Below are 121,896 nucleotides of genomic sequence, written 5' to 3' on the forward strand. Positions count from 1 at the left end.
TGAGCTGACAAAACTCTTCAGGCTTCACCCCTCTTCTGTTGTTTTTTCTTTTCCCCAGTTAAGTAGTGGGGATCATCCAGAATCCAACCTCTACACATACACATCCCTCACAGTGTACAAAATTAACTGGAGATTTATGAATTGGTTACGTACTGCATGTCACGCTAAATCGGTATTTTCTTCTTTATGGTGCTTTAATAAAAATGGTGTAGCTCTATTTACATATGTGTCTCACGTATAATTTCTTTAAAGTCTACTCAAGTTTATTTCTGCTTAAAAGCCTATTGCAATTTATGGTCAAATATATAACTCGAGTAAAGCTCCACATTTAAAAAGTTATAGAGCTTTTTACAGCTTCCATCTTTTTTTTCCTCCTTTTCTCTTTTTTTGTTGCTGGCTGGCATTTTGTTCTATGGGCCAGAAAAACAACTTTCCTGGATAGTAACGTCCTTTTCCAGTAAGAAAATCTTGTTGATGTAAAGGAAATTTTCCAGCCAGCGGTTTGCTATTGCAGTGAAAACTTGGTGAAAAATAGTCTGGAGAAGGCCATTGTTTTCATGAAAAAGAATGAACTTATAAAGGGGTCATACCGGTCTTCAGGCTGTCCCAGCAACAGGGTAGATGTCAGGTAGAGCCGGGAAGGAGGTGGGGACCAGGGACCACCGCAGACCCAAGGACCACCAGACACATCCGGGGATACGGGGGCCCAGCAGGTGAAGCTGGGGCAGCAGGGCCTGCTCCCAGCCCAGGGCAGAGGACCCCGATGCTCTTCCTCACCGGCTTTCCCCATCAGAGGGGCTGCAGGGCCCCAAGCGCCCCAGCCCAGGCCTGGGCAATGGTTTTATCCCTGTAACCAGCAGGATCCTCCTTTTGGTGCCACCTGTTGCCTTCTGCCTCCTCCACACAGGTGTGACGGGGCAGGCAGAAGGACGGCAGCCTCCCAGCCTGGCCCCTGTGTGCCCTTTGCTGCTTTGGCATGCCTGGGTGCAGTCCTGATGCACCGCTATTTTTACTCATGTTTTAATTTGCTGAGTATTCTGATCAGAAATATTTCCTCTTTCTTTGCCCTGGCAGCATCGTGTGTCCTCAGCGTGTGGGGCCAGCAGCAGCTGCTGGGTGCCCCCTGCCCTTGGGTGTCTCCAGCTTCATGCTGCACTGCTCCCACCCCACCTTTTTCCAAGCAGAACTTCCTGGTGTCTGTCCTGAAGTAAATTGGGAAACTACAGGCTTGTTAAAGAACCCTTCCAATACACCTTGTGGGGAAAGCTACCACATCAGGCTTCTCTGAGAGTGTACGGTGCCTCTCTGGCCAGCAGAAAAGCCATGGGCAAAAGAAGTGCAGAGGTAGCGGTGCTCTCCGCCCATCCGTGAAAGAAAAGACAAAACAAAAATGAGAGTAAATTAATTTTTATTTTTTCATTATGACAGCATAGCCACTTCTCACAGCGGGGCACAGGATCAGTAGAGATTGACCTGTCCTCGTTGATACAGAAGTACTTGCATCCTCCAGGCAATTCCCCGAGAGCAGGGTTTCTCTCCAACCTGCTGAGACCAGCCCCCTCAGCGCTGCCACAGTCTCTCTGCTCTCTCTCTGCTCTCCACCACCTTCACTCCTGCCCTGGGAGGGCAGCGGCGGCACACCCTGACAAATAATGACGGCTTAGTGCAAGCGTCTAACACGGCATGTGCAGGGGACCACCTATGTGAGCAACCATGTCACCAACTCACCAAACTAGTTACTTCCTCCATTCCACAGAGCTGCCCGGTGGTTTACAGCAATTAAATAGCATGATACGTGGGAGAAGCATGCATAGTAATGCCTATGCCATGCTAAAAATGTTGACCCTTTTGTGGCCGTGGGCCTGACACAACCCGCACCCTGGTCCCTGTTGCCACCTGCCCACGGTGGCGCACTGGGCTGCCGGCTGACCGGCCGGTTTGCTCTGGAGGAGTTGGTCCTGCTAGGTCTCCCTGCCTTCCTGTCCTCATCATCAGCCACTCATCCTGCTGCAAATGATGCAGTCATAGCCTGTACGGTCTTTTATCTCACCTTACTTATTTATTCATTTTAAGTGGTTGTTTGTAAGAATGTGTTCCCTTCTTCCAACCACATTAGTCATCGAATTTCTGATGTGGTTCCTCTCTCATTTACCTCTCAACATCTGGTTAACAACTCTGTGTTCTCCTTCCTAATAGCTGGTGACACTCCAAATCCCTGCCAGAGCCTGGAGCTGGCATGTAACTTCTGTGTAACATGAAGTGAAGACAAATCACGCACCTAGAACTGAATCACTCAGAAGGAAAATATTTCAGCTGCATCTGATGAGACAGCTGCAAAATACGCATGGCCTTTTGGAACATAAGACAGAATATGAAATATGTGGAAAAAACCCCAACATTTCTGGATGGCATTATCAAAAAATGTTTAGCATATGATTAGCAGTTTCCAGTCAAGTGGGAGATAAACCTTTTATAGACTGCAGTAGGAGCAGTGATTTGCTGCCAGTGGCACTTTTGAAAAGCTTATTCGCATCAACCAGGTTAGAAGGTGATACAGAAATCTGTCAGCTAAACAAGGGAGGTTACAGACCTGAGGGCAAGGCACAAAATAAGGTATTTAATTGCATAAGGGTCAATGAAAGTAAGGACATGAACCTACAGAATTTTATTCATACTGTTAGTCCAATTAAAACGACTGATAAAGGGCCTACCCCCTGTGGATGACTTGTAGCACTGAGCCTCCAGTTTAGTTGTCTTATAGAGGTCTGAGATATGAAAACAGAGTTTTCTTCTGATATTTTGTTGTCCTAGATTGGATAGCAGCAGAGGGTCATATTAGCTTCTGTGAGATGAAAGAAATTTAATGCATACTGATTATCTGTCACTGCTATAAGCAAAATAGAAACACTTTGCAAGAGTAAATGCTCTTTCTGTAAAGACCATACATATATTGTAGAATGAAATCCTTCGTTCACGAGCCTGAGCCTTTTTTGAATTTTTTTTTTATTACGGCAGGGAAGTGCAATGGATGTTGCTCTATTGCCCTCTCGCGGGGCGAGTCTGGAAGCGGCAGCCGAAGGGGCCGGAGCTGCCAACTCCTCTCCCTCAGCCTCACGGGTTTTCATCCGCCCGAGAGAAAGCAGTCGGAGACTTCCACGTGGCAAATATTTTGTCAGATAAGCCAATTTCCCCCTAAATCTTCTGTTTCTGCATTTCTGTCAAAAACAGCTCCGAGGTTAGGTCCCTACTGGAATCGCGAAGACGAACGTGCAAACAATAAGCAGTCTGACTCCGGTTCAACTCCTCTTCCCAATTCTCTTTCCGCAGGACTTGATGTAGCAAACAGTAATTAAAAAGCAGGAGGACGAACAACGTTACTTCGTGGCACAGGGCGCAGATGAAGCGCACGTCAGAAACGAAGACAGCGTAGCAGAGACGGAAGTCTACACACACGTCCCTTTTGCTTTACTGTGAACGATGCCATCTATCACAAAGATTGCTGCAATTGCCTCCCACATTGTTATATCTCATCTCTATTCTGTGCTCTTCTTCTGGGAATTTTAAAGCAGCGTTTTCCTGTCTAGCCAAGGTACTTTTGTCACCGGCACTGAGAGAGTTGTCTGAGTGCTTCATGGTCTCTGAAATATTTATCCTCTCACTTTTCTTGTCAGGTAAGGAAATTCTCCGTTTTGCAGATGACAAAGTGAGGCACGCGGATTAATTCGCAGCTCCAAAAAGAGATTTATGTATGCAAAGTGGTGCTTAGGCAGAATTTAAGAGTCTATAAGCAAAAAAATGCACATTGCAAAAAGCCCTGTTCAGAGGTGTCTGCTGGCACGCAGGAAGCTGACAGGGAGTTCCTTTCTCTGCCTGAGGGAGAGGAAAAATGTCAGCGGTTCAACTTCTTGTTACGAGCCATTTATTTCTGTGTGTGAAATAGAAGTTCCTAAATAAAACTGCATTCAGCGAGGACTTCACATGCAGCCTGCGCTACCAGCAATCATGTTGAGGGTGGAGGAGGAGGCACAGCCTGAAAGCTCCCAGAGGGGAAGGAATCAAGATAAGATCTTGTCCTACCCTGCTGTGACTAGCTGAGGGAAACGCTGCCTCCCTTGGTTTATGCACATAGGACACCTACATCCCCAGAGAACACCTTCCCTGAGAGCCTACAGGCACGCTATACATGGCCTTGGCTTGGCTGAGCTGAGCAGCTATATTTATGAGACTGTTTGGCACCTGACCTGCTGTTCAGAATTCATTTCACAAGCCTGAACTATCCCTGAGTTCAGTTAAGATGACTTTATCACAAAACATGATACCCTACTTCTGCCCAATAACCTAGAGCACTGCTGCAGGAAACAGAAAACCTGCGTCCTACGCACTTCTAATCCCATGAAAGTTTGAGCCTCCACCTCCCTGAGCTGAGAAAAATTGCCTTAAATGTCAGGCACTGCAAATTTTGGGTGAGAATGGTCCCTATTACACTTGGGCTATTGTATATCTGAGAAGGGAAGGATCACGGCACCAGCAGAGAGCAGCCATCACCTGGAGCTCAGTGGGCTGTGTGTTTCCTGAGGGCAGGACTCTGGCTCCTACTCTAGAGCATTTTCTCTAAATTTTTATGAGCACTATGTCGCAATTTTCTTAGTAGCCTGAGGAACTACAGAGCACCCCTCCCTAAGCTACGGGCATATACCCAAGGGCACTGACCCAGTCCCCCATGGGCACCCTTGCTGTCTGCTCTCACAAATCCAGCACTTTTGACTGCAGAGCGGTCTGAGTTCAGTAAGAGAGGTGAGGATCACCCGTGTACAAAATGGCCCATAAGCTGGCAGATAACATGTTTTCCTGTAATGCAGAGCCATTGGTTCAAACATCTGCAAGGGTGATGCTGGTCTGGGATTTAGCTCTCGCCTCCTGGGCACGTTTCCTCATCCCTGGCTACGGAAGGTAGCAGACAAGACGCTGCAGAGAGTGGTTTCAGGGCTCTGAATCCCTGTTTCTCTGGGGAAACATCAGCGACAAGGTTTCAGACTCACAGCTATCTCGGTGTTTCTGATTGACTAGTTTAAAACTCCCCTGTGCTCAGCGATTTGGCTTTTGGGCCTTCCCACATGCATGCCTGATTTCTCTGTCTTCGATGGAGCGTGGCTGTCACCCCACTGTGTCACCCTTGCGGATGGCAGTGGCAGGAGGGGTACGACAGAGATGCCACCTCCTACAGCCCATTGCTGACCACCCACTGAAGTGCTCTTGGCTGTTGGAAGCAAACAGCCACACTGGACAGACTGCTTTGTTTTCTTTCTTGCATTTATGACAAAGAGTGATTTTAGAGCCCATCTCCCCTAAAATATTCTGTGTGAAAAGGGTTATTTATGTTGCTTACCAACGGCACTTATATTTAGGCAAGAAACTTAGGCATCTAAATTCTAGGAGGCTAGCCTGCCTCATTTCCCTTGTACGGTGTATGGAGAAAGAAAGTTCACTGGAATCTTTTAGAACCTGAAAGTAAAGGTCAGGGACGGCCATCAGCAGTGAGTTATGTTAAAATGCAGTGCAACCTCTGGATTTTGTGATTTGTCCTCTAAAAGACTCTCTCCCCTGTAACTGTAGGACGAAGCACGTAAGACCAGATACCTCCTTCCATTATGTGGCATATCTCCGGAATGTGACTGTGTGAGGAGGAATAGCATTATCACATTTCTACTTAAGAATGCAGCTCGGCAATAAAGGAAAATGTTACACTAGAAAACAGATCCTCGTTGTCTGTAGATTGCAGATACCTTCTCTTGAATCCTCATTCAGCAAATCACTTGGGAGTTGATTCAAAGCCCACCAAAAGAAGATCACGTCTTACTATGTACATGTGTTTAAGCAGATGTTTAAGGACACCGCTATTCAGCAAAGCACACAAATGTGTGTTTAAATCCCACTGAAGGCCAATTTCCCCCCTATATGCATTATTGAACTGAGATTTTGAAATACATCATCACCTCCGTTTGAAATCTTTCCTCACTTTGGAGCTCTACTGTTTCAGAAAGAAAAGCCATATGGAACTAATCATGCACATTTTGTCTAGCAGATAGGCATTATAGCAGATTGTGTTTTCCCTTCAAGGGATTGTCCATATGAGCATGCAAACTGCGGTGTGCATATATCCAAACATGCAAGACAAGATTTTTAGCTGTAACAACATCCATAATGATGTACCTCCTGCTTAGTCGCATAATAATTATGAGATGAGCACACTCATCACTGCCTATCTACCAGCCAAATGAGGTTTCTTTTCTTTTTCTTTTTTTTTTTTTTTGCATACTGCTGTCACACAGACCTTACTCTTTCTTGAGCTTGTTTTCATCCTTACTTTCTTTCATTTAACAATTGGACTTTTTTCTTTGTCTGTGGACTCCTCAGAAACATACAGTAGAGGTCAGATGACAGGAGAGAGATTTCCCTTTCTGGCAGATACGCTATATACGACTATATTGCCTCTGAGAAAAGTATGTTCCTGAGAACTGTATGATTTCCTGGAACTTCAGCACTGGCTTACAGAGAAACACGAGGGACCCAACACTGCAGCATTTCTACCAACCATAACTCCAGGGGTAGAAAGAAGGCATCAATCACTTGCAAAGCAGATCAGGAAAGTGGCTTCTCTATCACTATTGACACCTTCAAGATATGAGATCTCTCCTTATCTTTGGAGCATATAAAGAGGTTTGAGTGAGCTCCTTTTTCTTATCAGTGCCTCCAAACTGGCATGGCTGGTCTATATCATGTGATGAAAATGAAAGAGGAGAGAAAATACATGGCTTCTCTTTCACACACCAAAGCATCTCCTTCTCTGGATTTCAGGGCACTTCTCAGGCACTTCCTCAGCCCTGAGTCTTATCAGCAAGCACCGAATGAGGACTTTATATCTCTCAAGAGAATCTAGATTATTCTTTTTTAAAGTTTTTTTTTTCCAAAGCCACCAGTTTTATTCTCAACTACTTATGCCTGACAGAACAAGATCTGGCTGCCAGACAGCTGAACAAAAGGACTCTCTTATAATCCCACATGTGGCTCTGAGGCACAGTCAGGTAGGCAAACTTGGGCCCTTGCCTTAGACCAGGCTTTTTCCCAGAGACTCTCCACTCCCTGAGACACCGTACAAATTGCTCCTCACATCCAGGCTATCTCCCTCCAGTTCTCTCCAAATCTTGCACCAATGACCAAAAAACACCCTAACTAAATGCACTGGCATAAGCCTCAGGTTCCTTTGAGATGGCTTAGGGAATGGTGGCTGTATGATATATACCTTCCTCTTCTTCACACTCATCCTTCTAGCAGTAGCTCCTTTTGCAGCCTGTTTGGTAGATAGTGTAGGTAGACTGTTCAGGTCACATTTTCTCAGCACCCGGAGCCTGAAAGTGCACACTCTCACGTAGGGCCATCTTCCTGCAACAGACCTTCTTATTACTGCTCTGCCTTGGTGGGAATGGGTTTCCTTGAAGATTCATCCAAGGTACGCAGTTATAGGGGTTCCTTGGCTCTTATGTGATGAAATAGTAGGTCCCATCAAATTGCCCTATGCTAGGACTTAAGCTTGATGCAACATTCATTTTATATCCATGTTCACTATTTCAAGTAGGTCAATCAGTCAATCCAAACATGGTGGAGATAGTCTTCTTGATCCGGAGGACCTTGTGCAGCACCTAAGTCAAAATGTGAGCCAGTGATTGCAGCACCCTGCGTGTGAAATTTGTTTTCTTTTAAATTCACCTTACCCTGGACTTGTAGTGACAGCAGGAGACTTGCAAAAGACTCAGCTGTCCAATAATGCTTATATGAGAAGTCTGGACAGAGATGATACAGTAAGTAAAAGGTTGTACATAGCAAATATTTTTATTTATAATCATCAAGTACAGAGTTCTTTTCACCCCTTATACACATATCTTCTTTCTCTAAATGACAGCAGTTGTTGGTGATCTGTCTCAAGATAAAGCTGTTAATCTTTTCCTTATTCAAGCTGTTGCCTTCATGAGTGCTTTACGAGTGAAACTTGGTGCCGTGGTCACTGCCAGTCAATGCTTTCTCTCTTCAGTCTTGGTAAAATGTATGCATAGGGACTGCCAAGGGAAAAGCAGCAGGCAGCAGAGGATCTGGATCTTCTTGAGAGCCTGGAGATCTTCGGTCCCCCAAAAGGTGGGACTCTGAGTCGTTCAAGAAGTCAAAGGCTAACATTTGATCTCTAAGAATATCTAGAAACACTAAGCATAAGCAACAATGCACACTATGTTTTTTTAGTATGGTCAGTCCAGAATCCAGTCATCCTCCATGACGGCCTATCAGTCCAATCTTGAGATACCAACATTCAGCTGGACATCACTGCTGCTGGAGGCCACTTGTTTATACCTACCATCCTCTCGTACCTTCATATTCTACAGAATAGCTTTGGAGGCATACTGAAGGGTGCAGCCTTACTCTCTTCCCACACTATCAGTCTTCATTATCAATTCCTTTCAACAACTAATCAGCCAGGTGTCTTTCTACATTGAAAGCAACCATTTCAGAGGCTGAAATGTTGGACCATGCAATTCGTGGAGACAGACAGCAGTCTGGTGTCTTTGGTGATACTTACTCACCTTCCTCATCATTTTCCTGGACACTCTTCTCACCAGTTTCAACTTCTGCAGCAACTGGGTTCTCTTCTAGCATAGGGGCTAGACAACCAGCCCTCCTCATCTCAGAAAGAAGGAAATTGACTCTTTTGCCTCAGAAAAATCATTCCCTTTGTATTACCTACCCGTAGACTCTCAGTGTCATCCACTTTGATAGTCCCCTCTCTGACTGTATTCCCTCTTGTAGCAGCGTGAACTTTTAAATAGCTGGAGGAAGTACGCTTTCAAAACAAAACTTTGACTGAGGCGATGTGTAATAGATGCCTCAAGGCTTGAATACAGTGCATGGATTTGTTCACTCTTATAAAATTGGGTTTCCTGTCCACGGAAGTTCTTGTTTATGCATCAGTGCTTTAGAGACGTGGACTGTCTGGAAAGTGTGCTGGCCTTTCCTTTCATATCTAGGCAATGACGGCCAATGCTAATTCGACACGCAACAAGGGAAGTACCAGAAATTTTCCCTTTGTTAAGAAGCAGCAAACCTGTGTATCTGGGGCATGGTGTCTCAGACCAGTTTTCTGCAGCCTACCCCTCCACCACTCAAATTAGGGGTCATGTTACCACTCTTACAGACAGTCCAAGTCTGTACAAACAGTTCAAGACAGTATCTTCACGAAATTTTCTATGATCAGGGATGTCCCATGCACAATTTTCTTACAACTTGGAAAGATAGAAAGTCCCAGACTTCCAGTAAAGGGATTTTGGGAAGAGTGGCTTCATCTAAACCCCAAGTCCCTGCATCTCACAGCACTGTGGCTGGAAGACTCTTGGGGTGAGAGCATGACTGATCTTGCCTAGGATGAAACACAAAGGAGTCTACTAGATTTGAATGAAGGCCAGCAGACTGGGGTCTTGACACTATATATAAATTGTGACATATATATGCCTGTGACACATAGGGGGATGCTTTAAGCATGATCCTGCAGTACTTACTGAAACTTAAGAACATAGAGCTCTTCATCAGTTCATTGAAAGTGCATCTGACAGCTGTAGCCACCTTGCCCTTTCCCATAGAAAAATGCTTTATTTTTCCAACCTCTTCAGAGTTTCTCTGCCAGGCAGGCATCTGCTCCCTGACTGGGACCTAAATTTGGTTCTCGCAATGACAGTGGGCCATACATTTGAACTCAGCATGTCCAGTATCTGCCCTTAACTTTCTCTCTCGTCTCTTTAGAAAGAAAAGGTGGAAATATTCAGACTCTCATGACTACTATGTGACTGTTACTCCTTGTGTGAACTTTTCTATGGCATGACATTTCATTTCAGATATATCCAAAGTTCTTAATCAAACCAGTTCATATTCCTAGTTAATGGAAAAAAAACCCCATCCTTCTCTGGTTGTGACTGAAATAGCCTTTATCAGCAACAGAGGCAACACAAGACAGACTAGTTGTTAAACGTTTTTTTTTTATTTGATTCAAATAGGATAGAGCCCTTCCTCAGTTCTTTATCTTCAATACAGAGAGATAACTACAGTAGAAAGCAGCTTGTATTTGAGATGATCCAAATGTAACACCAGTAGAATATATAACACAATTTTTAAAGCAGCAGGTAGGTATCCCTGTTATCACTCATGTGGTGAGTGCTGGGTTCATCCGGAGTGGGACTTTTTCTGATTTAAAGACAAACGGCAGGTTGTTGAACTGCGTAAATCAGATGCCAATGAAGACCAAATAGTAAAGTTTAGCACCTCACAAAGCACACTGCATTCTTTCTCTTTAAAAGTGATGGGTACAGCTCCAACTCAAATTGTGGTTTTGTGTCATTGTTGTTCATGTCACACCACTAGGGCTACAAGGCAAACTCATCCCAGCTCTTCTCTCTTAAGGCTTCTTAGCACGAGGCATTCTGAGCATTTTATTAGCAGTCATTTGGACTCTGTAAAGATGACACGTTCATCCCAAATTTTGCAAATAAACCTATGCATTATGTCATTACACTAATTTAAACACACCTAGTACAGGTAGATATGTGTGTATATTATTTTCTACTGAAAAGTTATATTTTAAATATTTTTCAGAATACGTTAACAGTGTTTTGGGAGGTGAATATCTTAATCTCTGTAAGGGTAAAGATTTGCATTAATCCTTATCTGTAAATCAAAAGGATAGAGAAAACCCAGGAGTAATACAGACAAAATTTCTCAAATACGTCCTAAAATACTCTACTACACATTAAGCTTCTCTGTTTAAAGTTGTATGTCTCAGCTGTCTCCAGTTCTCTAAACTAGTATACCAGATATATATTCTGGGAGACTCCAAAGCTCTTCGTTCCATTAGCATTTTCGCTCTGAATTGCATTGCATTGATCCTACCACAAACACTTGTCCAATGTGGCAAATTGAACGCCAGGAGAAGGTAATGCTGAGGAACTTCAGAATTTCCCACATGGGAGATGGATACGAAGGGAGAGGGCAGGACTTTATGGCAGGGTGAATATTCGCATCATTTTCATAACGGTGATCATTTGGATTAGACAGATGATTGTAGTGTCAAATCGGCCTCCAGCAGAGCTATACTTTATCTTATAGCTCTACTATTACCTTAATATGTATGTAAGCGTATGTTATCAACATTATAAACAAACATTCATATTTTACAGTCCCAGCTGGGACTGAATGAATGTTTTGTGAACTGAAAAGGCATTTTGAGTTCACTTGGCACAATTCACATGGCAGATAATTTGGAGCTGGCCTTAATTTGAGCTGTAGGGTTAGCGGCGAGTGAGAAAGGAACTGAAGGAGGTAGATGTGTGCGCTTCCCTGTATGCTGCAATACTTGGCCTTGAAAACTCTCTCTGAAGCTGACAATTTTATGTTAAATACTTAAAAATTAAGAGACACAATGACTCAAATTGGTTCTGTCAGCAGGTCAGTGCTGCAGTGACCATGCTCGAGGTATGTTTAGTCCCTAATTCTAGCAAATAATAAAGGTGGATTTACTTCACCAGGAACAGGCAGCAATGATGATGCTTGCCCTTGCTTCATAACGTCGTACAATCAAAGGTGGGGAGTAAACAGTCCTTTGAGAGCAGCTATTGATCCAAATCTGACTCAGCTCTCTTAGTCAAGTTATGAAAACTGTCTGAAAGCAAATCACATGTCATTTTTCAGTGGCGTAAAATACTATGGAGGTTGGGTTGATTTGCAATATTTTCATTGTTCGGCCACTGCAGTGAAAAATCAATCATTTGAAAAACATGAGTGGTTAGAAAATCTCAACTAGGTTTCAATTAAAAGAGAATAGGAATGTAGCAGAAATTTTCTCTTCAATTTTTCAGGTGGGTTATGTTATATATTTTATACTGCTGTTTGATTTGATCGTTCTCGACAACTTTCTGCATATGATGCAGAATTCTCCATCTGGAAGAAATATTAACTCATCTCCCTTATACAGAATAAAAAGAATGACGATGGTTAGGCTTATGCCTGTGAGCAGAAAAACTGTGTTGCACTCTCTGAGGATGTGAAGAAACAATGTCTAAAGGAATTATTCTATAGTGGTTAAATAATTATAAAGATGCTTATATGATTTTATCTTGGTTCTTATGTTTACCTTTTTCTGATTTTCCAAACTGTTTGTTGCTTGTGGTTATTCAGAACACCAGAAATTAAAACAGGCCAGTGTGCATATGTGTGTGTGTGACAAACATGACAAATAAACTTTTATTTATAGTTCTAATTCTCAATCTTTGCATTCCTTGCAATAAACAAATAAAAAGAGAGTTTGCAAATAAGTGTGACAAATCACTCTTTCGTTGCTTCAGTCATCACTCAATGCGGTTACAAAGGTTAAATATGCAACTGAAAGAGGTAGATTTATTTATCTTATTTGAAAAAGCTCAGTACCAAAGTCCAGAGGCATTCAAATAAGTTCTAGTTTGAATTGTAAAAATAAAATTTCACTTTTATATGTCTCAATAATATTTCACTTTTAATTTAGAGATAACATTTTTCTTTATCATGGGAAATTAATATATAATTAAATCACAGTAAGATTTCAGATTATTTTTCACCTGAACAGCTCTTCTCTTTAGGGTGAAAAATACATTCTTCTCTCCCTACTCTATATCTGAGAAATTGCCACCGAAGGCACACAGTAGAACATTAGCTAAGGCAAGAACAGAGATGAGTTTCTCTGATTTGTGAATCTGTATCCTAGCCACCTGATTAGGTAACTTTTATTCCAGTCGCAAATATTCAATCTTTATTATGTGCACTGCAGCACAATCTGGGAAGCTGCAAGCAGGGGCCTGAAACCTACTGCTTAGGCACTCGGAAAACAAATCAAAAATACAGGAGAGCAGGGAAAAATGGTAGATGAAAGAGCAACGCACAGCAGCATATTTTTTTCTAAGGGCATTTTTCCTTGTTTTTCTGCATATCCTGGCCAATAGTACAGCTTTGAGATGAATTTGACAGCCTTACAGTCTTCTTTCCATTCTTTGGACAACTGATGATGAAATATGATTTCTGAAGTAAATGGCATCAATGCAGAAGTTGCCATTCAGTACCCAATATGAAGCCGAGCCAAAAGTGCCCACTGCCCCCTTGTCTAAACAAAATCAGTAATGACTGGAAAGATAAACATCATTCAATTATAGTATGAAGCTAAGGTCTTTTTCTGATGTCACATACAAAGAGAATGGTCTCAAACATCACTTATGCGACTCAGGAAATATTAACTAGCAGCCTCTGAGGGCTCTGTTCAGCAGGGGCTATCAGATAAAATGAAAAAAGTGCACACAGGCCTGATAATTTTTTGCAAGTTTTTGTTGTGTCTATGATAGATAACAGAGAACTAATGTCATGGCCAGCCTTATCTGCCAGGAGCAGCACCTTTCATTGTGGAAACTAAATTTAAGTTATTCTTGGTGTTTGACATGATAAGCACTGCAGGGACCTTTGGCAGTGCCTGTGCCTACACTTTATGAATGGTCACATCTCTGAAGAGCAGAAGCATCAGGTGAAGCAGCAGTTCAAGCTGTGTGGCTTCAAGGACAGGAAAGTGAAGGCTGGGTGGCATTTCAGGTGCCTGGGAGAACTGAAATCTTGTGGGCAGAAGGACAACTGAACTGAGCATGACTCCAGCCAGAGCCTGACAGCACTATAAATAGACACCATAAGGGTCATCTAAAATATTTTTTTCTGACTTGAGATTTATACATAGGAAGAAATGGACTTGCCAAATGAGCCTCAAGTGAGGATTCGCCTTGAGCCTAATCATTACATTAGACTGCTGCAACAGAATCATAGAATCATAGAATAATTTATGTTGGAAAAGACCTTTAAGATCCTCAAGTCTAACTATAAACCTAACACTGCCAAGTCCACCACTAAACCATGTCCCTCAGCACTACGTTTACGTATCTTTCAAAAACCTCCAGGGATTGTGACTCAACTACTTCCCTGGGCAGCCTGTTCCAATGCTTGATAACCCTTTCGGTGAAGAAATTTTTCCTAATATCCAATCTAAATCTCCCCTGGTGCAACTTGAGGCTGTTTCTTCTTGTCCTATCACTTGTCACTTGGGAGAACAGACTGACCCCCACCTCGCTACAACCTCCTTTCAGGTAGTTGTAGGGAGCGATAAGGTCTCCCCTCAGCCTCCTTTTCTCCAGGCTAAACAGTTTCCTCAGTCGCTCCTCATAAGACTTGTGCTGCAGACCCCTCACCAGTTTTTTGCCGTTCTGCGGACACACTTCAGAACCTCAGTGACTTTCTTGTAGCGAGGGGCCCAAAATTGAACACAGTATTTGAGGTGGGGCCTCACCAGTGCTGAGTACGGGGGGACAATCACTTCCCTAGTCCTTCTGGCCACACTATTTCTGATCCAAGCCAGGATACTGGTGACATCGGATCTCACAACAGATATGTCCACAGCACCAGGATAAGTTGTTCCAATGGATTGCGATTCAGTTGCTCAACCTCTAACTGTGGGTGCAAAAAAAATATAGTGCCTGCTATTCCTTATGTGTGGTTACCAAAAATGTTTCCAGCAATTCAAAAGCAGAAGATGTCACAAAGGGAAAACAGTTATCTAAGTCTCTCACACAAATGTGAGAGTAAACTTAGGGTTAGCTTTAATTTTTCATTATAGAGGCATACCACCAAAGATGTGCATTCAAAAATATGTGTTAAAACAGGCGGAGTTTAACAATAGTAAAAATGTCACTTCAAAAGCAATGCTTCTAAGATTAAACTGCCATGGTAATCAAGTATTATTGGCTTTTCATATCTTTATTAAAGTTTTACACTTTTATAGTCTCATGTACCAAGAGACCTGAGTATGGTCTCATGGACATCTTCACGGATGTCAGCTCTGAAAACAGGCACACCAGTTCCCTGTGCTTTATCGAACAGGTGAAGCTGCTCTTCCACAGACAATCAATTCATCTCTCTGTTCATTCTGTAAATGAAAAGAAGGGCTGGGAGCGGGACCGAGACTCTTTGGAGTCACATTCAGTGATTTCACCAGCATGACCACTCTTTCCAAAAGCAGGGTGCACCAAAAGACAGCCCTGAGAGGCAGTCTATGTTCCTGGCTCTTCTCAGTCATGTATTAGCGTGGCCCAGTCATGTGGATGTTTTACCTCGTTCCATGAGCATTTACTTACAGTAAAAAAGCATAAGGGTATAATAAATGAAATGCATTTTCATTTCTGTCCCCATTAAACACAGCTGACAACTGGCATCTAAATGTAGAATCAAGAGCACTTGATGTGTCACTCTTTAAACAAAATACAATATGCATCTTTAATTCTGGGAAAACATCACTAGCCTATAACATCATTGGCATTTTAATTAAAATGCCTCAAAGGAAATAATAACAGGGAACTTGTAAAAATTATAAGAAATTGCTTGTCTGTGCACAAAAATTATTTTTTTCCTTTGTTTCCCCCTTCCCTCCCCTCCCCTCCCCAGTTCTGTAAGTCCTCGAGGCCGATGTTACAAATACTTCAACTGTCAATGTATAACAGAGAAGTTGGGGGTTTGCCCGGACGCGGGAATTTTCGATGTGTCTCATATCCAGGTAGGTTTGAGGGCCACTGAGGAATTCCGTGCCGAGTGAGCTAAGGCCAGCTCCACTTGCTGTGCGCCTGCCAGCGCAGAGGCATGGCATTACGGGGATGTCTCAGCAGATGTCTCCCTTGTATCAAATTCCTAGGTGCAAAGTGTTCGGTGAGGTCCAATTAGAAAATCTTCCTGAATTCCATTTAAAAGATGTTATATACGACTATGTAAATATTGCTGCATAGTCATTTGTTCACTCGAGAAGACAGTTTTAAAGTAGTTTCTCCATTTTTAATTGTAATGTTCCTTAAAAGAACGTCGTTTGCTGATTAGAGGTATCAGTTTGTTTAGCTGCAGTGCCTGAAGCTTCAAATTTGATTGCATTCATTTTAATCACATAACTGATCTTATTTTGAGTAACATGGAGTTGTTTGTTCCAAATGCATTTATGAATTCTTAACTCATCTCAGTTATGCCACATGCTGGAAGTGATATTACTAATTCCTAACATCATAAAAGCCCAGCCTACACAGAGGAGAAAGTGCTGGAAGAAGGAAGCGTCTTTTGAATTTATTTAAACTAAACAGACTTAATTTCAAGGCCTGAATCCTGCTGATGCTGCCCTAAGGGACAGGCTCCAAAAAACTCACATGACCTTTGTGCCTCAGAGATGAAAGACCTGTCAACCCCTGGATACCGAGAGTGACACTAATACGCTTGGCTCATCTCACATGTCCCCTGGCTATGGCTATGTCCCACTTGTTTGCAATGCTTTACCATGTCCTCCTTCTTGCTAGAAAAAACCCACCTTCCAGAAGCAGCCAGCTGCTCCAGCTGCCATCCCTTATTCCTCCAGCCTACAAGACAAGGCAAGAGAAAACAGACTTAAGGGAGGAAGCTTTATTCCACAGCGCACCTTCCTGGCTCCCGTACTACCTCCTCTGCCCCATGATCGGAGTGCCACACTGTCTGTGGGATCTTACTCTTTGGGAGAAGACCTGAGCTTTCTGGGCCTGCAAGTCAAGCACCAAAGAGGGTAAACTTTTAACAAAGTAAGACATAGGGAGTCTTTTGGTAATGGAAGAAATTGCACCTGGCAAGGCACCTTCTACAGAACTTGTCTTCTCTCATAAGCATGCTGGAGGCAGAGATGGCTTTTCAGAAATCTTCGTTTACAGCCAACCCAGGGTTAGAGTGGGACCTAGAATGAATTAAGTAGTAATTTTACAGACAACACAAGGAAACATCTGTTCCTAACCTCATACGTTTAGCAGTCACGCCTGTGGGCCATAAGGTGAAGGAACAGGGATCCAAGGACATAACATGTTGGCAGCAAAACATTGCCCGAGTGCCACAGAGCTCCTTTCACACTCCACTTGCTGCCTGCTAGTGAGCGGGGAGTGCCCACGCTCCCCGGGACGTCTGTGCCAGGGATATGTGAGTGGGAGAGTCAGAAGTTCATTACCTTGTTCCAGAAGTTAATGGTCTTTAGGTGCTATTTTAGGAAGAGGTCATCACTGGGCCATAAAATGCTTGGAACATGTCCTCTCTCACCCAGAAACTCCCTCTGTGGCAATGGTGGGGAGGATGCCAGTGGAAAATTCCTGTGCATAACAAGGTCAGATATACTGCTTTTCCATCTTTTTTAGCAGTGAAAAGCAACTGGAGTGACAGCCAAGACTGATCCAGCTGCAGCTCCTGGAAACGTTATTCAAGGATAGGACCTCAGTGTACACAGGAGTCCAGGACCTTAATGCAGATGAGAGCTGAGCCTATTGAAAACATCAGTCAAATCTCCTGCTGAGATAGGGTTGTTCTAATCAGAAGAAATATTTGAAACTTAAATCCATCTCCTGAACACAGCAATACCTAAATCTAAAGGTGGATACAGGAAAACGTGACTAAGTACCGCAGTGAGTGCGCCTCTGTGCCTTCCTGTGCTGGAAGGCGAAGTGACATTAAAGAGAGGGAACAGTTTGTACATTGGCTAACATGCAGAGGTTTAATTTCTCCACAGTAGGTAACAAGCAGTGACATCTGTGAAAGTCACTGTGCATTGAAGAGCAAGCACCCAAATGTGGGGCAGCCAGGCGGCCAGCCAGTCCCAGCCAGTCCAGCCCTGCCAGCATCAGCAGCTGCACTTCCAGGCACAAAGGCAAAGTTTTTATTGCAGTGACTTCTGATGACTGAGCCCGGTGTCCTTTTCAAAGGAGAGGCTTCTCATCAAACTGTGTATTAATGCCTGATTCCGGAAAGCTGATGGCTTTGCTACATGATTTGACTCTGACAGAGAGGAACGTGGAAGGAGAAGCAGCAAGAGAAGGCGGCAAATGCTGGCAAATTCTTTTAAATTAATTGTGATTCTAGAAAATAGAGTCAAGATTCTTCTTTGCACAAGTGTTGAAAGCAATGAGGTGACAAAAAAGGCTGGCTTTACCAGCAGCAGTGTGGAAACCAGCAAATAAACCAAGCAGTAAATGTGTAGGTATAACTGGATTCATTTGTTTCTAATGAGGTGTGATAATAAAGGTAACAATCAGAGAAAGGAATGGTTCCACTTTAAAATGATTTTCAGACCCACCAGAGCAAGTTTTATTTTCAAATTTGAAACATGAACTTATACATACATATATATAATGTAAGTTTGTGTATAAATATTACATTTATCATTTCCTTTATCCACATTGCCTTTTTCATTCGAGAACTTGAATCATCCGGCTTACAGAGAGAACTTAGAATAACCATGCTTGTGTGGAAAGGCAGTGGGGGTTTTTCTGTCATTCACTCGTGTCACTTTGTAAAGTCATAAGAGGTTTAAAATGCCCTTTAAACAGCCTTAATTCTGCCTGCTTCAGAGAAATCTCAACTTACAGAAAGCTGGAAAGGGCAAATGTGCTACATATCCTGTGCCAGAGCAGTGCAGGTCTGATCCACTCAAGCATGTGCTCTCTATCAAGTATGTAAGCAATACTTCTGATCCATATGGTTTACTGAATCAGAGCCTAATTTTGTAATATCCCATCCAAATTTATATCTCAGTACCTGAACATTTTGCCTATCAACAGGGAACTAAAATGTCTCCCTGCATAATTCATGAAGCTTTGAATTATTTTTATATAACCTCTAGCTTTTTTTGAAAAAGCATTCGCAAACCGAAGACTAGAAAACCAAGAATGGTTAATGGCATTCTGGAACAATCTTAGAGCATGATCTTGCAAACAATATTTACTGAGAGCAGTGAGGGACCATTCACATATGTAAAATAAATCCCAGGTGTAAACGTTTCCTGGATCACAACTTACACATTTGAGGGTGCAAAAATCCAATAACAATACCTCGTATTCTTTTAATTCATAACTTCAAACCACTAATAAAGCTTGCTCCTACTGCAAAAAAGCCCACCCGGTATATTCTATTTCACATTTCTGTTATCTCCCCCCTGGATGTTGAACAAGCAAAAGAGCACAAGCTGCTACAGATGAATCTTCATCTAGCACAGCCTAGCAGAGCCTCTATGCATCCCATCAGACTAACATACAGCAATGAAATGAAGACAGACGGTGTACTAAGTGCAGGAGCTGTAAATGAATGTGAACAGAAATTGATTTTGAAATGTTCTTGGCACTTGCCCAAGAAAACATTATCACTGTATTTAAAAAAAAAAGTGCCCCATGCATTGTTTCGGCATTCCTAAGAATTAAAAACTCTGGCCTCCCTTGTTATTTCCTCCTCTGAGACCAATTTTCAGTTAAGTTGCCATATCTATATAAAAAACCAAACAAACTTTTATGGGCTCTTAAAATTTAGTAGATGAAGAATAGTACTGGAGTACTCTGTCTAGTTCTGTGCTCCCCAGTACAAGACAGATACGGAGCTACTGGAGAGAGTCCAGCGAAGGTCACGAAGATTATAAAGGGACTGGAGCACCTCTCATGTAAGGAAAGACTGAGAGAGCTGGGACTGCTCAGCCTGGAGAAGAGAAGGCTGACGGAGGGATCTCATCAGTGTATAGAAACACCTGAAGGGAGAATGCAAAGAGGACGGAGCCAGGACTTTCTCAGTGGTGCCCAGGGACAGGACCAGAGGCAACGGGCACAAACTGAAACACAGGAGGTGCTGTCTGAAGATGAGGAAACACTTTTTTACTGCGAGGGTGACTGAGCACTGGCACAGGTTGCCCCAGTAGGTTGTGGAGTCTCCATGCTCAGATATTCAAAAGCCATGGTCCCGGGCAACTGGCTCGAAGTGACCCTGAGCAGGAAGGTTGGACCAGATGACCTCCAGAGGTCCCTTCCAACCTCAGCCATTCTGTCATCTTGTGAATATATCAAGAACTGTGCTTTAAAGTGAGTCAAACAGAAAAATTCCTGAGGGGACTGCAATTTTCTTGAGTATCAACCTCATTTATTTTCTATGTCTTAAATTATGCCACCTGCTTCATTCTTTGAGTGGACAAAAACTATACATGCAGAGTCAGGTTATTTTATGTTTTTCTAGGTCTGCAGTTGTAAGGGATAATTCATCAGGATCCCACAGAGAGAAGTCGGTATTTTGCAGACTCATGAAATTATCTAGACCAGCCTGCTCTTACTTGCACAAAGCTGGACCCGTGCAATTTTGCATGACTTCGTGTTCCCTAACCTAGGCTACTTTACTCCTCAGGTTATACTGAAAATAGCTGGGATAAAAAGTTCTCAGAAAAAGTCTCATACTGAAGTTTTCATTTGTGTAAAGCCAGCCTTGTCTTACAGTTTTGTTAGTTTGACCAAAAAACCCCACCAACCACCCAACAAACTACCTGGAAGAGGTTTTTTTCCCCGCACAATATTGTATTCCTATGTGTATGACCACGCACGTGTACGTATTTTGTAACACACAGCATGCTACCTGGCACTATGAATGTCTCAAATATGTCAAGCTAAGAAATTTAGACCTGGTCAATACGCATGATGGAAATTTTAAAAAAGGTCAAACGCTGCACTAGTTTTGATGATGCGGAACTTGGAAATCTTCCATCCACATTAGCAGGCACCCAACTTCCTAGCGTATCATTAAAGGGTAACTTGTTTCGGGAGGTGCTATCTTTCCTCAAGGACATAAACCCATTATTATCGTTATCATCATTAGCTGTATTTAAGACCCCAGGACATTTCCTTATCAGACTTAGTCTTTTAGCCTGAAATTCCAACAACATGTATTATTACTCAGTGCCTGAAGCTGTGCCTGGTCGCAGGGCTGCAATGGGCCCAGTCACTGTCCCATCTCGCTTCATCGCCTGCAGGTGCCGCAGGATGAGGCCCGCTGGGTGAGGTCCCTGCCCTCGCAAGTAGAGGCATGACTCATTAATAAAAGTCTAACGTTTCCATCACAACAATTACTGAGATGAGCTAGCACAAAGGCAATAGCAAAATGGACAGAGAAGAAAATGCAAGTAAAACATTATGGATAAAAATGTTAGCTGCTTTCAGGTAAAAACACTACTTGATTTCAGATATTGATTTTTGTTCTTGTACTTTGAAATGCTTCCAAATTCCGGCTCTGACAAAAATGTTACAATTAAAATCTTGGATCTCACAGTGACATCAATTGTAGAAAAGATGCACTTAAGGAAATTTAGAATTGAAAATGTATGTTGTACTGACAAACTAATTGGTAAGACAAAAATAACTATTTTGGTTTAATATTAATGGTGGAGTGCACAGTGGGATTTTTTTGCTTCCTTATCCTGTCAGCCAATGTCAGAACCATGCAGACAACTGCAGATTAACTACTGCTCTCTAAGCACGTAAGAGTATTTGTGGTTCACTAGAAATCACCTTGAACAGAAAAACTTGGACATAATCTGCTAGGCAAAGAAACTGGATTGTGACAGACCTGTCTGCAGAAAAGAGCTCCACCATCCTGCTAGTTTGAGTAGGTTCAAGCCAAGGAAAGGAACGCTAGGAATAACATTGCCTATGGAAAAATCTTGGGACAGGGTCAAGGTAATGCTATTTCGAAGTTAGATATTTGCCAGCTAAGACAAAGCTCAGAATGTCAAACCTCCTGCTTTGCAGAAAGCCCTGGCATTTGTCAACAGCTGAATGGTGATTCACTCATGGCAAGTAAGTCTACAGAGAGATAGCCAAAAATGTAATACTCCCTTCAGAGACTTCATAACAGCTGCTATGTCTTATCTAAGCTGAAACCCTTACCAAAATTAGTACACCTCTCCAAACGGAAAAGGTGATATTCTGCAAGCAGAATCATTTCTGTAAGCAATGAGTACCTCTACCCGCACTTTCAGTATCTTGTTACAAGAACCTTTAAGTTGTTCACTGTATATTCTCACCAAAAGAAAAAAAAAACAACCAAAATCTTTCTAGCCTTGTTTCTTGAGGAAGCAAGGTTTGCACGATCATGCTTGACTGTCCATTCAGCAGTTCCCACTATCCCCATAATTTTGCATCTGTTGGCCGGTTTCGACCAAATTTGGTAACAAAGACAGAGTCTCAAAGAAATTAAACTCCTGTTTAATTCCTAAGTTTCATGAAACTGAGCAGTGGACAGAAATTCAGAACGTAATTCAGTGCAGCCCCTTACCATGGGCCAATTGTAACTCAACTCCACTCACCAGCTGCAGGGGGACCTGCTGCATCCCCCAAGCCATCCGCAGCAGGTGCTTCCCACCAAGTGGGAAGAACATGGCTGGGCTGTGGAGACCAAGGTGCGAAATGCCAACACGGGACAGGCCTGGGAATAAGATGGTGATAATGGAAAGCAGAAAACAAATTAGTCAGACACCAGACCTTATCAGATCCACTGCTCATGGACCAGCTTGATTAACAACAAATACACGCAAGCCTCAGAGTGTAGGTCTGCTGCATGAAAGCACAAGAGCAGTCATTGTATACCTATTGGAATTCAAATGAGGTAGGATAGTTTAAATATCTGACACAATATTTAACGTAATCTCTGTGAAATAACATGCTTTATCTTCTGATGTGTAATTTTCCTTGTGATGAAATGGCAATACATGCACTAAAACTTATATCACTTCTGTCAAGCAGAAATTGAGTTTCTATTATCAACTATACATAAGTAACAGAATAAAAGGTTGATTTAGGAAAAGAGATTCCATTGTGCAATGCCAAGAAGTACTTAATTTTCAAAACAGGTCCTCATATCACTGTCAACTGATCATCATGGAACAAAACCTCAAAAGCTTTTGTGCAGCTTTGTAAGTGGAGTCCACACAGAACAGGATAGCCCAACCTGAGAAATTAAAAAAATACGCTAAGAAACCAGAATATACTGAGCAACCAGAGACTGCTGGGGCAATGTGGCTACCGAATTACAGTGCCATGAAATCCTTGGGGCTGCCTCTGCTGCATGACTCCTGGTCAGACTCCTCCACATTTTGGCTGCTAGCATGGTCTCCGCAGTGCACACTGATAATTTCCTCTTAAAGAACCCATGGCAGGGAAGGTAGAAGAAGGGCATATGGGGAACACAGGTATTTCTTTTCTAATGTGTACATGAAACAGCTGTAATTCCTCCTCTTCTGCCAAATGCCCCAGGGCCAGCTGGCTACCAAACATGAACTGACTACAGGGCAGGGATAGAGGTGGCCCTGTAAACGGATGAGCCACTCGTTTAGGAGTGTGGATTCCCAGGACAAAGCTGGAACAGGCAGTGAGGAACTAGATGCAAAGCCGACCTGCAGTGGCAAGGCTCTCTAGGGAGGGAACAGCAGCAGAGGGCAGTCATGTACTGCCCACAGTGATGTACCCAGGGGTACTGACAGCTGATTTTAATAGGTAGGGTGGGAAGTAACTTTGAATTTAGCAGCCAGTGTGCCCAAGACAACCTGAGGACCCTCTAGTCCAACCCTGCTAATGTGTTCACACCACTAAATATACTTCTGTTACTGAAGCTCAGCCTGTGTATGGGAGTCCAGTGTTTCACCATCAGCCCAGGAGATGTGGAATGCAGGGTAGGAAAAATATCGGCAACTGTGTGGGCATCCAAAAATCCTGAAGGCACACTGATTTCTTATGTCAGTAAAAAGCATGTAAGACAAATGAAAGACTAACCCCTAAGACATTTGTTAGGGGATACTTCCAGTCCCAACACTACCACTGAGGACAGACTACCGCGCTCTGGTGGAAATATCAGATGGCACGGATTCCCTGAAGGACCATGTAAATAAAAAAGCAGAAGTGAACAAGCATACATGAACAAGTACACCAACAAGGAGTTAGCCCTACTTTGAGCAGGGGTTGGACTAGATGACCTCCTGAGGTCCCTCCCAGCCTGAATTATTCCACAATTCTACATTTTAGCAACATGTAACAAACAAAGTATGCATTCTATAATGATGGATTTCCTAGAACAGAAGAAACAGCTTTGAGGCTTTAGCTCCCTCCTCCACTGTTACCTCCACCCACCACACCAGTATCATATCCTTTCCTCATATAATCCGTAATTTGTCTCCGGCACCTTAGCTCTCTGCATCAGATATAGAGACAAAGAGGAGGCACAGCACACCCAGGGAGCACAAACCAGGGAGCTGCAGCAGTGCAGAGCGGCGAAAAGGGGGAATTCACATTTTTCTCAAGGTGAAGCCATACACTGGAGGCCCACACTTACTCTGGGACCCAGGAGGAGGTCAAACCTCAAACAATGATCTGGTGAGAGAGACGTGATCTGCATCTGAGAATCACCCATACTCTTCCATTCATATCCAGACTGCATCTGTGCTTGGTTTGAGTGAAAAAGATACAGAACACCTTCCGTCTAAAAGCATTAAACTTTTCTACATGAAAACGTGAGCGGTTTAAGACTTACAGTTTTTAAAATTATACAGCTATAAGAAGCATATGTGTAATTTTTCATTAGCTCTCCTTTTGGCTGTGGTGGTTTAATGCTCTTATAAAAAAGAGGTAGAGCACAAAGTGCCAGCCTCATTTTTTGCTTGACGGCTCTATGACATCTGCTAACCCTACAGTGGCTAAGCACTCTTTACTTTGTCAAAAGACTCTCCAGAGCAGAGAATCCGTTCCTTTTTGGCATGTCATTACTGATTCTTTTTAAAAAAAACAATGTATCTGTCTTATTTGATCCTCGTAAAGAAAAACCCAACTGATTTTCCTGTAAAGTTGGTATTTTTCTTAAAGCCTTTGCTGAAGGTTACTCGCTTGGTTACTTTCAGTGCAGGCGGACAGGCATCTCCAGTGAGAGGATACCTTCACAACAACGGGAGGACCGTGTCCGAGACACCTCCCACTCCAGAAGATTGCAGGAAAATACCATTCCTTTTAATTTGAAAAAAAAAAAAGACTGAAAAGATGAAGCAAGAACCCCAAAATGTGGAATAAACGATGTCAGAATGAAAAAGAAAACTCCAAAATTTTAATTTAAAAGCGCACTTAAGGAATACGCTTCTCTACAACCAACAGGAATTACGCTGGCAAATCCCTAGCGACACCCTGAACCCTATGAATGGGCCAACAGAACACAGTTCATGACAGAAAATAATATATGAATGCGATATTCTATCCATTGGTAGGGCATTTTCACATTGTCAGTGCTCTAGATCACCAAGATCTGTGTGGTAGTAACCCCATATGGAACAGTTGTGAATAAGCCAAAAAAATGGGGCTTTGGGTACTACCTACCAGTACCTGGTGGTACCTGGAACGTACATAAACACGGCAAAAATGCACTGAAGGAAAGTGTAGAACTCAAAATCAGAGGGTGTCAGCAATCATCTCGGAGCAGATCAGAAACCCCCAAAAAAGGAAGGAAAGAAAAAGGACAGGTGAGTTGAAATGCAAAGAGGGTGTGAAAGTGCTAGTGAGGAGCTGCATGGAGTTGAAGGTGCTTTGAGAGGGAGGCAGGAAGAGGGATGAAACCAGCAGCCAGCACGAAGCAGAGAAGCCAGCCACGACTCTAGAAAGGTCTTTCAACACCCAAAGGACAGTGGTTTGCCTCTTGCTACTGCTGTTCCAGCTGCTGGCTACTGGCTGGAGCCTCCAGCCGGCAGCTCCTTCCACCCTCCTTTGGGGAAGCCCTCGGTTATGGAGGCGGCATCCCCAGAGAAAGTACCAGAGACCACCAGGTGACCATAAGTCATGGATCTTTGATGATAAATTCACTTATGCTGCACCACTCCACATTGTCAGGGGAAGATGGGACAGGGGACGTTTAGACTGGATATTAGGAAAAATTTGTACACTGAAAGGGTTATCAAGCATTGGAACAGGCTGCCCAGGGAAGTGGTTGAGTCACCATCCCTGGAGGTATTTAAAAGATGGGTAGACATGGTGCTTAAAGATATGGCTTAGTGATGGTTTTTGTCAAGATTTAGGTTGATGGTTGCACTAGATGATCTGAAAAGTCCCTTCCAACCTAGGCAATTCTGTGATTCTATAACTGTATTTCTGTCATGAAAGAGTTGCTCTTAGTATCTGCTTCAAGATTTTTCTTCCTATTTTTTCTTTTCTTTTAGCTAGAAATCTATTCGGTGGCCTAAATTTTCTGTTCATCATAAGGTCTGCTTGGCTCACACACGAAGGAAAGGGGCCAAAGATGGCCTTATGCCATCGCCGGTCTGCTGGGGACTTGCTTAGCTTTCCGCGTCAATTGTCCTCGGGCTGCCCTGGTTCGGGTTTGGCCGCATCCTTCTGCTCTGGCTGCGGCAGACCCCGAGGGGCTGTTCCACGGCCAGGAATTACTCCGCAGCTCCCCGGCCACCCTTCCCGCCCCTGGACCTCTCCTGCAGGCCCGGCACACGTCCATGAGCCAAATCTGCTGGCGGCAGCGGGGCGGGAGAGGATGAAAAACCCAACGAACCCCTTTTCCTGGGGGATCCGCAGACGGGTCACCGGGGCGAAGGCGCAGCGGGGTCTTCCATGTGGGAAGGATGAAGGTGCCCGGCGGGTGAGGGGGACACCAGAACCGGTCCGGCAGCCTCGGCTCGGCGCTCTGGAAAGCCGGGTGGGTCCCGGCTGAGCGAAGGTAGCCGAGGGGCGCTGAGGGGGACAGCGGTGGCCGCTCCGCCCCGGGGCGGGGGAGGCGGCGGCGGCCGCCCTCTGGCAGACCCTTCCCCGCCACGGCCGAGGCCACCGGGCCGGTCTCGCCCCCATCCCCGCTCCCGGCGGTTCGGCAGCGGCCGCCTCGCCCGGCCGCCCCTCACGGGCACCGCCACCCTTCCACGGGCACGGCCGCCCCTCACGGCCGCCGGGCATCCGCGGGGGCGCCCCTTTCCCGCCTCTGCCGCTGCCTCCCGCCTCCCCCGGCAGCTCCCTCCGCCCCGCTCCCCCGCCCCCTCCCCCGGCAGCTCCCCGCTCGCTCGCTCGCTGCCTCCCGCCGCGCAGAGCGCCGCGCCGCGCCGGGCCGGCGGCGGGGTGGCGGGGGGGAAGGTGGCATGGAGAGCCAGCGCTGCTTCGCTAACCGCTTCGATGACTACCCGGGCAGCCCGGCGGCGGCGCCGGATAAGGAGGCGGCGGTGCCGTTGGTGACGGCCACCATCGAGCGCATCCTGCGGGAGCTGCCGCCCCTGGGCGGCCCCGGCGGCTGCCCGGGCGGGCTGTACGGCGGCGTGGCCGGCGTGGCCTACATGCTCTACCACGTCGCGCAGTGCCCGCTCTTCGCGCCCTCGCGGGAGGCCTACCTGCGGGCCGCCCGCCGCGTCGTGGACGCCTGCCTGCGCTACCAGGAGGGCGGCGGGGAGGCCGACGCCGACACCCGCGCCGCCTTCCTGCTGGGCGGCGCCGGCGTGTACGCGGTGGCGGCCCTGGTCTACCGCGCCTTGGGGCTGCCAGACTTCGCCCGGCCGCTGGGCAAGTTCCGGGAGCTGAGCGAGGTCTGCGCCCCGCTCTCCTTCCTCGAGTGCGGCTCCGACGAGCTCTTCGTCGGCCGCGCCGGGTACCTGTGCGCCGCCCTGGTGCTGAAGCAGCGGCTGGGCATGGAGGTAAAAGGGCGGGGGGGAGGAAGGGGACGGGGAAGGGGGCGGCGGGGCACCCCCCGAGGGGGACAGGCCACGCCGTCGGGGCCGTCGGCGGGTCCCCTGGCGGCTGTCGGCGGTGTCCCGGGCTGGCAGCCCGGCCTCCCGCCCCGCACTGCCCTCGCCTCTGCGCCGCTGTAGACGGGGATGCAGCGGGACCGGGGCTCTCACCACACACACAGAAAAAGCGCCTTTTCCAGCTTGCACTTTGGGGACACCCTGCAGGAAGAGCCCCGGGGGCCACACGGGGTTGGGGGGCTTTTTCTAGGAGCTGTTTGTCCGCAGCGCTCTTCCCCCTAGAATAGAAGACGCGTCTTTTGTGAGCGGGAGCGGGGGTACAGGGCGACAGGGCGTGCGGGATGCGGTGCCGCCGCTGGGGCAGGGCTCCGGGAGCAGGGCCATGCACCCCGCTGCATCCAGCTGTATCCCGCTGCATCCCGCTGCATCCCGCTCTATCCCACTGCATCCCGCAGCATCCCGCTCCCCGGGCACGCCGGGAGCATCAGCTGTCGGTTGCCAGGTGGTGAATTATTTGGCAGGAGGAACGCCAGGCTTTCCGTAAAATGAAGTGGGGTAGGAAAAAAGGAGTAGTGTTGGGTAAAACAGAGCAGGGAACCTTATTAATAATAAGTGGTGCTGTGCTATAATTTGCAAGCAAGGAAGTGGATTTTCAGAGGCGCTTGGTCTTACTAACCCCGCCATAGAGGAGCTGGTAGTCTTGTGGAAATCTGGACATGTATTTCAGTTCTTTTTATGAATGAGAGGTGTCTTTTTTTCTGGAAGACGTGAGATGTGATTATGGTTCAAGGTGCTGTTGGTTTCAGTAGTCAGGACTTTGCCCTAGGAAATTGTCATTGTCAATGCTGAAATTCAGAGCTTCCACTGACTACAGCATAATAATTAATGCAACTGATTCTGTTTGCTGTGGTGTTTGTTACTAAGTGGTCAGTGTGGTATCTGAGCAGGCATTTGTTAGATTTTTTTTTCCCTGTCCTCTTGTCAGGTCCAATCTGTGTTTCCTCTGTTAATCACTGATTTGCAAGTTCATATGCTTCTGGCTTTCTTTCCTCCTGGGAGAGGAAGCAACTATTACAAGTAAATAAATGATGTGAAAACAAGTGGCTCTGCCCCATTCAATACCAGTCACTGCAATCAGAGTCCAAGGAAATTCATTTAATGGGGGATTCAGGAGACTCCAGGGTATCCAGAGAAGGCAAGAAGAATGTTAAGTCAGTCGAATGTTTTGATTGTCTTGAACAAAAATTCTTACAGCACTAAGCATTTAAAGTAGCATACCATACGTGCTAACTGTTTCCTTGTATAGGATTGTCTGATAATCGTAACCATAAAAATGGTTATGTTATTTGTAACCATAACACAACCAAACTTTTCATTCTGACAGCATTTTCTACGAGGAAAGTTTTGTAGATGCATCACAATCCTCCATGCAGTGTGCAGCAGTGCCAGCCTGAGGGGATGGTTCCTCACAGAGGAACGAGCCATCCCTGTTAGTTCAGTTTGCACTGGCGGAGAGTGTCTAGTCGCCATGCCAGTGCTTATGATGGTGTTGTGAGATACCAGCGGAACAAGGTAGCTCCCTGGACTCTACTGCTTCATTTAATTCCTTCATCCATTTGTCTTACGTCCTTGAGAGCAATCGCTGAACAGTTTGGAGAATAGGTGCAATCACCTCTGACAGGCAGTGCAAGAAAGGGGAAAGCTCTCCTCTCTGTTTGCTTGATTGATGAAAAATTATACTTTATGCCGCTGTAGAGAGTTAAACATCTCCACAGATGAGTACAGGTATGCACTTATTGTGGAATCCATTTAGCAAATGGGTTAAGTACAATCATAGAGGGGTTTATTTTGCCAATGAAACATATTCCGTGTCCCCTTGTTGATGTTTTAATCAGTAAGCTAACATCCTTTCCTAGTATTATTTATTCTGTCACCACATTGTAATTTTAGATGTATAGTGCAAGAAATAAATCAAAATAATCTAAACTGTTAAGTATTAATGAAACCAACTTTAATTTATAATTTTAACAAAAATTAAAGCTTTTAATTAAAATATTTTGTGCCTTAATGAGGAAAACGATAATGATCTGTAGTCTATGTGTACTCATGCTTGACCAAAATTTAGGTCCATTGATAAATGTTCCCATTCTAATGCAGAATTATTTTAATTAATATATTGCTAGACCAGACCCTGCATCTTTTTGCAAATGAAGAAGGGGATGCCCAGAGAGAGTGCATGTCATTTATTACCCAAGGTCAAATGGTAAGTCAGGTACATCCCAGAATAGAAGCAACGTCTTGTGATTCAAACCACTGGAAAATGCTACCTCCTGTAATTTGATTGTGCACAGTCTCACATAGTTCACTGCAGCATGTTTTCTTGTTTCCCACATTCTGTTTTTTTTTGAGGACACTGTGCAAACATTTCCAGCAAAGTGAAATGCATTCCTTACATTGAAATACAGCTGCTTCTGCCTGTATGGTTGTTTTTTTTCTCTGAAGAAGTCAAATGGTGACCTATATACAAGAAATTGCTTGCCCTTGAAGAAATGCTTTTTGAGCAAATTTTACAATTTATGTTGTGCTATGTTGTGCATTTGGTTTTTGTTTTTTCCGGGCAGGGAAGGAAGGAGACTTTTTTATTTCAGAAAATGCCAGTTTAGCTCAGCTGCTGTGCTCTGATGCTTTAGTTTCTTGCTAAAGAGTGTCAATGTTTTAAAGCTTCACATGTTCTTCAGAACTGTCCTGAAGGATCCAGTCTGTTGAATAACATTGACCTCTTGTGAAGAAGGCATTTACATTCATCCGTTTTCAGAGTTTTAGGCTAATACAGTATTTTCCCCTGATGAATTAATTGGTAGTTTTTGCATGAGTAAGGATTACTTCAACAGTCAAGGCATAACAGGATCTGACTTTCATGATGCACTATGCATTAGGAAAGACGGTTGTTTTCATCCTTTCTTTAATTCCCATTACATTGTAGTTAGTGCTCCCCAGGGAGAGATGGGTAAAATTTGTTTTGTGAGAAACAACGTGTCATTTGTATCAGGTGTATATATAAATAAGGTCCATGTATTTTAGCTGTCCTGAACTGCTGTGTTTTCACTGTTCAGAGGAAATTTTATTTCTCTTCTGTCTTTGTTGGGTACCTCTTTTTCTGATGGTTGGTTCATTACGCGTGCTTGGGGAAATTTGCCAGTCCTGCTTTTAATTCTCTTCACTCAATCTCTATTTGCTTGTGCAAAGAGTAGTAAGACACCGTTAAAATGCTGGTCGCATCCCCCTGTTCAGATGGTATTTTATCCTCTTCTCATTTTTTCTCAGTGGTGTTTCTGTCCCATTTTGTGGCTGCTGGAGCATGGTGTGTCTTGGTAGCTGCACTTCCTTCTGGCAATGTAACTGTCAGGTGACGGAGAAAGAGGTACAGAAGTTCAAGTGGCTTCTTGCATCACCATCTGCTGAGATGTTACCACCTTCTAGCACTGTTCAGGTTTTCTTTTAATAACTGACTGATCCGATCAGCTTGACTGACTTCCACTAGCTCTGGGTTGCAGCAGAAAAGACGGCGACGGATTTCAGTGTACAACGTAGGAGGCAGGGCAGCATTCTGCATGACTGCTTGATGCTATGGTCTCATTAGAGACTGAACTTTTGAAAGACACAAGGGACATCGTAAGAGACCCTTTCCTGCAGTTGCAGTGGTGACAAGCTGAACCACCACACTCTGCCAGCAACACAGCCAAACCAGTTCCCTCAGGCACTGAGCCACTGGGGTGAGTCTTGAGGGCTCGCAGGGACTTTGGGCTCTTTCCTGCCATTATGTGGTTAAGCTTTCTGTCTCTATGGCAGAGGGGCATCTCAATTTCCTTTCCCAACAAATGCAAGATCGTGATTTGGTGCATGTGTCTGAGATTGTTGTCCCGTCACAGGGAGGGCATCATTCTGTTGTTACTCTGTTATGGGATGCCCAGAGAGGGCAATGGTCTTTCTAGCAGGACTCTGTTGAATGTAGAGCCTTGCTAAAAACCGTACTTATCCTGACTGCTGTCTATCACCAGAGCCTCTTTTCTCTTGGACCTCACAAGTTTGCAAATCAAGTTGACCAACTTCACCTGGTACGTGGAAAAGAGAAATAGCACTGCTGTGCGAGACTGGCTTTAAAAGGCAGTGGAGCAGACTGATGTGCAGTGCATGGGACCTGAGAGATCCAGCCAGTGTATTTCGTAATATTCTGGGAGAGAAGATATAAATGAATGAAAACTATTTTCTTTCAACTCCTCAGACAACTCTAGATGATATTATTTGTTCCTCATATTCTTCCCTCCAGTTAGCGTTTAAAGACTATTGTAGGTTACTTTGCTCCACTTTTTTTTTTCCAATCTCTTAGAAAAAAATTCAGAACGTGTGAGAGGAAGGAGCTTCCTGAGTCCTGCCTAGAACATGTTCATTTGCGACTCTCTAAAGGGGGATATAAAGGTATTTGTGCTGAACATAGTATTTATGAAAGACACTTGATGGATTGATCTTAGAAAGGGAGATCTGCAAAATACCCACAGAAGAGATGCGCCTCTGAATGCTGTAGCACAGAGTCCCCATGTCAGGCTTTTAATCTCACCTGTGCCTGGAAGGGAAGAGTTGTTCTTTGAGATGAGATTTCATTCCTTCTCTGTGCCCGTTAAAGTCCTTCTCTGTGTGGATGAATTTGGCAGTTTATCTGAAACGTGGTGTTTGAAATGTCAAATACCACGGTGCTAGCTGGAGCTCTACTGATTTCATTTTACACAGGCCACTACACAACCAGGATGTTGTTTGTTGCCACAGAGGATTAAAACGAGAAACTGCTAAAGATAAAAAGCTTTTGATCCTAGCCTACCTCTTTTAAATGTGCATTCTTCTAGCCATGGTTTCCCAAACCACACACAGGGGCTGGGTTTTGCATTAATTTGCTTAAATTGACGAATTTAAACCAGGAGTTGAAAATGGAAATTTTCTAAAGTAAACAGTGAAACAAACAGAATTATTTATATCTGCCTTTTTTTAGAAGGCGTTCCGAAATAGTTCGGGTCTACATTTCAGAATTTCTCTGTTTTTCTTCAGCAGGACAACATGAATCTTTTTTATTTTAAACAGCCTTCAAATTCTGAGATGCCTGGATTCAGTTCAATATGGTGGACATTGAATATCCAGTTATTGAGGTGAAAATGATGAATTTCAAGTGTATTGCTTAACTGCCAGTAAAAACCACTGCAGTACAGAGGTTTTGGTGTGGATCCTGCCAGGATTGGAGGTTTGATTGACACAAGTTTAGCTATGTACATTATATATTCTGTTGCAGAAATACAGATTTTAACTGCTTATAGCAGAAGAGTGGTATTAATCTGCCATCATCTTCTGAAAAGACAGTTTTGTACAAAAGCACTGTCATATCTCTGTACTGCTTTGTGCTGTTGGGAGAATGTTTGCCTATGCAGCATCATCTTTTTGCTGAAAAAGCAGTCCAAGCAGTAATACCAAAAAGAAATAGATTTTTCTAGAGGTGTCTCTTGTATCCAAAATAGATCTCTACTTTCCCATCCTTCTTCTAACTCCTTTAAATTCCATATGCTGGAAGTTAACTCTTAAACTTTGTCAGTTCAGTCGTCTTCCTCATCATCACCATGGGGAACTTCTAGGTCACCCTTTGGAGTTTGTCAGTACCGCTCCTTAGCCTGCTGGAAGCGGAGGTGTTGAACACAGTGTCTTTATCCTCTGCAGAGCAGAGCATGCTGCCTCTGGCTTCAAGATGAGATCTGCGGAACAAAACGCAGGAATCGGAACGAGGGCGTTTTTCTTAGAAGCTTCTAAGCAGTTCTTTGGACCTGGGGAGTGTATCTGGTGACTGAATCTCTAGAAGCATCTGGAGCCATCAGTGTTTGAAGCAGAGAAGCAGGGGATCTCTCCAGCAGAGAGGGGCAGGGCTTGGGTGGAAGCTGCTGTTCTCCACGGCATTAGTTACTTGTGGTCAGTTTGGTGGCCCAGTGCGGGAAGTTCTTAAATCTGTTGCCTTAGGTTTTCAGATTTTTGCATGTTGTATTTTATACATCTGTCAAATAACTTTATTACAATACTGTGTTACTGCAGATAGCTGTATTTGGCATTTATGTTTTCCTCCATGACAAAGACAAATCATGATTTTTTGGCATGGTTCTCCCAAAGGACCAAAAGCCAGAGTTAACTGTGTTAACTCACAGTCAGCACCGGATGATGTAGCAGAAAGAAAGAGTGCATGTGTAGAGCATGCATATATGGTGGCGTGTGTGAAGGCACAGAAACAGGCAGGCATGGGGAAAAAAAGACGTTTGACAGAAGGCTGAACAGAGAGGAGAAACAAAGAGACAATAAAGAATGATAAAAAAGCAAAATAATAAGTTACCGGCAAAAATACAAAAACAGAAAGCTGCAGAGGGTTAGCAGAATTCAAAGACTAAGGGGAAAAAGTAAGAAATAACATAGAGCCTGGAGCAGGGGAGATTTAAACTAAAATCAGGTTCTCTGGCAAACTGGTGTGGATCTGATAGCTAATGTACTCGATTTAGAAGGAGATAAAAGTTCAACAGAAGAGTAGAGACAGGGAGAAAACAGGTTAGGGAGTGGGCAGAGGAATAAACTACATTTTGTTGAGGAAAATTACTGTTTTTATCTGCTTGTTTCTTGTCACTTTTCTGTCACCGTATTCTCTTTGCATAGGCTGATACACTTACAAAAATAGCTGTCATCACATTCAGTACATGCAAATTGAGAGCACAACATTATGTCTTATATTCCATATTTTCTTTCTCTAAGAAATGACTGAGATAACTGCTTGGTGTCTGGGAGCAAATCTGTGCATTTTCATGAACGTTGCTGTGCTGCTTCTGACACTGACATTTTCCTATTACAAGGATATAATGCTATAAATTAGTATGTAACCTAAACCGTTACTTTGGTACCAGGCTAAAGAAGCAGAAATGTGAAAGACTGAGCTGCTCCTGAGAGGAAGAAAAGAGCACGAGGCTAACACCAGTTACCAATGAAAGTGTAACATCCTCAGCACTTTACAGAACTAAAATGGAAGGATAAAATTAAGCCTTAAGTTTCTCTGTAGTCATTTAATATACATATTTAGAACATTAGACTCGTATATAAATAATAGCACACCTATGCACCACAGTAGAGGAGCTCTGTAGAGGATCTGGGAGGCAATTAAAATGGGTAAGTCCCATGGTCCTGCTCCACTGCTGCTGTGGAAGCATCCCAGCACAGCATGGTGTGAGGCATTTGCTATAAATGAGGGCTTGGTTTGTCAGCCAACTTCTCTATTCCACCCCCTTTTTAAAAAATCGGAATTCAATGTATGCAGTCAGGTCACCATTTTCGATAAGACAGTCTGTCAAAATGCCTTTTTGTCTGAGTCTGTCATGCAGTTCTTTGACCATTGACAAGCATGAGATTAAGCACCGAGTGATGTTGCATAACCTTCTGTCCACTTCATTACAACAAAGCTCAATGAAAATACCCTGTCAAAACCAATTATTTCTTATCTATGCTGTAGAATTCTTTTCAAGTGATCGTTAGTGAGCTGATTAATTTTTGTAGGGAGTAGCAAGGCAAAATAATTGAAATAGCAATTTCATTTTAGGCAAACGTGATCAAGAAGTATCTTAATAGCAGTCCAAGCTGTTGCTGAGTCATTTGGTGTTTCTCAGCTTGGTATATTTTGATGTCTGACAGCAGAACCATAAATCTATTTCTGCAGCAGATCAGCATTCCTGAATTGCTCATTTTAATGGCTTAATATCTCTTGTTGAAGAACAGCGGATCGTGAACGAGATGGAATGCATGTCAGATAGCACCGAACGACCCACAGAAGAAATTTTTGCAGATAAATACACCTTCTAACTGTCTAAGGCATTTAGTTACTTTGTGTGGCTAATCTTTTTCTTCACAGAATACTTCTATTCCCTCATTGGTACAATGTTAATATAATAGAGGATTTTAAGTTGGGGGTGTGCTGGTCACATTTAGATTGTAGTGCCAAGGAAATGCTCTTCATATCCCCCCAGTGATGGAAGGTCTGCAGTCTGCCTTTGCTGTCTGAGACACCCTTTTGTTAGCTTCCCTGTTAGAAAGTCTAGCCTCATGACTAATCTAAATCTTGCTGTAATTTAAGCCTGACACTCCTTGTCCTGTCCATCAAGAAATAGGGAGAAATTCCGTTCGTCTTTGCAGAAGCTCTTCATACATTTCAAGACTGTTACAATTTCCACCCTAAATCTTCTCTAAACAAACAGTCCTCATCCTTCCAGTCTTCCCATGTGTGTCATGTTTTCTACACCTCTTGTCGCTGCCATTGCACTCTGCCAGACTCCCCCCAGCTTTTCCTGAAGAGTGCCAGAAGTTGGATGCATGGTTCTGGCACAGGCCTTTCTAATTGAGCAGAGAGATAACTTTGTGTTTCTTCCAGGTCTTGTTTCTATTTATACAGCTCAGTAAGGTGTTTGTATCTCACACCAGCATGACACTGACTCACATCCAGCTCATGACCTGCTATTATCCAGCAGTCTTTTAATAGGCCGCTGCCACATGGACAGGTATTCATTAGGAAAAGCCTGTGAACAAGTGAAGTAGGTAGGGGTCATGTAAAGCCAGGGAATCATTGAACCGCAGAAGCTGTGCTGTGATGTGCAAAATGAGAAGCTTCTTCAACTGAAGGAGCTTTGTGTCATTAATGCCAACTAGAGAATCTCCTTTACCCTGTTCCCTGATTAAAACTATTGTTTTATATGTTATTCTATGTTGTATGTTATTCTGTGTTGTAACACCAGATGTGCCATTATATATTCAGGGACATCTGTGAAGCGATGGGGTTCCTTTGTGGAGTATATTTGGAACAATATATTCAAGAGGACCATATTAAGTCAATTATTTTGTCCACATTAGAAATCAAGGAATTAATGACATCTGAAGAAATGTTTGGAGGTTAAACTTTGTCTATTCTTGTGATTTACTTCTGTTACTAATGTAAAGATAAAGCTGAGCGTTGTCTCTCTCCCCAGTTCTGTCATCGTCAATGAAGGCCATTTTATGTATTCTTAGATTCGCCAGCAGCATGAGTCAATGGAAACCCATGCTTTTATTTTTATAAAAGTTTCTTATAGCTTCATCCAGCATCACCAAATGTGTATTTTTATCTTACCGGAACTGTCCTAACAAAAGCAGATTGTCTTGTTGTAAAGTAATACCTCTAGGCAGGGGTTGAAAGCATCACCCAAGCCATAGAATGGCATGGGACCACCATTTCATAGGACTTCGAGCATGCCAGTTTCACTAAGGTTCTTCATCCCTTTGTAAAGCTAACTCCTGGTCTCTAGATATTTCTGCTTGCCATCTGTGAAATGGCTAATATTATACTTAATTGTTTTAGTTTTCTAAGGCTAAGCCAGTGATTAATTAGTCAAAACTGCAGTTATAATAGCAATGGACCCCAAGATACACATTCCACGTGTAGCTGTTTAAATTTGGTCAGATGTAAGTTGGTCAAATATGAACTTAGTAATTGCACAGCAAAACAAACTTCTTCAGGCTCTTTAAATAAATATTGATTTGTTTGTTCTTGGTCTTACAGAGCTGAATCAATCATGAGCTTTCTTATGCCAGACTGCCATTTTCATACATACACATTTTTTATTATGCCAGCAAAAATACCTGGGAATAATGCTTATATAACTGCCGCATATCCAGAAGACAAAATGTAGACTGAGTTATAGTGGGAATGCATTTGTCCTATTTTGATTTTGTCCTCTAAGCACTGTGGGACTGCTGGCTTATTTTGGTAAAACAAGTATTGTGAGGTAAATTTTTAAAAAAAACACACAGGTAAGATGAGTCAAACTCAGAGTTGAGTCTAAAGATCTCTAGAGGAGTAAAATCCACACCATCTGGTTGAACAGTGTATCAGCATAGTCACTTGCATTTGGGTTTGTCTCAGTCGTAGAATCAAAGCATGGCCAAGGCTGGAAGGCACCTCTGGAGATCTTCTGGTCTAGACGCCTCCTCAGAGCAGGGTCCACAAGAGCAGGTCACTCAGGGCCATATCCTCTTGGTTTTGAATCTCTCTACTCCATGACCCGCCTTGGCAACCTATTCCTGTGTTTGACCACCTTCACAGTAAAAAAGCATTCTCTTTATAAAGTAGATTTTTTTTGTCACTGGGTGCTGCTGAGAACAGCCTGGCTTCATCTTCTCTACTCCCTCCCATCAGGTGTTTATGCATGTTGATAAAATCTCCCCTGAGCCTTCCCTTCTCTATGCTGAACAATCCCTGAGTTAATACAAGGAAAGCACCCATGGAGGGACAGAAAAATAATTCCCATAAATTGTAATCATTCCTGCTCCTTTTGCCTCTTTCCCCGATACCAGGTTCACAATGCTAATCCACCTCCTCTGACTTTCCCTAGTACCTTGGATGGGCGAAGCATCATAGGCTTTTCAGTCATGTCCAGTCCCCTGCAGTTGCAAGCAGGGAAGAGCCTGAAGTCCAGAAGAGTCAAAAGGAGCCATTCAGTGCCATGCTCTGCCACAGAGCCTGGAGCACCAGTTGCATCTCTCCTTGTCAACCTTTGCTGTATCAAAGAAGGGCAAAATCTTCCCCCAGTGGAAAAGTATTAAGGTTGACAAAATTATTCCTGGCTCTTGCAGGTTATTAGGAAAGTTCTGGATCTGAAGAGCTTTAGTGTAAAGAATTTTTTTTTAAAAAAACAATCTTATAGTGTACTGCAGCCCAAGGGCTTCTTCAGTGCCTTGCACCCCCGCAACACTGAATGTCTGTTAGTGAAAATGTCTAGGTGATCTTAAGAGGTGGACCATGCCCCACAGTAAAAGGAAGTACAAGGAATACTCTAAATGTACCTGTCCCCCTGAGCTATGGAAAGATTATTTCCTAAGCCCCCATATGAAACAAACACCTGAGACTGCTGCTTGCCAGTGGAGGAGGGGAGTTCCCTGTCCCACGCTATGTGTGAGGAGCCAAGGATGCATCAGGGGAAGAAAGCAAAACCTTTCTCCGAAAGCTGAGGTAGAGGCCAGAGGTGATAAAACATTCTTCCTGGTGTCTGTTGATAGCCCGGACACCCCTCAAGCATGAGGGCTGTGGGGGAGATTCTTTTCTGTTGTTTTTTTTATGGGATCTTTTTCAAATTTTGCAAGACAGACATCAGAGGACTTTGTGCCCTTCTGGGCCCTTGAAGTGAAGGGCATCAGAACGTTAAGCACACAGAATAGGTAGGAAAGACATCTGGCAAAGAATTCTAAATACGTGTAGTTTGACTTAACAAGCTTTACTTGGAAAACACATTTTGTCGTCTGTAGGTCCAGAAATAGCTGTCCAGGCCCTCCTGTCTCGCTTTGCACAGTTCCTTCTGTAGGGCTGCGGAGAGTAGTCATGTAAAATGACAAATCCAGCAAGAGAAGCCATGGCATTGAGTGCTCCCAGGGCAGCGGCAACTCAGTGTAATCTGTAGCATGAGGTAATAGTAATTCCCGTTAGTTAATTATACAGCACTTTGAGATCTTCTAATGCAAGGTAATGGCTAAGTGCAGTGAATGTTTGTTTATTATTGGTGGTGGTGGTATGATTTGTCTCATGGCTCTTACTCCTCTTCCTCCTCTCTGTGTGAGGTTTCAACTCTTTTAGAGTGATCTGAACTGTGCCTTCTAGCACAGCAGTTTCTTTTTCCCAAAGCATGCTTGGTTTATACACAGTCACAACTGAAAAGAAGTTGTGCAAAGGGAAGATTGGTAACACTTTCCTAGTTTCATTATAGTACCAAATTCTTTTAACCAGCCATCTTTTAACCAGGAGAAAAGTACAGATGGTGATCCCATTACTTACCAAGTAAGCTACATTTTAAAGAGTGCAGTATCCCATGCTGCCTCAAATTAATCTCACGACACTTATTCTTGCCCTTGAAATATGGCAATATTGAATTATAAGTGACTGTATGTGAAGTATGACTTGAATTGTATTTGGAGTTGTGGGCGTATTTCCAGGCAAGGCTAATGGTGCTGTATGCCACGGGGAACTCTTTTGTTATTGTCTTTTGCTTCAGAATTGTCTTCATCGATGTGCCTGGGAGGATCTTGGAGCCACATACAGATCATCAGGATTTTTACTACATCAGGCTGCTACCATAGTCTAAGAGTAGGGTAGAATTCAGATGACTCAGAGGACTCGATCACCTTCATCTGCTTTTCCTGCATTATGTTGTCAGCATTCTTCTTGTAGCTTAAGTTGATATTTCATTCAGCGGCTTATTGGCATGGCACAAATTGCAGATCATCACGCAAAGTAAAAGTGGCATGATGCCAGCATGGAGCTGTCAAGAATTACCTTTGCTTGAAAGCAATGCTGGTGCTACTTTAAAGTGACTAATCTATGCTTCTGTTAGCCTGTGAATGATGCTGTTTTGTCGTTTACCTCATTAACTAATTTCACAGGTAACCACATGGTTTCTCAGCAGCAAATATTTAGACATACCTCCAGAAGTCACATGCCTCATAAATAACTCGTAATGGAATGATACATATAAATCAGCATGACTTAGAACAATAAAGAAGTCTTGCAAGACAAACAAGATCACTACTTGTAAATAACAGCATTATAAAATTAGTGGCTGATGAAAGAGCAGTAGCCAATACCCTGTTTACATTTGAATAAAGCTTTTGATGCAGTGTCAAATATAATCATCCTTGAAAACTTAATTCATGCTGGCTTGGATGGGAGCATTGTGGATTTGGAATTGGCTGAAAGACCACAAGCAAAGCTAATCATAAGTACTAATAAAGGACTGATATGGGAACTGGTCTTATTTATCTTCATTAATGATCCAGAAGAGGCAGCTCGTTGGATAAGAATTACTTTGGCTTTTTAACTGAGACAAGTACCAAATACCACACACAGGCAGAGGGAAAGTATGAAAACAGCTCAAGAGATTAAAAAATGAGCTAAAGTAAGGTTTATTTTTAGCAGTGCAAGCACGTGTATCTGGGGAGAGTTCTCTCTAATGCTAGGAAGAAATCTCTGTGCTAGGAAGAAACTGAGATTCAAGTAAGCTGAACATGGCAGGGCTTGGGTTACTCAGGTACTCAATTCAGGTGAGTGTTAGCATGTTGTCTGTGTGTGTGCTGTGTCATTGCTTGTACATCTGGATGTAATGTGATAGCGCATCAGAGTTCTACACTTACTTTGATGTAAATTAGTGTTACATTTCTTTGTGTTTATTCTGGGTGGGAATGAACAGCTAGTATAAATGAAAAGTCATAACCAGCCCTGATAGAGGTTAACACAACAGGGCATGAAGAAGGTCAGTGAAATTTTGGACTGCCTACGCAGGTGTACCACTCAATAGAGACATTATGGATTCACTGTTGGTGATTTCCTGAGGCCTTTCCATTGCCTAAAACCCACTCTGGATGCCAAGACCCAAAAGTTCTGTAGTCAAAACTTCCCCCTGCTGTTTACTAAGGTTGGATGTGCCTAAATGTCCAAGACACCTAGTTTATGCTGTTGAAGTCTTCTGGGCGTCTTTTGATAGGTATGCAAATCCTGAGAGTGCTGCGTTGTGGGCCGCATAAGCCACACCAGAATTCATAAGCCAACGACTGCATCACTTAACAATCCATGGAGCTCTGGTGCAGATTTATGGTGCCCGCTTTGCTCTGTGGCATTTACGCAACACCTTCCAGTTGCCCCCCGCCCCCGTAGTGGCGGTTTGCACTCGATCTCACCTGCTGTGACTCTTCCCTACCTCCTCCAAAGGAGATTGTAAACTGCAGCTGGGGAGCACATCCCACCTCTAGCTCCCCTCTCCCTGCTGCAGTCTCTCCCAGTTTGCTGGAGGTGCTTTTCTCACGGAACCCCAGACAGGGTCCAGCCCAGCGAGGTGTAAAAGTAAACTAAGCATCATGTCTTTTCCCACTAGCAAGGGCAGGATGCGTTCACCTCTCATCACCCTTTCAGGTTTTAAGACCAAATTGGGCTCTGAGGAAATTGCAGTCCAAGTAGGGGCCATAGTTCCTTCCTTTTTATATGCAATAACCTTGAGATTTCGTCACTAACCTGGTAATTCAAATTCACATCCCTTCTTTTTCTGACACAGTGCAAGGATTTAAGGTGATGTCTCTAATCGGAGTGTGCTGATGGCAAGTCTCTCTTATTGCAGCTCTGATTGAAATTACTTATATAAAATACTCAAATGTTCTTCAAAGCAGGGCCTGGAGGGAAGGGCCTCAAACTCCAGACTCCAAAGTCACTCAGTTTCTTTATCACCTGAAGTGTAAGCATGGAAAGAAACTCTTCCTGCTCGCCAGAGACACACTAACTGCAGAACAGCTTTGAGTAACAGTTTTCAAACTGTGCTACATACAGCACAACGTGGACATTGTCCAAACAGTTGAATGCTTCCATTTGCTTGCAGCTAGGAGCACAGTAGTATACAAACAAACCTTTCTTCTGCAGGATTTGTTTCCAATGCTCCATCTGGTTTAATATCTTGTACCACTACTAGATGACTCAGAGTAGCTGCACGAATGTCTGTGGAAGGTAATTTTGAAATGTGTTGCCTGTAACATGCCTAGCCCGCATTTTTTAAGGACTGGCTTTATGCTCTGCAGCACAAGGGTTTAAATTTCTTCCAGAACTGGTGGGCTGAGTTCTGGGAGTTGATTGTGTGATTTGGCCTTGCAACATATTCTTACATTGTAATGTTTGATGAGTTGAAAGGTGATAAAACACTTATTTAAACAGCACAGGCTCTGAAGACTTTTAATGTAATTCAATTGGAGTGGTGGGGCGCTTCTGGCAGTTAATCCAAGAATCTTTGTAAAAAATTCTCACTTTAATTGTAGAGAGGTTCAGTTGGTTTGCTAAAATTGCACAGTGCGAGTGGAGTCAGCTAAATTTCGCAGAAGTAAACTCCCTAGCTTACTTGAGTTTTGGGTGAGCAGAGAGATATTTTGTCTATAAACGTGCTGCTTTTCATAAGCTATTATTTTGTTCTTACATTGAAAGATAAAATAACTTTTTGTGTTCCTTATCATATTAATTACCTCCTGTCCAGAAAATAAATGTTGCAGTCTTTTTAGCTTCACTTCTCAGGAGAATTCTCACTTATCTCTAAAATATCTGTTTCTGCTTGATTTTTTTCTTATTTGGTTTTATTTTGATAATGGAAAAACAGACCTGGAGAAATATCAGAAGAAAGAGCAACGCAATAACTGCTGAAGTAGCTTTTTACTAACCATTTCAGTATTGCTCTCATGCATCCTAACATTTTTTGTTTGCTTTCTGCAGTGCTGCAATACACTAAGCAGAGATTTTCACTGAACCGTTCACAGCACTATGCAAATTGTCACATGTAGTTTAGGTCCTTCTCTTCCATGAGTGTAGGACTTTGAGAAGGTCAAGGACTCCTCTAAGGTAGTGAACTGTTACAACTGTGCGTGTATTATACATCCACTATCAGGGCATTCCGTGCATCCCTATGTAGCATCTTAATATGTAAAAACAAGCTTTTATTGGTTTTAAATGGGGAAGAAAACTCACAACTGAAAACATTGCAATTGGGAGCCTCTAACACTGGCAGTAAGCGTGTTCTCTTTCTTGAACCTTAATTTGAAACAGATGAAGAATAGTATTTTGCTTTTCTATGCTTCTGTAGTTCATCTCTGCAAGTTTAGCACAGTAACTAGCTATAAAATCTTTTATGGATAGTTTTCCAAATGCTACTTTCTGTGGCAGCATTCATTAGCAATTGGTATGGTCGTTTCTGAGATATGAGTGAAATAGATGGTGTTTGGGTTTGGGTAGAAGAGTGCAAAATGGTTGCTCTGCCTCAGCCTCTCCTCTCAGCTACTCTTTTCCCCCCATCATTTTTTTTGGAGTTCTGATGCTTCTGCCATGAGTCTTTGAGGAGGCATATCTGTTTTCTTATTTAGTTCGCGAAGCCTGTGAATGAAGTATGCTCATTGTATAGAGCGAGGAGGTGTGAACACTTGGAAAAAAAGCTTAAAGGTACTGGAGGTAGTAGACTGGGAATTGTTGTATGGGGAAGATGAGAGGACTGGATGATGATGAAGGATGAGAAATTCAGTATCTTTAACATGAAGAGGAAAAACCCATAAGGCTGCTTAATAATTTATAGAATGAAGTCTCTGTCTTCCTGGGTTTCAGATGTGCCCGGCATATTTTGTGAGTTGCAGCCATGTGAACAAAGCTAAACAAAACACTGAGGAAGCCAAAAAAAAGGAGGAGCAAATAAGTTATGATACCCAGCAACCCACTTCATATTTATAAGTAAATGGCTGTGCAATTGCTTACATTGTAATATTTGATTAGTTGAAAACTGATAACATGTTATTGACAGGTGTACTCTAGGCCCAAACCTGTAGTCTTGACAGAAAGAATTTCCCTCTGGAAAACAGTGGAAATTTGACCTTCGTCCTACATTCACAGATGCATCTGTGAACTGTGACCTAGCATAGCATTTGATTGAAAGGCAAATGAATTCCTGCTAAACTGAAAATCAAGCGAGATCAGGTAGTTCTGTCCAGTACATTTTAATGTTGGGTATATAAACTGCAATCTTTCATTTTATTGCTAGATTTTTAGTTCCTCAAAGAATGTATTTGCATTAGGAAAGAAGCTTTACAGCAAGAGTGTAAAGCTCTGCCTCAACACAAAATATAAACCATTATTTGGAATTCTAGCTTCAAGGGAGGGATGACTCATACCTTGACTAAAATTTTTAATCCTCTTTCATTTAAATATGGAAAATGGTATATTGCCCAGCTCGTCACAAGAAACAATCTCCTTAAGAATATTTTTTGACATGAAGCAAAATTCTTCCGAGTTACAGGGAGAGCTATTGCTTATAAATGCAGCTTTATTCAGTACAGGCATAGAGTGTACACAGCCTTGAATTGAAGAAAAAGTGATGAAAAAACCCAAATATTTTTATGGTGTATGAGGTATAAGTCATGCACTCCACGTTGGTGTAGAGCAATGAATGAGAATGCATCTGCTAGTTGCTTCCCACCAAACTCACTGAAATGAGAGTGGGATCAATCCTTGAAGAGTTAGATGTTTGCTCAGGTGTATCAGTTAAGTTTCTCTACTCAGCTTGCACAAGCAAGGTCAGCATTTTATTCTGTCAAGTAAGCGATATTCCTGTAGTCTCAGTCTTTAAAGGCTACTACCTCAGACAAAATGATTATCAGTCTCAAGAGACTGTGAGCCAGCCCCATGGTGTTACTGGCAAGACATGGAGCAACAGGAATTTACAAGAATAATTACATGACATAGAAACGCTAGTTTATTGACCTAGTTACTAAGTGATTTATTGGACTCCATTCCTGGGGGTCACGAAATTGCTCCATTTTTACATCTATGTTAGATACTATGCCAACTGGTAAAACTTCCAGCATTTCTTATAGAATACTTGCCAGGAGTAACGCTCCCCAAGTCAAGACCCATTCAGGTCAATGAGGACTTTGATATTAAAAGCAGTATGAATGATCTAGTAGGTGAAATGACTTTGACAAATCGAAAAAAACCCTAAATACTGCATGAGACTGAAAAGGCGCTTTTCCTTTTCCATCACTCTGAGTGATTAAGATGACGGTATTACTTAAGATGAATTGAACTATGAACATCCTTAGAGATACTATCAAGGAACTAGCAATCAATCTTTTTCTGTCCCCATACTATACTTTTTATTTATTGCATTACGTAGTTGCTTTCGGTGTGATCTTTTAGCTTTATTTGTCTTTTTTTGCTACTTCACATGAACAGTATAATTACTGTTGCTGAAACAAGTGAAGCTTTAATGTTATATACAATTGCAGCATGAAAATGGAGCAATTTTGAGGGTGACGGAGCACTGAACAGGCTGCCCAGAGAGGTTGTGGAGTCTCCTTTTCTGGAGATACTCAAAACCCACCTGGATGCGTTCCTGTCCAGCCTGCTCTAAGTGAACGTGCTTTGGCAGGGGGGTTGGACTAGATGATCTCTGAAGGTCCCTTCCAACCCCTTCCATTCTGTGATTCTGTGTGATTCTGTGAAATGGTACTTATGATAAGCTGGAAATTGATTAAAGGTTGTGCGACCGTATGGGCTCTGTGCAGTAATTTGGTCAGAGAGATGCTTCAGTGAAGGGTGCGGTAGAAAAACATTTAACCATCCAAATACACTACATGCAAACTGCTGACTCTTTTCTCCAGGCTAGTACACTGAATTTGGATGTAGACCATTGTCTTCAGACACAGCTAGTTAACATAGCCTACAGGGACCAGGAGCTCTTTCAGTCTTTTGCATCTCTCTCCCTCTCTCTTTACGCCCTTTCCCTCTCTCCCAGGGCCAGTGACGCCAGCCCATCTCTGGTTTGTGTCACTTTTTGCCATGTAGCACCCATCTGGCCTCCCAGCCCAGGCAAGGAATAGAAGAGCTGGCCAGCCACCAAGCACATGGCCTCTACCGGAAGAGATCACTAAAGCAGTAAGGTTTTGTGAAGTCGGGTGTGTACACAACGCTCTTGTCCCTTTGTCTTCTGAACCAAACATCAGTTTGAAGAAACTTTATCAGTTTCCCATAGAAAACCAGACTAAGTTTCTCAGAGCTTAAATTTTGGACATGAACCAGAAATGTCCTTGTTTCCTCGTACCTTTTGCAACAGTGCTTTCCAGTGCCTGATTTGACTTCTATATTTAGTGGCACCTTCAAAATTAACTATGTCTTTATGAACTTGGCAGGAGTACAGTTCATAATCTTAAGAGGTCCTAGCATGATCATTTCTCATAGCACATCTACATTCCTCAGAAGTAAACACATTACATTTTATTAGACTAGTGCCCTGTTAGATGCTGAATGCCCTCCTTTCCAGATGAAATAAAAGAATAAAGGAATGGAAGTGTCCATTTCTTTCTGGAGAACTTCAGGACATCTTAAAATAAGGCTTATCAACTTTCTTTGGTTTCTAGATACAGTTGCCATTTTCATTTGTAGAATTCTGAGTCTAGGTCAGCTTCCCTGTGAAAAATACTGTCCTTTACTGACTGACTCAAGATCAAGTTCTGCCCATCTCATGTTGACCTGCAGATATGTACAAACACTAACAAATTCATTTTTCCAAGGAGCAGTCTACCTAAGCTTCCGGCAGCAAATTGTGTGCCCAATTAAACCGGACTTGCATCATTTTTGAGTTCAGACTAAAGGCACTGCCATGGTTACTGCAATGTTTGGGGAGGCGCTCTCACCCGTGTTACAAGTTTTTATCTTCTGCAAAGGCTGTTTCCTGAATCCTGTTTCCTGCTGCTCTGGAGCTGGAAGAATGGGTACTACTTCTCATACCTCTGCATAGGTTGCATGCATCAACCAGTTCCAGCAGCGGGACAGCTTTGCTACAACAAGAAATGCCTGTGGAACAGATGAAGGCATGGATTCACTTCCAGTGAACCAGCAGACCCACTGTTAAGGGGAAGTAAGCTGATCCAAAATACACAGGCAGAGCAGATGTTCCTTGCTTACTACTGTAAAAAATGGGATGGGATCCTGGGGCAGCACAGCTACAACGCACTGGGCTGCCTGTTACTCAAAGCACAGTGCAAGGTGCCCGGCTTGGAAGATGTTTATCACCATAACGCAGAATTGTCAGGGTCATGTATTTAGACTGCAGAAGGATAGATCTCCCATCAGGAAATCACAGCTCCGTGCTGCAGTTTTGGCATAAGCTAACTACAAGGCTCGTGTACTGATGTAATTTCTGGCTGAGACTAAACAGAGTCAAAGGATTTCCCACTGATGAAGGAGTTTTTACATGAATAATCTTCCTCCTACCTGGTATCCTCCTATCGGTATCTGTGCAGCACTAAACACTGACCCATTTGCAGCTGTCATAAACTGCTCCATTGCCTGCTGGAAGAGTGCTTGACACACAGGAGCTCCAAACAAGGATTTGGATCACAGAAAGGTGATCACCGATACTTCCATTTTGGCCAGTTCCCAGGGTCTGTGTCCCCAGAATGGCTCAGCTGTGTGTTATGAGAATGGTCAATAATAATAATAATAGGAAAAAAGAATTTTACTTGTTTGTTGAAAAAAGTTGGGGTAGAATTCTGCTATGTAGAAACAAGCCTCTCCAAGCAACGCTGGGTTTGTTTCCAAGTTAATTTGCAAATCGTATTTTTACTGTTTTTAAACATGCTTTTCAATTCATGCTCTTGAATTTGGGTGCAATTCTAGGGAGAGATGCTTGAAATTAAATTGTTGGCTCTCTCTGGTAAGTCTACGCTCTACTAGGCACAAGAGAACATGCAGCTGGGGTGCAGACAGCTGTCATTTGAGAGCCGTAACACAGGAGTGCATCCGGGGGTACCTCACTTCTTCTGTGATGGGACCTGTCCTCCTGAGCAATTCTCTGCTGTTTTTGCTGTTCGCCAGCCACTTTCGGCTGAACCTCACATAAGCTCTCAAGAGGCAGACCAATACCTCCTCAATCATGTTGGTTATCTGAACAGCTCTGTTCTTAGATCTGTTCCTTGACGTTCTTCGTACTTCAGTTCTCCAGCAGCAGAGAGCGAGTGGTTGTGCTTCCCCACTTTCTTGAGATAAAGAGGGTGACAGGGACCTCTTGTTTCCTTCCTAAGACCTAGGAGAGCCACCATAATAGAACTAGATAGCTGTATCCAGCCAGACTCTGCTGCAGCTGAGTGAGAGATGCTGGGCCCTGACGTTAACTGGGGGGGAAGATAGATAGGAAAGAGGAACAGAGTGTAACCAGAGACACTCATGTTTTACCTCTCGCTTCATTGACTCAGGATAGGGGAAGCTTAAAGAGAGGATGATTGCTGTTTTTTCCTTGAAACTCTCCAGTGTTCAAGTTGAGACACAATGAGTGGAGGTGCTCATTGTATTTCACAGAATCACAGAATCTTCATGGTTGGAAAGGACCCTTAAGATCATCGAGTCCAACCAAACAACCTACAATCTGTGCCACTAGAGCACGCCCTGAAGTGCCACATCTAGACGTTTCTTAAATACCTCTAGGGATGGTGACTCAACCACCTCCCTGGGCAGGCTGTTCCAGTGCCTGACCACTCTTTCAGTAAAGTAATTCTTCCTAATGTCTAATCTAAACCTCCCCTGCTGCAGCTTCAGACCATTTCCTCTGGTCCTGTCATTATTTACTTGGGAGAAGAGACCAACACCCACCTCTCTCCAACCTCCTTTCAGGTAGTTGTAGAGGGCAATGAGGTCTCCCCTCAGTCTCCTCCAGACTAAACATGCCCAGCTCCCTCAGCCTCTCCTCATATGACCTGGTCTTGACCGACTGTGTAGCAGCAGCACCAGCTGCTCTCAGCCAGCCTCCTAGCTATGGTAACAGTTGTGCTCCATCCTTTTCTGGAACACTTCATTTGTGGCCGTGTCTGAAATTTTTCCCCATTCTGAAGGACAGGTTTAACAACAGAATTTGATGGGTTTTAGTGCTACGCAGCCCTGGCAAGTGAGACCTGTGGAAATTTTGTACTCAGTTAGCAATAACAAAAGTGCTGGATTGTGTTCTTTACCAGTAATCTGATTCATCAGGAATAAATGCAGCCTTCATTTTCTGATTGGACTCGTGATTAGTGACCCACGAAACAGGACAGGACTGACATTGCCATTTCCGTGCTGCTGAGGGAAAGAATCCTAGAATGGTTTGAGTTGGAAGGAACCTTAAAGATCACGTAGTTCCAACCCCCCTGCCATGGGCAGGGACACCTCCCACTAGACCAAGTTGCTCAGTGCACCATCCAGCCTGGCCATGAACACTGCGAGGCCTCAAAAAAAACCAACAAAAAAACCAAACAAGCAATACCAATGGGATCTGTAGTGGGTCTGTTTTACTCAAGATTGCAGTCAAGTACTGTTTTCCAATGAACTGACATAATCATATTACTAGTTGGGCTGAGTCTACACACACTGTCATGTAGTTGTATGAATATGAGAAATTTGGGAAAGTATGCTCTCTAGAAAGGTGCCATTCATGGTGCTGTTACAGCATGAAACATGCTGCATTATCAACAGCATCAGTAGTATTTCAGGAACTAATCTGATTCCTTGAACAAAGTTTTCAGGACATTTAATGAATTTTTTGTATTTTTTTTCAAAAGAAGGGTGTACTTGACACTGCTCGTAAGGAAAGCAGACAGCACCTGGAGCTGGGTTTCCCACTGCTCTGCAGGAGAGGTATGTCAGTCAAAATGGAATATCACTAGGGGGAGGCCGACCCCTCTGTCTTTGTACCTGCTACTCTTCTGTAGCTTCAGGTGTTAGCATCAGCTGAAAGAAAAAGAAACTGGCCATGAGACTGCATGGAGAGGTCCCTGAACAATCCCAGCCCCTGTCTTTGATAGAAAAAGATCAAGCTTAAGTAGTGAACTTAAATATCATGCAGTGCAGTAAGGTATCATTAAATTACCAAGTTGGCTCCAGCATCTTTGTGCTTGAGTCAGCTGTGCTGCTGAACACAGACATGTACACCTTTTTATACAGCATTTTTGAGTATTATAACCAATTCACAAGCTCCCTCTGCTGGGCTTCCAGCGTAGGCGACTAATGGCAAAACTCCTGTTAGGTTATTTGTAGAGTGACCCAATTTTTCAGCTTATTTTGACACTTTCTACAGCATCAGAAAAAGCTTATGATCAAATTCATGTAAATGGATTTTTAGAAGTGCGACAGAGAGAGATTTGATGTGGTTGGATGCATATTAAATTTTTTTTACTTGCATAGAAGGCGGCTTTTTCCATAATAATGTAAGTGTAGCTGTTACCTCCTAAAAGTACTGATGCATCTATAAAAAGATGACATTTGGCATTCGGTAATGCCTTCTGTTACTTACATACAGGAAAGAGCTCTAAGAAAATAAATACAGATCTTTTAAAAGAATGGAAAGCTTACAGTCTTCAAATATCTTCTATACAGTATGCAGTTTTATGTAGCAGTGGTTTTCAAAAGGCAAATCATGAGCCAGGGGGCCTCGTAGCAAACATTTAGAGGAACGATGAAGTGCTGAAAATGTTACTGTAATTAGAAGCAAAGAAAAACTAGTTTTGTTTCTTTCTGCCTCAAGGCCAAGATTTCTGTCTACAGTTTTTGAAACACATCTCTAGGGCCTAGCATTGTCATAACTAATACATTACAAAATCTGTTTTAGTAGATTAAAAGGAGTTGTGAAATTATTTGCTTCCAACTAAACAATCAGGTTGAGAAAGACCACTAATAACAAAAAAAAGCCGGTGTTCTGCGATTGCTGTAGACATAGCACTGCCTTGCTGACTTTTAACAGGGATTTACTGAACAAAGTACCTGCCTTAAATAATTCACAAATTTGTGAAATGACTTAATGGGAGAAGGCACATTGTCTGCAGTGGCACAAGAGAAAAACGGAGAGACTTTAGAAACAGTCACAGTGGTCTTCTACTATAAGTAGGGCTCTGAGGCACAGGCAGTAGTACAAATACTAAGTATTATAGTGCTGCTTAAGTGTTGTGCTTAAAGTAAAAGGTATATGGGAATGCAGCTGGCACCGATGTGAGTGGAACAGTTATTTAACAGCACACAGCATCACTGGACAATGATTTAAAACAGAAAATAAAGAACTCCACCAACCAATTGATACTGAAATTGCAGGGGAAATGTGGAATGCATGTATTCCAAACTTCGGTCCAGTGAGGAGATTAAACTGAACACTTCCAATGTGATAGGATAGGTTGGGGTGTCTTTAAAAATACAAAAAGTTAGCTGAAATATAAAACTACCAGCAATATATCTTTTGCTGTCAGCAGTCTTTTGACTAAGTACTGACATGATAAAGAATATTTTTACCTACTGTGTAGCCAGCTCATATTAAAGGACATTCCAGAAGTTTCTCAAAAAACATAGCTATCTCAAGCATGAAATTTTTTTCTGGGTAGTGTATTCTCATATTGACTTTATTATTCATCAAAGCATCTGACAGCTTTCACCAGAGGATGTGATATCAATATGCAATTTATCCTTTCAAAGCCTTTGGGATGATCAGTCTACTTCTTTGCTGTCCCTAATTAAACATACTGCTTCAGTAATTCCCAGGGGCAAGGAGGCATTGCGACTACACTGAAATGAAAATGAACTTCGTAGAACCACAGCTACACCTTCTGTGGTTATGATTAATGTGTTCTATGATTGTTGTTTTTGTCATAAGTTTTTTAGCTGTTTTATTAAGGATATTGTGAGGGAGCATAGAGAGACTAGCCACAGATCTTATTTCTTGGCAAGGTGAAAGAAATCTGAGGAGGTTTTGACACAGAGTTGGTTGAAATAAAATGTAGCAAGCCGATGGAGATCTTAAATGTGATCTCTGATCATTTTTACCTTTGGAAGACCACTCATAATGATGGTATGTGAGGGTCTCTGTTCCAGCCTACCATTTCCTAGAATGAGAAGCAAATACAAATCCTTTATATTTAAGTGTTTTGGAAAACGGGCAGCAGCCCTACGATGGCTGTGGATTGAGGCACTTGGTAAGAGATATTTGGAGTGATCACAAAAATTTTCTTATTTAGCTATTAGTTAGGACCCATCTCCTACCTGCCTTAAGCATACAGGTCAGTCCGAGTGGCCAGAGAGAAGATTACGTACAGGTTATTTTCTTTTCCATTTTCTTTGGTAAGGTGGAAGTGGGTCAGGATGGGTTGATTCCTATCATCCAGTCTAATCATGATTTTAAATAATCATTTTTCACCTGGCTTTGCACGTGGGCTTTTTTTTTGCATTCTGAAAAGGAGGTGATATTTATTAGCATATTTCATTATGCCAGCCAAAAGGGTCTATACTATGTATATAATTAATCACTAATCATAGTGCTTAAGTGTTTGACTTTTTACACTCACTTTATATTAAAAAATGATGAACAATGCATTTCTTGCTAGCTGATACTCCTTTATGCAGCATTGTGCAAGGCTAGATTTGGGTAGAAGTTTAAGTCCATTTAAAATACACGGTCGGCATTTTAAAATAGTCATTAATTCAATTTAAAAATTAAATGGGCTGAACATAAAAATAAGCCTAGCAAAACATGGTTTGTATTGGAAGCCAGTTCATTTATTAAGTAAGGGAACCATTACATACAGAAAATGAACTGATAAGATTTTTCTAATCGGTGTGCCTTTGCCTTCCAGAATTACAACTAGGAGATCTTGTCCTTCACGTTTATTTTTAAAGGGTTACCTTACTAATCCATTTACAAAGTATAGGATTTGCAGGACAAGGTCCCAAACTGCAAGACGGTAAAATGAGAGCTCTGGAGAAAATGCAGTGTGTCTCACCGTGTCTCTGATCTCCTCGTTTGCTTAGGATTTAAAGCACTTCTTTAAATTCAGTGAAGCTAAAACAATTCATTTAAATATGACTGGAAATGAGTGAAGTCTCCAGATGTTAATGGCTTATTTACTTCTACTGCAGTAACATGAAAGAACATTAATCAAGATCAGAAGTAAGTTGTTCTTCAGGTTGCATAAATATCATAGTCATTTGGAGCAGCTGTAATAAAATGCCTTGTTGTCAGGGAGCAAGGTAAGATAGACAAAGAAGATTTTTCAGCCATTAGTTTTCAGTCAAGAGAATATACTTTATAACAGATGTTGCCTCCATACTTAATGCTAACAGTATTTTTTAAACTTGAAGAATTAGTTGTAAATCCTATGATAATACAAATTACAGCAAACCCAAATGTCTTCAGAAGCATTTTAAAGACATTATCTTGATATTCCAGTTAATTTTAGGATTATTATTTATCTTGTCAAGGCTATTTCTACAGCCTTTTTCTTTTTTCTGCCTCATTTTGACTTTTTTCTCTTTCAGTTCTCTTTTCATAAGTTCATATTTTTGCAAAGTACAGCTGCCATACAGGTTTCCCCCGAAAGCCAAAATGCTACTTAAACTAAGTTATTTTAATGACGCAGGTATTGGTCAGTAATGTGGCTGACACAGAGGAAATTGTGGGTGATTGCAGTGAACTGCATAGTGTTAGAGCTGTAGTTAAAACCTGTAAAACTGATTCCTCACTGAATGGTTTAGGTCAGTAACTTGGAAAAGTTCATGTCTGAAGAAATACATGATTTTTCAATCTTATTTACTTTTGGCACCATAAAGAGTAAGGCATTTACCATTTCTTAAGGCTGCGTTAAAGGCAGTGTTGACCTGTTCATGATGATAAAGTCCCATAAACATAGCCAGCCTCTCTTCACAGAAACCTGTCTTGCATCTGATTTTTCTTACATTTTCTTGAAGTAAGGCGGCCCGATTCTTTTACTAAGATGTTTCTGAACCCACATATGTAGTATTGATTTTCAATAAAGTTGAGTACCCTCTTCCTTCCTTCCTCTTTTATGTTGTCTGAGAAAAATCTGTCTAGCTCAGTATATCCCAATAAAGCCTGTAACATTTACTTCTTCTCTAGGTCAGTTTTCCTTTGTCGTCTCCTAATATCTCTTCCTCCAGTCTGGAGGCTGTTGTTCTGCAGCTTGCCTGATGCTTGTTGTCAGCTTCCATCAGACTGATGGATCTCTGGGAAGGAAAGGCAGGAACTCTTAGCGGGCCTCTTTTCGCCTTGTCTGTGCAGCTAAAGATTTGACATTCACTTCCCTGAGACAGGATGAAGCTCTGTTTTTGAGAAAGATTATGTAAATTTACTGGTTTATATAAGGAACTCTTAATAATGATGTACGTTACAGCATGCTCATAATATTAAAGGCAGTACTTTGTCTAATGCACCAGCAAAAAAGCAGAGTCTTGGAAAATGTCTAAAAAACCAAAATCATTATAATAGACTTGATGTTTGTTTTGATGTTTCTGTTTAGGTGCTGACCCCAGCACAAATAAAATCAATTTGCCTGGCCATACTAGAATCAGGAAAGCAGTATGCAGTGAAGAAGAGGAAACCGTGCCCACTCATGTATTCCTACTATGGAACGGAGTATCTTGGTGAGTAGGACACACCGAGTACTTTGAAAGTGGTGCTGTGTGTGGATGCTGAGCCAGCAGACACTTCAGAAAGAAAATATAGAAAAAGTACAGTGTGGGGCTTCCCCTGACTGAGGTGGGACCATCCAACCTCCTAAAACTGCAGAGTGGGACTGAGGAGCTGGAACTGAGGGAAGGGCTGATGCTGCCTCTCCCTGCGGAGCGCAGGAGGTGCCTGTGCTGCACGAGGGGAGCAGCACGCAGCAGCTTCGTTCCCTCTTCTCCTTTCTGCCCTGCTAAATCTGCCCTTGACAGATGGAGGCAGCGAGAGGTGTGGTGCCCATGCCTGTGCGGAGAAGGTTCCCAGAGAGGACTGTCAGGGGATGTTATTTGTAAGCTGCTGTTGCCACGCAGGGACTTGCAGGGCGTTTTTGGCCATGGCGGTGCAACTCAAGCATATGGTGATAGTGGGGTTCTCAAGGCATGACATCACACCGCAGAAAGTGTGAGATTGGTTTGCAGATGTTGGTGAGTTCTCTGGCAGGGGAGCAGAGGGAGAAGTCACCGAGTGGTGCCGCTCCGCAGATGCTGGCAGGTACAGACAGTTCTTGCACAGGTTTTAGTTGGCTGATACGGTCAATCAGTAACTGGGAATACCATTTATGGTCCAGTTTCAGTTTGAGTTCAAGAAAGACATCAGAATGATGGTCCAGATTCAGGAGTGCGTCAAGAAGTATAACGTCTTGCAACAGTATCAGTTGAGGTTCAGTTTAACTTCACACACTGAGTTTCAGTCATACCAGAGTAAATACAGAAAAAATTCATACGTATTTTTGCATAGCTCGGGGAACTGGAAATGACAAAAGTAGTAGCAAATCATAGTGCCATGCGCCTAGAAAGCTTTTATTCCACACACCGTTGTAATGTGTGTAAAGAAGATGGAAGAGCCATGCACTTGACAAGGAAATCAGTCCCAAGGGAAAGTTGCCATGAGGTGGAGGTAGGACCTAAACCTACCCTCTAATTTGACTGTTTCTGTTCTTTACAGGTGCAGCACATGGGCTTTCATCAATTCTTCAGATGTTGCTTTCCTATTATGAGTACCTGCAGCCAGCAGATCAGGAGCTTTTGTGGCAGAGCGTTGATTTTCTTATGGACCAAGAACAGAACAGCAACTGGCCTCCTGAGCTGGGAGAGACAATTGAGCGGGAGAATGAGCTTGTCCACTGGTGTCATGGAGCTCCAGGTTCTTTTCCCATTGATGCTATGAATAGCCACATTCACGTTGCTTTTCCATGTTAGGTGATTCCATATAGAATATAATCTCAGGTTAAATTTGACCGATTTTGACGTTTTATGAGATGCAGGCAAACTATTTAGGCTTTTTCTTCCAGTTAAGTGTGCTTTATTTATTGCTGAAGCAGCTGGAAGGATAGGTGTATTTTCTGCCTTAAAAGGATAGGTGATCACAGCTGAAAGAATTTTGGTGATCCCGAACTGTATGTTTGCCGCTCTTGCTCCCGTTCGTGACAAGACCTCAAAGAATGGTACAGCTGAGTCAAAAGAGCGTATGGCTGCACACAGAAATAGTATGCAAAAGAACACAGATACAGACACATCTGTGAGTTTTGGGAAGGCCTTTCAGAATAGCTTTTTCCGCCTCATCAGAATCGAAGTTTAGGCTGCACTTATTATGTGGATGATGCATGAATTTGATGAACGTATTTTCATGTGAAGGGGAGTTTGTACTAGCAAGAGGCCTTTTTTCTAAAAGTCACTGATATTAAACTGCTTTTCAGAGAAAAAGAGAATCAATCCTTAGTTTGTGTTCATGAGGTAGGGCTGATGTCTGTCAGTTCAGAATCTAATCCTGTACCTTAGCAATTCTGGCAAGTAATGCTGTATATTGAAATTGCTTTTTTACCCCCAGGCGGAATTTTATTGCTAATGAGTCATACTGGCTTGGTAACATGAACCTAGAAGGTTACAGAAAAGCTTACTTTCATTAAAGAATGTCCATGACCATTGAGGCATTGCTTTTAAAGGTGTTCTATTTAAATTACAAAAAATGCATTATAATTAACAACCCTTAAATGTGCTTTCTGTTGACGCATTGTCTTTTTGTTGGTACCATTAAGGAAGAAGCTTCTTGCTCTCGCACTCTAATGAAGTGAAGTGAAAACAGCTTTTGCTCACCAACCTTTTTTATTTGTAAGAGGGAAAAATTACTTCTGCAGCATGGCTGGCCTAGTGATCAAACCAGCAGGGAAGATGCCCTTTTTGTTTCAGTATCTTGAGAGTGGCCTTTGACTTGGGTTTAACTCTTAGTGGAGACATATGCAGTGAGACTCAACCAAAGTGACAAAATCCCAAAGGGTGTAAAGAAGTTACTTTAGGAGACATGTAGAGACATGCAATTTCATTAATTGCTATTGTTCTTCCCCAGAAAATCCTGTATCCCGTCACTGTTCTTGGGTAATAACACACACGTAGCTTACAAGAACACTTTTCAGCTACTTCAGTGTATATTATATTCAGACCACAAGTGAGCTATTCTAAACATTTCCTTAGGCTCTTGATTTGGTTACGTGTCATATGCATTCCTTTAGGGTTACCATGAACTGAGCTGTGTAGTGCTCTGTTAAAGATTATGATTAACTTATTTGAATCCCCTCTAAAAATAAGCCAAATAGCTTCTTTTTTTTTAACAGAAATTAGTATGCCTAACAGTTTATAATGAATAAAGCGGAATGGACCCCATTGAAAAAAAAAAAGCAAGTTTCTTTTTCTCATTCAGTAAGAAATTGTATCTGTTGCCAGTGTAAGAAATTATCTTGCCCATCCTTGTGTTTCTCTCAGTGTAAATAGGTGAGGTGAATGGGGATTTGAAACCAATAGAAGACAGTGCCAAGAGCTTACTGTTTTAAAGGCAAAAAGTGTGACTACCGTTTTAAATTGCCGAAGGACTGGAAATTTTAGAGATGTTAGAGTAAACTCTGGAATTCAGTAATGTATTGAAAAGACTTGAAGTGGTGTTGTCACAGGGAGTGGATAAGTACATCTTACCGTATGCTTTTTAGCATACCAGCTACTCTCCCCTCCATATGTAGCGCATAGAAAAGTAACACTGACACATGTAGAGCATGAGACTGCAGTTTTTTAGTGTATTAGTCTTTATTTTCTTATGTGTTCTATGGCCTACTTATGACAAAAGACAATCTCACTGCTATTTTCCTAGGCATTGCATATCTGTTCGCCAAAGCTTACCTAGTTTCCAAGAAGCCTCAGTATCTGGACACTTGTATCCGCTGCGGGGAGCTAACTTGGCGGAAAGGCCTGTTGAAGAAGGGACCTGGAATATGCCATGGAGTGGCTGGTAGTGCTTATGTGTTCCTGCTGCTGTATAGGCTCACTGGAAACTCAAAATACATATACAGGGCACAAAGGTTAGCATTCCTATCTTTCTGTATTCAGGGTAATACTGGAAAGTTTCAGGAGGATTTATAAAGCTTCTCAGAGTCTGTGACCACCACCCTCAGATGTAGCCTGAGTGTTCGAGCCTCAGGTGCAGTCCTACCTGTGAGTTGTGGGCCAGGCACGCTCTGCGGGGAGCCTTGCCATCCTGCTTTCCTGCTTCCAGGCTGCCTGCGTCAGGAGAAGCATCGGGTTCTCCCGGCCTCCCTCCCTCCCTCCCTGCCCACGAGCCTGTGCTCCTTTGCAGGGAGCTGGGGCGGATGGGGAGGAACGGGGCACATCGGGGTCTCGTCCTGATATGAGGTCAGAAACCAGACAAGTTGCATACCCGAGTCCAGGAGCAGAGTAAAATGTGATTCGTTCTGGTTTTCACAGCATTTAATGCTATCCCTTACCACTACAAGTGGAAAATGAGTATAGAACCTGCTTTGCTGTTATTTTACATTTTTTTAATTTATCATTCCCACCTTTAGCCAGTTTGACATTGTGCTGTTCATTTTCATTACTGGGGTTAATTCCATTTTGTCCTGATGCAAGCAGGTACAGCCCACTGGAAATTCTGTCACAGTGCTGCAATTATCTTTAACTATATTTCTGTAATTTACTGTACATGTTTAAAAATATAATATTCAATGTTTGTTACTGTTTTCCTTACAGCACAGAATAATGAGGGGAAGTGCTAGAGTAATTAGGGTGACTTATTTTCAGCCGTTTGCTTTGAAGTGAGAACATTTTATTTGTCTAGTTATTTCAGCATTACAGAATTTGTTGCATTGATGTGAAACATTGCTTACATCCTGCTGAAATAATAACCAAGGTACAAGTTCTTAAAAAGCATTTGTTTAATGATATGTCATCCAGAAATCAGAAAAAGTTCATAGCTCTTAAAGAAGCATAACCCACGTACATATTGCAAAGGTTTGTCTCTTCTAGATCTAATGGACTTCAGTGTCATGTGGAAATTGGATAGCGTAAAATTTGCAGATAAGGTTAAATAATGAACATTATTATGTTCATTATTTTTTTAATCGTTGAATGTTATTAAAATTATGCTTTCAAACAACAAGTAAGTGGACTGGAGCGACATCAAATAATAACAAACTCTTTTTTTTTTTTTCCTCTTAGGTTTGCCGAGTTCTTATTTACAGAAGAATTTAAGGCTGGTTCCCGGGCATTAGAAAGTGTATATAGTCTGTATGAAGGTTTCTCGGGAACTGTGTGTTTCCTGACTGACTTGCTGCAACCCAACCAAGCCGAGTTTCCTCTCTTCAGTGTCTTTGTCTAGAGAGTAACATTCTCCAGGGCCACATCCTGGTGGCGATGGGAGAGGGCACCTGCGGTTTCACTTATTTGTCAAGAGAGGCTATTTACAAAACAAGCCAGTGGTACCACTAATGCTAGCCTTAATGTAGCTGGGAGTCAGGTGAAAAAGAGCATACACTGGGGCTTGGGGAGGGAAGTGTCTGGTAACAAAAAAAATGGGTCAGTGAAAAAAAAAAGGGGGGAAGTGATTGAATCTGATGTGGTAGATATTTAGCTGTAATAAGAAGCAAAATCTAATTATTCAAGTGAGAGAGAAAGGGGCATTATCAAACTTTTAATTTGGTGGTTACACAGGAGGAAAAAAAAAAAAAGGCAAGCTAGAATTACAAGGACATACAAAGAAGAAACAGTGATGCACCCAGTAGGTTTTAAAAAGAGACCTGCAAAAACAGGTCTTCATGCAGCGATGCGCTTACTGGGGAGGGTGTCGTAGACATGTCACTGCACTGCACGAAGGCAAAATCTGGGATTTTTAACGTAAACCACATCTACTGGTTCTAGTAACATGTATTAGAAATACCCGTATCTTGGACCGCCTTCATATGCATATAATGATAGTTATGTAGATAGCTATGTATTCAGCCTGCAGTTTCTCAGGTTCATTTCAGCTAGCGGGGTCCCATGTGTGCAAATGAGAACTGAATTTCACCCTTCCTTTCAGAGCTCAGTCTGTGGCAAGGAGCTGGTCTCCTCACTGATTTACTGTAACCGTGTCACTTCTTCTCAATACTTTCCCTGTCACAGGGAAGGTGAGTGGAGCCATGGAGAAGACTTGGATCGAAAAATTCTGTAGCAAAGATACAGCAGGCAGATGCTTTCTTCACGGTACAGCATTACTAGATAAGTATTGTTCAGTGATACAAAAGCTTCCTTTAAAAATTAATTACTTATAGCAGCATTTCTGAACAATAAGATACATATTTCTGAGAATGGAAAATCCATTTCCTTGATCAATTGTTCACGACAAACCCTGCAAACTGAATGCAAACCTTGGATGGCATACTGATCTTAAGAAAAACCTGATAACAAAACTGAAAATTGCCTCTTTTCCTGGTTAACAAAATAACGTATATGCCCAAATGATTTGTAGCTATAGAAATCGATGGGTTGCTCAACACTAGTTGCACTAGCACTTAAGGTTGCTGTTTTATATGTATTATATATGTGACACGGTACTTGAAAACTAAAGAAAATGCCAATGTAGATTTGTACTTAAAAAACTATAAAATCAATATCTGTACTTTAAATATATTTAGTATTTATTTCTTTTTATTTATATGCGAATAATGTAATGCTATTACCTTTAAAGACAGATTGGGAAGTATGTCCCAGTATGTCAAAATTTGTTATGACCAGTATGTCAAAAATTGAAGTTCGGGTGAAAAAGCTGACGTACATGCACTGCCAAACAATGCAGTCTCTCTTCCTGCATTCTCAGCTGGAGGAGATTACAATTTCTTTATTTTTAATGCCTAATGGATTAAAGTTCCCATTTAATTTCAGTGGGCCTTGATCAGGCTATAAGTTGGAGCCAGGTCTTGCAATCCTTCTGCATTTTAATACAGTAATCCCATTCCTACTTTTGGCGCTGTTATTTTAATGAGATGCTTGCATTGTTATGAGCTGCAGATTAGGATTTCTGCTATTTTGCCTTGCACTGTGCAGCTCTAATTAATTACTTAATCACAGAAGTAACCATATTCCATTAGTGACTAAAGCAATGTATTTCTCTATCAGTTTGTCAAGAACGTAGGGATTTTTTGCTGAATGGAAATGTTAAAATCAATATGCAGTCATTACGTGCTTATTATTTGTGGGATAAAAGGTCTTTTAAGAAAGCCATTAATATCACTTACTTTGTTACTCTGAGCAGTGAGATGTGTACGCGTAGGATGATGTATTTCAAAAGGAGGTCTGTACGTGAGGCTAAATCAAAAAGTTAATGGAGAAATGCACGTGCTCTGCCCAGCCATGCTGAAAGGCTCCTGTTAGAGCAGAGCGAAGTCAATTGTCAGTAGTGAAGATCCTAAGTCCATTAGGGTTTTAAATCTAGTTGCTTCCTGTAATGCAGGTGGCTCATATATTTCATAACTGGAACCTTTTTAAGAAAATGTTTAAGGAAGGTAAAACTTGGCCTATCCACTTGTTCCCTGTGGTCAGTAGCTTTTCAGCCTCAATTTTTATTGTAGGGTAACGCCACTCAGCTAAAACACACTAGTAACAACATTTGTGCCATAGCATTTAGGTAGCTACTGAAACTGTATTCTACCTTATTGTAAGACAGAGAGATCGGTTCTGCCATGAACTAGGCTTAAGCTGTTGCAATCCTACATTTATTGCCAATCCTTTTATTTAGAGATGCAAACATTAAAACAAAAACACCTAGTGTTTTGATAACTACACTGTCAAAAAAACCCAAACAACTCCAAGCTGAAGCCTTAACAGAATCTACGCATATTGGAATAGTAAGCATAACCTTTTAATTTTCTCCCCAGTGCCTACTTTTTAATTATCAGCGGGCCACAACGTTTAATTGTTTCCAGTTAGTTATTTCTCAGGAGATGCTTGAAGAAGAAAATCTTTGCCAAAACCTCAATAAATCTAGAGCACAATAAATTAATGCAGTCAGTTAGATCCTGACCAAGTCATGAATGCTGATACTGTGACATGTACCACATATATGTTACAATTTACCATAATTGCAGTAGATAAAATCACTCCATTTTATTATGCTTAACTTCGAATGGTCATGTTTGCATTTATCTTTAATGTAATTCTTCACAGATGCCAGGAAATATACATTAAGAAAGCAGTGACAGTTTTCTAGTGGTTTTCACTCTGTGTCTCTTTGCAGAATTAATTCCTTCTGATTTGTGTTCGGAGGAGACTCTGGTCTGCTCTGTGTTGTGTTCAACAGCAGCCGCAAAACAGATCTTCTGTCTCCGCAACCCTCCTCCACACATGAAGCCATGTGTTTGGCTTCATTTGACGCTAATCCTGTGAGGAAGAAAATCATTATTTGACTAAGAGTTAGTCCATTCAACAGTGAGAAAACCCATGCAGCCACCCAGTTTTCAAAAACTAGGTCCCGAACATCTCCCTGCAAGTTAGGCGAGTTCAGCACTGACTTCAGCGAGTCTGTGTACTGACACTTAAGATCAGTAAGAGGAACTTAAACATCCAGTCTCATGGGATACATCTTGTAAAATCTTGGAACGTAATTATTCATCTGTTTCATCAGACACGGCAGTTTGAGCTCATTCTTAGAGGTTTGTGGCTTTTCTTACCTGACCCAGCTGGGTTAAGGTGCTGTAGTCACAGCTTCTGAACACAGTGTACATATACCCCAGGGCTCTTCTGAAAATGCCAGTGATGAAACGAGCAGGATCTTTTCATCTTTTTCCTCCTCTTAATTGTCTGTCTGCTTTTTTTCCTTTGTACTATATATGCTGTTACATACATGCTGTTGCAACCTTTATTTATTGCTTTTAAGACATTGACAGGAAAGTAACCTGAGCGGAGCCGTCAGAACTTTTCAGTGTAATAAAAAAATAAGGTCCTTTGTGTTCCCTCTTTACTGCTTCAAGAAATCAATCACGCGACCTTTGCTAGACATTCTCAGTGGGATGCTGTCTCTTCCTGCTCCCGAATTGGGCCCTAATAGACTGAAAAAGTGTATTCCTGAACAGATTCTGCCATGTGACGGAACAAAAGACTGTGTTACCAGAATCTTGAGAAGCCTCTTTCAAAGTGTAAACCACAAGTTACTACGTCACGTTTGCACATTAGTTTCTTGACTGTGTTTAGTTTTTAAAGTGTAGGCAATAGGAATTTAAGTGATACAAGTCTTTCTGATTATGCTGTTAAAGCAAAGAGGATGCGCTGTGTGGATATTGGTGCTAATTTGTGATGTACCTGTGTTTGTGTGGTGCAGTTTGTGAGTAAAGCTGTAGATTACATATCAGCGTAAGGAGCTATATATACTAGTCATGACTTTTGGTAGGTCATCCTTAGATTACTGTCACGCAGTTTGTGAGATACTGTGCAGTTTGTGAGTAAAGCTGTAGATTACATATCAGTATAAGGAGCTATATATACTAGTCATGACTTTTGGTAGGTCATCCTTAGATTACTGTCATGGAATAATTTTAAGGGAAACTAGATCTGTAACATCCAGATTTAGTGATTTCAGGATTCATGGAGCCAGATGCAATAAGTCTAATCGACAGTACAGTTCTAACAAATATATCTTAATTTTTTCCTGCTACTCACAACTCCTCAGCATAACAACATACTCTTTTTGCGCCACTGCTTTCAATATCTGCTTTGTTTGCATTGTTGTTTCTTTCAGTTTCCCTGCCTTTCTTTCCCAACCTATGCATAACTTCAGAAGGCTGAAGAAGCAGCCCAGGTCTTTTGTTCTTGAAAATAAGATTGATTAATTTTGCTTAAGAGGGGTGTTCCACTTATTTGCATTACATTATTTTATGCTCCCAGATGGTCTCCTCTCACTCGCTCTGCCGTTTCCCACCTGCTAAGGAAAAATCATTATAACGTGTAACGTCTGTCACTGATGTTTTACATCATTAAATAAAACAAGAGAGAGACTTTCCAGGGAGCATGTTAACTTCTTTCGTATCTCGATTCTATTAAGACAATCAAAACCAAGTGAAATGGCTAAACATCCCAAAATACATGTTTAAATAGTTCTGGGAAATAGCACAAACGAATGCAAGTAAAGTGGTCACCCTTTTTGCAACTCTGTGAAATTAAATAATGCCAATTTGATGTTCTAATAATAATTGTATGGACATGTAGAGATTACGATAAGAATACTGATCAGTTTTTAAATTACCGTGGAAAAAACAAAATGGAGGTATCTATCGGATGTGTTCAGAAACACACAGGTGCAATATGTGCAAATGGAAACTTTCGTAAGCAGTCAAATTTTTGTACTTGACATCATTATCTGCATATACAGTTATAGCATCTGCATATAGCATACTGCATGTTTTATGCAAACAGTGACCTATTTTAGTGTATGCATGCACTACATGCATAGCCTTGTTACTCGCACCTATAAGATCCATGGACAGAGTGCATCTCTGAGGTTTGCCAAGTAAATCTCAGGTGCAGTAATCTTCTCCTACATACCTTGAATATTCACTGGCATGAGTGCATATTCTGATCTGTAGGAAGATTAGTGTATCAGGAATAAGAATTGCCCTGTAGATTTTAAAGAGTAATCTTCCTTTGAAGAACTACACCGATGAGCAATTGCTGGCTAACAGCACAGACTGGATTGCTCTGAGAAGACATTTCAGTTTATAGAAATATGTCCTGGACTAAGTAGCAAGCAGCAGAAAGCTAAGAACTAAGAAAATGACCAAAAAATCACATTACTGAGGAAACAACGTACTTCAAAGCCATAAGCCAAAAATGCTCAGGGCCCACAAAACAATACAGCAATTTAGGGATGTGAATAGGCATTTTCCAAGAGAGCACAGTTTGCTTCATTGCACAGATAGTGGCACGGTGCGCACTGTACAGGTTTTAGCTGCCTTGAACAGCGCTTCATTGCCATTATAGCAAAGTCATCATATGCTGAAAAAAGCCTGCCTGTGAAAGAGTTGCCTGTAGCTGAACCTACTGCCTACTCCTGTAATTTAATGGAATAGAAGTAGCGTACACTATCAATACCTAGGCAGTTTAAAATAATAGATCCCAGAAGCCAACATGCACCAACTTTTCGACCTGCCATTGAGTTATTAAACCTCCTGACTAACTTGTACTGTCACTGGTGTCACTGTTGGTTCTGTACCCTGTATATTTAAAATTTTACATCATGCTGTGAAAACAGTCACTTTATAAATAGCAATCTGCTTGAAAATACATAACGCCATATTTATTTTTAATACTTACAAGGGAGTCCCTTAACTTTGTTCATTGCATGACTCAAAGAGAAGGTGGAGGCATTCAGGTCAAGTACAGCAATACCAACTAAAATGGCAGAAAATTAATGAAAAACTCATTTTGCCTAGTGGTATAATGATATTTGAATAAAAGATACTTCATAATGCAGTGATATTCAGCAACAGCACTGCATGACTATACATGCATACTCCCCAGAAAATTTTATGTAGAAGTCCTGAAGTCAATTACATCCCATAGTGAAAGAAAACAAATCTTATTCAAACATTTATTTTTACTTCATATAGAAGAGAAAGGCTGGTTGACTAGAAATTGAACTCTGCTGCTGTCTTCATTACCAGGACCACACATGAGAGAAGAAAGATTTCCTCTAACAATGGTCTGATTTTGCACCGATTTGGCCTCCTGCACTCATGTTAAGGGCCTGATGTGCCACCTGCTGATGTCAGTGGTGAATCTCCGCTTGATTTCAAGCATGCAAGGTTAGGTCCTTCCACACATGTGAAACAGGGGCTAAAACCACATCATTCTGGACCCCAAGCCTACAAACTTTCCTTTACACAAGTCCCACGGAATTAGTAAGGCTTGTTTGTATAGTAAGAGGAAAGCACAGGTATTTGCATATGCAGGGCCCTATTTGATAGCAGTTTTATACCCATTTTCCCTCAATATTTCTGCAATATACATGAATGCCAATACCAAGGAAAAGTACAGGGAACTTAAATAGCATTATTTCATGTCTAGTTTGTGTGGTGACACTTGATTTATTCAATATATTCCAACATCTTGTGTTCATTTCTTGAGTACATGCTGCACCCTAGATTGGTTTCTCAGTGTAATAGCCATTCGCAGCCATAATATGGTACAGGCCCTTAGAATCAAGATTGATTTGATTCTTTAGAAATGCACCTTATTGTTTAAAAGCAGGACCCCTGCTCTTCTAATGTTTTAAACACTGTGATCTTTCAGAATGTGTTTATTGTATTAGTTTTGTATTGTAGATTACAATAGAAACTAGATTTTATAGCTTTTTAAAAGCAGTGATAATACTAAGCTTCATAGTGGCAGAACAAACTCTGTGTATATCCATATTATAAATATTAAAGTTGTGATTATATTTTGCCTTAAATAAAAGCCCAACCTTGAACAGTATGATTTTGCTTCAGACTGCTTATTTCTGTACTTATCTTCCGTAGTGCTGGCAACTTTTCCTTCTGGAGCTGTCATGACTCAAGGTTCCAAAAGCTTTTCAGTGGTACTGTGTTATCAAAGGTAAAATCATTCGTCTTAGAATTAGATAAAACATCCAGGCTGCACATAGCGATTAGGTAAAACTACCTCATGGTAGTTTCCCACAAAGTAAGAGAAGACAGGTTGCTTTTGGCCTGTAGGTTAAAGTTTCACACTGAGTTGTTTATTTTCAGCCTGTTTAAATCCCCATACACACTGCCTCTTCTCTTTCTAGAAAGACCCCCTCCATTCCCAGCAAAGGGCATTAGAGCATTAAATTCACCTACGCCCGCCTGTAACAAGGTTTCCATCTTTGCCATCATGAGCTGAGTTCAACTAGGGGTGGGTGAGCAATCCCATTTGCTCAGGTTTGCCAATGCAGCAGTTCAAGAAATGGCCCAAACAAAAGGATACTGGCATTTTTTATATAAACATGGTGACAACCTAAGTTGCATTAATAGCAGACATGCAGAAGTAGCCATTAGTGTAATCCCATTACTAGGCTAATAGCATCTCAAACACTGCATCTTGCCTTCCTGTTGTGCTCCTGGTAGGTTTCTGGTCTGTAGCTAACTTCCTCATGGAGATCTGCAGTCACCTGGGAACAGGCAAGGAGGAACATGATCTATCAGGGCAGGCATCGGAGCCAGCTGAGCAGCAACCAAAAGCACCTGCACCGCGAGGAGGAGAGAAGTGGCAGTGGCTGGAGCCTCCCCCTGTGCAGGACACAGGCACCATCTGCCAACCTGCCATGGTACCTCAGCAGCTTTGCTTCTTGCCAGGTCCTCAGATTGAGGATGTTGCAGAGAGACTGCAAAGGCTTCTCTTGCCCTCAGGCTATTAGACCTTTTGCTGCTCGCCCACGCAGGCATCGGTGACACTGCCAGGGTGACCTTGTGCATGTCCAGACTGACTCCAGAGCTCTGGTGGCAAGGGAGAAAGGCACGGGGTGGTCTTCTGTCTCCTGCTGCTGAAGGGGAAGGCCCAGGGATGGCAGAAGAATGCTGCTGGCCAGCATCGGGTGTCACAGCAGGGCTTTTTTGTCATCCCAGGGACCTCTGAAGAAAAAAGCCTGACAAGCAAGGGTGAGATCCACCTGACAGAGTGGTAACAGGGCAACTCTGCCAGCAGGTTTATTAATCTGGTGAGGAGGTCTTTGAACCAGGTGTATCAGGGGAGGCTTACCAGGACTCGCAGCTCTTTTTCTGCCCTTATCAGATGTCCCTCAGCCTTTATCGTGATTTTCTCCCAGATGCGGGGCTTTGCCCTTGCCTCTTCCTTTCAGGCTGTTTCTCCAGCCTGCCGAGAAAGGCTTAAAAAAAACAAAATAAAAAAATAGAACCTAAGAGCACCCCCACGTTTCCACCGAAAGCCCCCTCCCGCCGTTCAATTATTTATCTTATGGCCACAGGCGACGTGACGAGGGGGGCGGTGCCCCCTGCGCTACCGGGGACCGTTCCCCCACGAACGCCCCAGCCCCGCCGGGGTCGAGCCCCAGCGGCTCCATGCCTCACCCGAGCCGGAGGGGCCGCCGCCGGACGGGTCCCGCCGACCGACACCCCCCTACATCCCCGGCGCCTTCCCCGCTCCCTCCCGGGCGGCGGCGGCGGGGCGGGAGCGCGGCGGTGGCGGCGCCCCCTAGCGGCCGCCGGGCCGCACCGCGCCTCAGCGCGGCTGTTGGGCGGGCCGCGCCGGGCCGGGCCGGGGCGTGAGGAGGCTGCGGCGAAAACGCGTTCCCCCCTCCCCAGCCCGCGGGTGGGTGTCGGCGATGAAATTCCCGGGCTCCGTCCTCGTCTCCCTCGTCCTCTTCGTGGCCGAGACGGCGGCCGCCCTGTGCCTGAGCGGGGCGTACCGGGCGGCGGGGGACCGCATGTGGCAGTGGCTGACGCTGCTCTTCGCTCTCCTGCCCTGCGCGCTGGTGCAGCTCAGCCTGGTCTTCATCCACCGCGATGTCAGCCGCGACCGCCCGCTGGTGCTGCTGCTGCACCTCCTGCAGCTCGGGCCCATCGTCAGGTCGGTGAGTTACCCCCCCCCCCCCACGTCCCCTCCCGCTCCCCCTTCCCGCTCCCCCTTCCCGCCTCCGGGGGGTCGCACCGGGCGCCCGGAGCAGCCCCGGCCTCTCTGTGCGCCGCTCCCGGGCGGCGGCGGTGGCGGCGGCTCCGCACCGGTGTTGGCCGCGGTCAGATCCTCCCCGGTCGCGTTTCTGGAGGGGCGGGAGGGATGACTTCCTTCGTAGAGGTCCCCGCAGCCAGGGGAGCGGCGCCGCCCGGCCCTCAGCGGGCGCCGGGCGATGGAGGAGGTGGGTGAAGCCCCTCCTGAGGGGCAGGTGCGGCCCTGGCCGGGGGGGGTGCAGAGCCCGCTCCCCCTCCCCGGCACCGTGTGCTGCCCTTGCTTGCTACCCGAGCGGCTCTTTGGAGATGGCTGTGGCTGTGCGCGGCTGGTTTGTCCACAACGCGTTACTCTGAGGTTACTTCCAAGAGAGAAAGGAAGCCTTCGCTCAGTTTGAAACAGCCATAGTGCTCATCCCATCTGTGCATCTTGGAAATACTACCAGTGCTTTCGGCCGGGCTCTTCTTGCCGCAAGTGAGCTTCTTGCCCCAAATTGCTTTGGAGATTTTTGTCAGCTTCAGTTCAACTTCTGACTGAAAATGTCCTTAGGAAAAACAAGCACACAGATGAAAAGTTACAGAGGTGCCTCAACCCCATGACAAAATATTTGCTGGGGGCTTTCGTTTCAAATTTACGTTCAAATCTCTTCCTTAAAAAGAAAGGGAATTAAATACAGCATCTCCGTAGTAAAGGCTAGGAGAAGTATCCCCAACTTCTTGAAATTCCTGGACAATGCGGAAAAGGAATATTTGTTCACACTAATAAGGGTAGAACAGTTTGGGTGTTACAAAACATCTTACATTTCAAAATCATTGAATTCCTCTATAACCATGGCTGGATTTTATTTTGTTGTTTAACTTACAGCTTAACAGTGAAGTTCTTCAAGAGCTCTCATTTTCTAAAAGCTGAGAACAAAATATGTCCACGTTCTTTGGAAAATAAGAGTGGAACCAAAGGCAAAGCAGCTAGCAAAATACAAACCATGTTCATGACTTTTGTCATTCTAAATCAATTTCTTGAGGTCAGACAAGGAAAGAATGTTGTGTAAAGCTGAAAGGTGTGAAGAAGCAAACAAAGGATGTGAGCAACAACAACAAATTAGAGGATTTTCTTTCTAATTATCTGGAAGAGACATAGACTTCTACTTTGACCTTAACCACCAAGCATGATTTCACTTTCTCTTTCTTACTCAACATCAAGTTTATCTGTTTTTTACAACACAAGTCTCATTTTGTGCAGAACACACTTTCTGCTGTGTTGGCGAGCTCCCAGCCGCAGTCGCTGCTGTAAAACGAGTGGGCACGCGGAAGCCTTCTCCTCTCCTCTCCTCTCCATGATACCGCAGCATAGGAGTCTGTCGCCAGCTTCTGCCTTTCTCAAAGATGTACAGACTTGGCATTTCCAGGAGGTCTGAAGATGTTCTGGAAGCGTTGCAGCATGCCTGTGCCACAGTCCCCACGGCATCATTTAGGCAGTACGAAGTGATGCATGTGAACTTCTCTCTAGACCCAGGATAACTGGAATTATAATTATAAAAGAGGGTATTACGTTCATGCCGTCTGAAAAACTTACTTCTTTCTAAAGGCTGGAAGGGCTCTACAAATTAAGAGGAAAAAATTCATAGAAAACAACCTCTCTTTAGATTCAGGGAAATGTGTCTATTTGTAGGATACAGTACGGAAGTGTGTGAAGGCAAAGTCTGAGATAGACATTAAAGGTCTTTTTTCTTTTTTTTTCCTTTTCCTTGTCTCCCTATCCACTGCTACTAAACATTGTTGTATCTGTCGGAAGAGGAAACCATTTGCTTCCCATCAGGTGTAGATCTGCTCTGTAGAAGTTGAAGTGTTTTCAGCAGATAAAATACCTTACCCTTTCCCTACTTTGCACAGGAGGCTTTCTGTCCTGGGTGGACTGGAACACGCACGAGTCGGCATCCCATCCTTTTAGGCAAACCACTGCTCCTTTGCATCAGAGAGTCCTGCTGCTGTCAGTCTCTGCTTCCCCAGCAGGAAGCTTCCCTCCGTCCCCCGCATTCGGTCTCTCTTACATCTCACTGGCACAGATTAGGTCAAGGAGGACACAGGGACAGTAGAGCCGCCCTAGGGTCTGTCTGTCTGCTTGCGGCATTGGAATGAAATGTTGGAGAGCCTTTAGGCTGTGTGAGATGGCATGCTTCAACAGAGGGCAGCCTGCTTCGGCTGGCTTTAAAAAAAGCTAACACTAACTTTTTATCCATCTCTGTTGGGTTTGTGACGTGATACAGGATAGTTCAGACTCCAGTACTATCTGTGCGCTGCTTTACCGACAGCCCATGTACATTGCGTGAGTTCTCTTCATCATCTTAAAAGTCAGACATTTTTATCCACTTTCTTTTTCCTTTAAGAAGTTAAGTTTGAATTTTGGGGAATGGTTTGAAAACATCTTGGCAGAGAAGGAGGGTATTTAGCTTTGCAAGCCGAATGATCCAGCCTATTTCTAATCCTCTGTGTGACAGGGGTGAAAAAAGTACATTCCCTTACAAAACCTTCTTGCATACCACCACCTTCCCAAAACACCCACGCTCCTCCTGTTCGGGAGGCACTCGCTGTCCTGCTGCTGCCACTGGAAGCACTAAAATTAGGAAGCATCCCTTTTCCTGGAGAGGACTTTTGCTGTACTGGGAGAGTACTGTTAATGCACCCTTTTTTAAAATTCCTTCTCCCACTCCTGAAGAGTTTCTCTATATATTTGGAGCAATTTGTAGAGTAGAAATCCTACCCTCCTGGGTGACCTGGCTCTGATCCTCAGGATGTAGGCATGCCGGAGACTCTTTAGAGAGTTGGCTGGAAGAAAGTGACTGCAGGTTTCTGGGCACCACAGGTGATTCCTGCAGCATTTCAGGTCAGTGCCACTCCTTGTGAGCACACTAATTTGTCTGGATGCTTAGAAAATATATTTGGATACTTTTTTTTTTTTTTAAAGGAGATTCATTTATCACATAATGTAAATTATTACATAAAAAAAATAACTTAAAATGATAGCCATTGTCAATGAGAGATTTAATACGTTTTTCTTTTCTTTAGAAAAGACCGTGATGAGCTTTTTGGCTTGTTATCGGCAGCTCCTGAGCCAAGGGCTGTCTCTTTGTTCCCTGTTCAGTTGGACGGCACCTGTAGCGCCGCCGTTGTCTTGAGGTTGTTGGTGCTGCTACAATTCCAATAAACAATAACTAGATGTATTTTTGCTAGTGTGCTGCTCTGCACTTAGGGACTTGTTCAAAATGCAAACAGCTCTTCGTGGAGGGTGCCAGAGAAACCCCTGTTAACCTGCTTGCTCTCTTCTATTCTGCAAGCCTTGAATAGGCCAGGAGCTGAAGTGAAGAGTGCACATTTCCAACAAACTGATTTAAACAGTCAGGGCTTACAGTCACAAGCAGGGTATTGTACCGTGCGTCTGCTGGATGCGGTGCTTCCTTACTATCTGATTTACTGAAGTGGCGTATCCAGGAGGGACTGGCGTGAACTTGGCGGTGCTTCCTTCTGATACCAGCTTCATGGAGAGGAAAGCTAAGTGACTGCTGGTGTCTTTGAAACTACTGTCCCTAGTGCTTTGTTAGCTGAATGCCAGCCTACAGGTTCTTCCTTACAAGGAATATGCAATTAGGAGATGACTCTGTCTGCAGGATGATGATCCTCTCTTGTGGGGAAAAAAATCGAAAGCCAATATAATAGGCCCCTATATATAACACTAATATCTGATTTCCTCATATTTTAATGGGGCAAGGATAGCAACAATAGTCTTTTTTTTTTTTTCTTAATGGGATTGGGCTTTGTTTCTCAAGGCATAAGGAGAAACAATTACATGTGTAGACAGCAGCAAAGCAGATAAGCAGATGCAGTAGGAAGTTTGCATCAAACTGCCAGAGGAGCTGCTGTTACAGTCAGTTAGATTCCGTGAGCTGCAGGAAGTAAAAAAAGAAACAAAAAGCCCCAAACCCCCGGAAAAACCAAACAACAACAACAAAAAATATTCCAAAGCAAAACAACTATAGGCTGAAATTATCAGAGTAATTAATGTTTTGGGCACCTAACTCTGCAGTTTGAAATCTAATAAGCTCTAATGGTGCAGATAATGCTTCAGTCCCATTGTGCAGAAGCATTGTCTCTCGTGGGTAATCTCTCGTTCCCAGTGACCTGCTTTATAGTTCAGAATAGAGTAGGTCTAAAAACCACTCTTCCTTGTAGGACTTTATTTGGCAGACCTTACTGTAGGAGATTCTGCTAGCTCTAAGCTTTACAACTGTTGATGCATCTCCCTCTTTTCCAGATGGGAAGAATATGCCTAGACCCTCTTCAGGCTTTTTTTTTTTTTTACTTTATTCTTGAGCAGATGTGTTAGGTGTCCAAGATGCGATGAACAGAAAGTCAGTGCAGATGGAAGGTAGAACAGTGAGTGAGGAACAAATCTTTGTCTGACACAGGTAAGTAAATCTGCAGGACTGATAAGTCTTTTGCACACTTCTCTAAAGAAAAGGAATTAGTCAAAATTGAGTCATTAGAGAAACCTGCTTTTACGTTTGCAGTGAGCATGTGTGGATAGGTCTCTCGAATAGACGTTTGCACTTGGAGTGCTTGGTGGCTGTGGGAAGTTCCCTGTTTTCATTGCCTGATCCCTCTTCACACCACCATTATTTTGCCTGTGTTTAAATCCCACACATCCATGATTAAGAGAGGGAATGAGATGCTTGCTCTCGCCAGGCGTATAAGGATAGGATTATTCCTCCTACTGACTGTGTAGAAGACTAATGTGTTGCTGCTGAATCACTCTTTGTAGGCACCATCAGGATTCTTGAAAAAGTATAGCTCTTCTCTCTGACAAGATTTGGCAGCAGGGGAGAAAGCAGCACCATCTTTTTCTTACCTTTTAACTTTCACTGTAGAGAGTAGATCTAACGCTTTTTTTCTTCAAAGTAATTTTAGTTCCTTCAGAGCCCGTACTGCAACTGTCATTGCTTTACGTGCAGTGAAACCAGCCAGCTGCCTGCCTTCTGCTGTTGATGCCGTATGAGGATCTGTGGAAAGGGCCCTAAACATCACTGCATTGCAGGAGGTGGATTGTGCATAAATTGGGATCTCCCAGTCCTGTTCTTCCAGAGCAGAGCAGGAATGAGCAGTGAGCAACCAGGGCTTCTGGGGAATTCCTTGTTCTGTAATGGAGTTTGTAACTCTGGAGGAAAACTGGCTTGCAGTCATCTTCTTGCATTGTCTTTTAGTTGTGTTTCATACTAAAAAAGAGCAAGCCAGTTCATTTAAAGACAACCTTTCTGAATGCACTTCATAGACAAAGTTGTAACACAGCACAGGTACGTGACGTGAATTGATTCTTCAAGTGTCTATGCCTCTCTTATAATTTATGACTTAAACATTTAGATTGGTGGTCTTTCTTTCTAGTGTATCAGCTGCCGGTCTGCTCCTGTTAGAAGCTGTTGCTTGGGCAGTGGCATCAACTAGAGCACTGAGTACATTTGTTATTGGCCCCAGAAAGCATGATCTCCAGAGACACTCTTGCATGGGATGGGCAGGGCTCAGAAGAAGATGGGCATCATTACTGATGTCATCTGAGTGCTTGTACATACCATTTTTATTGCTCTGTTTTACTGGTCAGTCCCCTTTGGCCCTAAGGTTTGCTCATCAGACCATTCATTTCACATTGCGTTTGCTTTTCTATATGGACATAAAATTTCCCATTACAAACAATATACTGCTACTTAATACCTAGCTAATAAATACAAATCAAATGCTTGCTCCAAAATCCAACATCTTGTTGATTATAATATTTCCTATAGTTAGTAGTTTATGAATCTTATAATCTCTTTTATGAGATTACTACATATCTGTTCGATGGGTCCCTAGATTATACCTGCTTCTAATCACACACGGCAAGGGTTCAGAGGCTGATGCCGAGATCTCATTTTCCGTAATAGCTTCAGACTTGCCCTTAGCTCATGATGAATAGATGGCTATGAATACTAAGCGAGACAAAAATGTTCTGGGATCTTTCTTTTGGAATAAAATCAATTTGTTGCTTTCAAAATCTCTGTTAACTTCATAGGCTGTTGTGCTTTATTAATTTTTCACACTTTATTTTTGGCTGTGTGGATTCTTTCACATGGAACAAAGCTGGCAGGGACTGAAAAGATTAACAAGGGGAAAATAGAAAGTCACCACTGTGAATGGAGCCTCCAGCACACCAGGCACTTCAAATAGCTTTAGCGATAATAGTAGCTGAAGCCTAGTGAATCAAGAATAGTACTACAGGATCCTAAAACTTCTCTCCATCTAGAGAAAGTGAAATTTGCTAGTAGTCCCGTTAGGGGAAAAAATGAAATCGAGTTTATTAAAACAAAAGTCAGTATGCTTTTATTTGCATTTCTGTCAGTGCTGCTTTACGGTTTGGTGTGTGAGCTTTGTGCTAAAAGGCTCTGTTAGACTCTGACTTGGCAATTGTTGAAAAAAAATCAAGCTGAGAAGGAAATGGGAATTCAAAGTCTCAGACAAGCATAGTTGCGTGCTTTGTGATCGTGAGATAACTTTAAATAGAAGATAAGCCTTATTTGTACATTACAAAAACTTACTGGCCAAATCTGACCTGTCAGAGACTTGGAAATGCTGCATTCCCGCGAGTATTACCCACAGAGGCAACCAGGTGGAGGAGCTGAACCCCAGCAGGCACTACAGAAGGAAAGGAGACAGCTCAGTCCTCATCAGAGCATGATACCTAAACAAGAAGAAGATACCGTGCGTGTCGGGCCACAGGAGGAGATGTGACCAGAGCTGGTGCCACACATCGTCCTTGCAGTGGGGGTTTCTCTTCCCTGAGCTTCTCTCTGGGCTGGAAGCCAGCCCTCACCAGTCCTGTTGCTCACGCTACAATTGTTTTTCTTCTTGAAGCCTGTACCAGTGTTAGACATAAAAGAGAAAACAAGTTGTGTCTGCACTGGATTTGGGCTTTTGGGGATTTTATTTTTCAGTAGTCAATGCTATTTATCCTTTATGGTCCTGCTGTATGTGGACTCCTCCACAGCAGGCCCTGTATTTTTAGGTCCCTTATGCAATGTGACAGAAATAGTATTTTTTTCCTCTCTCTTCCTTCCCTTTCAGCTTGTGACTTCATCTGTACCTCAGTAGATCCTTGCTTGGTATTACTTCCCAGAAAAGGTTGACTGCTCCCCTTTGTGTTTTGGGTCCTGCTTGATGCCCAGTCACACCCTTGACACCTTGATACTCAAGCAAGTCTCTTAGAATAGTTTTTCTAAATTTTTTGGCAAACTGAAAATAGGCATTGGAAGGAATTTTTAGAAACTTTCCTTTCATAAATATGTCTGAGGCTATATTATCTTCTTTAACACTCAAGGAGAAAACTTGTCTTCGTTGCTACAGCATTTGCCGCTGTCAACTCCTTTAATCCTTTTCCGTACCCTCCCAAATGTGTGGATTATTCTCTGTGCATGGGTAGAGGCAGCGTGTATTACAACAATATGTAACTTATGAATAGAAATGTATGTTCTGACACCACTTTTTCCTTTGGAAGTTACTCTGTGGTAAGTTAGACCTACATAAGCAAGAGGGTTTGGTTTGACTCTGTTTAAAGTACAAAGAACTGTAGTAACTGGAAACTCTGCATCTTCTTATTTAGAATATTTTTGCAAGATTGTGTTGAATATTCGTTAAACAACGCAATAAACGTAAGCAAACATAAGGGGTAAAGCTCCTATTTCTCTGTCTTTTTAAAAAATGTTAATATTCAGAGTTGTGAGGCTCTAAACTGCTTGTTCTTGTTATTGCTGCTAGGGCTTCTTATTTGTGTTTTGGGACCGTTGCTTGGTAAAGCAAGGATTAGAGTCCAGCTGTTTGAGTCCGCTCGTACCCTGAGATGCTCTCCGATGCCTTGATGTTGTTTGTTTAAGGCAAAGGTATGAGAGCAGGTTTTATTGCCCTGTCACAGATGTACAGATTTCAAGAGAAAGATGTGAGAATCAAAGAAACTCTTCCAACTTGGGTCCTGAGCTGAAAGCCTATGAACATTGTAGTGGATGAGTAATTTAAGGACTTTAATAGGACAGCAGCGAGCAAGGGCTGTTCATAGGAAACAACTAAACCGCCTCCTGTGTCTGAGTACTACAAGCAGCCCAAAGGGCACTGCCAGATTCTTGCCCTCTAGTCACATGTAGTTTGTGTTTTAAAGGGTGAAATATGTCACATTCCAAATTTACCAAGAGGAGAAAACATACAGGCTTTGATCTGTGAACAAATAATTTAGTATGTGATGACTTAAAATACTAAGGAGTGGGAAGACCTATGCTTTTCTTTCTTTTTTTTTTTCCCTGTTATTGTATTTACTGATTTGCTTGTAGGTGTGTGGAAGTCTTTTACATTTACTTCCGTGCTGGTAGAGTTGAAGAGCCCTATGTCAGCATCACGAAGAAGAGGCAGATGCCCAAGGATGGGTACTCGGAAGAAATTGAGAAGGAAGTGGGTCAGGCTGAAGGCAAGCTGTGTACGCACAGGTCTGCGTTCAGCAGGGCATCTGTGATCCAGGCATTCCTGGGCTCAGCACCCCAGCTCACGCTCCAGCTCTACATCTGTGTCCTGCAGCAGGAGATCACGGCTGCCAGAAGTAGGTAGAGCTGTTGTTATCACCTCCATGTTTTGGTGGGAGGGAGAGGAGAAGGGTCAGCAGTCAGATTTAGCTGCCCTGGACGAGAACCAAACATATTAACAATGGGTTTCATCTCTCTGACAGCTTTTGATGGTGATGTTGCTCTCAAGTTTATCTATACCATCATGTTTTAGACTATGACGCTTCCTGTAGCTGCTTGGGTTGCTATAAAAACATTAATTTGATAAGTGGCCATTATGGTATGAGAGGGAGGCAGCTGGACAGACTAAGGAAGAGGGAAAAAAAAATTTGCCTCTGTTCCATTTGGGTTTTTGAGCAAACTTTCTGGAAAATTCCTTGGGGTACAGTGCAGAGCATATTTTGCCATGCTGCACTAAAGAAGAACTGCATTCTTTTAGGAATGCAGTTTCAAATATGGACCGAAGACGTGAACTGTCTTTACTTGTACCAGACTCTGAATTTGGAATCAAAAGGCAGGACTCAATAAGGTGGTATGCAAATGTGGCCATCTCATCTCTGGACACAAGCTGTTAAGCCTTCACCAAGCAGTGATACACCACATGGACTTACCAGGACACATCCCTCTTTACCGTGGGACTCTGCATTTTGCTCCATGATATGCTCTAGCTCCTTGAAAAAAAAGTCTTGATTTGCTGGCTGGCTGCTAAATGAAGAACCTACTCCAGCCGGTCATAGGACACCAGCTTTTTGGTTTAAGGACTTTGGCACCTGTGTGAACTAGAGGTGTGTTTCCACTGAAATACCCAATAGCTTTTGTTATATCTCCAAGGCCCTGAGAGGCCAGGGATTTTTACCAGCTTCACAGCCAGGCAGGCTGAGGCTGGGGTGACACTGTAGGAATCTGAATGCTTTCTTCATTTCTGGTGCCTTGGTTGGCAGTGTACCAAGGTAAGGAACTAAGATTGGTTTTTTTTGGAGAAGCCTTTATAATAACGTCAGTGTTCTCCCCTCAACTCAGGGAATGGAAAACTTTAGCATGCCAAAGGGCAAGTCAGCACATAAGGATATTACAAAAGGTTAAGGTCTTTATACAAAAGTACTCGTTGAAGGTCATAGCAGTAGTTACTTGAAAGACATTGTTCCTGACAGTTCGTGAGTACTTCACGGCCAAGGTAGGCGCTTTGAATACCCATGGCATTTGTGACATGGGATGCGAACAAAGCAGCTGAATCCTTTGCTGAGCAGTGCAATTAGCAAAATTTCCAGTCACCTTGCTGCAGATGGCATTTGCTTGAGAAAGGTCACCTTTTTATTGTATTTCTTGTATTACTCGTGTTGACCTTACTGGTCATGATTGCCAAGGAGAAGCGCTGTATTCCAGATGATCAGTGAATTGCAAATTTAATAACGGTTTGTAACTCCCTATTAATTCTGACTTTTATCAGTCACTGCCGAGGTAAATTCTGACTCACAGACTGGTAAGTGACGTTCTGCGGGTGAAGTTAAACAACCAGAGATAAACTGGCTCACCAGGGAGTGCAGTGAACCCCCCACCAGCAAATGCAGTAGTTGTCTCGTGTCTCCCAGAGGCCATCTGCATAACAGGTGCAATTCTGAAAACATAGAAATCAAAAGGAAAAAAAAAGGTTTTGGCTTTTTTCTTTAATCAGTGATTTAGGAACAATGGCAATATCTATTAGAGTTCATTTATCAGAAAAACAAGAGTCCTAACCATATTCCTCTTGTGTGTACTTATATTCTGAAATACTGAAACTTTCTGCAGTCTCTTTAGCCCGCTTATTTCTGCAGTAATACCTTTTGTCCACCAGTATTATTCAGCCTCCAGAATAAACAGGAATGATGCAGAATGCAGTTTCAGCTTGTTTGTTGTGTGTACATGGGGAATCACATGTATAGGGACAGGACTTCAACCTTTTGATCTTGCAGCATCATCAAAGTAATTTAACAGCTAGTACGGCTATTCCACACTTCAGATCTCTTCAACCTACCTGTTCTTTGACACTGGTCCTCCAAACTGCACACTCTTTTCCATTTGTCTCTGTCATAATTATCACTCTTTTCTTGTATTTTTATTTCCATGTTCTTTTTGTTTTGTCTCCACATCAGTCTCTTATTTTTCTGGATTCCTACGCTACCCTGTCTGTTGTTCTTTGTAAATTCTGCTTGGTCCATGGTAATGAGGTCAGTGTCACCTGTGAACGTAAAGCTGTTTGCCATCATGCTACATAGCATGGTTTGTCCCTTTCAGATCTGTTTGAAACTCGTTATTGCTTCCAGTATTGAAGTGAACAGTTCTGGAAAGAGTGTGTATCCTTGCCTAGCCCTTTGTCAACCAGATCCATGCTGCATCTGTTTTCTGTATTTCGTGGCATTCATTAATTTCTCTGGATGTTTTCTTCTGGATGATCGGATTCTTGCCAGTGTCTGGCATTCTCCAAAACTGTCATTTTACTGTCTGCCAAGAGTGTAAGGTCAAGAGAACTAAAGAGTTGCAAAAGCAGGAGACAAAGCCTCTAGGTTAGTGATGAAAGACATGAAGCTTCAGTGACTGTTTAGCATGAAATGCTAAATGAAATGTTGCTGGATGAAATGCAACATTGGAAACCCACATGTAATAGCCTAATCTGAGTCCTAGTGCTAGCCATTCAGCTCTTTCTTCGGTTACAGTGTAACTGGGAAGAAGTTTATAACCTGTTACGGTATGAAATGCCCAGTCTGACTTTGTAATTGCCACTCCTAGAACAGACACTGAGGTCTCTCTTGTCCATTTGGGCTTCGCCCTGTACTAAATGCTTCAGCATCTGCCAGTATCATGCGTTGCCTTAGAACCAGCTCTAACCTTGGTTGGAAGAGGTGGCCAACATCAGGCTCTGGTCCACTTACACGCTGTTGGGCAGCTATCCAGACCTCTTCAGTTAGGTAGGACCACCTGGTACTTCTCCACCTGGTAGAGCACAAGGCCAGGGGGTGCCAAAAAGACCTGAGTTAGCATTAATTACAAAACCAGCTAGTTGGAGGTGGGCGATGTATGACTTGGCCTCTTGCCCTTGAAAAAGGGCCTGTTGTCAGTGTGCAATATTGAATGCAGAAGATCCTCTTCCATCAATGGAGGAGTACCTCTTTTGAAGGCTTGAGTTTTTAAGACAAGTTTGAGATTAATATAGAATTCTTAAAATGAAATTGGATAATAAGATGAATGTCTAAGCCTATCAAAGCAGAAAGCAAGCAGAGTTCCAGGATAGCAGCACCCTGTCCCCAGTGAGTAGGGTTTTTTGTTTCCTTGACTCTGAGAATGTTCTTTTCCTTCATTAGCTGATGGAAGTTATTTGTTCTTTCACAGCTCTAGAGCCAGCTCAAAACTACAGGAAAGATTTTGTAAAGAGCCATAGGATATCAAGTGGTATTCTTGACTGCACTCACTTGCTCTTCTGCTTTCAGCCAATGTTTTCGGAGATACAATGTTTAAAAAGTCTCAGATCAAGTACAGTGCTTTAAGAAAGAAGTTTAAAAACACACATTAAAAATATAAGTGTTAAACAAGCAAATACATAACCATTTCCAGAGAATATACGCACCACCAAACTGGCATGTAAAAATTACCATATAAAATGGCAAATGTTTTTCAGCTTACTGAGTGCTATTGGAAATTTAGATATAAAGGATTAATTAATTCATTTGTAAAGGAATTCAGAGGTGTTTGGGGATTGGGGTGTGAGAGAGGTTAGCTAAAATGATAGAGAAAATCCTGTTAGAAAGTTGTTAGAGATCATAAAATACACTCGTTTCTTTCAAAATCATGCTCAGAAATTAGTAACTTCCATTAGGGGAAAAAGAACCAACCAAACAAAAAAAACCCTTACAGTCATGGCTAAATAGCTATAGGAAAGCAGGGAATCCAGTCCATTTGTAGGATATTGACACATAAACTAATTGAAGGCTCCAGAAAGCACTGGTTGCTAAGCATTGCAACAGTAATTGACATAATCAAGAACTCCCAGCTCTGAGTATTTTGTTTTATCTGATGCAATATAGTGCCCTGAAGCACGACCAGCTAGCTTGGTTAGTTTCGTTGAAAGAAAACAACTGAGTCATTTTTACTGTGCTTAACTAATTTGCATTTGAAGAGTTCCTTGCATGGATAAAGTGCTAAGATTGAAATGAAAAGTACTGATTGGAGGTGCCAAAAATTAGTCCCCTAAATCAGCTATTCAGCGTATTGGTAAAAATTGTGAAGAAAGGCTGCAAATGCTAACAAAACCGTGGGCAGTTAGCATTTCTCTATGGCATATTCCTATGCTGTGCCTAAGGTACTTCTCTATGAATGCTTATTCTATGCATCCAGGGTTCTTATACATCAGTACCTACTTAATGTACCAAGACAAGACGCCCTCCTCCAGGGCCAGAAAAGCTTTGCCCCTGCTGCGTCTGGAGGGGAGGCCAGGTAACCACTTGGCCTCTGCCTTTACTTTCTGCAGGATTTAAATGCCATGCAACTTTCACTTGAGTGATTCTGGGAAGGTGAGGGATACAGAAAGTTCATCTGAATTTAAAGGCATTTTTAAAAGCAGGTTTTTAAAATTATATAGGTACGTGTATAAGCCAATAGATGTATAGGAAAATACAATGTAGACAGGTGATCACATCTGTCTACACAGGCAGAAAAAGTGCAGATGGTTCTGGGTTTCAATTGCCTTGGCTTTCGATTTGGAGCTCCATCACGGAACTCTTCTGTGAGCTTAGGCAATTTGCTTCGACGTAGAACTTCACAATCACTGAGGTATCTGCATGCCTAAATAACTCCAAAATTTCAACTTCTCTTTTGCAGTTTTTCATCTGTACAGAGGGGGAGTAGCATCTTGGTGCCTTGTGGAGTACTCCGAGAGCCTGAGAGCAACTTGGATACACTTACGACTGAGCTGTATAATTAGCAAAGACAGTACATGCATGAACAGCCCTGGGTGGAGGGAGGAGGGAGAGACACCTGTGACTGTTAAGTGCCTTTTTTTCTTTCTAGCTACTTGGAAAAGTAATAAATCAAGACCAGAATAGGCGGCAGGGGTAGTGTAAAAACCCAGAAGTGTATAGGAGGAATGGCTTTTTTTTGGCATTACACCCTGCTGGGAATCCCCAGAAGTACCATGAAGACAACTACATCTGCACTACCCTTGCAATGTCTTTAACTTCTGCTAAGCTGAAAGTCCTGATCTGTGTTTTCTCTTTGCAGGTATTTTTATGGTCCTTTCTCTCCTGTCCATTGTATATGGGGCCTTACGCTGCAACATCCTAGCTATTAAGATTAAGTATGATGATTATGACATCAGCGTGAAACCAGCTGCCTACCTCTGCATATTCATGTGGAGAAGCTTTGAGATCGCTACGCGAGTTACAGTGTTGGTCCTTTTCAGTTCAGTCCTTCAAATCTGGATTCTCCCCGTTGTGCTCGTGAATTTCTTTGGTTTTTTCTTCTACCCATGGATTCTCTTCTGGCAAAGCAAGTCCCCATTTCCCGAGAACATAGAGAAGGCATTGAGCAGGGTCGGCACCACCATCGTCTTGTGCCTTCTCACCTTCTTGTATGCTGGCATTAACATGTTCTGCTGGTCGGCAGTGCAGGTGAAGCTCAATGATCCTGACTTAATTAACAAATCCCAAAACTGGTACCGACTGACAGTGTATTACATGTTGCGATTCATCGAGAACGCGTTCCTCCTGCTGATGTGGTACATCTATAAAACTGATGTCTACCTGTATGTCTGCGCCCCGTTGTTGGTCTTGCAGCTCCTGATAAGTTACTGCATGGCTGTCCTCTTCATGTTGGTGTTCTACCAGTTTTGCCACCCATGCAAAAAGCTTTTCTCATCCAGCATTTCCGAAGGTTTGCTGTCCTGTTTCAAGTTCCTCTGCTTTATTTGCAAGCCTCCCACATCCACCATACTGACAGACAAGGCGGAGGTGATATGTCCTGAAAATATTGATGAAGTACGGAGCAGTAGCAAGACAATAGATTCTCAAAAGGGGATTTCTCATCAAAGTGTTTCTTCCAATGCCTAATACAACTGGAAGCAAGTAGGTGCCTTTGGAAGGTGGCAGATCACCTGCTGGGAACGTTGTGTATATTGGACATAGTGTCTTGTGGATGCGATTTCTTTCTTGCAGGTGCAGCGCTGCACGACAACTGACAAGCGCATCTTTGTGGAAAACTTAGTGTCTGAGTATGTGTATCTGATGTGCGTTTGTACATGGAGAGCAATCATTGTTTGGAGACTTCTGTTTCAGAGTTTTTTGCACATAGGTTTATTATCACATGCGTATTTTGAAATCATTATAGGAGACATCCTTCAAAAACTGGCCTGATGCTCATCTTACTCAGGAAATCTGAGGATGGAAGGAAATGCATTTTATTTCAGATAGGATGTCATTATAGCATGCCACCCTAGCATGGAAACAGGGCATAGACCTTGACTATACATAATGACTGTAGCTGTGGTCTGCTTTGATCAAATTGCAGTTTTTTACACTCTAATCAGTGTAATAAGATAATACTTCTCTCTGTGGTATTAGAATTGGACTTCTACAATGCACTGTAGTCTGGGTTACCGAGAAACAGACAATTAGCCAGCACTAATACTGAAATGTGACTGTTACTGAGAGCGGACAGAGGGCTATTTGTTTTGCACTGTTTTACCCTTCATATTTGCTGCTTGTTAGTAAGGGTATTAAATTTAACACATTAATTGTGATGTTCTGAAATAGCTCGTTTTTCTGACTTCATCATTTATCTAATTCTTTGTGATGTTCTGCTATTAGGGTGGTGTTCACTTTCTATATCTAGAGGTTGGGCAGATAGTGTGAACTAATCATGTAGGTGCTCTCCAGAGCACATCTCCAGGGAGTAATTGAACCCATTGTAAAATGTGCTCTAAGGGCAGGTGATACGAATCGTTCTCTGGAGACCTATTACTCAGTGTTAACCAGATGCCTTGACAATTAGTTTTGACTATCCGTCTCCCTTTTAGATGGCTGAAGTTAAGAGGTGATGAGCACTACCCTGATTGTCAGGGGGTTTGTAGTACACCAACCAGGCAGCTCAGTGACTTGTTACATGGGGACAGAAGACACTGAGTCCTTCTTTTTGAGGCGGTGATACGTTATCGTTAGTTTAATATCAGTAGTTCAAAACCCTCTGACTACCTCAGAACTACCACAGGCTTGAAATCAGAAAGAGATAAATGGAAGTCGTTGACTTTTTCTTCTATGCACTATATCACCACAAATAAAAGTATCTATCTCAGTGTTTTACAAGTTGCTGAGAAAGCTTTAGCAGATGAATACCCAAGAATTTAGTGGAAATACACAAAAACAACTGTCTTCTCAAAAATTAAGTGAAAGCTTCTTGCACTTTATTTGCTTAGCACCTTGCATTTCTTTTGAGTATTAGACATTATGGCTGCTAGTGGAAACAAATAACTCATAACCCAAAGCACCTCCTAGTGTCCTAAGCTTAATCTCCATCCTGTCACCATGGAGGATGTGAAGTTCTTCAGTAGGGATGACATCAGCATCATTGTATTAGAAGTGTCTCAAGTTTGGGTCACTTATAATGAAATATGTCACATGCAATGCTGCAAAGAGCTAAGGTGCTTTTATTTTTTTCTTTACTGCACTGTAAATAAACGTCTTCATACTTCAGTTTTATAATGGAATTATGTTTTTTACTTTGCCTAATATGTATCTCTGTGTGCTATGTGTATGTAGATCTCATTAAATTATTGGGGTGGGTAGTAATGGGAATTTTTGTCCTGAGCTTGCCATGGGAATGTACCTCACCTATCTGGGGAAGACACGAAACATCTCGGTTCTAATTTCTCTCTCTGAGGAGCATAGAATAGTGAAGTGACTCCCTGAAGACACTATAGTATTTCTCTGCACTTCTGTATGTGGAAGTACAGTGTAGTATTTCTCTGTACTTTTTTGGATGTAGAAGAGTATTTCGGAGTTTTATCTTTTTTTTGGTAGTGAGGTTGAACAAGTGAGAATGTAACCCCTGCTTCCAAACCTGCAAAGTTCAGCACATAGGGCCAAATTTTCAGGTGTCCTTAGCTAAAACAAAGTATCTGACTTTATAGTTGGATACTCATCAATAATCAGGGAATTATGGTGGTTGCCTATCTGTAGATGTACCTAGGTATGAAATGTTAGTCTTAAAAAATAAATAGATAAATAAAAAGGTGGCTTCATATGTAGAAGTATTTCGTATCTAGAGAGAGAATTCTCAGATCCTTAAAGCAGACTTTGGACACTGTAAGTGATGGTGCAGTTGTCATTTTGCCATTTGGAAACGATGGAAGCTTCACAACCTCAGCTAGTGAAATGCTTGTGTTACAGTGAAGTCAACAGTAGGAGAGTTACACAGCCAGGAGTCCACTATGTATACGTAGGTAGTGAGTACCATTTAACTTCACATACCAATGATGAAGACTACTATGTATGCATATTTTTAGAGAGTGTGCCATAGTACTTCCTATTTTTATACCAGGCGTCTGAAGTGCATGAGGAGGGAACTGAATATTTAAATCACTGTTATAAGAGGAAAAAAAAAAAAAAAAAGAAGAAAGATTTGTATGGATTATATTACTGTCGTATGGATTTGCCTTAGTTGTGCAGACTAACCAAATACAGTTTTAACACTCCATCAACGTGAGGGCTGTTGCTTTTGCTGTGCCTCATGTCACCAGAGCATGGAGTGCAGAGTAGCTAAGAGTACTGCTGCTCTATGTATGTTTTGATCCAGCTGTGCTGCCTGCCATTGCTGGTAGAAAGGAGGAATCAGAGGGAGTCATAGAGACAAAGAAACTCTCTGAAGACCAGTGTTTTAAAGGACAAGCTTATTTTTCTAAAGTGTGCTACAGTGCTAGGAGAGGCAGTTTTTATCAGGGTGATGACAGTCTAAGAGAGTGTTGTTATCAGTACAGCCAGTGGCTGCACTGAGAGGATAGTATTCGCCACAAAGGATGTGTGGGTGCGAACGACTGGTCTCTTGCTGCAAGTTTATTGTAGTTTTACTCTCCTCGATGAATGTTAGAGGCGTATGTGTTCAATGGAAGGGTACAGGGCTGCTGTTAAAAACTGTACTCACTTGAGTAGTCCTGAGTCACACAAAGGATTGCTCAGTAAGGATTATTCACCTGTATAAGAGATCTGATACATAGGTTTTCTTTTATACTTGTAAAACAACACAAATTAAAATGTTGAAACACTTCCTTAAGTTGTGTTGGTATTAGTTCTTAGTCCTCTGCTTTCAGAAGTCCAAGGTAAAGGTTATACAGCATACTGTCATCTGTTACCACACAGGAGAAGAAATGTTTTCAAGCAGACCCGACAGGAGAATAATCTGCGATTGATTTGGGAGTTCCTTACCTCCAACCAGTCGCGCTTCCAATGCCGTTTAGCTGGCTGGGGTCTCAGCAGAAGCTTTTGTAGGAGGCAGTTTCTGAGACCAGTGTCTCAGAACAAGATCAGTACAGATTATGTATTGTCAGGATGAGAATATTGAGTAGGTTTACATTGGAATCAGAAAGAAACCATTACCTTATACAGGGTCTTTCAACTTTTTTCTGCACCCTTGTTTCACGCTCCTCTGCATTTACCATGTTCTTGTCTCCGACCTCAGGCATAGCCAGCAAAATCTATTGTGGAGGCACAGGAATGCATAAAAACTTTGTAGCACATTTAAGTGTTTATAAATATGTGCATTTTATAAATATGGGTGTTAAGTAGACACATTGTAACAAATTGTAATGTGTGCACATGGCTTAAATGAGGAGCAGTGAGAAAGGAATGTAGAAGGCCTGGCAGTGATGGGCGCCACTATCTGCCAGCAAGAGCTGCACTCCCTAAAACATAGAAAGTAATGAATTCTTTCTTACAGACATTGTTTTTATTCTCAAAGGATGATTTTTAAATGAGTATCCAGCATATATATTTTTTTAATCAAATGTAGATTAAAACCCCAATGAAAAATTTCAGATTTAGGCACAATGTTGATAACTTCTGTTTTCAACGTAGTTTCTTAAGGAAAAGCATATGTGACCACAGTGTTTCTCTGTCAGCGCTGTTCTCCTCAAAACATATCAAACTCACTGGACACATTGAAACTAAATTTTCCTGAGGGCAGCTATCTGAGGAAGTAAAGCCAGTTTATACAAACTTTGTGAATACTATCACCTTCAGGGGGAAAAGATGGGAACTGATAAAACGATCCTACTGATAAGAAATTTTCAGCATGAGCTATCTCCTTGGACCTTGCTGACCACTTAGCAAGCCAAGCAATCGGCACATTTTAGGTGTTGTAAACCCGTGTATCATCAGCGATCCACATATCTGCTACCTCTTGCCCTTAGCGTGAAAAAGGACTAAAAGTTGTGGGGGTGAAGAGATGCAGAGGGAAAGAGGAGGAGGAGGAGGACATCATAAAGTCATGGGAGGTAATAGGAGTCACTTCGGTTGCAAGGATGCAGTATGGACTCTACAGGAAATCATACTTCCTGTATTGTTCCATTGATTGCAGAACAACTCATTTAAAGTAAGTTTCTAATCAGTCTAATAAAAGACAGGGTTTAGTTAGGCTTGACAAATGCATGACAATTAAAATGAACCCTTTATTAAAAAGATTGATAATTTGCAAGCCAATCTGGTGACATTTGCAGCCTGACTCAGAATTGGTGAATACTTGGGGTTGGTAAACTGTAATTTAATTTTCTAAAAAAATAATTTTATTTTTTTTTTAATTCCCCAGTAGTTCTTATATTTTTTCCTATAGCAAATGATAATACCTAAACCAATAAACCATTCTCTATTACTTCCTGCCTATTTGAAGGGCTTACGTACCAAAGAAAATGTGATTTTCAATTGAGATATTTGCAAGCCAAACATCATAGTGGATATATATAATCCTGTATTTTAAAACGCAGTTGAGGTGACTGCCTCCAGTCCCTCAGGAATTATCACAGAAACATGAATATATAGTAATTTGGCAGAGATGGTAAGTTTGATTCACTGGAGACAGAAGACTTGAAAAGTAAGAGGTGTTAAAGAACATGTAATTCTTACTGACCAAGGAAGATGATTATAACAAAACTGTTAGGTCTCTTGGCTTCACCCCAAAAGTAAAGTCGGAATGAAAGGTAAGCGTGTGCTTGAAAATGACAATGTGAAGTTTGCTGAAGCTCTCCCTTGAATAACCAACAACTTCATATCCTGGAAAAGAAAAGCAGTTTCATCCTCTTCTGGATTTCTCAGTCATAAGGAAAATCTCTTGCCACCGAAATTCAGTTTTACAGAAAGAGGTGTCTGTATTCAGGGATGAAAGTTTTGCCTCTCAGATGTGAAATTCAGATATGAATGCTGCTGCGTGTAAAGGCTTCTAATCACAGACTGGCATTAATGGGTAAACACATCTAAGCAGGGGATGGATGCTAATTAATTGGATGTTGCTTACTGAGATTCTTCTGGAATAACATCATAGTTGTAACATTTTGGCCCTGAAGGTGAAAACTGATTTAATGATTTAGAAACAGCCTCTTAAGCACATGTTCTGTGCCTTCATGTTCTTAATTGCTTAAGTTCCTATCTTGACAGAGCAAACAAAGTGGCAGGGAATAAACGTTACAGATATTAACTTCTGAAAATTCTTTCATCGGGTATTCTTTTCATCTGATTAACGTGCCCTGTCAGTACAGAGCTTTAATCAGCCACAGATACTTACAGGAAAATGATCAGGGACGGATTCAGATGGAGAGCACTGCCAGAAGTAGTCAAGGTGAAGATTAATTGATATCTGGCTTCTAGAGTGGGAGCTAAATACCAAACCAGCAGCACAGCACCTTACAGGCGAGGTGCCAGCGTTGCATTTTATTGTGTTTGTGTGGATTTGCAGTTCTTGTAAATCAGTGTTGTAGTAAGATGTGCATTAAACGCAGCAGATAGCAGACGAGGGAGGCGCTTGCCATTGCTTTAGTTTTGCAGTTGGTGGCCCTCATAACACCGGTTACGTTCTTTAGAGCACGTGTCCAAGCTAATCTTCCTTCATCTCTGCTGCGTCGTGGTGGTTGTTTTAAATAGAAATGGAGAAACAAGGGACAGTGAAACACTCAGATGCATTTTCCAGTGTTTTTGTGTTTGTGGATTATGGATGGGCCTCCTCCCCCACCCTCCCTTTTCTTCTTATTTTTTAAGCAATGAGGAGAAAAAAGACCAAACGTGAGAAAAATAAATATTTTATGAGAATAAAAAAATGTCTTTGCAAACCTACAGAAATGTATGGGGCAACTCAGAAACATGTGCACCAAGATTTATCCACTGGTGTTCTCTCAGGTGCATGGCGCAAATCCCAGAGAGGAGTCCAGGTAGAGCCAGGCAGTGTACCCACCCTCAGAAACTGAGAGGGTCTCCCTGACCTAGACATAGCTTCATTTTTTAAAATTTTATCTTTCTTTGTAGTTTGACATTTAATACCAGCATAGTCTTAATTATGTACACCGCGTTGCAGTACGCACATTGGTTTTGATTCTGCATCTCAGCACAAATAGGTAATTTCCGTGCTAATGGTCAGAACAGAAATATTTCCACTGACGCAATAGATGCAGTTTGCTCAGCTGAGTCCACCTTCCTTATGCATGTAAAGAAAAACAACGACCTGTGCAATACCTCAGAGACTTTGTAACAGCATGTGGTAGCTGGCTGGTTCCTGCTTGGGTCATGTTTTCTTCATCAGCTGACAAGATGTGATGCCCTGAAAAATCAGTGTCTGTTCTTTACGGAGAGATAAAATATTATTGATTGGAGAAACCTAAGGGCTTGCACATGCTAAGTCTTATTCATGGCGATTTGGCTTTGTACACTGGAAATTAACCAAACGACTTTCCAGTAAGAGGAAAGCAAAAACATTGCAGGGGAGATGGGTTATCAGTTGGGAACAGGCAAGGAATGCAAGAAGTTAAAAATTACCTCTGTCTCGCCATAAAATATGAACCTCAGTAATGATGTTGATGTTGTGCCATAAAGATTGATAGTAAGGCAAATTCAGGGAAGGCTAAAGAGTGTGGTGCCATTAACTTATCAAACGACTCAACTGCCAATTACACCTGACTCTTCAGCGTAATTCGCCATTGGTACAAAATGAAATGGAAGCCACCAAGGGCCCCAAGCAGGAATCCATTAGCAAACACCTATAAATCACTTGTCCTGTAGCAATCACGGGCTTACGTGTTTGAGCTGCTATCTTAATAAACCATACATCACTGTTCTTTCCAGGGTATAACAGCAAATGAGCAGTTGTCTCATCAAGAAAGAAAAGAAAAAGAAAAAAAAAAAACTGGCAAGGGAAAGGGAAGATTTACTCATGGAAGACCTAAAATTAAAAAACACAAACTGTCTATGGTTTTATGCGTATCACTCATTCACAAGAAATTCCAGTGTACTAGAAAACTAAATGCAATTTTAGAGTGTGTAAGAGCATATTTGTATGGGAAAAAAAATATTGGCAAAGGACTGGAGTATGATTTGGCAGACCCTCCCTGTCAGGCAGCAAAAGTCTCAGTGAGGTGGGGTTGTGTCCCAGAATACAGAAGGAAGTGTCGTAGGTCACTATAATTAGCAGTGGAAAGCTCTGATTTTGATCGAGGTGGACACAGTTCCTTTAACTTTGGCAGAAAACTATGTGAGGGAAGGATCTCTAAACCCAGCTGAGAAAGAACTGAGGTACCTCCAGCCTATCCCTACTCCCATGAAAGCCTGAGCAATGGAAATAGCAGCATACCATTAAGCCATCAAACCTTGTATTAAAAGTTCATAAAAGCAATAATGAGAATGAATAAATAATATTGTGGAAATTGTATTCCCCAATCTAATCCACTCAATTTCATTTCATTTTTAATGGCATTTTTTTCTGGAAGTGCTAAAAATGTATTACAGGAGGGAGGTATGTGTGTATGTATAAAGTACTGTAAACAGTCTTGCAACAGGAGGCTTCAGTAGCTATCAATCCAATGGTAATTCAGCCTGGAAGAAAGTCATCCCAGTTCAAAATCCAGGTTGTGTGTCATTTGTGTCTTCATTAAGTTTGCCAAAGAGATGGACGGATGCCTCCGAGCTTCTCTTGAGTGTAACTTAAGGCAGGTAGGGCTTCGCAAGCTACTTTCAGACAAGTGTCAAAGTTATCAGGGCAAATCCAGAAGCTTCATCATGACAAATGAGCAAAGGGGAACATATAAATCCAGTGACTGTGTGGCCGGAGCAGTGTAATTCTATAATAAGAGGCAATTTAAATATGATTTAGCAGCATAGAGGCTTCTTGCTGAGTCTTGGCACAGGGATGAGCCACATTTTAGTAATCTAGCTGAAGGATAACTTTTAAGCAAAGGCTTTACGCAAAAGCCTATCCCTTAGTGCCACAGTTCATTGTGTCGTGTTATCTTACTTAGACATGTGCATTAAACATGACATCGTCCTCCAGTGTTCCCCCTACTGATATTACTGAAAGCTAACAATCCTCGGTACAAACAGGACTGAGCCACAGGCTGTATCTGTCAGGTGTCTGGCCGTGGACAGGCGTCTGCTAACTGAACTGGATCACTCTGTCACCCCCGTGCTGAAGACTGGCAGAGAGAAACATCAGCAAAAAGCTGTCACAGGACTCATTTGGGATTTTATAAGACAAACTGCAGCGATGTAAAGTAATATAGAGCTGTGGAGTTAGGGCGAAGGCACTCCGGTGCTCACACCTGGGTAGCTGTTCCTGTGCATGAACGGGGATACTGGAATGCTTCTGTGGCTGCGTAGCCACAGGACATTGATGTCATTTTTTCCACTGCTGTAACACAGACACTAAAACACCCAGACGGCCAACAGATGAAGCTGTATCAGGGCACGGTGCAGGTTGAGCTTAGACCTGGGATTACAGATCCTTCCGTGAAGTGATGGTTTTTGTGTGCACGTGTGCGTGCTCCCAGGCTGCCTCCCTGGGTGGTATCATAACACGCAGGCAGCCAAGTCACAGATCCAACTCTAGCCACTGTGCAGATGCAGTAAAAAGACAGACTCATTTTCAAAAATTGTTTTCCCAAGTCAAAGATGAGAGACAGGTGACAGATGTGGAGCAAGAGGGAAACCCTAGCCCAAGGCAGCTTGCCTCTCTTCAGCACCAGAAGGCTTGTGATGAGTCACGGCTGATAGATTTTTCCGATCCATCAGGGAGCACACAGCAGCAAAAGTCAGCAGTGGGCCATGTGAGCGGGAGCTGGGATCCTGAGGGAAACAGTGAGGAAGTGGCATTTGTAGTGAAAATAGGAAAAAAAAGCTGTTGTCTAGAGACTGTAGGCTGTGATGGCCAGTGAATCGATGCTGTGCTGATATTTTACCTAAGTTTCACACCAGTGACTTTCATTCTTGTTTCTGACTTGCTATCCCCTAAAAAATTTCCCCGTGGAAGTGCTGATCCCTGAATGGTAAATTAACATTTAATACAAAAAGTAAACTTACTTTTACTGACAGCGGGCTTGTTTTCTTCCTCAGCTTTTACAGGTCTTTTAGAAAAATTTCACAGACTCCCCACTGTCTTTAGGAGTGCTGCGTGTAGCCTAACGAATGAAAACGCGCCCAAACCGACACCTAAGGAAAACCTGCCCTGTCCCTTCCCACTGCCCACCACCCTGCGTGCTACACCAGCATCCTGTGGGGAGCGGAACATCAAGGTCTCTCCCCAGACAAAAGCACGGGCAATTCACTGCCAGGCTCGGTCCAGGGACTGCTGCAAAAGGCAATACGTGCAGACACATGCAGATCTCACTCCCCGATGCCTGGCCCAGCCCACTAACACCATCCGAGCAGACCTCTCCTGTCATGTGTTCTTAAATGGACTCCTCTTCGCACAGCACTGTCTCAGTCATGAGCTACTAACACACAGCTATAGCGGGCCGTGAGGCACCTCACGCTTCTAATTGTGGAAGTGGTGATGTAAACATGAGTCGGGAGTGATACGGTTCCAGTGGCTCCTATTTGGAAGCACGGAGGTGGGCTAATTGATTTCATAGCACTACTTGACTGAAAGGACCCTACTTAATGCCAGAGCTGCACAAGGGTCAATTATCAGCCTGTATAATGTAGAAGCCCATTCAAAGTAAATAGCAAATGACAAACAGGTCATCATACACGCCACCAAGAGGCTGGTTCTGAAGCAATGATTACTTTTCCAGAAATTTTCCGGTCCGGTCTTTACATTTGCAAAGGACCTCTGGAGGTCCTTTCCCAGGCTGTGATCGTGAGCTGCTAATTAGAAATGGGATTTGACGCGCCAGCACTGAAAGAGAGATGTCGGGCGGGGGGGCGGGGGGGAAGTAGGAAAGAGATTTTGAACAGGGATGCGACAGAGAAGGGGAGGCGAGGGCAGGTGCCTGCGCTGGGAAGGTCTGGGGCAGAAAGGGCAGGTCTCCTCCGGCAGCCTCAGCCGAGCCGCACCCCCAGGAGCGACGCGGGGTCCCGGCGCCGCTGCTCGCCCCGGGCCGGTGGGTGCTGCCCGGCGGGTGGCAGTGGCGAGCCGCGCTGCCGCAGCACCAGCCACCCCACCCCGGGCGGCCACCGGGTCCCCGCCACCTACCGCTCCTCCGGGGACGTTTCTGTTTGCTAGGTCTGGCTTGAAAGGTTTCTAGGCGATGCGCGGTAAGGGCATAGGAGAAAACTGCCCTCCCTCTCGCACCTGTCGAGATGTTTTCTTGAGCGGAGAATTGCTGGTCAACAGCGAAGTCCCTCTCTCCAGGCAGAGAGGAGTTACACCGGCATATCACAGGCACGTGTAAAGGTGGTGGAGCTGAAGCTGTAAGACGAAAAGTCTAGCTACAGAGGGAGAAGGAAATAGTCATCCATGTGCTAGTTGTGTTCCAGTCCCAGAGCCAGGCTAGCAGATCATAAAGCCTGGTGGTACCCTGCCGAAAGCCTACAAGTTGGGCTCCTCTCCCTCAGCCCCACACAAAGCCAGGCTATTTTGGCCTCTTCCTTTATGCATGGGAGGTTGTGCTATCCTAACTTTACTCCAGCTCTACCTGGAAACTACCACCAGCTTAATATAATACAATTTCTACCTGTACTTAGACAGGGAACATCTCTGCTGGTGGCTCTTCCTTCCAATAAGACAGCCGTGCACAGCCATTCTGGCCTGTTTTGTGCTAGCGCTGTTTGACCTCAAGCCAAGACCGGTATGGCCAATAGCATGCGGATCACGCATAGATTATTTTGACTCCAGCACGTGGGTCTCTCATGATCATTGCAAAAGGCGGTGGGAGGAACTACCGGAGCAGGGAGCTACATTGAGGGCTATAGTGTAAAACAAAGACATAGAAGAATCTGTCAGTCTCACTGGCATTTTTTTCCCTGCCTCACTTCTATAGGCTTTTTTGCCCTCATTGCAGCATGGAATGATTTCTCTTTTAAACGGAACAGAAAGAGCAGAAGTGTCAGATTCTGTCATTCCTCTGAGTGAGGGCAAGTGCCCGCAGTGACAGCCCCAGGCTGTGTGCGAAGGCAGTCCCTTCAGGAAAGACGGCTTGACAAGTCTCTTGTTCGCTTCTTCCTCTTTGGAGTAGAATCAAGGGAAGGTTGATAAACAAGGATTGCACAACATTCAAAATAAAGATTTCAGCCTACAAAATGTAAGATGTTAATCGAGGTCTCTCCTTGGCTTTTCTCTGGCTGCATGGGAATGGGCTCAGCAATCTCAGCTCAGCAACACCCTCAGCAATGCAGCAGCTGGGGCTCTTTCCCTCTGTTCTTCTTATCACTCTCTCTTTTGGGGTTTATACACGCAGAATTTTGCATTGTCCCTTTTAGGTGCCAGGTATGAAACCCCTGGGCCTATTGCAACCGTCCGGCATTACATTTGTGCAGGAATACACAATACTATTGCACAGAGCAGGAGAGGAACTAAATTAATTCCTAAGCAAGGGGGTAAAATCACTGCGAGGAAGTGCAGAACCCCGACACCTGCATACTTTTGCAAAACTGCCATGCCGCAAAAGGATCACTGTTCACTGAACTTTTCAGCACAAAGAAGGATGAAAAAAGCTGCATGTAATCAGCTAGCTTGAAAGAAATATTAGAAACAGAATGAGATAGTGTTTAATTTTTTCCATACTCCAGTTTTACGCACTCCTAATTAATTAATACACAGCTGCCAACATTGCCTTTTCTTTTACAGGATGCTTTTTGTAAATTAGACCAACGTACAAAACCTGCAAGTAATATCATAGCGATGATATTTCACTGATTCAGAAGGTGCGAGCACCAGAATTAAATCAGGGGTGACGCGTGGGTGGTTTCGGTGACAGTTCTACTCACACCTGTGACTTGCAGGGACCAGGCCAAGTTTGCTGTACGTTGTCCCGTCACTTTTGAAACGAATGGTAAAACTCACAAACACCAGGGAGCACCAGAACTCACCAGCTGCGGAAGGGCCCAGCACCTCTGCCCTTGAGTTCGGGCCGTGAGATCGGCTCTGTACCTTTGGTAATTGCTAGCCTGGGAGCAGCTGAAATATATTCTGTTTCACGGCCTGTATTCAGGCTGTTAAGACCACGTCAGACTTTGTGACTGCTGTGACCGATCTAAGATCAGCCCCTGCTGGGTTTGTGGCCTGCCAGAAACCTCCGGAGCCAGTAAATCCGTGTTTCAGTGGCTCTGGTGCCTGAGGAGCCTCCAGGCGAGGCAGGGCTGCCAAAGCTCAGAGCATCCTGGGTGCCGACACTTGCTCGCCCCAGAGAAGCCGTAAGTAACTTAGCCTGAACTCAGGGGAAGAAAAAGGCAGCGAGAGCACTGACATTTCTGGGCAGGGAGAACAGGCTCGTCTTCACAGCAAGAACAGACATCCACATACCAGAACTGCTCCCCTCCTTTCCTTCCCCAACCACTCTAGCTGTTCAGCTCCCAAAGGCTACCTCCATAAACAGAAATATGGGGGACCAGACCCTCTGCTGACATCCATTTGGGAGGGCCATCAAAGCGACTGATACCACGTGAGGGCCTGGCCCACCACAGAGTCGGCCAGATGAGGCTGCTGCAACCCCCGTTGAACAGGTTCTGAAGCCTTCATTCCGGTTTTCAGTTGCTGAAGCTTGTGGGGTTTCTGTGGAGGAAGGTGATTAAACCACTGCCAGTCCTGCCCATGTGAGGAGGTGAAGGACTGCTGTTTGGCCCTGAGCTATGTTTGAGCTGTTACTTCTATACGTCTCAAGAAGGGATAACAATGCAGCAGTCACCTCTATCATTCATATAGCTGTGTTTGTCTATTTGCCTCAGAAAAAACGTAGAAATGTACGAATTTGTTTCTGCAATGGATCTTTGTTCAAGCCCCAGATGTGTCACCTTATGGAGGCCATATTACAGGAGACATTTAAAGAAGGCCATCGTATGTTGGCAGTAGAGGCAGTAAGAGAGCCGCCAGCCAGAACACAGGTATTGATCCAACTGCCCTCGTCCTCATTTTTACATTGTGATCAAATATCTCATCACTGCCAGAATCAGGCCCTAAGAAAGCTTGTTTCTAAGTGAATCTGGAGTAAGGTAGGCAGCGCTGAGTCTCTTCTCTGTCGGCCGTGAGTCACACAGGTTTTATCTGGGGGGAGATCTGTGTTTCTGTGGTGCAGTGGGTGCAACACACAGGACACCGAGCCACTGGGAGGTGTGTCTGGACACCTTGCACCTCCCTAGGGCCTGCACCTTGCTGAAGGATGGTCCCTCTTCATCCCAAAGCTTCCTCTAAACTGCCATTTTGCACTCCTTATTGCAGGCTTGGGAGCTGTGATACCACAGAGGCAAAACATTCAGAAATCATTAAATTCCCTTAATTTTTTAATTATTTTTTTTTTATAACAAATACACTTGGGATAAATATCCTGTGGCTTGTAAGCTCTAAAATACATTTGAGCAATTGCCCATATTTTTCTCTCTAATCACAAAAGCAAAATGCTCACTTTAATTTTTTTCTTATATAGAGGGATGTTTCCCGGGGCTGGGGACTCTGTGAGAGTGCAAAATATGAAAAATAGCCTATCTAGTGACACATGTTCTCAGTTTTGGCCCAAGCAGAGGAGGAAGTGGCAAGGCTTGCATGTACCAGACAGGAGGAGTGTTAGATTACATTTGGAAGCTTCTGTGGACATTGAATTACTGGAAGAGAAATAATTCTAGTGATTATTTATCAAAGAGGATCAGCAGGAACAGCAACCCAGACCTGAGGCGATAAAAAAAAGACAAGGCTGGGAAGAGACAACTCTTCTGTGCATTCTGTATTACATTTCAGCATTGAAATTTATATAAAGTGACACTACATTTTTTTAGCAGAAAAGCTGACCAGCTACGTTATTTATTTCATCCTCTGCATGACAAGGAAAAAATAGTCTATTTCAACGGTTTATTTATATTTGAATTATGAAAAGTTATATGTAGAAACACGTTTGTAACAGAACTATGCACATGATTCAATGGTTAACTTATTTCCTAAATGAATGAGAAAGGAAACAGGTTGCTTCAAGCTTCTACTCTCACTTCCTTATGAGAGAAGACATATTCGCTGTCCCAGAAAGAACGCGGCCGTTGTGCACACTCGTCTCAGGCAATCATGGGTAACTGGGTGGAGAATGAAGGACTGTCCATCTTCGTCGTTGTAAGTACAATTTTTATTGTGATTTGTGTCTAGTAAAAAGTTCTACAGAAAGTTGTACTAAGCAGATCTCACTGTGCCAGTGAAGGATGCATCTGGTTATTCAGAAAACTAGGGCAGCAAGTGCAGTGAAATGCTTCAAGAGAATAATTTTTAAGGAGCTCTGTCTGGTATCTCGGTTGCTGTAGGCTTCATTGTCCACTGAGAAATGATCGTACGTTAACTTTCATTTGCTTTGTTAGAAATATTTACGTATCTGGGTTTTTTGGAGGCAACATTGACTTAAAGAAAACACAACATTACATCTCACTTAACCATGTGCACTTCAACAGAGAAAGCAATTACAACAAGTCTTTCTTGCACTTTTATAAACAAAAATGGGTGTAAGTGAAAGCACCGTGTCTTAATGGTATAAAATTTGTATTAGAGTCAGATTCCAGAATTTAGAGCAGAGATTCACGAACGCTTCGTTAAGACAACTAGTATTTGAACTGAGTTTGTAGACAACTTGCATAGAACAGCTGTGAAAGTAGGTTAAATTCATTCTGAGCAAGATTTAAAAGTACTGAAAAACCCAGTCACATTTAAAAGTGTTAAAGAGTAAGGCAGGGCAGTCCTCGGAGAAAAATTAGGCACAAGTAAGTATTTCAGTGTTTTCTCTTCTTTTTTTTCACTTCACAGTGTGATACAAGAGCTATAGGTATACAATTTTATATAGCTATATAAATAAAAACATATAAAACACCAAAACGGAATACCAGTTAAGGGATTGTGGCCAGGTGTGGTTAGTATATGTTAGTACTGAAAGGAAGAAAAAGAAGAGAGAGAACTTCTATATTTGTGGTGACTGAAATGTGAACAACTTTATTCAGAAATGTATTTCTGCTGCTATGAACAATCAATAGTTACGTATTATCTTTACACTGTAGATGTGTAGCTCTAGTTTAGGAACATAACCCTGGCACTTTAGTGCTTTGAAAAGGAGTAACTGTGTTTGCTGTCACCTTCAGTGGATTGAGGAAGTTGAAACGGCCAAGAGGTGAATTCTGGCATGTTTTTTTTCCACCAGTGCTGAAATATTGAAAGAATTAAGTAAAAGGCCAGTAAGAGGCCCTTATTTTGTTCAAATAAGGAATTTACTTTTTGAGTCTCAAAACTATAACAAGGTCAGCTGATAGGGAAGGAAACTAAAGAAGTCACCGGTAAAGAAACTAGCTAAAAGGACAGTTCAGGTCACTGGAAGCCTTACCAAGGGGTTCTGCACTGTCCTCTGCAGCTTGACTGCGCACTGACTAGCTACAGGCTTATCCAGGGCTTGATAGAAACAGGACAGCCACAATTGCTATTGCTTTGCCGCAACAAAACAGAAACTTTGCAGCCTTAGCCTTAGCCAATGCTGCCTTCGCTGGCCCTTGCTAAAGAGCATGGACGGCTGCTAACTCTGCAAGTCAACCCAAGTTGCCAGAGGGTGTCACGGTGTTTTTCAAAGGGTCCGTGTTCCATATGGGTCAACACCAAGAAGAACTGTGAGAGACAATCAAGAATCATGCCGAACTTCTTGGTCTTCTGGGCATGCTGTCAGGCTATCGTATATGGGAGTGGCACACTCTCGCTTTAAATACCTATCATAAGCACTTAATCCTGAGACGAGCTTAGTTTTTAAATGAGGTTTTGGGGATTTCCCATATGCTGCCTTACCCTAATGGAAATCCCTTCATTCCCCTGTACTTATGCCACAAGGGTAAGACAGTTTCAAGATCTGAACTAATGCCACGTTTTTTACAGTGTCAGTTGGGACAAAGAACTAGCAAAACGTATGGGTTAGGAGAGGTGAGGGAATGTAATGTCACAGTTTCTGGCATCTTTAACTTCTAACCAGAGACTGGGTTTTCTCCCAGTTCCCAGATTTTCTCTCCTCTCTTTTCATGCACCATGTAGTAAATGTACTTTGAGGGTGCAATGATACAGATTTGTTTCACTATGAGATATGAAATCAGCCAACCAGCTCCAGAAGGGCAAATGGCCAAATGCAGTATGATCTCTGTGGCCAGCCAGGCTTGTAGCTGCCTTAGGTAGCTTTGAGAAGGCCTAGTAACTTCTCTTTCCCTAAAGAAACCTGCACAGTAGGATATGCAAATGTGAGAAAATACTGCAGCACAGCTATGAGGGAGCCCAGTTTTGCATAGTCTAAACACTAAGTGCCTGTATTGACTATTTCCTGTTGGCTGATTTCAGACCTTCAGAGTCTCCTACTCAATAGAAAACATTAGGCCTTAGGTGTAATTTAGGCCATCTATATATAGATCTCAAGCTTCTTTGTCCTTTGGCACGGCTCCTAAGCCTTCCTCTTACATAGGTTAATATGTCTGAAGAACCACCATTTGGAGAGGCCCTAACCTTTAATGAAGTTTGGAGATTCAACTAGACTCGCAGGCTTAGCTAAACAACTGTAATATGATGGTCCTTATATAATCATAGAATCATTTAGGTTAGAAAAGGCCTTTAAGATTGAGTCTGACTGTAAACTCAACACTGCCAAATCCACCATGAAACCATGCCCCTAAGTACCACATCTGTATGCCTAAACCCTTTGAGCTATGGAAAAGTTTCAGCTACCCACTGCTGTATTTTGGTTTATTCCCATGCCTGTGTGCACACACTAGAGACCATTTCCACCAGAAAAATTTCCATCGTTCCTGCTGAACCCCTCATGCCCTACAGTATGCCTCTCTGTGCAAACAGGAGCACAATGAACTAACTGACCATTATCCGAATTGTGTAAATTCAGATGTATGATCTCTAACAACAAACTGTAAAGTTTCCTGTTCATTTCTTTTTCAGATAGTGTGGCTGGGGTTAAATATCTTCCTCTTTTGGTGGTACTATCTTGCATACGATGTCCCACCAAAATTCTTCTACACCAGAGTACTCCTTGGCGTAAGTACAAAACATGTATTATCTTGGCATAGACCGAGCACATAGCAGTTCTTCCCTAGTTTTACTTGATTGAAACAGGATCAAGTGGCTGGAGCAGCAGGTTCATGTTGGGGTTAAAAGTCAAGTCCAAACAGATAACTTAATGCAGATAGATGCCCAGTGCTTCTGAATAGAAAGCTGGTAAGCAAAATAGAGAGGTCCCATTCTAAAGATGTTTTCAGGCAACTATTATCCTCCTGGTAATTACAGCGAATGTGCATTGTGGCTGCTTTGTTAAGCAAAAGATGAATAAAATATTGCCATTGAACAATCACTTCCCTATGCAATTATTTTTCATGGCATGAATAGTTTACAAAGCTATTAGCTCTGAAAAGCAATCATCATTCATATATTCATCAAGGCTGTGAATATTAGTCAAGTAATGAAGTGATGCAGGACCCTGGGCTATTCAATACAACCCAACTGGTTAATGCAGCATTATGTGTCCTACCACAAACTTGCTTCCAAAGCTACCATGGGTCATGACCAATTGGCAGAGAAAATCCATTTGTTCACATAATTAAAACCTGGATCACAGACATACAAAATCAGTCTAAGCTTCAAATTACAGAACGTGGCACTTTGTAAAAGGTTTGCAAAGCCATGGTTTAATTTAATAAAGCTTGAAATCCCATTCTGCACATGGCTTCAGATCTATGGATCAAATTCTGTCCTTCGCAATCATGGTTCAGTTGCCTTTGAAGTCACAGAGACCTGTGCTCGGATAACTAGGTCTCAATGTAACCCGAAGTGAGCTACTGTGATTTGAAACCCGAAAGGGTTCCAAACAATGCAAGGAGAGCAAACATTATCTTCTCCTTCTCCTCAGCGTGTTTGGATTAATATGGTCATTATTCCCTCCTTTCAAACAGTCTTTGGCAAAATCTGAAATCATTCAGGATGTGAAAAGCAACATTAAGGGAACATATTCCTAAAAGATGAGGCAACAAATTTCCCTAGATTGCCTTTACTGACAACAGAAATCATAAAACCACTTCCCTTCTAAGCTGTCCTTCTGTCTACCATAACCCCCCAGCCAACTGAAACCACAGCACTGAGACTTTCTTTAAAGCCTTGGGAGAGAAAACTCTGCTCATGGCTTAGACTTGCATCTGTGCTTGGCCATTGATTGTCAGACATGACAGGGAGCTTTTTGTACAAGCATATTATTTCAAAACTGGAAATAAAAGGTGCCTATCTGGAGGAATATATTCTGTCTGCACAGGTGCCTCTGACTTGGCCAAAGCACTCTAAAATGTGAACATTGTTAATTAACTCTAGATTTCACACTCATGAAAAGTTGTGATATAATACATAAATGAAATCTGTGCCTATCCACATCCTGGATAATGTTGTAGGTAATTCCTTTATTAATGGCATCTCTCCATTTACAGCGTGCTTTGGCTCTGGCAAGGGCCCCTGCGGCTTGTCTGAATTTCAACTGCATGCTGATTCTGCTGCCAGTATGTCGAAACTTGCTCTCCTTCCTCAGAGGATCAAGTGCGGTAAGATGAAGAAAGAATTTCAAACTTTATGAAAGATAACAACCCAAGTAGCCTTGCAAATATACCAAGAAATTTTGTCCAAGTTCCCCAAATATACCATACTTTGGGGATGTCCTCTTTTAAGAAGTAGATAAGCCTGGAGTTTTGTTATGAGCAGGACTGAGAACTATGTGTCAATGGTGTATCTAGAGCTCTGCTGAGAGGTTTAGCCTAGAATTACCCTCCTTTGAGTCTTCCCTTTTTTCTTGCCTCCTGGGCATTGTGCTGCCCTGGATGCAAAGTCCTTCTTCTGGCTGGCAGCCACAAATTTGCCTTGTTTGTCACTGATACAGCACCCATTTATAGTAGGAGATGCTAGCCCATATCTTCTGTCTTTGCCTGTTCAGTTATTAAAGTAAATGTAGTCTTTCACAGACTTTCAGAATGGGACTTTTTTCAGCTGGTTCATAAATTACATTCTTTCTTGTCCGAGCTGCATTTCTATGTCAGGATGAAATGGTTTGCAGACCTTTTGACCATTTCTAGCTCCCAAATGCAAATGTTATATACAGCACTGAGGAACCACCGCTTAGAAAAGAACAACTGATTCTAGGTGACAGCTGGAGAGGCTCCCTATGACAGCACTGACTGTATCACACTGCTGAAATCGAGATCTCTGGCTGTTGCAGAAGAAATAATGCAGACAATGCGTGCCATGGTGCAGTGAAAAGGCAATGTTCTCCTCAAGCTCATGAACCGTCCTTCCAAATACATGATTCCTCCTTTCTTTCTGTCCTCTTTACTATACATAAGGTCAACAACATCAGTTCACAGAAACTAGTTTTCATCTGTGAATCTAGTATAAATTCTTTCACACAAATGAGATGGCCTGCGGGGGCTGAAAGCGCAGAGCAAAAGAGGAACCAATAAAAGAGATGCAGTGTTTCAAGAGTCCTTCACGGGGAAAGGGCTCCCTGAGACAGCTATACCCCAGCTTTAGAGCCCATTTCTACGGTGTGAACCACAACAGGATCCTGATACTAGATGGCAACTTGAGACTCTACCAAAGCAGTCACCCTGCCATGGCAGACTGTGATCTCCACTTCTGTATATAACGTGTAATTTAACACAGATAAGATATATACTTCTGTCATACTGGATATTAAGTTTTTTCTCATTGTCAAACACTTCGTTTCAATGGGACGTGTTAAAACATAATCTGTTATTCCCACATTCTGAAGTATGGGGGGAAATATTTTTGTCTATATTTAGGAATTCTACATTTTTGCTAGCAATGCCACCAATTGTTGTGGCCAGGGCCTCTGTTTTTGTCCCTGTGTTTAAATAAGTATGCACAGACATCACAAATAGTCTTCACATACTTTTTTTCTTCAAACCCAAAGTGCTGCTCTACCCGTATCAGACGACAGCTGGACAGGAACCTCACCTTTCACAAAATGGTGGCATGGATGATCGCCCTTCATACTGGTTGGTACTCCAATGTTTCTTTGTTTATAGCTTTCTCGTGCATTTTACATAGCAGCCAGGTGTTCTTAAGGATATGGGCAGAGACCTGATTTCATTAACCTAAAGAAGTCTGCGTGTGCCAAGGCTTAAATTAGTTTCCAAATATTATTCTGCAGCTGGCAGAGAGCAAAAGATAAATAAGCAAGAATACTTTTCTCTTGAACTGTCGGCACCATTTATGACACTGGTTAATAAAGGGTGTTTAGCAATGCCCTGAAAACTAGATACCCTGGCTTTAATTCTTGTTTAGACGTATTTCTTAGCTGGCATGTCTGAAACAAATAACAGAAATGATGAAAGAAAAGGGTATAACAAGCTTGGACAGGCCACAGAAATATTTTCATATTTTATCCCTCATTTCCTAAACTAAGGGTTTTCTATCTCTTTTTTTTTTCCATCAAATTTGTCGCTTCTCAACGCAAGTGCCTTACAAATCATATATCCTAGAACAGTCTTCTTATCAGTAGATTACTCAAGCTGAGCAGGTTCCCTTTTGGAGCTGTGGCTGAAATCTCACCACCACCTCATAGAAAAGGAGAAGGGCGATGCAGTTAACGTAAGGCCACAGAGGAGGCCTGCAGCAGAGGTGGATTGCTTGGGGGTGTAGATCTGTAGCCATCAGGCCCTCTTTTGAAGGTATCTGGTGATACAAAAAGGGAAAAATTTTGAAAAGCATTGTATGGCTTACCCCTGCAATAATATGTACTGGAAGTAGTGTGAAACACCTCAGCTGGACTAGACTTAAGGACACGTCCAGCTCAGGAGGAACATTATTAGTGATTATTAGCAATAGAGCAGAACAAAGCATCATGAGCAAATGCGCTCATCATGTGCTCATCAAAGAGGTGCAGATTCACTTCTTGGCTCTTCTATAGAAATCCTGGATGATCCTGACGAATAATTTAAGCCATCCCATGCTTCAGTTTCCCATGTATTAGGGTGCTACCACCTGAATTGCTGAAAGTCTTTGTTGAACAAAGATGTGCTGGAAACTTCCCTTTACTTCTTTCTTTCCCCCCACCCAAACAGGTGTAAACTTTCAGATGGTAAAGCTTTAACAGTAAAACATGTCAGTGAGCTGAAATTGTGATGAAGAGGGTGAGAGCAGCCAAGGTCTTAAGCTGCAGTCGACAAATGTTGCGAAGTTTCCAATGTTACCCAAATCACGGAGTGCTTGTCTTGTGCTTAACCCTGAGTATTTCTGTCCTGTCACTCCTAGCAATTCACACCATCGCACACTTATTCAACGTAGAGTGGAGCGTGCAAGCCCGTGTTGAAGAGAGAGGAACTCTGGCAGCTGTGCTTTCTAGGCTTGGTGATGAGCCAAATGAAACCTATATCAACTTTTTTAGAAAAACTATTGGGGTAAGTGACATCAGGCTGTGAAGAGTCATTATTACATTTGTTTAGATGATCATATAAGACTATTTGAGTGGAGTACCTGTTTCTGGTGTGCACAATCTGGGTTTGGGCCATCTTGCAGCAAAACCTTGCATAATTCATTCTTCTATATTTGTCAGTAATATTGTTGCTGAATTTTGGTAGTACTTTAAACTTTTTTTACCTGAGGATTTCAAAGTAGTTTTAAAACATTATGTAAAAACAAATGCCCTGTCAAGTAGTCTTCTGACTAAGGTAGACATGGCACACAGAAAAGTACACAGAAATCAAGGTAAAAGTCTGGAACTTGTGCTGCTTAAGCTCTCGTTAAAAAAGCTCAAAAATAAGGAACTTCCCCATTCCTCAGAATCATCGAGCGTCCAATCTGTGTATGATTTACAAGACCCACAGCTGCACAACACCACTGAAAAGGAGAGCTTTCATCTACCTCCCTCAATACGGATGTAGGACTCCAGCTCTTAAGAACAGAGCTGCGCAAACATGTTCACCTTCCCCAAGCCCGTACCGTTGAGCAGTGGCAGAGTAAGAAACAGTCTCGAATGTGTGAATCAGTGGAAAACCCCTTCTGTCTACTTCCACTTACTTTAGTAAAGGTAAATCTGCAGTGCAACAAAAAGAGAGTGGGATTTTGGCATTGTTGGCAGACATATTCGCAGAGGACAACTTAAAGACTTACAAGAAGGTAAAGGATTTGGGGAGTGAGGCAGATGGCTGGTTCAGCTAGCTTTGCTTTGATGCAGCCCCTTCCTTAGACCAACGTGTGCAACTATTTTACAGAATCCTGTGGGGGGCCTATATGTGGCTTTCACATACCTGGCTGGTCTCACTGGCGTTATCATCACGTTGGCCCTCATACTAATCATCACGTCATCCACCAAAACCATCCGAAGGTCGTATTTCGAAGTATTTTGGTACACCCACCATCTCTTTGTCATCTTCTTTATCGGCCTTGTCATCCATGGTGCTGGGTGAGTATTTGCACTTATCACACAATACGTGATAACTCCTGTATCTTAACGTAAAGCCCTCTACACGCACAAGTATAGGGACTTAAGTTGCTAAGCAGCATGTGCCAAGAGGCTCTCACTGATACATGCAACAAGCTATTCACGTGCATGAGGCTGTATGAGACTGGCATACTTAAGCCCACTGATACTCAACTTCTTCGGATATTTTAATTGGAAAGCTCTTTTCCAAGGTTCCTGTTTCTAATTGTTAATTTATCTTTTCTCTCCTAAAAGGAATTGCATCACACACACGTATGTAAGGAGACTTCAGCATAAAAATGAAAGAGTCTAGGATTTTGCTGGGTAAATGAAAACTATAATAACACAGATCTATCTTTCAGACTTGGATGAACTTCTAATACCAGCAGCATTTCAGAACAGATTTTTAGCTGTTGCAGCTCAAATATAGGCAACTGTAAGTTTTTGTAACTTCCAAATGTCAAACATCTTTTTCCACTGTGGGCTCATTCCATACCTCCATCTGAAATAGCTGAAAAGCCTAATGAAACAAATTTAGCACTATGCAAACAGAATTTAGCCCTTAGAAAAATGAATGTTAGTTCCATTCTATAAAACCACAGAACTGATGCATAAAGAAAAAAAAGGCTACAGTATCCAAGCCACATTTCATAGTTCATAATTATACTATACTGTCCATTTTAAAGGAAATTTTAGGTGAACTAGAAAGTGTGCTTTAAAAATGACTAGCAAAAATGACTATTCAAAACACTTCCTCTCGCTCCAATAATGCCAGAAAAAAGACAGAAATGAGAGTACAACAGGAAGAACAAAAATAGAAGGCAGATGAGAATTGTCACCAGCGTATTTGTCCATTTCAACTTCCAAAAGAAGGTTTGAGCAAAACCTGTTGAAGGAAAAGAACTAGTGGTTCATGTTTGCTGAAGCAAATATTGTATAGTTACTGACAAAATGTCCAAAATTTCAAGTAGTTACTACAAAATGCTATCAGAAAGCAAGCATTTCTCTTTCTAGAGGTCAATGAGGAGCATATATTTCATGAAAGTTGACTTTTTATTTACTTGGATGTTCAGTATACTTCCACCATTTTAATTGCACTGTACTGAAAAGACAAGAGTTTGGGCAGCACTGGGTTTGAATGTGGTTGTAAGTTCAGCTGTCTTTTGGAACGTGATAAACACAGGAATATTATTATCTGTAGAGGGAAGTATGCTTTCTGGCTGCAAACTCAGTGGCCTCGCTTATTTGGCCTTAAAGGCAAGAATGACATTTTGAGTTTAGAGAAAATCCTAATGCACTAAAAAATACTGGATGGGCTTTTTACACTCAAGGAAGGCATCTTAGGTGTACGAAGATGGATGTTATGGAATAAGTATGATCCGACAGTCTCAAAGTAACTTGTTAGAGAGAAACATAGATGTCAGTTTATCTCAGGAGCCAGAAGGCTGTGTGTCATACGTATGTATATGTAGGTATATATACGTATGTATGTACAGAAAACTGAACCAAAGATAATTAGTAGAATGGAAGGGGCAGATTCTTGTCCATTACAAGCTGTTACAGCACTTTCGTAGCACTGATGTTTTTTCTGTGTGAGCCATGTGTCACAGGCGAATGTCCCAAACCTCCCGTCATAGTAGATGTAAAGAGGAGAGAGTACAGAGATTCAGATCACCCTACCTTGGAAGCTAAAGTAAAACTTCTAGCCAAAAAAGAAGGAATTGGAAGGCTATACTACTGAAAGCTTAATTACAGTACTGGAAGAGCACCTACACTGAGTAATAAGGGAAAATACATCTTTTCTTTCTCTGCAGAGGCTACTGGCATTGTCAAACCTTGCATGGAGCACAGTGCAAGGCAAAAACCCTCAGGCCCACTTTGCCTTGAGCAATGGGGTGAGGGAGTGTCAGGAAATGGGCTCCTCCTGTTCCCGTAACTCATCCCAAAGGGCGGCTCAGCTGGGGAAGTAAACTGCAACTGGTGATGTCCCTGCAAATCGCAACTCGTGATGCTCCTGGGACAGTGTCATTCCTTCCCTTTATTTTTTCAGGCAGGATGTTAATCAAACCTTTAACAAGGAAGAGGTTCATTAGTAATATTTATGAGCAGTGCAATCCTTTAACTTTGAAAACTGTGCACAGGCCTTTTAACAGTCCTCTGATAAATCTGTCCCTTAAAGCTAGACATACATATGACTTCGACACCATGGTTTTTTTGAAACATCAGAAACATAGTCTAGTTCACAGAAACTGAGCTAGAAAAGCAGAAAGAGAAGTCATAGGAAGAAGACGTCAACAGAATCGTCCTGGCATAAACCTGAACAGCCCGATCAGAATCAGACCGTTTCTAGGGAAAATCAGCAGGTCTTAACCTGAATTTCTCTACTATGACCCTCATCCTACTAATTACCATCATTTTTGGGACTCTCACACACCCCTGAGGTTGGGAGAACTCCAGTGAGAGGCAGGAAATAGTGAACGGACCAGAATATATTTTTCCCCCTCAAAACTGAAACCATCTTTCAGCACTAGCTTTGGCACTGGAAATAGAGCTGTACTGGAGCAGTCAGGCTTCTCTATAATAAAACAAACAACAACAACAACCCCTAACCAGGCAAGCATATAGAGGCTAGTTCATCAACCAACACAAGCTGGTATAGCTGGCACAGCTGCTGTGCCTCAGAAGCATCCGTGTTCATTCACACCAATGGAACAGCTACTCCACAGCTTTAAAGAGAGGGGAAGGGTGAAAGGAAGAATGTATGTTGGAAAGGGCTCTCCAAATTTCTAAGATAAACAACAGAAATAACTTCTGTACTGGTCACTAGAAAATTGATTACCTTGCCCACTCCAGGTCTTGGTTTTATTGAAGAAAAAAAATAGGATAACTCTGAAAAGAATGAGGCTTTCCTATTGCGACCACTTCCTGGAAACAGTAATGGGCATATCCCTCAGTTACTTGCCTAATCTTGTAGTCAGTATTTTCCCCTACCAATGTTCCTCCCCGTTTTTATCATTTTAATAGCAATTTTGTGGGTTTATTAGAGCAGTAAAGCTGTATCAAAGCTGTAGCACTGCAGAAGTCTGCAACTCCACATAAACAGAGTACACAAATAGAATAACAATAAGGGACAGAGACCTCCATTTTCATTTCATTTCCTTAAAGGTTTTTTTTTTTCCAGGCGTATTGTACGAGGGCAGACAGCTGAGAGTCTGGCAGAACATAATCCAGAGATTTGCTACAAGAACTTCACTCACTGGGGGAAGAAAGGGGCTTGCCCAGTCCCACAGTTTGCAGGGAATCCTCCTATGGTGAGAACAGTTGTCTTGAGTGTAAATCCAATTTAAAGTGTTTACAGTTTGCTCTTTTTTGTTAAATAATACATCCACTTGCTGTAGAAAAGCAGCTCTGTAACCCCCAGTGCTCTTCAGTGGCAGCTTTCTTTACATAATGCAATAGATCTTGACACAATGGATTATAAACAGAAATGGACTGGAGACAGACAACCCACTTCCAATATGTGATAAAATGAGCACAATTAACAGACAAAGCAAAAGAGCAAATTGTATCTGAGAACTGTTTACCCAAAATGTATTTTGTGTCTTGTAGGGATTTCTAGAAAGTTGTATAATCCATGTAATAAATAGTTTCACATTGTTAATGGACTAATGATTACTAACAGAAAATTAATGCCCCTGGAAATGTGACATTGAAACTTCAGCTTCTACTGACTAAGCAGATTGGTTGTTCGTTCGCATTTCAGACTGATCTGTTAACAAAAACCACATCTTTTCCCACAGTAATACGGACCCAAGTCTGTATTCAGAGCTTTACTCCATGTTTCACTTAGTTACCTTAGTTTTTAGACAGAAACAAAATCACTTGAAGAAAAATGATCAGAGGGCTGGAGCACCTCTCCTATGAGGACAGACTGAGAGAGTTGGGGTTGTTCAGTCTGGAGAAAAGAAGGCTCTGAGGAGACCTTATAGTGACCTACCAGTATCTTAAGGGGGTCTACAAGAAAGATGGTGAGAGACTTTTTAGGATGTCGGGTAATGGTAGGACTAGAGGGAATGGAGTAAAACTAGAGATAGGTCGATTCAGATTGGACGTTAGGAAGAAGTTCTTCACCATGAGGGTGGTGAGACACTGGAACACGCTGCCCAGAGAGGTGGTGGAAGCCCCATCCCTGGAAGTGTTCAAGGCCAGGCTGGATGGGGCTTTGAGCAGCCTGGTCTAGTGGGAGGTGTCCCTGCCCAGGGCAGGGGGGTTGGAACTAGATGGTCTTTAAGGTCCCTTCCAACCCTAACAATTCTATGATTCTATGATTCTAAAAATAGCTTGCTGTAACTCTAGTAGCAACTAAAAAGTCACCTGAAACTCTCAACAAAGAAAGAAATTCTCTCTCTGACCAGAAGTAATTTTGAAGGTGTCATATCTCTTAAGGGTTCCTTACTCGGGTTGATAAACAACCTAGGTCACTTGAATTTCACATCTGCTCACAGCATTTCCAGGACTCGATCTAATCTAAATTCTCATCTTCATAATCTGACTTATTTTATTCTGTTTACAGACATGGAAGTGGGTAGTAGGTCCCATGTTTTTGTACCTGTGTGAGAGGTTGGTGAGGTTTTGGAGGTCGCAGCAGAAGGTTGTTATCACAAAGGTATGTGTTGATGCTATGCTTAACACCACACAAAAGATACCATTTTTTCCAAATGGTGCAGCAAAGCCAATGGCCACCACAGACAAAGATATCAGTGAAAGGCCTCTCAAGAATGTCCTGGGTGCTGTCATACAAAAATAATGCCAAACTCTAACATCTAAATGTAGCCTGACTCTAAAAGACAGCAAAAGGAGGAAGTTACCTAAGGCACAGGACTGAATCTTAGGAAAGAGAAATTAATTTTCTTTGTATTGAGTGAAAAATTCCACAATGTAGAAATTCCACAGCCTTAATAGTATTTAAGATACCAAATTTTTGTTTTCAAAACTACACAGATATTTAGGAATTCTGATTTTTCAGCAGAGCAAGTGCTCCTGAAAAGGAGAGTTAGGTTGTGCCTGCTTTGTGCAGCCAAAGCTAATGTTGAGCTTCCATTCCCCATGGTGTGCTGCAGAAATATTAACGCTGGTTCTGAAAGTCTTACAGCCAAGCTAGCATGGCAGTAAGCTCGAATATGAAAACTGCCCTGGCCTTTCCCAATGTAATTTCCTCACATGGCACTGTGCCTCATCGCGTGGACATACTCTGTTCAAGTCATAGCACGGTTTGGGGGACGACATTAGATGTCTCTGCTGTGCCCTGGCAAGACGCTGACATGTTGGACGGCTCCTATACACTAGTGTGCTTTTTGGTAATTTAACCAAAATATCGCTGAGCCATTTCTACACCATATGTCTATGGTGTCTGCTTAGTTCCCTGTTGGCAGGAATTTTCTTCTGCAATCCTAAGCACTATTATTAATACCTACGTGAATAGATAGAAACACTTGATTCTCCCTCTTGCAAATCTCTTCTGAAAATTGAAAATAAACTTGGCAGACAACTTTAGGATTAAAAAATCATAGTGACGGAAACCCCAGCCTTGCTTCTAGAAGATTGCTTCTATTTATTCTTGGCTAAAGATAGGTAGAATGCAAATGCCCATATTATAGGTCCTACCAAGTATAATATGAAAACATCAGTTTCCAGTGGTACTATCTATCCAATTCCCTATCTGTATGGTAGCCCTATGGTTTTGCCCCTATATATACAGTCATATTCATTACCACTGCGCTCTGTAACACTGTGTAAGGCGCATCTGGAATTAACAATGTGCATACATAGATCTGGCCATATGCTGCAGGATGCACCAGTCTGATCTGTCCCTTTTGGTGTGACTGCAAGCGTGGTGTGAAAAAAACACTTCAACCAACAATTTTGCACCTTCTGCAGCCTTTCATTTGGCTGTCAGGTGCTGTTCCTCCCTCCCAGTTCTGCTGGGAACAAAGTTTCATCTGCTTTCCTTGCTCTCATAGCAGAGGACAATGTTAGTGATGAAGGATGTAGGTGTATCCAGTGAACAGTGAAGATGGCCTTTTTCTTTTCCTTTTTTTCCCCTTATCCCTCTTATTGTAGGTGGTCATTCATCCCTTCAAGACAATTGAGCTCCAGATGATGAAGAAGGGCTTCAAGATGGAGGTTGGGCAATACATTTTTGTCAAATGTCCAGCAGTGTCTAAACTGGAATGGCATCCATTTACATTAACCTCTGCTCCAGAAGAGGATTACTTCAGCATTCATGTCCGTATTGTAGGGGACTGGACAGAGGGCTTGTTCAACGCCTGTGGATGTGATAAGCAAGAATTCCAGGAGGCATGGAAGATGCCCAAGTATGTACAGAGTCCCCACAGTAAAGTCAACCAACACGTATGACAGTTCAAGTTTTGGTCAACCAGTTTGGTGGTACCTGTGATACAATCCTTAACTACATCCATCACAGATGTGGGTCTTAAATGACTCTTTCCAGTTTTCTCCCTTCAACCCCACCTCTTCTTTTGCTGACTAGTATTCATCCCAAATGTGCTTTGTAGCAGACAAATGCCTCGCCCTTTTATTGTTATTTTAAATGGTGCTAACAAATATTCACTATTGATTTATTAAGTGTACTTTCAATTTCAGGATAGCTGTGGATGGCCCCTTTGGAACAGCGAGTGAGGACGTATTCAGTTATGAAATTGTTATGCTTGTTGGAGCTGGAATAGGGGTCACCCCCTTTGCATCTGTACTCAAGTCTGTCTGGTACAAATACTGCCACGATGCGACCAACCTAAAACTCAAGAAGGTGCGTGTCCTCTTTCCCAGAACCCACGTAATTGTTCAAGGGCCAACAGCCCAAACCTAAGCAGGCCCAGCAAAGGCAGTCTGGCTCCAGATATGCATGAGTCCTAAAAGAGGCCAGTTACCTCACCAGACTAGCAGGTAGGGAAGCAGGAGAGTCAAAAGCAAAAACATCATGAAAGGAGAAATAGCCTAGGAGCAAAATCACACAGGCAAATCCTGACTGTGGCCCTGGGGATTTCCACTTGCAGTGGAGATGCCATTCAATCTGCCTGAGAAACACAGAGTCCAAGGCACTAATACAGCCCGGGCAAATATTGCATTCCTTCCTTAAGCACAGAGAGAGCAACCTTACGTCAGTGGAAGAGCACTGCTACCATCCTCCTCTGGCCTCCTGCCCCTGGAAACTCCCTGTGCAGAGGTGTGGGGTCACAGTCTGCAGTTATGGTCGTATTCAGAGCACAGAACTGGTTTTGTTACCTGCTATAATTCACCTTGCCCGCCAGCAGGCAGGGAGATACAATCTACCCCTAAATCATTAATTTATGTCCTAACAAACTGTTTTACAAGGATGTAAGTGAGGAAACATCATGAACTAAAAATGTAACCTGCTGGTGGAAGAGAAATAGAAAGACGTTTCCTTGTTCTTGCAGTCAGCCATTCTGCTTTACAACCCTCCAAGCGTTAAAACTCCTGAATAGCTTCGATACCAGCCTACTCACCTACTGAAGTGGTCAGGGCAATTTCTGCAAGAACCATCCAATCCTCATTCTGTCAGCAGGCGCAAAACTAGAAACCATAAGGGCCTATGTCCCCTGACAGCTCACTCTTGTCTCTTCCAGATCTATTTTTACTGGCTTTGCAGGGACACTCATGCCTTTGAATGGTTTGCTGACCTCTTGCAGTCTCTGGAGGCTCAAATGCAGGAGAGGAATAACGCAGAGTTTCTCAGCTATAACATCTACCTTACGGGCTGGGATGAATCTCAGGTAACAACACAGTGAAAAATACCACTTCCATATGCACTGAGATTGATGTTAGCAAGTCTGTTATGTTTTGATAAATGTTCAAATGGTCTTTATCCTGGGCCTCCATCTGGCTCTCAGGGGTTTTAAATGCAGATAGATATTATCCATCAGAAGTTACATGGGATCAGCTGCTCATGTACACTCTGACTTCCTCTCTGGTTTACTCTGGCTGTGCACGCTGGGAAGCAGCCTTTCCTCACAGCAGCAACCTCAGCTGACCATGCAAGTATCTCTAAGACAGCTAATACTGCTTAAAGCATTAGTTAACGGCATTTGGAACTGGAGAAGCTAATGCCCAAGGTTTGAGCAATGGCCACACATTTGTTTCAGGACTCTCCTAAGTTCTCTAACGGGTCCCATGCATGTAGGTCGCTGTGGGGACACAAAAGAGCAGCTCTTCCATGAGCCACTTGAGAATGTGTGATTGAGTCAGCGAAGGTGTTTGCTCTATTTCTTTTAGTGATGCTTTATTTTACTAATATCTCACCATTGCAAAATTCACCATGTGCCTAAAGTGCTGTAGCTCAGCTAGGTGGACAAGGAGGGGTAGGAGCAAAGTAGGAAGTTATCGCACAGGCAGTGGAAAAACAGGAAGGAAAGAAGAAAAGTCACACAGTTCTTGCTTTGGGAGAAAGTTACCTGTAACTTTTTGGGCATACAAAAGTGCTGCAGAACTCTGCAAAGCCTTGAACTTATGCCCTTAACCACATCTTCTCTTCCTGGCTTTACTTAGCTTAGCTCGTATAGGTGAAAGTTAGACGGGGAGGGTGGACGAGACCTCCTCATATGGATCAAACCTTCCAGAGATAAAACTGGCAGGATTTCATTAAGGGCAAATGACTTGTATTATTGTACCTGAATGATAAGTTTTGTTTTAATTTAAAGCTTTATTTTACAGTTCTTAGACTAAACCAGTTCATTGCAAAAGAAATGTAATTAATTGCTGTGTTCAATGCTTCATAGCTCTAACTATTGAGATCTCACAATCTGGGAAAAAGGGGGGAGATGAGATAGACACTGATAGTCAGGACTTTACCAATGTTAGCTTTCCCTGCTAACCACCATAAATTTAACATTCTCGGTTTGGAAATAATTCAGTGCATATTGACATTATTTTTGTTGTTGTTATTGTTATCATCATCATTATAATTATCATTACTGTTATTATTTTTAACAGCACATAATTCTGCCATATCTAACTAGGTCTTTATGCTTTCCTTTGTTTTTCCACAGGCCACTCATTTTGCAGTGCATCATGAAGAAGAGAAAGATGTGATTACAGGCCTTAAACAGAAAACGTTGTATGGCAGACCTAACTGGGAAAACGAGTTCAAAACTATTGCAGGGCAGCATCCTGGGTAAACCTGTACAAATTGATAGTGTCTATGGACTTCCTCTATCTAAATGCCATAATAGCAAAATCTTGTTTCTTTGGCTGATAAAGTTTGAGGAACGTTTTTTCCTAACAACCTCCATGATCTATGGACTTGACCAAATTATTTTAACCTACAGTTTTTAAAAAAAATCATCCTTTTGGTGAGGTCCTTCATGAAGTGTCTAATTAGTAGCAGAAGTTTTAGAAAAAACATACCCCATCATTCTAGTTGAAGTAGATAGGAATATCAGGTGACATCTAAATACCTCCAAAAATACTTTCTACCTCAAAACCCAAACCTGAATATGGATGACCTTTAGCTGAGCACCCAAAATTAGTAGGGAAAAAACCAGAACAGTTCCTTTCAAGAATTTGTGCCTTAAGCTCTTTAAAAGCCCTATTTCCTTGATTCCACTGAGGTCAATAAACCTGTCTTCACTGACTTTTGCTGAGCTGAGGTTTAGCCCACCATTTGTTCCAGAAGCAGCCGTAAGTGCCTTGCAAGTTTTTAGGGGTTATAAGTTTTAAGGGATAGGCATCCAGTTCTGCTTCAGTTCCTGTAACTGAGAAAAAAACCTTGCACTTACAGACCATAGGATCGATTTACATGAAGAACATCCAGCTGCTCCATACCTAGTTTGTGACCATATTTTCATTTTCTTAACAGGTCCAGAATAGGTGTTTTCCTCTGTGGACCTGAAGGCCTGGCTGACACACTCAACAAGCAGAGCATCAGCAACTCAGAAGCTGACCCACGAGGAGTACACTTCATTTTTAACAAGGAAAATTTCTAACTCCCAAACACGTGGGAGTCATTCAATACAATGTCTAAAGACTGGATGTCTTCTTCTATTTGGAGTCTGGGGAGGACAACCCAGCTTCTAATCTCAGCTACACTAATGCAAATCCCTTTGCTTCTTGGGAATTATTTTGGCGCTGTGGTAGAGTAAGAGAGTCAAGTTTTACCTTAGGGAAGTTTGCACTGTCCCCCAGGTGCTGGCAATTTAGCAGAAATCTATTTTCTTTGTCTGTGTGAGGGGATTTCCCCTCAATTAACTCTTTTATCCTCCTGTTATTCATAATGACTGCTGAAGGGTCTAGGCAGCCATATGCATTTGGGAGCAAATTCACACTGATAAAGCTTAATGCTATAAAACAATAAAGCCTCCTAGCACAATGCTTGCTATTAGGAGACTGCTTATCCTGGCTACAGCCAGTCCCTGGAACGAGGGGTGTTAGGGAAGAGTGACTGGGAAAGATTGCTCCTTACAAGAGGAAATCTCCTTTCCAAATACAAGCCTAAACGTCTTGTCCAAGAAATAGTGCAGGCAGCTGAAAAGCAGCCATTCCTCTTTAGGAAGGCGGAGAACTGGAAAGGAGCCACCTGGATTTCTGAGCGCCACCCCCAGCCCAGCTGCAGGGGGATGATGAGGACAGAGTCAAACCAGGTCCCACACCCAGCATGTGAGCCATCGCTTGGCTGCTTCGAACACTCTCAGTTTCACATCTTCAAATTCACGGCGCAGGGATCCAAACAAGAGCTTTTGTGTTTACAAGACTGCCGTTTCTGATTTTCAAGGCTGAAAAAACTGTTGATAAATGATTTAATGAGTATTTTCTGAAGCATTCTTAAATGTATACAGTGCTTTTGGGCCTGTTGTTCAGCTCCTCCTCTTTCATGATGAGACAGTTTTGAGAAAGCAAAGATCATGTGGGCCGTACCTGGAATAGCTATGAATAAAGTTTCTGATGTGCACAAGACACCCATCCACAGCACAGTACTTCTGTATGTACACTACAGGTAATGGGTTCTTAAAAAAAAAGGAACCAAAACTTCTAATACCAGCAGCAGAGGGGAAAAAAATATTATTTAAACCACCAGCATAGAAAAAAAATGAAAAAACAAGTGCAAAAAGCTTTGAAAAAGCCACAGTTCCACAGTTTAGTATACCACGTCTCTTTAATGTACCAGGTCTCCTGTTCAGCCCAGTCACCTGCTTAGTGACTTTTAAACTCTGCAGCCAAGCCCTGCGATAACTCCTACACATGACGAGACCTTGCTGACAGGTTCTTACAGTCACAGAAGGAAGCGGTAGCCTCCTTCTGCAATTTCAGACAAGTTTGTGCAGCCATCTGGTTGCATGTACCATCTCAACTTGCAAGATGGGATGTGTTCTCCCTTTACACCATTTTTAAATGTTATCCAAGCACCCCGTGCTACTTCAGAAGGACAGCTTACCAGTTCCTATTTATAAATATCAGTTTCTGGAAAACGCTGGAGAAGATCAACTCCTGGTGGGTAATTTTTCAGTTCTTTCCCTCAGAAGGGCCATATTTAAATCCACATAATTCTGTTTGAAACAAACCTATTAAATCAGAATTGAACAGAAGCAGAATTAAAGAAATTTCTTCTGTGGAATAAAAAATATTGCAACTGAAACATAACAAGGCTCTCATCCTGTGCCGAGGGCATTGAAATATTTGCTTTTGATTTTAATGGAAATGTGATCAGGCTTTCATACTCCTGGAAAGTGAGCAAACAGGAATTGCAAGGGGTCTAATGGAGACAGCATACTTGTCATGTGTAGAGTCTTGGAGGTGTGTATTTTAACTTACCCATTAATTTTCTAAACACTGCCATGTTTGGTCTCAAAAATCTAGGGATCTTTCCTTACTCAGCCAGTTGCAATGACGCTCCCTGACATGCTGCACACTTGTACCAGGGGTTGTTTGTCACCTTGAACCCAGAAAAAGGAATTCTGTGTTTATTACTAAAGCACTGTTTTCCTAAAACATATAAAAGAATAAACAGGTGACAGCTTCTCAGTTTCTTTCAAAGGTCTGTTGTATTAAATCCTGTTAAAATGCCAAATGCCAAATTACCGAAATGCAAACAATGCATTATTAGTCATGGCGTGAATATGAATTTTTTTTTAAATCTAGGATGCATGTGTGAAACAGAGTACTGAACTACAAACATAAGAAACAAACTAGCTTGAGTCCTCCCTACTTTCAGCAAAGCACAGAGGGATGTCAGTGGTACTGTTTTAAGTCAATGCTGCTGTCTTCTTGGGTGGTAAAGGAGTAACGCCCTTCCTCCAAATGCTTGCCTGGTCTATAGAAGTTCCTCAGATCAATGGTTTAACTGGTGACCCACCTCAGACACAGACCTTTTCTTAAAAAAACATCTTTTACAACACTTAAATTAGATATAAAGCCCATGCCTGTATTAAAATCTTAAGACAACTGGGGCTGCGACATCACCACAGCTTCCCAGGCAGGACATACAGTGCTCCTCATTCACCCAGAGGAGAAGGCCAGGGCAGCAGGCTACAGGTGAGCTTAAAGGACAGTCCTGTTTTGTGGCCAAATGCCACTGCTTGCAATCTGACCATCACTATTGGCTGGGCCTCCAGCTGAAAATTTCCTCCTTCCATGTGTTTGGAGATTTTCTCTCTTGGGGGCGGAGGAAGGGGTCAATTTCACAATAAACCAATTCTTTTGCTGTCAAATTGCTGGCTCCAAGCCACCTGCCCTGGAAACAAAAGGTGGCTTCTCACCTTTGTTTGTTTGCACAAGTTTGCACACTCACTTTGTGCAGTACCACTGCACGTGGTACTCGTCAGTTTAGGCAATGCTAAGTGGCACCATGGCCTTGCTGCAGTAGCACCAGCAAGGTGTTCTGAAAGGCAGGGACTTCTCAAGGTTGCTTCTGCGGACAGTGCAGGGAAGCAAGCTTGAGGGGGATGGCAGTGAATGGTTGAAGGCAGGACCTGAGGGAGCTCCATGTTTAACTGACGAGGCTCAGTTGCCACCATGAAAAATGCTATGCTGAAGGCAAGAAAAGACAGTTGTTAGATTACTAAAAATAACTGCTTCAACTAATGGAAGCAATTAGGAGTTCAATTCAAAGTGACTTAAGAGAAAACTTGGTCTTACGTATGGCCTCAGCTCAGCATGTTTTCCTTCCCTTCTTATATCATATTTTCTCCGTCTTCCCATATGTAGTCATCTGCATTAAGTAGTTAATTAATTCATCAATAGCCTTGATTTCCAGACCACTGTAGTTAGTCTTACAGTTAAGGGCCCTGATCCTCTGGGGTGCTGGGCAGCTCCAGTTCCCATTGGTCTCATCTTGTTTTTGGCATCTGGTCATATACAGATAATATATTTAAGTGACACCTTAATTTGTACTGGGTCTCATCTAGTTCTCCTTCCTTCCCTGGTATACACTTGCAAAGTGTGCACATGGGCAAATGAAATCCAAGTTTTCGTAAGTTTTAACCTACAATAAAAATGCTCCTCTGCCTGTTCACCATCATGCATGTCCCAGAGGAAAAACACCCTGCTTGCAAAATAGGTCTTCCTCTTTTCAGTCTCGTAAGACTTTCTCTGCTGGGTGGGGACTTTCTGCCTTTCAGTCCTCAAACGGTGGGTTAAAACAAACTAGAACCAGAAAAACAAACCAAAAGCTGCCTGTGATACACAAGGTATCAAGAAGTACTGTTAGGGTCTCATTATGGCACTTGTCCCTCAAAATCCTTCTCTGTTTTTTAGTGTTCTTAGCAAATTAATGTTGACTTTTTTTTTTTTTTCATTTTTCAATTTTTTTTTTATGGAATTCATAGCCAGGTGTAAGCCCTGACACCTCAAACACATAGGTATATATGCTGAAATAAAGTCAGGAGCATACAGGAAGATGCTAATGGTTGTAAGTGTTGGCAGGCTCAAGATCCTCATGTCTGACTCGGTACAACAGTGTCAGTTCCACAGACACAAACCAGCATAGTCATTTGTCATGAACCACATGCTCATTTTTGCATTTCATACTCGTACGGACCCTAGCAACCCACCGGTCTCATTTACATTCACTACAAATGAATCCATCCAGACTAGCAGCAAAATTAATTATAGTAGAGTAGAAAAATTGCCGAAAGCTTACAAATGCTTTCCACAAATCCCATTCCCTCCCTTTCCACTGGTACTCTTCTGCCTGGCTAACTCCTGTATCTCTGCCCACTCAGCTACCACCAATTTCTTTCTGTCCATCCTCTTCTACCAATTGCTGCTATTGCACCTTCACTCACCCACACCTTCCCGCGTCCCAGCTCTGCAAGCTTCCTGAAAATCTCCAGCTCCCACAATCTTTTTGGCAATTTTGCAAGTGCTTGTGCTCACTGTGAGTGCAGGGAGAGGCACAAGGGCTTTTCTCTGAGCTCCCACCAGTGCAGCGTGCATCTCACAGAACATGATTCAGTTGCAACCTCCCCTGTCACTACAAATAGACCGGGGCTGTTGCCTTCTCTGCATTGCCCAGACTATTTCGGTCCCCTCCTTTAATATTTCCCTCCCCTGCTTAAAGATTTTTATTTTATATTCTACAATGAAGGAAATTTATGAGTTGCTCTGTTCTAGTATTTCAGCATGTGTGGGTCAAATTCTGTACTTTTATCCCATAAAGCATCCCTGCATTTGACCCTGCATTTCATTTGCATTGTTCAGAAATGAGGGAAATTGCCAAAAACCTCAATCCCTCCCCCAGACACCCACCCACCCACCCTGCTGAGCATTACTGTAGAGGGAAGGAGGGAGGCAAAGGCCAGACAAGGGTAAGTCAGATCATCTCTCTCCCTTAGAACTGCTGCTTTATATTTCTGGAAACAGTTTACAAAGCAAAGTGCCCTACAAATAGCTCTTTGGTTGGTTTTGTTTTGTACTTTTAGGTCAACCGGTGTTAAGACCAGAAAATATGCAAACACTGTTCACCATGAGTTTTACGGCCTTCAGAAAAATGGATTGCAGAGACATCTTCGGTCAAATCACCTTTGAAATAAAGTGTAGATGCTTCTTATGCTGGTTTTGTCTTTTTACACTCCTGTGAGTTAGACTGGACCATGCAGAAGACCAAAGCCTGCACTGCGGCTCTGTAAGGCTTCTCTTTGAATGACCGAGAGCACTGAGAAAATTCAGGTGGAATTTTCCTGGGTGCAGAAATGGCATAGGGAAGAACTGGGACAGGGCAATTGCCGTCATCTCTTTGCAGTTAACAGGACAAAATGTAGTTATCAATACCGGTGCTAACAGCAGGGCATTTTGGAACAGCAAGCGTCCAGTTTCATATCACAGACTCTCCACCCTTGCAGACAAAA

The 121,896-nt window shown here is 42.6% G+C and overlaps 3 protein-coding genes across 4 annotated transcripts; all 3 read left to right on the top strand.

Annotated features, from left to right (window-relative positions):
* The first annotated feature begins 27,085 nt into the window (after positions 1 to 27,085).
* LANCL3 (LanC like family member 3) lies at positions 27,086 to 66,598 on the top strand. Its single transcript, XM_054208638.1, has 5 exons — positions 27,086 to 27,631; positions 54,635 to 54,758; positions 55,786 to 55,983; positions 57,976 to 58,183; positions 59,337 to 66,598. The coding sequence occupies exons 1-5, from the start codon at positions 27,086 to 27,088 to the stop codon at positions 59,494 to 59,496; spliced, it is 1,236 nt and encodes a 411-aa protein (XP_054064613.1). The 3' UTR covers positions 59,497 to 66,598.
* Positions 66,599 to 68,372: 1,774 nt separating this feature from the next.
* On the top strand, positions 68,373 to 85,147 carry XK (X-linked Kx blood group antigen, Kell and VPS13A binding protein). 2 transcript variants are annotated; one of them, XM_054208619.1, is made up of 3 exons: positions 68,373 to 68,708; positions 77,197 to 77,459; positions 82,669 to 85,147. In XM_054208619.1, the coding sequence occupies exons 1-3, from the start codon at positions 68,464 to 68,466 to the stop codon at positions 83,493 to 83,495; spliced, it is 1,335 nt and encodes a 444-aa protein (XP_054064594.1). In that variant the 5' UTR covers positions 68,373 to 68,463; the 3' UTR covers positions 83,496 to 85,147. The 2 variants fall into 2 exon arrangements, with proteins under 2 accessions (XP_054064594.1, XP_054064602.1); XM_054208627.1 differs by having other exon boundaries at positions 68,497 to 68,712.
* A 12,903-nt stretch (positions 85,148 to 98,050) lies between these two features.
* LOC128904066 (cytochrome b-245 heavy chain) lies at positions 98,051 to 117,508 on the top strand. Its single transcript, XM_054187883.1, has 13 exons — positions 98,051 to 98,151; positions 100,990 to 101,085; positions 102,519 to 102,629; positions 104,012 to 104,096; positions 105,355 to 105,500; positions 106,314 to 106,504; positions 109,704 to 109,833; positions 111,096 to 111,188; positions 112,643 to 112,896; positions 113,186 to 113,348; positions 114,187 to 114,333; positions 115,606 to 115,730; positions 116,415 to 117,508. Exons 1-13 carry the CDS (start codon positions 98,107 to 98,109, stop codon positions 116,539 to 116,541), a joined length of 1,713 nt encoding a protein of 570 aa, XP_054043858.1. The 5' UTR covers positions 98,051 to 98,106; the 3' UTR covers positions 116,542 to 117,508.
* The last annotated feature ends 4,388 nt before the right edge of the window (positions 117,509 to 121,896 follow it).

This window comes from Rissa tridactyla, chromosome 1 (assembly GCF_028500815.1).
Source record: "Rissa tridactyla isolate bRisTri1 chromosome 1, bRisTri1.patW.cur.20221130, whole genome shotgun sequence".
Classification (NCBI taxonomy): domain Eukaryota; kingdom Metazoa; phylum Chordata; class Aves; order Charadriiformes; family Laridae; genus Rissa; species Rissa tridactyla.

What these genes read in the sequence shown, in the direction of transcription:
- LANCL3 (XM_054208638.1), top strand. Translation starts at nt 27,086, where the DNA reads ATGGAGAGCCAGCGCTGCTTCGCTAACCGCTTCGATGACTACCCGGGC. An exon ending in CTATGGAACGGAGTATCTTG is followed by an intron (nt 54,759 to 55,785) that starts GTGAGTAGGACA and finishes TGTTCTTTACAG; the next exon opens with GTGCAGCACATGGGCTTTCA. An exon ending in CTGGTGTCATGGAGCTCCAG is followed by an intron (nt 55,984 to 57,975) that starts GTTCTTTTCCCA and finishes CTATTTTCCTAG; the next exon opens with GCATTGCATATCTGTTCGCC.
- XK (XM_054208619.1), top strand. Translation starts at nt 68,464, where the DNA reads ATGAAATTCCCGGGCTCCGTCCTCGTCTCCCTCGTCCTCTTCGTGGCC. An exon ending in CAGCTCGGGCCCATCGTCAG is followed by an intron (nt 68,709 to 77,196) that starts GTCGGTGAGTTA and finishes ATTTGCTTGTAG; the next exon opens with GTGTGTGGAAGTCTTTTACA. An exon ending in GGAGATCACGGCTGCCAGAA is followed by an intron (nt 77,460 to 82,668) that starts GTAGGTAGAGCT and finishes TTCTCTTTGCAG; the next exon opens with GTATTTTTATGGTCCTTTCT.
- LOC128904066 (XM_054187883.1), top strand. Translation starts at nt 98,107, where the DNA reads ATGGGTAACTGGGTGGAGAATGAAGGACTGTCCATCTTCGTCGTT. An exon ending in TTTTTAGAAAAACTATTGGG is followed by an intron (nt 105,501 to 106,313) that starts GTAAGTGACATC and finishes ACTATTTTACAG; the next exon opens with AATCCTGTGGGGGGCCTATA. An exon ending in GAGGCATGGAAGATGCCCAA is followed by an intron (nt 112,897 to 113,185) that starts GTATGTACAGAG and finishes TTTCAATTTCAG; the next exon opens with GATAGCTGTGGATGGCCCCT.